Below are 126,784 nucleotides of genomic sequence, written 5' to 3'. Positions count from 1 at the left end.
TCTACACAGAAGCCAGTGTTGAATCCTTATTAATACGAAAGACATGCCAGGCAGTAGTGTTTCTGAGGCTATGGGCTATTCCCAGGACAAATGCAACTTCTAACATAAAGAAAGATTGTTGACAGATCTCTGGTTCAAAGCATTGGACTGAAGCTTTGAATTTCAAATTCTCCTTTCCTTTTCTGACACCAGCAGCCTTGTTTCTATCATTTCATATGGAAAAGAAAAGCACTGCTGCTACACCATAGACGTTTGAAGTATGTGTAGTTGTAAGGAGCTCGTAATGCAAAGGTTACCAGTTTGACTTTGTTACATAACCTGGATTGCTGTGTCCAGCTGATATCTGGTTGTATGACGTGATAGAAACTCTAAACCACGCCAGCTGCTCTGTTTAAGTGCATCTGCTAAGCAAGTATGTAATGTAATGAAACCACAGTCCAGTTTCTCACAAAGCATGCTGGGAAAATCCTGTCCTCCCCACAGCTGCCAATCAGAGGCCAGCTTTGTATCCATATCCCACACCTCCAGCTCCACCCCCCAGTAGACTCCTCCCTCAGACTCTGCACCTCACACTGCAGAGCGAATGAACGTGCCGTGTGAACGAACGCGCCGTGTGGATGAACCTGCCTTGTGCATGAACGTGCCGTGTGCATGAACGCGCCGTGTGCATGAACGTGCCGTGTGAACGAACGTGCCGTGTGCATGAACGTGCCGTGTGAACGAACGTGCCGTGTGCATGAACGTGTGAATGGGCTGTAGGTCTGCAGCTGTTTAATGTGTTGACCTGCAGAGCAGCTTTTGATTGGTTAGGAGGAGAAAGAGCAAGGATGAATAATCCCACACTTAGTCCAGTTCCGCCATATTTGCTTTTCATCCTTAAGTGTTTACTTTCATCTTTCTCTGACTCATTTCACCACCTGACATGAAAGGGAAAGAGCTCAATGCCTGTCTGTGCCTTTCTGCCTGACTGAGGAACGGCCACACTGAGAGCGGGGTAACCCACGGCACATGCAGGTCAGCTGTGTGCTGTTTAAAGGATGCACTGTTGACAGAGACACTTTGGAACATTTCATTGGTGCACAGAGTGTTTCCTCTCTGTTAGGCAACATGACCTGGAGTTACCCAGGCAGAAACCACAATGGGTCAGAAAAGCAAATAAAATGCTGAGATGAGTGTGATGTAGCATCTTCATAAATCATTCAATGCTGTATGAAGGATGGTTATGTAAAGCATTGTTCTCAAATGTGATACAACACACAAATTCACATGACATACAGTAAGTTAAATTCCTGAAAATATTCTGTTGATGATTTATATATATATATTTTATACTATGGTAATTGAGGTGTTATACACACATAAAGAATATATACTTTGTGGAAAGTGTGACTGGTTAAAATAAGCAAAACTTTACTTATTCATTAATCATGAGGAAAATATGCCTCTTGTCAGTCTCTTATTTATTGTTGCATCTTCCATCTGTTCCAGAAACCAGCTTCAGAATAAGAACAGAGATGGTACATGTAAATGCTGTATATACAATATAGAGGTAAAATCTGAGTGGAAGAATTCAACTCTGTTGAATGATTGAATGTGAAAATGAACTTTGTGAAGAGCAAAGCTTTTTCCAGCTCTACAGCTATACTTGTGTTGTACTCTGCCTCACTTGGAAGTCACTTTGGATAAAAGCATCTCTCAAATGAATAAATGTAAATATATGCTGACTAATCAGTATATGACTAATAGTCATTGATTCATCTTTTATGAAGAAACAGTCCAAAAACACAATCATATACAGTATGGTGCAAGAAACTGTCTCAGTTTCTCACCAAATGGACTGACATGTCCTGTCATGCTGCAGAAGTGCAATGTATATTTTGCAATTAAAGGATCATAAAAAAGTTTTTCACAGTATATTTATAGCTATTGGAGTGACTGTGTTTATAGGTTTGCTTTAATTTGTACATATTAAAACCACAAAACTGTATATTGTATTCTGAACTGCATTCTCCTCTCCCACTAAATCATCAAACAGGAATACAATCAGTACCACATGGCAGAATATCATCTGCAGTTTAGTGTTGGGATCAGAAAGTAGAAGCAATCTACATACCAGACATGTGACCACATGTCATTCAGTGTGGTCTGGCTTCAGTTACACAGACTGATTTGATAGCATCAGAAGGCATAACTGTAGATCAGTGTCTAGAGAGCTTCTGACCCCTAGTCTCTGAGTCTGTGGGTGGTAGTGTAGGGCAAGGAAAATTGCTTTGCACCTTGAGCTTTTTTCATTCTAATGTACACATTTTACACTACTTGTATGTTACATTATACATAAAAGTCTTGTACTAAAAAGATGGTGGTTGTCCAGGATAAAATTATTTTAATATTGTCTCAGGCAGAAAGAATGAGGTAGACCTACATTGGAGCACAATGTTTGGCTAGGTGTCCGAAACTGCAGTGTTTGTGTTTCCTGGCTTCACTGTAGGACTGTCCCAAAGGAGGAACATCCCCCTTGTAGGCTCGATTCAGCCTTGAACCACTATAAACTGCCAATATTATCACCTTGTTTTATTTTGTGACAGAATCTAAATTAAAAAGAAGTTACTACACTGGGGATTATACCAAAAACAACAGTGTAAGATTAAATTCAATTGAAGACGGTACATCCCCTCCTCTCCTTGGTAAGTCTGTTGGTCCCCTCCTGTTTGCTGTGGTGGTTTAATTTTACCAGGTCCTCACGAGCAGTGAGAAATAACAGGTAATGAACATGTCCACAGTGTCTGTCGTCTCTGTGATGCTTCTCTCGTATTGAAAGCAGTGTGAGCAGAAGATGTCGCTGATCGCCGCTGTTGTTTGTCCTACAGCGAAGACTGAGCTGGAGACGGAGGAGAGACAGCTGGCTGCCGTTCACACTGCGTAAGGACATCAGAGGCTGTCGCCCTGCGCTCGGGTGGTATCACATGTAAAGTGCTACCACAGTTTCTGAATAATCACTGTAAAGGTCCCAGTCTCCGCTGTTCATGAGCGCAGAGTAGCGTTATTCGGGTCCTGTGCCAGGCTGAGCCGGGGTGCGCAGTGAGCAGCCTCTGCAGATGTTGGTGATGCGCTGTGTGATTGGCAGGCTCAGGTGCTGTTGCTGTGGTCCTGTCGACACCATGGAAACCTTTAGATGATGGAAGCTGCTCTCCACAGGCTGCTGTTAGGATCAGTGGCTGGATGAGAGCTCCAGTCTCACCTCTGTGTTTATGAAGCTAAACCCAGCAGAGAGCAGAGGTCCAGCCAGCTGTCAGCCCAAGCAAGGAAGACATTCACTGCAATTCCAAACAGCAAATTCACTACTGCACGGCACAGATCAAGACAAAGATGGGCCAAAATCAATGTGTTTGTTATTTACCTCAGTCCTGCTGTATGAAACTTAATAATCTCATCATACAGTTCACATTATACACACTTTTGATATTATTTGACATTATTGATATTATTGATACTACTATTATTGATGGTAGTTCTTTAAGAAGATAATCTGCAGGAGTTTTGGGCAGTTCACAATATCTCAAGACTTAAAATCAATGTTCCAACACCAATTAATTTCCAAGAATATTTCCAAATGTGAATGTGAGAAGTATTTATAATGTGTTAGGATGATACTAAAGAGTCTAAGATCAATTTGTGATTTTAGCAGGCATGTTTACGAACACTAACCTTTCAATCTAACAAACAAAGAACAGGCTGAAACGCAGCCATAGAGACACATTCACCTTGGCCTCCCCAGATTTAGTGTGGTAGCATTCATTTGGTAATGACCAAAGATGATCCTTTTCAAGGGCTGGCAAAGATATAGGCAAACTCTAACTCTAAATTTCACAGCAGCCATATATTGTCTTTGGGGGCGTGTGTGAGCTAAACAAACCCACAAGTAACCTGATGGTTGTGTGTAGGATTGGACCTGGCTGAGTGAGGCCAGCCAATCAGGGGCAGTTTCAGCCTCGGCTCAGACTCATTAATTATGTGGCAGTAAATCGTTAGCTCGTGGCTCTGTTCCAGACTGCTCTACGCTTGGCCTGAATGCTGGCATGGTGTCATTTTAAAGTTTCACTTAAAAAGAGTGACACATTTCGTGTTCTCATAAGCAGCCAATCAGGTGGTTGGAGACCTTACTGTGCAAAGAAATGTGTTTTTGCTCTTCTCGGCTGTAGTTACTGCAGACGCCCAAAGCCACCGGTATGCCCAACATAGCACAACCAACGAGCTTCTTCTGGAGATTAAAACTGCCCGCAAGCGATCACTCTGTTGTGAATGCAAGGATGTGCTCCGAAATTATAAATTCATTGTTCTTACTGCCCCTCAGCTTTAAACATCTATAATCAACTTGCAGACATAGCAATGTTATGAGTTTTATGTGTTAAAGGTTTTGATTTTGTTAGTTTTGACAGTCTGACAAAGCAGGTGAATTCAGCAATGATAGCCATTGACTACAGTCCATGTTTCTGTCCTGAGATTCAACATTGTGTAGCATGTGTAGTCCAGCATACCTTATATTACTGTATATACTATAAAAAGGGTAGTTTGCACAAATGTTGTCCATTAATTTATTCAATAATTTTATGATCTTTTCCCTTTCATTTTGGCAGTGATACCATGTTTTTCCTTTTATTTTTAGGTTCTTGGAGTTAACCGTGTTCTTCTCTGTCAAAGCTAAGGCGGGAGAGAAGGAGGTATCCCCGCACACGCACTTCTCTGTGTGGCATGAGTTCTCCACAGATTTCAAAGACCTTTGGAAGAAAGAGAGCAAAGTGATCTTACAGGAGAGGTATGGGGTGCATGTCTCTGCCAGAGCCCGTCATGCTTTACCTTCAGTCAGCTCTTTCTCTGGAGCAGATTCAGTCCAAGTGCTTTGTTCTTTCAGTGTAGGCAAGGGTTGCATTTTTATCACTTACACAACCATGTTTAGAAATTTCAGCCACCATCAGATTCATAATGCAGTATAGATGAAACAAAATGTTGTTTCCACTTGATGGTCTTTAATAGTTTGCTCCTGGAATATAATCTGGAGTGTTTCCTCTGTCTGCATTGCTCAGGCTTTTCTGATGTATTAGTCTCCCTCAGTGCTCCGTTCTCGGCTCTCGGCGCTCGGCTCTCGGCTCTCGGCTCTCGGCTCTCGGCTCTCGGCTCTCGGCGCTCGGCGCTCGGCTCTCGGCTCTCGGCTCTCGGCTCTCGGCTCTCGGCTCTCGGCGCTCGGCTCTCGGCTCTCGGCTCTCGGCTCTCGGTCTCCAGGCTGTGAGCCCCTCACTCACTGTAGTAATGCTGTGTTTGAGAGGGGGGCCTCATAGCTCCCATGTGGTGGTGCAGTTCAGGCTCAGTGTGGCACCAACTCAAAACACCTGCATGCTGTGGTGAGAAACCTGCTCACCTTTGGTACTCATGTTTAAAATGCATGTCTTGGCGAGCGGTTATTTGTTGGGTCTGTATTGAAAATGCAGTCCCCTGACCTAGGGTCAGATCTGTTGCACATCTCCCTCCTGGAGTGGACAGAGGGCCTTTGTTGTGCAGGAAGGTGGAGGCAGCAGCATTCCTGAGCTTGCTGCAGAGAAATTCAGCACAATGTCAGTTCAAAGGAAGCAGTTAGCTCTGTGCCACAGTAGCATTTCTCCCTGGGAGCCAACCCGCACCCCCGGTCCAAACGAGGATTCCAGTGCTGGGTCACACACAGCTCCGTTCACAGGCATCTCCCTGCTGTTTATGTTTCAGTTCAGGAAATATGGAGGGAGGGGGCCTCGCTTTTAATGTGCAGATTTTTCCTTCCCGCTAAATTATCATAACGTTCAGAGCTGATTGTGATCAGTCATGGATGCTTTGCAGTGGTATTTCCGCAGTTGTTTTTGCAAGGGTAGGTATATGTATACCTTTAGTCTAAAAGATTGCAACTGATAATAATCTGATTGAATGTTTTTGTAGCAGACTACTGAAAGGGGAAAGGCGACAGGGTCCATAATGTCTCCCATGTTAGCATTCAGCCCCAAGTACTGGGCTTATCTTTTAGCACGAGTTTCCTTAAACACATGCCATGTGTTTAATATTAGATTATATCGGCCTCATTAGAATTCATTGAAAATCATAGAGCTTGTGAAATGAACCAAAACTTTTTTTAACCTGGGTAATGAAAAGAAGACTCGATTGGTTAAGTGAGTCCCCACTGGCATGATGAGGTTTTCAGATAACGACTGACAAGTCAACAAATACAAATTAGTCCATACTGCTGACTGCTGATAGGACTGGGAGGTTATATTATTTAAATTAGCCCATACTTCTGACTGCTGATAGGGCTGGAAGTTTATATTATTTAAATTAGCCCATACTTCTGACTGCTGATAGGGCTGGAAGTTTATATTATTTAAATTAGCCCATACTGCCGACTGCTGATAGGGCTGGAAGTTTATATTATTTAAATTAGCCCATACTGCTGACTGCTGATAGGACTGGGCAGTTATATTATTTGAATTAGCCCATACTCCTGACTGCTGATAGGACTGGGCAGTTATATTATTTAAATTAGCCCATACTCCTGACTGCTGATAGGACTGAGCAGTTATATTATTTACTTGAAATCCACACCAAGCTGTCAGTCCTGTTTACTTAAATCAAGGCAGAGATGGAAAATATGTTTTGTTTCTTTAACCTTTTTGCCATTTGACATTTCTCTGCTTATCTGTTTTAACTGCACAGCAGGGTTGCTTGTCTTTGTGACTCCCTCTCCTCTCTCTGTGCCAATGTGCTGTTGAATGGGGTGTGTTATAATTACTAATAATAATATTAATCATGAATAATAATCATGTTTTCTTAAGTCCTGAAAAAATGCAAATAACGCCTTTCATAAATGTGATGTTTTGATTTTATCTTTTTAAGACTATATCAAAGAAAATTTGATTGTTTTATTTATAGATATATGATTGTTAAATGTTAAATGACTAAATGTAGGCTTCAACTGGTCCTCAACATGCAAAATCTAAGTTCAGCAAAAATGTGTTTGTGTGGATTGTCCTGTTTATTCTTCAGAGATGCCCCCACTTTGGTTAAATGATACTGCCCTCCAGAGCTGCATGGTGTCCACAGCCAGGCCATGCATTGACTACCCCTTAATCAGGGCTGTGCTGTCAGTGCCTCTGGCCTCACTCAGAGCTCCCAAACCCCAGGGGAATTTCCCCTGCCTCTTCGCTCTGTTAAACAGCGCTGAATTATCAGCCCTTCTGAGCCCTGAGGTACCTTTTGACAGAGCCAGGGAGAAATGGACCTTAAAGTGTCATTTAGGCAAAGTACACAGAGGCTTGTGAGTGGCACTCTTCTGTCCTTTGATGGAAGCATGTCTCTTAAGTGGGGATAAAGTACACGGAGGAGTGTGCTGTGGCTCTGAGTGATGCTTCTGCCTCATGACTGACTGGATTAGGGGGAGACTCGCTGGCTCTGTGTCTGCTCTGTAGAGAAGCCCTCATAGAGGAGCTAGATACAATTCCAGTACCTCCACAGTATCCAATTTCTAAAACTTAATGATCATTTTTGCACCCTGTTCGTGCAGGGATTTGAGTGTCTCTGCAGAGTGTAAATCCTTGCTTATTGCCCTCGCAGTGAGCAGGTCCTGCTGTCTGTGGGTCTCCAGACTCGCGTATAATGTGCCTGCTTCGTGCTCCATTTGTTTATCGCATCAAAGACACGAGCAGCCGGCGCAGCACCCTGCCGTCCTGCCTCTGCCTCTGACCTGCAAACTGCCGTCCTGCCTCTGCCTCTGACCTGCAAACTGCCGTCCTGCCTCTGCCTCTGACCTGCAAACTGCCGTCCTGCCTCTGCCTCTGACCTGCAAACTGCCGTCCTGCCTCTGACTCTGACCTGCAAACTGCCGTCCTGCCTCTGCCTCTGACCTGCAAACTGCCGTCCTGCCTCTGCCTCTGACCTGCAAACTGCCGTCCTGCCTCTGCCTCTGACCTCCAAACTGCCGTCCTGCCTCTGACTCTGACCTGCAAACTGCCGTCCTGCCTCTGACTCTGACCTGCAAACTGCCGTCCTGCCTCTGCCTCTGACCTGCAAACTGCCGTCCTGCCTCTGCCTCTGACCTGCAAACTGCCGTCCTGCCTCTGCCTCTGACCTGCAAACTGCCGTCCTGCCTCTGACTCTGACCTGCAAACTGCCGTCCTGCCTCTGCCTCTGACCTGCAAACTGCCGTCCTGCCTCTGCCTCTGACCTGCAAACTGCCGTCCTGCCTCTGCCTCTGACCTCCAAACTGCCGTCCTGCCTCTGACTCTGACCTGCAAACTGCCGTCCTGCCTCTGCCTCTGACCTGCAAACTGCCGTCCTGCCTCTGACTCTGACCTGCAAACTGCCGTCCTGCCTCTGACTCCGACCTGTAAACTGCACTGAATGTTCAATGTCCTGCACAGTCGTTACGCTCAGCTGTGCATCTCTCTGCTTTAACTGATCGGAAACATCATGTGAGATTCATTGTACCGAGTTTTAAAAATTGTCTCGCAGATGTACGCTGTGAGACAGTCTGCCTGCAGGCAGGTATTTCTGTCCGAATGTGTTTGATGGTGTGGAGAGAGAAAAAACCTGTTGAGAACTCCTGTTCTGCTTTTGTCTTTCTGATCTTTGCTTTCTTCATGTTTTGAGTGTAGTTCCATGTGTGCATATTGCAGACTTAAATTGTTGTTGTTATGTTGTTACAGCCCAAAGTTCCCTGGTAACTGTCTGAAGTCTGTGATTCTGGAGCTCTTAATTATGACAGAGAGAAAGCTCTGGAGCAGAGCCTGACCTCCCTCAGAACCCAGCCATATTTGGACCTGCAGTCTGCGCCCTGGCTGGCGGGTCCCGGGGTGGGAATCTCTGACCCTCTGCAGCGGAGCAAACACAATGGCGTGTAATTTAGAGATATGAGTCTGCCAGGCTTGCCCCGGTCTGCGCTGTAGCGTCTGAAGCACACGTTCAGTTTGCCCTGTTTAAAGTAACCTGCTCCTGATGGCCACGTCCAGCCACTGGAGCCCACAGGGGAGAGGGGCCGTAACTCTGTGCTGGGTAAACACGTCAGGTTCTGCGTGATCAGGGACAGCTCATCTCCACAGGGCCTGCAGTCCAAAGCTGCCCACAGGTTCCTCCGTCCGCGACCACAAACATGACTGCATTGGCACTGTATTTAATGCATACAGACTGAGCTTTCTCATGTGTCAGGATTTAAAAGAGCTGGAATGTCATATGACTACATTTTGACATCCTTCTTTTTAGCAGTTGAACTGTGTGAATACAGTGCTGTGTCAGAGCGCTCTCAGGGACCAGCTTCACGCTCAGTCGCGTTCTTCCTCAGAGAGGGCTCTGCAAAGGTGAGGTTGGAGTGCTTCCTCACTGAGGCTGAGAGCTGTTTGGTAAAGGAACCAAGGACCGGACATCCACACATGTGAGAATCTGTGGATCCTGGGAAGTGTTGTGCCTTGTCTGAGGCGTCAGAACTGATTTAATGACTAGCCAGTGTCTAATTTAACGACTTCCAACCACAAAGATTAGGCAGGTCTGGTAGGAGAAGCGTGTCAAGTTTACTTAGAAAGTGTGAAGGTCACACATGGTTTGGTCTGGGCTGCACAGGAAGGCGGCAAAGTGCTGCTTTACTGTATACAAACCAGTGAAGTGCTAAAGGAGCCGCAGAGGCCCAGGGTGCAAGACATTTACACAGCAGGTTTCCTGTAGAAACTTCACTGCTGCCAGAACCCATCAGCATCTGCGCTCATTGGTGGTGTTGTCCTACTGCATGGCTCTCAGTGAAGGGAAAGTTTCATGTTTTTCCTTTGTGGTTTTTGTGAAAGAGGCAGTTGATTTGAACATATAAATGAAAATCTTTTATTTATCATTATTTGCAGAAGTTTGTACTTTAGTATTTATCATTCAGTGAATCTGAACATGGCTGTTTAGATATCATGCTTGTGTTTTTTCTGTTGCTACCTTCTTATTTTAAAGCGAGGGATCATGGAGGCCTGGCGTTTCCCTCACACCATTTAAAGAAACAGCAATGAGTGAGAGGGATGCAGCCCGGGACAGACAGACAGGCAGACTGAGGGACAGACAGACAGACAGATTGAGGGACAGACAGACAGACAGATTGAGGGACAGACAGAGAGACAGATTGAGGGACAGACAGACAGACAGACTGAGGGACAGACAGAGAGACTGAGGGACAGACAGACAGAGAGACAGACTGAGGGACAGACAGACAGACAGACTGAGGGACAGCCCTTACAGGCCTCTCTCTCCTGTCCTTCAGTGCTAACACGCACTGCACCATGAGCTGGGCCTGTGTGCTTTAGCCTGCGGGTGATTTAGGTGTTAACACAGTGCACTAATGAGCATCGTTAGGACAGTGTGCAGTGCGCAGGGCAGCAGGGCAGCAGGGCAGCAGGGTGCATGGTGCTCAGTGGGGTGAAACCATATGCATTCTCAGATCCTGTGTCCTGGCTGTGCTGTCTGGCCTCCTGTGTCCTGGCTGTGCTGTCTGGCCAGTGCTCAACCTGAACTCTTAGCTGTATGGCTGCAGCGTGTGGCTGAATACACGTAATACATTAAAGTAAAATATGTACGTTTCCCTAGGTGAGTGTATGGAGGTATGTGAGTGATGTCTGTGTTGTGAGTGCTGACTGTACCGTCAGTGAGAAGCAGTAACGTGCTTTGACTGCATGCTTGTATCCTTCTTTTCTCTCAGACTGCAGTCCTGTCTCACATTCCTCTTCTTTTCTCCCGGACTGCAGTCCTGTCTCACATTCCTCTTCTTTTCTCCCGGAGTGCTGTCCTGTCTCACATTCCTCTTCTTTTCTCCCGGAGTGCTGTCCTGTCTCACATTCCTCTTCTTTTCTCCCGGACTGCAGTCCTGTCTCGCATTCCTGTCGTTTTCTTCTTCCACTTCATCAGGAAAAGCACAAGGTGCATAACTGCTCTCTTTCAGGCTGAAGGCTGCAGAGGACAACGTCAGACAGGCCAAAGAGAAGGCCGGCTACAGCGTCAAACCTAAACAAGCCTCTGGAATAGTGAGTGTGTTTTTCTGGACTTTACAGAGGGGAGAGGTGGACCAGCAGTTAGGACAGCCACATTAGATGGACAAGACCAAATTAATGTGAAACAAATGATTTCAAATATCAAGTAGCATTCTTTTTTGTTTATATATATACATATATGATGATTAGATTTATAATGTGCTATACTTCTATGAAATGATCAGTGCAAAGTAAGATTGAGCAAGCTTTTGGCATACCAAGTGTCTGTTTAGCAAATGAAAAATTTTGCCAAATATGCTGTGTCTTTACTAATATAAACTCATTCAGACTCATCAGTCACTGTACTCTGTCTGGTTTTTCCAGAAAGCCAAACTGGGCACCAAGATCTGAAGAGCTGGAATTGTTCCTTTCTAGAAGTTTGAAAGAAAAGCAGAAAAGCATCAACAGAACCATGATCTGTGACACTAGGTCTTCATTTTACTTTAGTTTGGTTCTTTTTCTGGAATGTTTAACACTTTATGCTTTTGACATGACATCTGTGCACACAAACTGCCTGCCTTGTGTCTCGTGTATGCTGCCCGGATGATGCATAATGACCTTTACATGGGAAGAGGAGGTGGGCCTCCACAGCGCGAACTAAACTGCGGTCCCTCTCTTTCAGATTCATTTTATAGCTGCAATGAGGCAACTTTGACACTGGTTTGAAAATGGACAGAATGTGTTTCAGTGCACACAACCTAAAAAGTTTGAATGAAATCATGTGCTATGAATGTGTAAAGAGAGAGGTTTCGCTGTGCATTGAAATGTTCTGGGTGGATAGACTGGTGTGCCATTCTTATTTGCTCAGGCAGACTGAGGGTCAATCTGAGGGTTACTGCTCTTATGACCATGTTTCAGGAGGTGTTCAGCTTGGCCATCAACAGCATTACTTTGAGCCACTGGTATGAGCTTTAATTACTCTGGTGCTGGTGGAAAATTTATAATTTATAAAGCATCATTTTGAAAGAGAAGTTTTAATTTAAAGCCTATTCAAGTAAGCTAATGATTTCTTATCTTTACTGACTATGACTTTAAAAAAAGATTCTGTGATTACAGGCCCTCACAAAACAATATGAATGTTAAAACGTGAAACATGTCCAAAATGTATGGATTATATTATTATATTTGTTATAACTGGCAGTGTGCACAGCACATATTAGAGAATGTTAACTGCATTGTAAAATTGTGTTTATGGAAAACTTATTTTCAGCTTTTGTGGATTTTTAAAGATGGCCGTCAGTGCTGATGCTTTTGATCCTCAGTTTCTTTGAAATGTGATTGGCTTCAGTCAGCAGGAGACTGACCTGCTCTGCGGTGAGGGGCCCGCTCAGCACCCGCTCCATCGCAGACACCCTCGTCAGTGGTCCCTGTAAATGTTTATGAGACACATCCTGAGCGGCATAACTGCAAACACGGGGGGGAAACAGCTCTGTGAAAGTTATCTGTACTGCAGTATACTCTAAAAGCAACCTAACAGCTTATGCAAAATATAGGATCCCATTTAATTCATATTAATAATTCAAAAATTATGCAGGAAGGTTTCATCATGGTATGGTGAGATGTTAAATTAGATCCACACTTCTCTTAGGCAAATGCCAGTGCCATAAAAAAGTTCATGATTGACTGATTAATTATTTTAAATCAGGAAAATATTAATATTTCAGTTGCCTTTATGACATCAATGTGTGATTAGAGAAATACATGAGTGCCTAAACATACTGTGCAATATGTGCCTACAAGTGCAGACATGAAAGTGACAGTTTGAATTTGATAGTTTAATAAATTATATTTTGTAATATATGTTATTATTTCAAATAAATATATTTTTGTTTGCATACCAAAGTATGTAGGCTTGACAGCTCTTTTGTTGGGTTGGGATGAGCCCATGCAGTAGGAGCAGTGGTGATGCAGTAAGTGCCTTTACTCAGCTGAGGTTCCACAGGGAGCCCTGCAGTTACACCCGCTGAACACCAGGCCTAGCGATGCAGATCAGCAATGGCACAGCAATGCCTCCTGACTGCTGGGGTGGGAGCTGCCCTGTCTTGTCAATCAGGGACAATGTTTGCCAGGTCATGAAGCTCCTCTCTCCTATTACTGCGTATCCGAGAGCCCTTCTACACATCCGAGCCTCTACGTTGGACTTTCACACTACATGCTGTATGCAAACAGTTGCAATCAAATGCAATCTCAAAAGAAATACAAAAAGATATTTAAAGATTTTGTTCTGTTTTTATTTATGCAAATTATATTTTTCTTAAAAGTCTGTCCCAGTATGTCTGTGTTTCTGTACCCCTGTCGTGGTGTGTATCTGTAATAAAGCTGGATTCTTCAGCACGGTTGATAGCGCACTTTGGTGAATGCTTTTTGGTGGGTTGTTGCTTGTTGGTGTGAGGACGGTGAATGTTAGTGAATGTTTTGTGCAAGACGGTGAATGCTAGTGAATGTTTTGTGCAAGACGGTGAATGTTTGTGAATGTTTAGTGCAAGGCATTACTTTCTGCAGCTGCGGAGGTGTTTGAGAGTGCATGTCTCTGTCTTCACTCAGGCAGGACCTGACTCCACACAGACTTATTTTTCACTCTCACAGGCACACACATTATTTCAAGACAAACAATAAGAAAGTATTCTACATGAAATAGATTTAATATATAATCCATCAACTCTCTCTTTGTATATTTTATAGTACCATAGTTTAATACATATATAAAATAGTTTCCTTTGGCCCTTGACAGATTTGTTTAATATCTGTGTTATTTTGTAATAAGGTAGCAGAGGTAGCCTGGCAGTCCCGCACTCTGGCAGAGTAAGGCTTTCTCTTTATTCTCCGGCAGCTCAGTGTCTGAGCACAGTCTGGCTGTCTGTACACCATCACACTGTTTTCATACACACAGCTGTCTGTACACCATCACACTGTTTTCATACACACAGCTGTCTGTACACCATCACACTGCGTTCATACACACAGCTGTCTGTACACCATCACACTGTTTTCATACACACAGCTGTCTGTACACCATCGCACTGTTTTCATACACACAGCTGTCTGTACACCATCACACTGTTTTCATACACACAGCTGTCTGTACACCATCACACTGTTTTCATACACACAGCTGTCTGTACACCATCACACTGTTTTCATACACACAGCTGTCTGTACACCATCACACTGTTTTCATACACACAGCTGTCTGTACACCATCACACTGTTTTCATACACACAGCTGTCTGTACACCATCACACTGTTTTCATACACACAGCTGTCTGTACACCATCGCACTGCGTTCATACACACAGCTGTCTGTACACCATCGCACTGTTTTCATACACACAGTGCGATGTCATGTGTGCCATATGCCAAACAGAGGCTAGTTTCAGTCACTCAATATCAGGTTTTGCTGCTTGAATACAGATAAATTTTTAAGGGTGTAATGTGTATGTAATGTATTTACAAAAGCAGGAACCAGGCAGGACATGCCAAGAAGCCTCCCAGTGGCATCTCTGTGCAGTCCTCTCTCCATCAAAGGTCTGTCACTGTTTGCCTATTTGGTGTCTAGGTTTCAGGAAGGTTCCTGCCTTCTCATTGGCTCAGAGTCACTGGCTGCGCTGTCCATAAAACGTGTGAGTTTATCTGGCCCGTTACATGCCCCCCCGCCCCCCCAGGGTAGGCAGTCTCCTCTGCGGGGCTGCGGGCAGCGGGCCGGTCAGGGTTTGCCCGACTCCCCCACGTCCACGGAAATGCAGCGGCACTGCTTGACCCGCTGGATCTTGCGGTGGCGGAAGGCGGGCTGCAGGTCGGGGCAGTCCAGCTCCACGGTGAGCGTGGTGAAGGCATGCGGCCGGCAGAAGGCGCAGGACTGGAAGGACTCCTGCTCCTTGCGCATGTGCCGCGGGATATAGAAGGAGTTGCACTGGCCGTAGCAGAAGCGGTTGATGAGTGTGCGGCTGCGACAGCCGTCCTCGCTCACCGTCTGCCGCAGCGGCTGCGTCTTACACCAGTCACTCCGCAGGTACTTCCTCTCCGTCACCACCAGCGCCTCCTGGCTGGACGCCAGCACTTCCTGTTTGCGTGCCCGTCGGTCGGACGTGTTTCCGTGGCCCTTGTAGGGCGAGGGGATGGAGCCCTGAGGCCTGTGCTTCCTGCACTCCACAGCCCTGCAGAGAGTCCCTGCCAGCAGCACAGAGAAGGCAAGCTTCCACAACATCCTTCAAGAAACAAGAGAACATAGTTAAAATCCTCACACGCTCTCGGATGTCATTCACAACACATTATATGCATTTTGCACATGTGAAAGGCTAATTTTCCCTACTCACTTAAGGACTTATTGGCATCTTCTCTAGCTTTCCTAATGGACCTTCCCTAATTTTCTAGATACCTGATGTAGGTCATGGTGAAGGACCCAGGGTTTTAGGCTGCACATGTTGGGAAATATGATTGCTGGATCTGCTGTGCAACTTTGGTAGAGTATCCTAACACAGACAGGCAATCTCTCCTCACTGGTGTTCAGTTCAACCCCAGCGGAGGTCGAGAAACAGGCAGAGGCTGCTATTTCACAAGACATTTCCTTTCTACAGAGACAGATCTCAATCTACTTCGTTGTGTGTGTTTCTGTCAGATCTACCTCATTGTGTATGTTTCTGTAAGTTATGTGTGTCTTTTGTCATTTTGTGAATTGCTGCTGTAACACTGGAATTTCCCCTTGGGGATAAATAAAGTGATCTATCTATCTATCTATCTATCTATCTGTCTATCTATCTATCTATCTATCTATCTATCTATCTATCTATCTATCTGTCTATCTGTCTATCTGTCTATCTGTCTATCTGTCTATCTATCTATCTATCTGTCTATCTGTCTGTCTATCTGTCTGTCTATCTATCTGTCTATCTGTCTATCTGTCTCTGTCTGTCTGTCTGTCTGTCTATCAGACAGTGCACTTTTAAGTCAGGTTAGACAATGCAACACTTAGCTCCAGCACTTGGTCCTCCTAAGACCCCAGCAGAGCATGTTCTTAAATGACCCAGCCCCCCAGAGATAACCCCTGGGGGACATAATCTCTTTGCTCTGACTCTTGCATTCTCAGACCTGATGGTGTCTCTGGACACAGGGGAGAGTCATACCCCCATTCACAAGAGGCGGTGGTCACCAGCTCATCTGATCCTGAAACATTTTTCAGGGTCCTTCATTGCATATCATTACTACAGACTGGTTGTGCACTTTAACTGCAAGCTGGCACAGACAGCATGTTGTGGTAAGGAGGATGTATATGCCAGCTCTCTTCAATAAAAATGTTTCATGAATAGCATATCAAGCCATATTAATATAGCAAGGCAATTTTATACACAGGTTTGATGAGTAATTTTTAGAATAGAGATATCTCCCTCTGATCATCAAATGAGCAGATATCTAAGGATGCAGTAATATAACAGAAGCTTCACTGTATTTGGGCAGCAGTGTAAAAGCTGCTTTCCCCCTCAGAGTAAACACAGCCATGTGTGTCTGATACCATCGACCCACAAACACTTCACTGTGTGGGATCTATGCTGCTCTCTTAAAGCCCAAACGGGCTGATGAAAGTGGTCAGTCAGTCATGGGAACATTGTGTGAAGATGTAATTAAGATAGCGTACACTATGCCAGAGCACCCAGATCAGCCAGGGAACCCAGAGCTTTGAAGTGCCTCTGAGGCATGGATACTGCATGGAGGGATGGTTATAACTGTGAAAGGAATCTCTCACCAGCAGACGTATCGCATTACAGTGAGAACAGGTTCACTTAATTCAGCTTTCAGTAGGTTTGTATAGTATATGTATAGTTCACATTTTTAAAGCATGGAAAACTAGTTTAATTTTTGTTCTTTAATTTATAGGTGATATTTCTCATTATGTTCTGATGATTTTTTGCAATAGTTTGTGCTGTAAAATTCCAAAAAGCTGTACTGAGGAACTAAATACCATTATCATGTATTTTTCCAGAGCTGTCCTCTGCTCTCTGATTGGCTGAGTGGGTCATGCTACATGCACATTTTTCTTTTAACTTGCTCACTACAGTTCATCATACTGAATTATGGCAAAAAATCAACAACAAATCAACAGAACAGATCTGGATGAGCCTGATGATTCCCTCAGGACCAGCTCATCAGAGAGAATCTTCTGGATGTGAGTTTGGCTTTGCTTTCCACACACTAAAGCAATTACAGCATGCATAAAAGCCAGCGGGGGCTTCTGTGGGGTGATATGACCCCTGGGGTCAGAGCTGGGATCGAACCGACAGCCCTGAACAAGGCACACAGTCAGCTCACTACGCACACAGCTCACAACACCCAAAACCCAGGTCCCATGCACTGGGGAGCCATGTGGCCTTTGGCTTGACAGGAAGAATCCTCCGTGCTGTAAGACATGAGATAGACTGTTCAGAGGAGGACAGCTGGGAGCTTGCTTGGATGACGTTCAGGCCTTGATCTTTGCTTAGAGCCAGAGAGTGAACATGCGGAGCTTGTGAGAGCGGAGGACTTCTGTGCAAAGAGGCCAACAATAGCTGCTATCTGCTCAGCATACCGCCGGTGTAGAGAGGAGGGTGGCCTGTGGCCCTTACTGTCTACACAAACACACTCACACATGCAACTGCCTCCCTCAGTCAATGACCCTGTTCCACAGGTAAAAGGATGAGTTATTCTGTGTTCCTGACACTAGGGGGCGACGTTACCTTCTGCCAGAGACACACAAGCCTTTCTGAGCTCAGCACAGAGAAGTCAATTGCTTATCCTGGAACTTAGTGTTAAAACACGCCTTTCAAACCTACAATGTATGTTACATAATCCGTGACTGCTGCAGCTTTTAAAATTTTATTTTTTTCTTGTTATCACTGTGTCCAAGAGGGAAGTGATCAGACACGTATAAGGGTAAGACAAAGTCTAGTACTTGGTTGACATTATAGCGTAAAAGCAAACATGAAACAGAGAGTATGATCTGACAGCTTGGATAATGACAATTAAATCAGTAACGTTCATCAGAGGGAGCTGTTTATTTCCTTTCCTAGAAAATAAGGAAATGAGTCTGTCAGCTCTGAGTCCATCCATCCAGATCTGTTCACTGAGTCATTGCATGTATTCGCTTTCTGTCAGTTATATAAATTTCTAAAAATAAACATGACTGTTAAATCAAAGGAGATGCTTCAAAGGAGAAGAAGGAAGTCGATTTTATTGCTCTTGACTCTGAGCAAAATAATTATGGTTCTGCTTATTCGAGTTATGAAGTATGGTATAGATATGTAAACATATTTAGCAGAAACATCTGAAAGTTATTAGGAGGATTCTGAGCACTTTCCTTTTGAATTGACTTCTATCCTGGCAGTGACTGAGCCCTGGAGATGGGCTTGCCCTTCAAACGACCCATCTGGGATGTTAGAGCCAGACACTGGCCAGCCCACCTACCCTTTATCACCCTCCCCTGCTCCTCTCTCCAGTGCAGGATGAGGCCTGGCCCCCACCCCTAAATCTGCTCCCTCTTCAAAGTCATTCTTTCGAGGGCAGAAGGGGACGAATTCAATTTGTCACATTGTGGCGCTCTAAAGGAGAAACGACTTGGAGACCCTAAACTGCAGCGGCAGAGCAGCCCCTGGCAGCCCGGAGGACAGCCTTACCGCAGAGGAGGTGTGTGGAAAGACAAACACCAACACTGGCAGGTACAGAGTCTGCAAAATCTAAATATTAGCTTAATTCTGGATTGAAAAGAGCATCACATTTCCAGCTGACCTGGTGTAATTCCCTGATCACACAGTGATGAGTGCTTTTTCATCTGCTGGACTTGGCCAAACGCTTTCTACAGCAGAGCGCCAAGATCCGGCTCTGCAGGCCTCTCCCAGCGTGGGGCTTTTTTGCGAGAACCCCTGTGGGCAGCCATCACATCCCAGCACCCTCACTCAGACTGAGAGGATGGGGGACAGAAGGACGCTGTGCTTGTGACCGGAAGATTACAGGTTTGACTCCCATGTGGGGCGTTGGTGCTGTACTCAACCAGTGCTGTGTCAGTAAATATCTATCTGTATTAAATACTGAACAAATACCTAATAACAATTGAAGATGGGTCCATTTCCTGGTGCATCTGAGCACATCTCCACACACCAGCACAGTGTCCTAACCTTGTCACCCCACACAGGGCCTTTGAAATGTGACCCCGCCCTCCTCACTCGCTCTGTGATGTCACTATGCACTCCTTATTTGGACAGCTTTGCTCTCCCTCATTCTGCGTGCTGAAAGTCATGGAATGAGCGGCTGCCATAAACTCTAAGCAGAGAGATCACTCCCCACAGAGCATTACTGCGCTTTCTCCCTGAAGCATGAGTTTCAGCTCCCCCGGGGTCAGCGGGGGACCGTTTAGTTGCACATGACATGATAAATGTGTTCTACTGTAGAGCCTGCGCTGTGATGTGTTGCAGGTCCGAAACTCTGCTAAGTGTGATACGGCAGCTCCAGCCAGCTTTCCACACGCGTCTCCCAGTGAGACGCTGCGGTTCAGGGATAATGATGGTGTGGAGCTCATGTCGGAAAGTAAAACAAACCCCCACTGCAGTCTGCAGCTCTCTAATCTCTCCCTCCTCCCCTCTGTCAGAGGCCTGGCTGCGCAGAGCTGCCCCACACACTGGCAGGGTCCTGTCCAGCACAGCGCTGTATGGGTGAACGTGCTGGTGTTGAATATATTCCTAATGCAGGCCCTGCCAAACGCGTCAGTGTGCTCTCTCTGTGCTGTACTCTGCCTCACTTGTAAGTCGCTTTGGATAAAAGCATCTGCCAAATGAATAAATGTAAATGTAAACATCAGTGTACTGTCGAATGTATCAGCTTATTGTTGAATGTATTCATGTAATGTGTAACATATCAGCATACTGTTGTACATATTAGCGAATCGTGGAAACAGAGAATGCTGAAGACGGACAGTGTAAAACCTGTTTATAAAGTATGTATGGTATGGTATTCTGTGTTACTGAGAGGCATCTTCGCCAAACACAGTGATGGCACTAGCATGACCCTGCAGAGGCCTGTGAAAGCTCTAGGCCCCAAGCTTTCGGCCCCCTTTCACAGATCAGGCCCCAAGCTTTCACAGATCAGGCCCCGAGCTTTCACAGATCAGGCTCCGAGCTTTCACAGATCAGGCTCCGAGCTTTCACAGATCAGGCCCCGAGCTTTCACAGATTGGGCCTCCAGCTTTCACTGATCGGGCCCCTAGCTTTCACAGATCAGGCCCCCAGCTTTCACAGATCAGGCCCCCAGCTTTCACAGATCGGGGCCCCATGACAATGAAGAGCCCCTTGATTCCCACACAGGTCAGTCTGAGGGGCCTTGTGGGGAACCTTCACTCCAAAATCAACCAGGTCATTTACACCTCTGTGCGAAAGCCAACATTGATGATTTACAAATGCGTCTCACTGCTGGAATGGAGTAACTGCAGCCATGGCATATTTATCACTCTGATATCAACACCCCTCATCAGCCGCCTTCACCCAGCGACAGGACAGCGCTGTGAAATCAGCCCTCAGCCCGCTCTCACACAGTGCAGCAGGGCTTCACAGACACACGTCACAGGACCTCTTACATACAGTGCAGTGTATTAACCCCTGTGACTAATACATTTGGAGATAAACCAATGAACACTTGAAGTTCAAATGAAATTTGATAATGTGCTTTAACAAGCAAATAATAGCAAACATTTCTTAATAACTTTACTTGAGGCAAACATGGTAAGAGAATTCCCTGTGCATTTGGCTGGTTGTATCGCATTCTCTGCTGAAGCCTCCCTGCCAGTTCATTCGCTCTGAATTTAGTCAATTTCAAGGTGCTTAAAAAGAGCTGACAGGCTGTGGCTGGAGTGAGAGGGCCCGGGGCTGTTTGGATATGGACTTGCAACCACAATCTCCCCTCGTAATTTGCACCAGCTGAAGGAAAGTTCTCGTGTGGGTCTACCCCCTGTGTCTCCAAAGCTGCTCTCCAATGCATCCCTTTCCCACATGTGCCATGCAGTAAACGGCCAGTGCAGGGATTCTGCTACCCCCAGCTCGGGATTCTGCTACCCCCAGCTCGGTAAGTCCTGCACATTCACCTGTGCCTCCTGTGTGATTTCAGGGGACAGCGGACACACACACAGATGGGGGTAGTATCCTCTCCTGGCTACACCTCTAAGATTTTCTCTCACTAAATCAAATCCCAAACCCAACCCCTGGAGGATGTGAGAGCCTGACAAAGAGCCGAGATGCAACTTCATCACCAGTGGAATCAAACTCAGCCCTCAACCCAGCCTGTGCATGCCTGTCCTCTGCATAGCATGTTTGTGAGAAATGGCGCTCTGGTAGTTTGTGAGAGAGAGACACCAGTCCAGACAGGACATAGAATCCCAAACCTGCAAACATCCAGGTCAGACCAGGAGTTAGGATTGATCTGCTTGATTTAGACCTTTCAGCAAAGCCATTGTACAGGAGGATAGTGCAGAGATGAATGAGACAGGTATCCACAGTGAAACAGTGATGGTTCCCCAACTAGAGAAAGTAGTTAGAGGCTTTCTCCCAGTGTCCTGTGTGTCACTATGCCACAGACACTAGCTGACCAAGCCAGGAGCCTGACTATGTGGCTCTGTGCAGACGCAGGTAAATACTCAATGTTTGTAAAGGAAGCACAGCCCAAAATAACAGACAAACCATTTAGAGTTTTCATCATCAATCAGGCAAAGCCTGAAACTGCTGGAATCTCACCAGGCACTCCTGTTTAGGGTGAGTAATATAGCTTATAGCTCTGACATTTCCATTTATGCTGGATGCTCACTGAAGAAGCTCAGGTTAAATTTCTCCTATTGCAGTGCTCCTCTTGGGACTTAAACCAACAGTCTTCGTTAACCTGTGCTGGAAGAGCACGGCAGCGTGGGTCCCTGTGCGGGCCGCACAAGGTGCAGGTACGGCGCAGGTACGGAGCGGGCGGGGCAGGGTGGGCGGGGTGCAGGTGACAGCACTGATACAGCTGTGTTTTAGAGGGTAGTGACGGGGGAGGAAGGCAGGCTGACAGGTCTGCTCCTGTGCCCTCACTGTGATCCAGCAGCCTCTCACTCACACTCTGCTGCTGGAGGAAGGCAGGAAAACACAACGTGCAGAGCAGCGACCGTCCACTCAGTCACAAGCTGCATCCATGCAGCCACACCCAAACTGAAGGTATGGGGCTACTCCAGCAACAACGCCTTCTGTAGGTATGCAGCCTAAGAGTTTTTTTCTTTGTGTGTGTGTGTGTTTGTGTGTTTAGATGAGTTTGAGTCTGAGTTGAGGGCAGTGCGTCTGTATTTGTAGCTGTAGATTCTGTGCTGTAACTCAGAGCCCTGTCACTGTGCCGCTGCTGATGAGGCTTTACCTGCAGTTGACTGACTAACAGCATCATGGACTCTACAGATGTTCACAGCAGTGTGACAGCTGATGAGCAGCTGGATACAGTCATACAAAGAGTTTGTGCTGGGAGTAGGAAATGTAAATGGACTTAAATATCATTACATTTTCCCTGGGAAACAACCAACGCATTCCAGAGAGTGAGATCCACACACTGAAAGGTTCCTGTGGTGAAATGAAACTGATGGAGGTGACACAGATGTGTAAGTGTCAGCACAGCCTGCACTCACACAGGGCTCTCTGAAAGCTCTTTCTATTAAATCACTGTTTCAAGGCAAGCTGACCACAGACACTCAGACACACAGCCACATACTCTGTCTCTCCCTAACCAGCTATGGCCAGGAAGAGAGGAATGTCTGTACAGTGTTACAGTGTAGCCAGTCTTTCTGGCAATATTATACCCTCACAGTTCACTGCAGCTCACAACAAGCTCTAAACTTTTTTTTTCAAACTGTAAATAAATTGAGTGCAATATTATTGTGTATGTGGATGTTTTATATTATTGCATTGTATTTCTGTTGGATGCTCCAATTTAGACCCTAATGTGTTGATTCCTTAAATATCTCATGGTGTAGAGATATAAAGCTAATAACACTCCACAGACATTAGAACTAATATTTAAGTTATATTACATTATGTCAACATTTCATGTTAGAATAAAGGCTCAGATTAGAAGGTTATTTTAAATAAAACAGTCATAATGTAAGGCAGATGAACTCACTGACCCCAGTGCGAGCAAAGTAATCCTTACAAGTGGGGTTCCAGGTGCTAAGGGAAGCGTTACCTGTCAGAGGTGTCTCGGGACAGTGAGGCGTTACCTGTCAGAGGTGTCCCGGGACGGTGAGCGCAATGGGGGGGTCAACGGTGGCCGTCCAGCGCGTGTGGTCCGGGGGAAGCCGTGGCGAGGACGCCCATGTGAGCGGTGAGGAGGAGAAGTGTTGCGTTTCCCTGCCTCACCCAAAGCTCCTCTCCTTCAGCATTACAGAGCAGCCTTTCTGTCTGATCTCTGAACTCACCCTGCTGGCTCTGTTTTCCCGTTTCCCTCTCTGTCCTCCTCTCTCTTTCTGTCTCTTTCTCTGCCTCTCTGTCCTGTACTCTGTGTTTCTGTCTCTTTCTCTCTCTCTCTTCTCTTTTTCTCTCTCTCTGTCTGTCTCTGCCCACTCCCCCCACCCCCCGCCCCTTTCTGTGGCCGACTCCCCCTGCTGCTGTGGCTGGATCTCTGCCTCTTTCTCAACAGACTGATCCAGCCAGAGGACCGCAAAGGAGACTCTCACACACACTGACTCTCATTTATTTACTTACCACACACTCGTATCCAGGGCAATTTACTCAGCTTAAATTATATGTATTATCCATTTATGCAGTTAGAGACTTGCTGAAGCACTTTAGGTACACTACCTTGTCCAAAGGTACAACAGCAATGTCCCAAACTGGATCTGAACCTACAACTTTCCAACCAACTCAAGTTCCCTGACCATTATTACCAAATAGAAAGCTCTCAAACCATTGATTTCTACTAGAAAGTTGCCAAAATATATAACATAATACAGAATGAGTGAATGAATGTCTCTCCTCTGTTTTACATATAAAACCATATAAACCTGAACGACAAGATTCCTTTCGAAATTCTGAAATATGAAATATGAAGGGTCTTTGTCTGTCTTTCCGCAGACTTCAGAAAGACACAGTGGAGCTGCGTGCTTTCCCATTGTTGGCTGCTGCTTCGTAGAGACATTCTTTCATGCATGTGTTGCCGTGTGTAAGTAAGAGCAGAACTGGGCCGCTGTGGCAGTGATGGGGCAACAGCGCTGGTATTCAGCATCACTCCAGAGAGAGCCTCCATGCTCTCAAGCTCAGCTCCACACAGTCGGCACTCGCAGACACAGGCAGCTCCCTCAGGGCCCCGGCACGGCCGGTTCTCTGTACTGTGACTAATAGGTCCATCTGATCGTCATCATTGATCTGAACAAACAAACATCTTTCTCTTGCCAACAGTTTGCTTCTTTCTCAATTCAGAAAGCTTCAGGTCTTCTTAAGCAAAAAAATGAGAAGAATAAACATTTTGGACACTGATTGTCAGTGACTACCATAACAAAACACAGTCAGAATCCCACATATTTGGATAAAAAGTTAATCAGTTTTGAGAGGATAAGGCATACTCTCTCATGGATATTGGTGTGCCGCAGGGCCCTCATTCGGGCCCAGTGCATTGTGGGGCTCTCCTGTGCTTGCAGTGACTTCAGTACTGAGATGTGATGGAGACGATGTACAGCGACAGGCTGTTTTGCAGTGTTTAGGTCATGCTGCAGTGTGGAGAAGCTCTTCCATTGGCTGCAGTGTGGAGATGTTCCCCCATTGGTTGCAGTGTGGAGAGGCCCTCCCATTGGCTGCTGTGTGGGCCGTATGCTGCAGGTAGATGGGCAGGTAGAGAATAGTGGTATGTAACAAGACCTGCCATTGGGCACAAGAAACTGCCCTGTTGTTTGGAAATAAAACCACACCAACTTTTCTTGTGCCTCTCATGGGGATCCTTGTTTTTTTGCGTAACTCCCCCCATTCTCCTCACTTCCCATGACTAATGAATTTGTCACAAGGGTCTGTTCCTTTCCACCCCCCAACAGCTGAAATGGAACTATACAATAACTACACTTTGTTTACCAGCCTGACTGGCATGGCAGGGTTGATGATCAGAGAATTCTCTGTTTAATCGTTGAAGATATTGTAAATAATACCAATATGATGATTATGCATGCTTAAATATTTACCATATATGATGAGCTGGTAAATGAATGTTTACAGAACAAGTATCATGGAAAATAAATATTAGAACATAAATGAACAAATGTGACCATATCAGTTGTATAATATATTTTACTATATAATTATAATATAGTTTCTAGTATATTATATAAAAATGTACAAATGTCTAATACTTTCTGCATATTTCTAGACCAGTTCTTTTTACATAAAACATTGTAATAAAGCTGAGCATCTGTATTATTGGCACATCCAAACCTCCCAAATGTGACTGGTTCTCTGGGCTGACTTACGCCATCTAGTGGCTGCTACTGGCAATGCAATGAAATATCCATCTTATCGAGATCACTCTCAGGTGAATATGTTATCATATTATTTTGCCTTGAAGCCACTAAAAAACAACTTGAAGATCAAGTCATTGTAAAATTAAAAGCATTTCTGTGTGTGACCATAATGTTGAGAAGATGTTACTGTAATTGACCCTTTAGTTGCACTGTGGAGATGAATTCTTTAGTGTGGAAGGTGTGTGTTTCCAGCTTGTTGCAGACACTGGGCCATTGCTGTATGAATCGCGCTGGAGTCTGAGTCTCGGCCTGCCTTTCAGAGTGAAGGCAGCTGACCCACCGCGGTCACACAGAGACCCAGAGAGACGAGAGACCACAGCATGGCAGCGGCAGTTGGGGAACAGCCCTGGCACTCAGCACCGGTCAGCCTCCATGCTGTCAAACCCACCCTCACCCTCCCTCAGGGCTCCGGCATGGCCAGCTCTCTCTACTGTGACTAATAGCTCCATCTAATCGTCATCATTGATCTGAACAAACATCCCTCTCTTGCCAACAGTGTGTGCAAATTAAGGGCAAAAATGTTTTAAGTACTAATGGCTAGAAATTAACAGTATGAAATAATTTCATAATTACATTTTTGAGTAACAGCAGCAATGTCCCAGAGCCTGGGACATTGAACCTGACCAGCAGACAGGTTAGCATTTACTTTTCAGTCGCCCTGTTTTCACTGTCATACATTAAATGTTCAGTGTAAAGGATTGGGTTATTTCTCACACATGAGGCTGGCCTTTGCTGTACCCTAAATTTCATTTGTAGCCATAGCCATTTAGCTTGAAAGGTACAGGTAGCAATGGCTAGTTATTGGATACGGGAGAGTAGGCAACTTGGTATCTAGAAATACGGTGAGCTCTAGCAGTATTTGGACAGTGACACATTTTTGTTGTTTTGGTTCTGTTCTCCAGTACTTTGGATTTGAAATTATACAATGACTATCGTGTTTAAGTACAGACTGTCCGCTTTATTTTGAGGGTATTTTCATCCTTATTGGATGAACCATTGAGAAATTACAGCACATTTTTGCATAGTCCCCGATTTTAGGGTACCACAGAGCCCAAATAAATAATAAAAAAAACTTGTTACTGTCCAAATACTTTTGGAGTTCACTGTATGGTTAGCTGCTGCCTGTGGCTTTGCAGCAGACAATAGCATCTGCTGCAGTGCTTGATGTATTAGCTAGCTAGTTTGCTAGGTATTTTTGCTTAGCTTGCTGGCTATGTTATGGATAGACCAGGACCAAGAAAACAGAAACAGCTATAGCTGATGATGTATGATAGTGTTGTCTTTTTTGGTGTTGATAGAAGTGTTTATTTGACAAACCTCTCCAGCTGAGTCCATTGTAATCTGCATTTTATTTTGTGTTGTATTTACAGAGCCACACTGCTTCTCTCAGGGAGCGAGACAGGCAGCAGGTCCATCATTGATAAAAACAAATAAAAAACATACTCACATGAAGAGAGAATGGGCCCACAGTAACACATCTGAAGTAGAGGTGTCTTTAGACATGGTATAAAAATAAATGCAGAAAACCGCAGGAGCTGCAAAATAAAACAAAGATGCAGCTTTCTGGATCTGCTGTGCGTGGCTTTGTGAGTGCAGAGTGACACAGCTTTCTGGATCTGCTGTGCATGGCTTTGTGAGTGCAGAGTGACACAGCTTTCTGGATCTGCTGTGCGTGGCTTTATGAGTGCAGAGTGACACAGCTTTCTGGATCTGCTGTGCGTGGCTTTATGAGTGCAGAGTGACACAGCTTTCTGGATCTGCTGTGCGTGGCTTTGTGAGTGCAGAGTGACACAGCTTTCTGGATCTGCTGTGTGACTTGTGATCGCTGTGTATGTTTGCAGTGTAACTTGTGATAATTTCCATAGTATGATAAATCAAAGCAAATGGAACATAATGATGTAATATTAGCAAATGAATTATAATAATATAATAATAAGCCTATGGTATATGCTTCTATAGTGTGGCTGATTAGCAGTGATCCAGGTGATGGTTCTATGCACAAGCTTCTCTGTAGCTGATTTTTTTTTACATTTAATATTTTAAGGACACGATTTCCGTCAACAGTGAACATACAGTTCCAGCTGATATGCAGGAAAGTGACTGGACAAATGACCTTCTCTGAAGGCATTAGCAGGTTTAATGTATCTTGGGCCCCGAGTCCAAAATTCCTTTTCACACACTACAAATAAAAATCAAAAGGACTAAAAACTCAGTTCCTCAGACATGCAACATGTGTCTATCACCCAAATCTTCCTCTGGACGAACAGCAGACAAAGACAATGTACTGTAGAAATGAGACGGTTCACTTCCAAGCTAAAAGCTGGCTGCATTTCAGCACGACTGCACCAGACTGGTCAGCCTTTTCGAAGTCAGTGATTTCCCCTGAAAGAGCGTGAGAAAATAGAGAAATGTTTCAGGACTTCCAATAACGACAAAATCCCTTCCTTTTAATCAAAAATAGTGATTGGTATTCCAGCAAAACCTTGACCCACCTGTTTAGGACTTGTTACAACCTTTTAAGGGTGGTATATTTTTCCCTTTAAAAAACAGCATTCTTGGTTAGATTTGAGTCTGGGAGATGTTAAAAGTGGGCAGGCCAACATTTCCAATTGTTAGCAAAACACCACCCAGTAATTAGCACTTTATAAGCCCAGTACCTGTACAGGCAGGGTAATACAGCACAGTGTAGTCTGATGCTGTAGCTCTGATGGAACTGCATGCAAAGTGTTTGCACTGATTCACTCCTCCAGCACTGAAGCTTGCAGCACTGATGTATGGCTGCCCAGAGCTCCCCCTGGTGGCTGGGTTAATCTGGGTACAAGTGGGAGAAGATGGATAAATTCCCACACACTGACCGCAGTTCCACAGAGTTTCAGAAACAAACCCAGCAATGTCAGAGGCTCTCATCGCTCCTACAGTATATTATTGCACCTGTGAGGCTGTACTGGGTGAGCATTCATACCATTGCTGTAGGCATAGAAAAGACAAAGTGACTGTCTTTTTCTTGCAGGATACTCAGGATAATCATGGCATTCTGATGGCCAGCAGGTGGCGCCATGGGACAGAGAGAGACCAGCACTGCAGCAGTCTTATAAACATCAGCGTGGGCTAACGGGGTTCATGACTGAATGTAACAACATCTCAGGTATACAAAAACACATGTTAAACCATCCAGATGATGCTGATTAATTTCATGACAAATGTCATGGTCATGGTCTTTATACAGCGGTGTAATTCCTGACAGCAAACAAGAGTGTATTTTTAATTCAATTGTATTGCCATTTTTTTCTTTTTTCATTGAATATAATTCTGCCAATCTCCCATACCCCACTGTATTCTAAAGTAATTATCTGCTAAAACCAAACAAATAACTGGATTTAATTGAATTTGTCCTCCAAAAATCTCAAAACTAAACTCCAAGCAACTGGCACAGAAGTTGTTTGTTGTATTACTGGTACTCTGTAAGGTCTGGGTAATGTAATGGGCACTCCTGTTTGCTGTTTTCTGAGCTTAAGACACAGTTTAACATGAGTGCAGTGATTTCTGGGTCACAGTCACATGAGGACAGCACAGATTGGAGGACACAGGGACATGGAGAGGGACGCAGTCTTTTATCATTGTCTTTACCTGGGAGCAAAATCCTTCAAAACAAGTTCTTACTTTTCTGTGGACAAGCAGAAAGTAGACATGAGGGAGCACGCTTTGGCACGGAGCCAAGAGGAAAACCATGCAAAGCTACAGTGCCTAACATGTGCATATTCCCCTTAGCAAAACCATGCAAGGCTACAGTGCCTAACGTGCATATTCCCCTTAGCAAAACCATGCAAGGCTACAGTGCCTAACGTGCATATTCCCCTTAGCAAAACCATGCAAGGCTACAGTGCCTAACGTGCATATTCCCCTTAGCAAAACCATGCAAGGCTACAGTGCCTAACATGTGCATATTCCCCTTAGCGCATAGTTAACTGTCAGGAATTAAACAGCTGAATACTGGAAAACACTCTAACACTGAAGGAACATTCAAACAAATCAAACAATTAATAAGGAGTTCTTTTCTTGTTTTTCTTCAACACTGCAGTAAGTTGGCGATACACCTACAGTAACTTACAATGTGCAAGAATTATATATTGTATAAATATATCACTACCTTACGTAACTACATGAAAAACACAAAGGGTTAGGCTTGGGTTTAGGCACTGGATCACTGAGAAAATGTGTAATCAGGTAATTACATAAACCTGTTAACTGCAAATAACTGATGCATATTATGAAAGTCGTAACGGAGTGAACCTCATGGTCACATGATGGCTACACAGACATACAAGCTAATGGGTAAATAACCCTCTTAACATACAGTTATCAACAAAAGAAAACAAGTCACAAGCATGCAATAAAAGAGCTGTTTGGAAAGTTCAGGATTTTTAAAAATCTTCAGAAGTCTGTATCATGGTAAGACTCGAAGTCTGGGGGGGTTGCAGAAACAGAGGTGAGGCGGGGAGGGAGATTTTGGACAACACCTGTAAGAGACCCAGCTGGGCGTGGCACACATGGGTGTGGACATGACAAAGCTACGGGGCAGGGCTGTCTGCCACAGCTGATCTCAGATCAGCTGGCCAGACCAGGTTTGTCCACTTACCACATTACGAGTGAATTTCTCAAAGGAAGTTCTGCGATCCTGAATGTTTCCCAACTTATACAAGCACAGAAAGGGCGGCAGAAAGTGAGAGAAAAGCACAGAGCTGAGAAGGAGGAGTGAGAGCGTGAAGCAGAGCAGGGTGGGCAGGCAGCATTGGAACTGAGACGGAAAGCGGCACGATGGACGAGTGCAGATGGCAAAGACAGCGTTACGCTGCTGACCCACAGTAAAGGTGTCCTTTGGAACTTAACGAACATGCCATGCGCAGTCAGTAAATAATGTTCCTGAGTGGGGAGATCCAGTGCTGAAGATCAATGAGAGGCCACTGCTGCCCTCTTTATTCATACAGTAAGACACCATTGCTTATAATATCACAGCTAATTGCTTTTACATTGCCTGTATGCCGCTGAAGACCGTGCTGGCACACAACGAGCTGAGAGTGTCCCGGCACTCTGATCTCCGCACGTGAGCGCGCACACGCGGCTGACCCTCATGCTTTAGGCACTGGTACTTTGGGGTTCATGCAGAGCGCTGCACCGGGCGTTAGCCGGTTACCTTTTTCTTGGCCTGCAGCAGCTCCTGGTAGGCACTTGATCGGATGAAGCGGCTGTAGGAATCACTCTTCATCAGTTTGTAGATGTGCTCCTGTGAGGTAGAGGATGGCAGGTGGTCACACTGTGGCCAAGACTGCAGTGCATGCTGGGATGCCTGTGGACAGCTTTACTGAGAAGAGCAAGCTCTGCAGCCCAGCCGGGCCTGTCGCTCTGCCTGTCCTACAGAACACATCTATCACTGCATCAAGCCTGTTCCGCCATCAAAACTGATAATCTAATCATAAGTCTCTGTATGAAAACATATGTTGTGATGATGTGAAATTTTGCCCCTTATAAACTTCCACCTATACATTCTTGTTCTGCTGACAGACCCTGTAGTTCCCTTTATAAATCTTGGTTCAGCATTTAAAAACCACAATGAAATAATTCCCCCTTGTCCTCCTTTTTTTCTGGCTTTGGAGAGACTCTGCCGTTTGTTTTATATCCAAAACCGGACGTGAAGAGCTTCTGTGTCTCTGCAGATAATCCTCTAAAGGTACTGTACAGCATTACTGTGAGCTCCTTTGATTGACACTCAGTGCTGTTATATACTACATATCCCAGCATCCCCTTTGCCTTTCTTCCTACGTCAGCACAGTGTCTGTATCCAGACTTGGATCAGCTATTACACTCAAGGCTTTTCATTATTACATTACATTATTAGCATTTAGCAGACACTCTTATCCAGAGCAACTTACACTTTTTACAATGTTATCCATTTATACAGCTGGATATTTACTGAGGCAATTGTGGATTAAGTACCTTGCCCAAGGGTACAACAGCAGTGCAGCGGTTTTCCAGGGCCCCAGTGGGGAATCGAACCTTTCAGTCACAAGTCCTGCTCCTTAAACACTATGATACACTGCCGCCCCGGCAGTGTACACTGTAATACTCTACATCTTAAGGTTATATTTGCATCTGATATTACACTGTATATGTAGATAATATGTAAAATGTAGATTTGAGGTTAAGGGTGACTGTGGTTAGAGTGAGGGTAGATTCAGCCTGAGCTGCAGGTTCTGTAAGAACACTTCCCCATGTAGAGACAGTGTGATCGCCCTCTACTGGTGTGGAGTGGAAAGCAGGTGTGCAGGATTCCAGTGCTACAGAGCAGTGCAGCACCTGAGCGTCCTCGAAAGTGTAGCGGCCAGGGTCCTTCACGTTCTGCGTGGTCTTGTCATAACTTTTGGAGTCCACATTGATGGCACTCAGAGCCCCTGGAGCCAAAAACTCCTGCCAGATCTCCTGGACCCGGGTTGGAACCTCTCGGATCGGCCTCTTCTTCAGCTCCTGGACTGCCAGCCAGAACCTGACCAATGGGGTAAGGCTTACTAAAAACCTAACCAATGGGGTAAGACTTACTATGAACCTGACCAATGGGATAAGGCTTACTGAGAGGACAAGACCGTGCCTGTGTGCATGTATGCATGTAGTTATGATACTTGAAACTTGTAATCCCTTAATCTATACTCATTTACAGTTTGTTTGAGTGTGAGTGTGAGTGTGAGTGTGAGAGAGTGTGTGTGTGTGAGCGTGTGAGCGTGTGTGTGTGGATGCGGGTGTGTGTGTGTGAGTGTGTGTGTGTGAGAGTGTCTGTGTGTGAGTGTGTGTGTGTGACTGATGTGTCTGCATCATTATTACTTTGTTTGCAGTTAAAAACACTGCTGTTAGCAAGATGACACACCAGTCCAATAGCTGTCTAACTGTATTAATAAAGGGCCTCTCAAGAGGAGCACTTATAATGAATTCCAGAAAAAGGAGACACTTGAGTACACATATATGAAAATATACTGTATTTATGAGAAAATATCTGCAAATAGTCCTATGTAATGGAGGCAGTTTGGACATATATGCATGTAACAGTAGCTGAGAAAGTGGAGAAATGTAGCTGTGCCTCAGCACAGCTTTAAAAATAATCAGCGGAATCTTAAAATGAAATCCAAAAGCAAGCAGAAGCCAGTGTAGGGAGCATAGTGAGGCTGCATAGTGGTAATGTGCACTGTCTTAGACACTTTAATTTTTTTAATTTAAAGTGACTCATTACATTAAAATGCTAAATGAGGTTCATTAGCTGATTACAAAGATTAATCTTGCTGAAATGGAAATTCTCACAGTGAGTATCATGCTCAAATAGAGCTCTTTACTTAAGTACCAAGAGGGGGAGCTGAAGAGCTAGTCAAACCTGCCAGGAAGACTAAAATTAAACAGACTAAACTGTAACACAGAGCTAAAGGCATTCATTTTGAAACACCACACACTCATTTGAATTCTATAGACTGCTTTTTAAGTATTTATGTAAGCACACACACAGACTAGACTTTGCATGAATGTTGTTTCACCTCATTCAGTAACAGCAGTGTGACGGCAGTACTGCACCTCAGGTTTTCTGAGCTGAATTCAGACTCCAGGAATTTGAGGAACTGCTCTCTGCCCACTGGATCCTTCAGCACCTCATCGATCCCAAAAGCCCACCTCTTCACCCTCTGCTGGCTGGGCTCCTTGCTGCAAACACACATAAACATGGAAAAACTACAGAGAAAGAGCTGCAGCATCCTCCACCCGCCTGGGGAAGACGGGGTGAAGATGCACGGCACACAGCACCGTGACCCCCCTGTTTTGGGTGGTTCAATGTGAACGGTGACTGCAGCTGAATACATCACACCTGCAGCTCATTTTTACTGTGGTGTTCCAATGACAGGTAAAAACAGCAATGTGCCAGTGGACGGAGACAGAAGTCACCCAGGTGTGCTAATTACCCTCTCTTACCCGAGAGGCAGAGAGGAGTCTTAGTCAGGCCCAATAATGTTTGATGTCCTGCACGTTCAAAGCCAGTCTATTACTAAGAACCCACTCAATCCACACCAGCTTCACAAGCATCCCACAGAGAGGCTCTGATCTGGACACACACCTGGCCTCCAGCTCCCACATCGTGGTGTCGTCAGAGATCCAGGGATTGGAGGGGTCAGGTGGGGTGAGAAAGGGGTCATACTCCAGGTACTGCTCCGTGTAGCCCAGCAAACTGCAGGGGGACAGGGGAAAACAGCTGCCACAATGCAGACATAGCTGCCACAAACCAGCTAAAATCTCAGACTCAAAGGAGGAAACCGCTGGGAGCACATCTGCATTGTATTTAATAACAGCAATATAACGGATAATATTTTAAGGGCTGCAAGCAGAGGACACTTGTCTGCCCTCACAATTACAGACCAAAAAACAGAAGCTAAACTTACCTCTCTGCAACTTTGGACATTTTCAATCGATGCCTGTCTAATTGCGCTTGCCAAAATGTGATCTGAAATAAGCAGTACAAGCCGTGTCAGTATGTTTTCAAGTTAGAGAGAATGCAGACCCCTGGACAGAAGTGCAAAGATAAGTACCTAGATAAGTGTGTGGCAAGCGTTTCCCTACCTGTGCGTGTAGCTCCTCTACCGTTGGCTGCTTGGCCTCGGGGGCGGGGTTGTGGGTGGGGCTGTGGTTGCGGACGTCATTCTGTAACCCATACACTGACTGGAACAGAAAGCCACAGCCCACCATCACAGACAGCTACACACTGCAGCCTGCAGCTCCACACAGCCACGGCACACGCTGCCGTCACAGAGGAACAGCCAGCGTGGAATACTGCACCTTTCTGGTTTTGTGGGGATTCTTCATTCTGGAGGATTTCTTTATGTCCACTTCTGTGGTGTTCACACAGCCAGGCTGCAACAAAAGCACAGAGATGGAAAGCCTCCCAGACAGAGAAGAGCACGGCATTGTGGGAAACAGCAAGAAGCCCTGCCTCCCTGCACTCATCAATTTCAGGTACCCCAAATCTGCACATGTGCTGACAGTGTCTGCACCCCCTGAGGCCTCCGGTCTGCTTTCCCAGCCCAGCCTGGGGCTCCCCCACGCCCCTCTGAGAGGGCTACCCATCACCGCGAGAGGCCAATTTATACTCTGCAGATACACTGCTTAACTAGTCTAGACAATAGCTAATAGATTCTAGAGGTGTTAATTGACATTGCAGAGTATCTTCATAAATAATTAGACGAAAGCTTTTTAATTTTTCACAAATCACAGAGAAAGAATCTACTGGCAGCAGTAAACATGAGACAATAGACATGAAATGAGTGAAAAACCTCGGCAGGCCTTGGAATTTCACACCTGCTGCAAGCACAGGAAACTGATGAATGAAACTGCTTCTTCTGGAAAGACTGTGTGACTGCAGAAGGAGACTACCCTCCAGGAGCAGCAGCAGCCCTTGATATGGGATTGTGACGCTGTGAAAGACGCTTCCACAATGGGACGCTCTCATAAGACTGACTCAATGTTGTCCTCTGGAGAGCAGCAGCAGCGAGGTAAAGTGCTATTAGCGCATGCTTTCAGACAGCATAATGAGCAGAGCTTTCAGCAGCCTGCCTCTGGGGTGCTGATAAAGAGAGAAGGCCAGTCATCCGCAGGAGCCCATGAAGTCACAGCGCTCAAACTCATGTACTTGCCATGGTGATCATGGAAAATGCGGGGCCGCTGCTAAAAACATGTCTGGAATAGTTTGCTAGCAAGCATTCACCATCATTACATTTCATCGTGTTCAATGTAGTCAGTGGTAAAATTATTGTCTCATTTGCTAATGAAACACAGAAAAGTCATTGCAGAAAATGATAATATCTTTCTAAATATTGTACAATTTTAAATTATTGAAATAACCTTAAAATAATTATGCCATAGAGCTCGCAATCAATCTTTAATGCATTGTAGTTTCTAGATTTCTTGAGTGATGCCATGGAGAATCAGTATGCTCAGCGCATGTGGCAGTCTCCTAAATGTCCCTGTGTTCGTGGAGCAGTCGAGATCTGCACGCTGGTATGTACTGTGCTTTGACCTCATTGGTCAGCTTTCAATGGAATGACTTACCACTGGTCTGTGCACATCCCAAAATGCTCTTTCTTGACTGTCAAGTATTTTCCTCTCAATTTTATCTCTCTTTTTGTCAACCCTTTAAGAAGATGAGGAAGATGATACAATTAACAATGTTATATAGCTGATAAGGTGCTCTATCTTAGAAAGGATAGTAATGATGTTACATTCTGCAATTACATTCTCCCCCTTTGAGTATCTATTGTATCGACTACAGGATATAAACCAACTCTTACAGAGAACAGCTCACATTGGCATGACAATTGGCAGAACATTGCAGACTCATAAATGCTTGTTCAGAACATGAGAATATCTGTGCAATGCAGGACTGTGCACTCACAGGGGAACTCTCAGGACTCTGTGCACTCACAGGGGAACTCTCAGGACTGTGCATTCACAGGGGGACTCTCAGGACTCTGTGCACTCACAGGGGAACTCTCAGGACTGTGCATTCACAGGGGAACTCTCAGGACTCTGTGCACTCACAGGGGAACTCTCAGGACTCTGTGCACTCACAGGGGAACTCTCAGGACTGTGCACTCACAGGGGAACTCTCAGGACTCTGTGCACTCACAGGGGAACTCTCAGGACTCTGTGCACTCACAGGGGAACTCTCAGGACTCTGTGCACTCACAGGGGAACTCTCAGGACTGTGCACTCACAGGGGAACTCTCAGGACTCTGTGCACTCACAGGGGAACTCTCAGGACTGTGCACTCACAGGGGAACTCTCAGGACTCTGTGCACTCACAGGGGAACTCTCAGGACTCTGTGCACTCACAGGGGAACTCTCAGGACTCTGTGCACTCACAGGGGAACTCTCAGGACTCTGTGCACTCACAGGGGAACTCTCAGGACTCTGTGCACTCACAGGGGAACTCTCAGGACTCTGTGCACTCACAGGGGAACTCTCAGGACTCTGTGCACTAAATTAGAATAGACCAAATGAGCGGCACTTACTTTGCCTGTGCTTCCGCTTGCATGAATATAAACTCCCACTTGCGAGCAAATGCCCTCTGCAGTCTCGCTAAGCTCTCCTGCAACAAACAGCAATCAGGCACGAAGTCTCACACACTACATCTACTGCTCTTATGAAACAGTGCTTGGTAAAGAAAAATATGAGGATAGTACAGAGTATAGATATGGGGTGTAGGAAATGCAGTGTGGGGTATGGGGTATTGAATATGGAACATACAGTAGCATGGAGTATAGATACAGGGTATAGGGCATGGAGTATAGATATGCAGCATTGAGTATGCACAGAGTATGGAGTATGGTGGGGCTGAGCGCACTGACCATACTCCATACTCCATACTCCATACTCCAGAATGGAGAGAGAATCTTACGGCTTCATAATCGGCAAGTTCCAGTCGGGCTTTGTTTTGCATTGTTCTTTTGCAGAGGTAAACAGCTGAAATGAAAGAGATGAGTGTTAATGTTACTGCCTGGAAGCCACATCAGTGACATCAGGCTCATTTGGCTGGTCACAGTTTCAGCATAATGGCCGTTAAGGAAACAGCTATGACCTGAAGCAGGACACACTGAGAGCAGCATATGAATTGGCATAAATTAAGAATATTAATGAGGTCAGTGCGTGAAATTGAACAGGGATTTAATTTGGAAACAGCATCTCTGAAAATCCCTGGCCATCTGGGAGGTTTCCTTAACCTGAGTCATGTATTCATAGCAAGCTTGTGTTTGGCAGAGTTTATGTAATATTACTGTCTGTTAAGTAAACTGATTAAAGTTTGCATAAACACTTCGCTAGTAACAGAGTTTTGTTTATTTTCCATCCATATTCGAGATAAACTGAAACTGTGAAATTACACAAAAAACACACAGTTGTCATTGGAGAGACTGAAATGAGTGAGAAATCACAATTTTTCCAACATGAAACACATCTTTGGGGGACCTTCTAAACACTTTTGCAATCAAAGTGTACCAAAACAATTCCACAGGGAAAATATAGTTCTAGTCTCATGATTGAATGACACTGAAATTCATGGCTTTCCGTACTGCAAGGATCCTGCTTGTTACAACACATAAATCAAACCTTCTCATATGGACCTTACAACATAAGACTTTTGCCACCCTTGGATCATGAAACTCTTCATACTTTCTAGTTTCACCAAAAGGCATTGTGGGAGTGTGTGAGCAATTAAGGCTCATATATTCCATGACTGCAGCTAAAACTCTTTCCATGCTGACCAGACAGAAGGATCTGAATAAGAAACAATAAAAATCATTCTCAGCATTTTTGCTAACCTGTGCCTCTTCAGTTAGCCGCAATCAATGCATCAAAGGTAATTGATTAAGATTAATTAGTTTATTAGGGGCTAAGCACAATTAAACAAATCATTAAGCTTAATGAACTGATAATGCTGCCCTCCACCTGTTTCATGGTCAGATGTTTGAAAATAAGAGGCATTTTTGGTAGCAGTGACATGCTTCTATCTGCATATTCCTATGAGAGCATACTTACAGCAGTTAACTGTCAAGTCCAGATCAGTGCTCAATTAAAACACACTCAAACAAGATTAATTCGGTCCAGTTGGTGAGAATACCAATGTATACAGTTGTCCATCTGGTCCAGAACTGAGGGACACCGCAATAATTCACTTTAATAGCAAGCCTACTGTGGCACAAACACACTGAAACTGCATGATGTAAAAACAATTAAACAGCTCACATCAAACTGGGGAGCTGAATCCAGACATTCACACACTACTGAAGCAGAGGCACAGCTCCTGAATACAGCACTTTCCTACCCTGTGCGCGTTTCTGAAAGCTCAATAAAGTGTTATTTTAGCTTTGACTTTTTGAGCAAATGAAAAATGAAATAAATGATATTGGATTGAGTGAGCAGGTGGGCAGATGTATGATGGATTGGCTCGTCAGGATGTGCATCTTTAATTTGTCACTAAAAGGCAGCAGCAGCCAATTACAGTGCTGCTGCCAGTTAGGACAAGGGGAGGAGAGGGGACACGCCCTCCCCCCCCCCACTATCCTGCTCATCACACACTTCACCAGCTCAGTTAAATATGCACAGATGCAGATATCAGAGATATCCCGGACACTAAAGTTATTTATTTTAAGATGGTAAACACAGAAGTCAGTGTAAAATGTATGTTAATCACAACAATTCTGTAACATGCTACAGACACAAGGTATCTCATAGCAAGAAGACAGATATTAGTAAGCTGGTATCGTTTCTGGCCGATTGTCAAATTACTTGTTTTAGTTTAAATCTAATTTTACTGCATGGGTCTTGCATGGAGTGTGTCAATTCAGTAGCTAGCTAACTGCAGACAGATAATTTGGCCTCACTTAAATCAATGTTACATCAGTGAAAGACAAGCATTTCTTGATTCCCAAGTAGCATCATCTATTGTTTCTGTTTTCCTGAGCATACAGTATGAAGTTGTATCAGCAACATAAGGGCACCAGTATGTCAAACATAACTGAAGGGTACTCAATACCAAGAGCGCAATACAAGCAATGAAAAATCTCAATTTTTCTGGAATTGGACTCCTTTTTTTCTTCAGTAAGCACAATGTCTGCCGTGGTCGGTAACTGACATGTGCTTGCCAAATTATTTGTTGCAGCTGGGTGGAGAGTTGGGTTCAGTATTTTTTTCAACATACAACAAAATCACTGGGGACTTTTTGAAGTGACAATCAGGAACCAGAATCATACCTATTAGTATGCAGATGTGTGTAAAATGCTTTTATAAATACTGTTGTCTGAGGATGTGCATAAAATCATTTTTAAACAGTTTTTTTCCAGCATTTATTCGGTTTGATTTGCCTGGTTTTCCACGCTTTGCCCCTCTGGGTTTACTGCAGGTCAGACTCAGCTTGGTTTGAAGGATGTGTGCATCCCTGTAACCTCTTTTATTGATTTCACTGATAGCCCTTCCGAGTGTCTTACATGGTTTCAAAATGCAATACCTTACAGAGAACAAATCACTCCCTTCAAGAACAAGGATATAACATCTGTACAAGGTACTAGACACTACTTCACCACCACACTGCACCAAGAAAATGATATACTAGTGAGACAAAGTTGTTTCTGAGTATAGTGAAATAATTAATATACAATAAGGTATTTTAGAAGAGAGTGTGTTTTTGGAGAGCAAAGGGGAAAAGCTTGTCTTTATCATAGCTTATTGTTGTCCCTTCATACCATTAAATGAAGCATTATAACAATTGATTCTATTTAATGCAGATAATGTATATTTCTGCAGAGATGTCATTGGGAGGAAATGGGCTATTAGAAACAAGATCAAGGTAATACTTTCTTCCTTTATCCCCTTCACACCACTGTTGTACAGTAGTTCACATCTTCTCATTTACAGCCTGTCTTGGTGAGAAGAGTCTGCTAACTGGTGTCCTCTGAGCTCACAGTCAGACCATCAGCCTCACGACTGCCACTGAGCTTGTAGCAGAAATCCTTCTTACAGACAGAGACAACTGGCTCATCTGTGTCTGACAAACCAAAGACAGAACGCGGATTATTGAAGCAGCACAACCATCAATCAGCAGCTTCAGCCTGTCAATTTACTTCCACACAACAGATTGCATGCATATGTATACATACGTGCTGTATTATATATGGAAGATTATTCTCGTATGAGGCATATCTGAGATGCACATGACATGCAGTGACATCATGCAACACCATCTGAGTGTCAGAGGAAGGTGTCTGGAGGAGTGAGTGAGCCGTTACTGCAGAAGGCTTGTGTGTGTCCTGCTGTAAGAGCAGACAAGCTGCTTAACTCTTCCTTAAACGCTGACCCTGTTAAAGCAAACATCTTTCAGGAGACAGAAAAGCATTGCACATTCTAACCATGCTGAAGTGGTAAACATTAAAGCACAAACACTTCCATACTGTACCTCAGGCATTCCACACCTCATTTCTCATTTAAGCACAATGTTCCACAATGATCTAATCATAAAGGAAAAGGGTTTATAACCAATGTTAGTGGAGAATAGGAGGCCCTTCCTCCTGCGCTGGTGAAATTTACAAGCCGCAGAGTGTCTTTCACAGACAGGCCCCAAGGACACCCTGTTCCCGCAGGACCCAGGGCTACAGCCGTTTGCTGCAGTCAGGGAGAGGGTGCAGGCACATCACAGCGTTGCTGTAGATTGCATCATGCGCTTTTAATGTGAATAGCTGCTTTTTATCCAGGCCTGCAAAGAGCTGCTATTGATACTTTCTGACTCATTAGAGGCCTTGGCGATTCTCTGATTCTGTCTTTAACCAAGAGCAGCTACTGTGGCTTTCCGAGCCTCTGACTAGTACAGGGGTCTGAAGTCCTGATTGTAATGATCACATAATTATAATAATTATTTCTACTTTTACTTCTACTACTGCTATTTTTATGAAGTTTATTATTTTGTGTAATTCTGAAGTCACCCCAGTCAGGAATATTTCCCATAAATAAGTTGCAGGTACAGTTACCTGTCCAATCAGTTTATTCAACAACTGACAAACAGGCTGCACCCATTTCAGCTAAAAACACCTGAGAGATAATTGATCAATTAGTTGACTCAGGTAGTTTGTTTAATGATGTGTGTCCATCTTGTCAGAGGATGAGCACATTCTGCATGTTACAGGAACGTCCCACCTGGCGTGCCCTGTGCAGCACAGCGTTTTACAGAGCGGCTCACAGTGTGGAAACGGCGTTTCAGCCAGCAGCTGCAGTTACCGTAGCAACTGGAAGGCTGCAGAAGAGCAAATCCTCACACAGACACTCCTTTCAGACAGAACCTCCCAGAAGGTAATGAAATGACTTATTACAAAAACACAGTGTTCACACTTTATATCACTTCATGTTCCTATTGCATAAGGGTCTATTTACACTGTCATAACACAGCTGGTGCAACTGTACCATCTAATAAAGCACAGCTTATTGTTTTATTGAATAGTAAACCTATCATCCCAAAATATGTCTTTTACTGTTGTTTAACAGGCCCTTAAAATCTTAGCCTACTGTGCTCATGAGAAGGGACCATTACAAGATTCATACTTTACCCTGCATGTTCAATTTGTAACATTTGAAGTCTAAGTTTTAATTACCAAGTGAAATGTGATAAGAGTCCAAAGAATGAATGGGGCCTTAGGGGACCTACCCATCCAAATACATGACCGCTTACTTCAGCAGATCCACTATCACTCCACAATGTCAAAAATACTTACAGTTTCACAGGTAAGGCTAAAAAGTCACAAATTTTGTGATTGTTTGGTGCGGCACTCATTTGATCAAAGAATGTAGAGGAGACTTATCCACTTATTCTGTTTATCAGAAATTAGCAGAGTGAACCAAATGAAAACAATCTTAACACCTCAACACACCCTCCTGATTTGTGATGCTTTTCTAAACTGGGTTTCAGTAAAAGTGGTACCACGTTAGGGAGGGGTCCTCAGCCTGGGTTTCAGTAAAAGTGGTGCCACGTTAGGGAGGGGTCCTCAGCCTGGGTTTCAGTAAAAGTGGTGCCACGTTAGGGAGGGGTCCTCAGCCGACAGACAGACAGGTAGCAGCTGCAGCTGGGTGAGACTTTGCCACTTTGATAAATGCTAATTTCTGAATGATCATAAAATGCATAAAATTCTGGTGTGTTCTCAAGTAATGTTTGACCTTCATACTAATGATATTCACTAATGTATCATTCATAAAATACAACATCTCAAAATGCATTTAAATTTTGATTCATGTTGGCAGTTTCAGGTGGTGAAATGGCACAGGAGTACACACCTTTACATGCCAAAAATGAGAAACATGAGAGTTAATGGGAGCCAGTCACAGTCTTGTCTCAACACTGTGGGTGATGACTGTAGAAGATTCATATTAACACTGACCTCAGATGCATGTCAGCACAGTATTACTACTAGTTTACTATTGATTGTCTGCTGGTGGGAGCCACTGGTACTGAAGGGAAGAAACTGTTTATGCCCCTTTATTCAGTGCAGGACATTCCTCAGACACTGTCATGTGGACTGCCCTTGTACAAGGGGGCACTTTCCGCGACACCAAAATATGCACCTAATAACCCCTATAACAATAACTCTTATCACTGAATTGCAGTAAAGACCCATCACAGTGCTAAAAATCTGCAACAAAGATAAAACAAATGAGCACACCTAGTCAATAAAAGAAAAAAACAGTAATGATTTATTGGTGTAATGATGTTTTGGTTGAGAGGGGTTTGCTGGCAGAAGACCATGTTGTGAAAACCCATTGCTGCTGAATTTTAAGAGAGCAATAAAAATAACTGGGTAATTTGTGTTTCTGAGTTTTTCATTGGCTCTTCCAAGCACCAGCTTCTTACACCAAAGCATCATTAATATGTTTATTGACACAGCTGTGCTCCTTTAATTTTCAGGAGGAGAGACGCTGTGGCGTGAATGTGGTGTGTTCTGGGGCAGGCCATCCTGGGAGACAGCTGTGCGAGGTAAGCCCTGCTCACCACTCAAAACAAATCACTGGGCTTTGTTGTCAATAAAAAACAATTGCAATTAAAATCTGATGCCATAAATGCGTGCTCTTTTATTAAAAGAGCAATGGCTGCAAAAAGGGTTAAACAGCTTGTTTGAACTAATGCATAATCACGGAGTAACACAGAAGACCAATGGATATTTTGTAATGAAAATAGTGAGTCATGCTGAACAAAAAACCCTGAACACACACACCTGTAGAGTCTATAGCAATACCAGAAAGAGCCTTTACTCACCATAGTCGGTGTTCTCTGGTTCCCAGCAGTTTGATGGCCAGAAGTATGGAGTCTAGAAGGAAACAGAGCAGCCCAAAGCAGAATGAAGCTGAACAGGATGCAGTGTAATACTGTGTCTGTTTTCGGACTTCAGCTCTGAGTTCAGGTCAAGAGATGTGGAAGCTCAGGTGTGTGGAAGACTGCTGCATGACAGCAGCTGATTACTGTACAGTTTTACAACAGCAGTGCATGATGGAAATGGATTTATCATCAGAAAGCAATTTCAAGCTCCTCCATTATTTTAAGATGATGAATGAAGACAATATTAACCTAATAACGTTTGAGTAGACAATCTTTTGGCTGTAACTGAGAGATCGCAGTTCCTATCCCAGCAGATGCAGTCTTTAGAGAGACTCCTACACAAATGCAGTAATCAGGTCCAGTAAGCATACTGTGTTAGAGGCCTCTGTAATAATGCAAAGGGAAATGATATCTCCGTTTGGTGGATCTGACCTCCTGAATGCAGTCTGTTTGATACTTCTGTTCTTGCCAAGAGATATAAATATGCAGAGATATTAATTTAGAATCTGCCTGAAGCCTTGCAGGTTCCAAGAACCCAGAAAGGGTTTTCATGATGTGCTCTGAGTTACAGCAGTAACGTTATACTAATATAATCTGACATTTCAAATATGGTCAGTGCACAGATGCTTAATCTTCCCCATATCCTGTAAAAGCTGGCACCAAAAATCTGTGAATTAAAATGAGGCAAAAATACATATAGATGAATTATTAACTCTGCACAACAGAATGTTTGATTATGTGCAATAACATGTTCTATAGGGATTTGTGCAGTATGTACACTGTACTTGGTACTTATTTGTTTTATTATTCAATCTTTGCATTCGTTAGATAGATAGATAGATAGATAGATAGATAGATAGAGCACTTTATTTATCCCCAAGGGGAAATTCCAGTGTTACAGTAGCAATTCACAAAATGACAAAAGACACACATGCCTTACAGAAACACACACAATGAGGTGGATAAGTTGCCATTGTATTCTACATCTTGTAATATACAGTATTATTACTATCATTGTTATTACATACTCAGTCTCCACAGTGCAAGTTTGTGGAGACACAGGCTTGATTCCCACAATGCACAGTGTCTGCACCCTCAGCCCTTCACTCCTGATAGGGTCATCCTTCATGCCCCTCCCCCTCTGAGGACTCAGGGAGCTGGGTCTGACTGATAAACCATCCATCACTCTCCCCGATGGCAGCTGCTGTGACACCACTGTGTGCCCTGAGGCTCAGACCGCTGAAGCTCTGACTGGGCCGTACAGACTCTGGCACTGACTGTGTTCAGCCATAGTGGGAAATGGGGAAATAGCTGAACAGTGTGGTCAGAGGTACAAATTTGCTTACCCAATTTTTTATAAAAGAGTTTTATGTTGTGATCATGTGCAAGAGGGAGAGAGATTTGTGACAAAAAGCAGGTAAGAACAGACAACAATGATAATATCTGTCTTCTAGAAATTTCATCTCATCTGTCCTGCTGCCTGCAGCTGGTTTGGGAAGGCTATCGGCTGATATTCAGATGCAGATCACATGATCAACAGACCACCTACTCTTACCTGAAACCTGTAGAATGTGCTGTCATCCTTTAGCGTCAGGACGTGGTCTGAGATGGGGAAGAAGTATCCGTGCGCCGCCATCAAGGTTCCCATGTGGAGGGCCTCAACTGCAGCACAGCAAACAGCAACAACACCCTGACACACAGCACCACAGCCACATCACAGCAGGGCTCATAAGAACTGGAATACATTTATATCCTTAAAGTGTGATTTTAGAATTCGACTGTGCATCTCAGCAACACTACAGCACACAAAGTTCTTTACAATGGCAGTTGAACATAATATTTAGATATGATTCAAATAACGTTAAATTATAACTAATGATTTTCTGTTGGTGTGCTCTTATGGAGAGTAATCTCTGAAATATGATATTTTAAAGTACAGGTATGCTTAAGAACAGCTCTATTAAAATGCTGTAGAGTCACAGGGCGAGGTGTAACATAATGATTGTGGAAACGCCCAGGCAGATGGAGCTTCTGCAAACAGCCAGTTAAAATGGGGCAGTATCTGAGCGGCTTGCACGGCATTGGCCAGAGCATCAGTGATCTCAGCCACAGCTCTGCTGCAAAGCCACCAGCGGCACTGTCAAAACCCAAGACTACCATGAGGATGAAGACAGACTGCAAAGCTACTCATTGGCAGTTTGCTGTGCTTTGATTGAAGTTGAGTTGGAGTCTTTGTTGTTCTGCATTTAAATTTCCACTTGTGAATCTTCTCATCTGCTTTGGAACCCCAGATGAGGAAGAATGGCAGTCAGAGTTTTTCACTCAGTGGAGCACAGCTGAAGAGCCAGGATAATGTGGTAGATGATGCCATAAATGAAAGGTAATTTAGGAGAAACATGAGCACTGCGGTCACCCCAGCATCCTGCACCCTTATATATTCTTTATGGCTGCAGCTCTCAGCTTTCATATTTAATGAAAATAAATCTGCCTTTCAATGCTGTTTTGCCTGAGTGGTTGAATAGATTATGAAGATTGATTTTATGAATGTTTTACACACACACACACACACACATTGTATTACAATATAGCTTATAATATGCTTAATATTGCATATGTTTAATATCATCATGTGATCCCCATGAGTGCTGGTCACATGGTTACACCCCGAAAAAAATGCTTCAGCCTGCCTTCCTCTCTCACTGTGTGGATGTGAACCTCTTGGATCAGCCTCTTGTTCAGCTCCTGGACTGCCAACCAGAACCTGACCAATGGGGTCAGGCTTACTAAGAACCTGAACAATGGGGTAAGGCTTACTAAGAACCTAACCAACAGGGTAAGGCTTACTAAGAACCTGACCAATGGGGTAAGGCTTACTAAGAGGACAAGACTGTGTCTGTGTGCATGTATGCATGTAGTTAGGATACAATTGAAACTTGTAATCCCTTAGTCATTACTCATTTACAGTATATTCTAGAAACCAGTCACATGGCACAGTCTTACAGCAGACAGGTCGTGTGTGTGCACATGTGTATGCGTGTGTGTGCGTGTGCGCGTGTACATGTGCGGGTGTGCGTGTGTGTGTGGGTGTGTGTGTGTGTATGTGTGAGATTATTAGTACCACCATGACAGTGGGAGAGCCAGTGGGAGCTCACCATGGGGTCCACAACAACAGCAATAACATCAGGGACCACAAGAATTCAGCTCCGGCACTGCCACAGGGTTCCCTGAGTTATACAGGGGACACAGGAGGGGACTGTGCTCATGGAAATGTAGAGCGGGAAAGAGCTGTTAAAAGCTCAAAGCTGTGTCTCTGACAGAGGATTTGGAGAGTCTGGGATAAAATTATCATGATTATGAACACTGAACTGCCTGAACGTCAGGCTGCAGATTAAACCGTGAAGTTTTGGCTCTGATCCCATCACACCCTGTCTTTCAGATTGTGTTAGCGAAAAGCCCAAAGCCTGGAGCTGTGCTTTCCAAGGCTGACCTTCAAAAAGTTTTGGGAACGGGAACTTCTGAGGAAGAATTAGGAGACATTTAGAAGTACCAGTGGTGACAGCACCTGGTGGCTAATTTATCGGTCTCAGCTGCTGGCAGCCAGGCTGAAGACATGGAGACACTGACGAATCCCCTGTGTGGAAGGCAAATGCCCACGTCTCCAGGCAAATATCTCCAATTTATTATTTTGCTGCAGAGAAAAGATACCTGACCCTCCTGGTCTCTGCTGTGATTGCCCACACATTCAAATAATGTAATTTGTAATGCTAGCACCACAGTAGGGTTGGGCCAGGGACAGGCCTGAAGTTCTGGCAGTGACAATGTGTCACACTAACGCGCATGCAGGGACCAGTGTGGCCGCATTGGCATAGCCGCGTTAGCATAGCCGCGTTAGCGTAGCTGTGTTACCATAGCTGTGTTAGCATAGCCGCATTAGCCACCTCTGCCCTCTGCAGCAGGAAGCGCAGCCATGCTAATGATGCACAGCTCACGCTCCCTCCACACAGGCTGCCTGCAGGTCATATCGCCACAGTCTCTCCATAACATTGTTATGGCTACCCCTAACAACAGATGTTGGCATTCTTGTGTTCCATGTGTGTATAGTGAGATGAATTCTGTAAAAACCAGGGCCACCCCATAATGACAGTGCCTGTACAAAGATATCTCTAAACATTAAACACACCTATTATATCGTCAGTACAGTCCAGAGAAAAACAGCCTTCATGCAAATATCCTTCCTGTTAATTAAGTGTTTTGCTGGAGTGTTAATGGACCTCTGTCAAGGTGATTACGAGCTGATTAAACCCCACAGTCTTCAGGGTGAAAACGCCTCCACCAGCAATCTGTGTAATTTATACTCTCAAATCATAAAGGGTATAATGATCACTTCTAATCTTATTCTGCTGTGAAATACAACAGCAATCAGTTTAAGAGAGAGTGGAAGAACTCTCCCTGGAACATTTTCGACCTTCAGTACTGAACTGAACTGATTTCCTCCTACAGCTGTTCATTCTGTCTGTCAGCAGTGTCAGGGCAAACAGCAGTACGTTACACACAGAGGAACCATGACATAAATACTGTCCTACAGGCAATCAACAACTTCTCACACTAAAGATACCCAAAAAATATATCCAATGAGCTTCAGTGATTCAAAATCTTCCACAGCAGGTGTATAACACACAGGTGTTCTTTTGAAGTCAGTCGTCTCTTGCTGCAGAGAGGCACAGTTTTCTGCTGTCTTTGGATGAGTCTGTGTGCTGCTGCCAGCTCCAAGCAGAGACCATCAGTGAGTGCTTACTGAGGAGGTGCTTACTGAGGAGGTGCTTACTGAGGAGGTGCTTGGTGAGGAGGCTCTCAGTGAGGAGGTGCTTGGTGAGGAGGCCCTTTATCAAACAGGCCCTGCAGCATAAATCTGACCTCTGCTCAGTCCACAGCCAGGACACACAGAGTTTCACTCTGACCAGACTGATCCCAGCACAGCCCAGCCGACCGCATTCATAATAACATTAATTTACCCGCAATATAGGAGGTCCCACCTTACGCGCTAGCTTCTGCGCTTACAGAAAACACCTGCTGCTAAACAGGAGGGAGAAGCCTAGACTCTGCTGTGAGGAAATGCAAAGAGCTGCTGAAGGGCATCAGATCATGTGCCAGAGACACAGCTCTCTGCGGCCTCATGTGCCAGAGACACAGCTCTCTGAGGCCTCATGTGCCACAGACACAGCTCTCTGCGGCCTCATGTGCCACAGACACAGCTCTCTGCGGCCTTATGTGACACAGAAAGAAAGAGACACCTGTGGCATGAGCACAGTCCCAGCTCACAATGTTGGTCAGTGTGACCTCTGACAGCACAGACCTGTCTCCAGCATGACCTTTGACCCTGCAGCACAGACCTGTCTCCAGTGTAACCTTTGACCCCGCAGCACAGACCTGTCTCCAGTTTGACCTCAGGCTGATGCATGTGAAGCTTACTGTATGCACAGCCTGAGGAAATGTTCAGATTTAAAAGTAAAACTGAGTTTTTTTAACTTCAATGTTAAAACATGAGTTTGCCTCTCGGACTCTGACTCTCCCAGTGAAAATCTATACAAAGATCTATACTGAAGATCTATGCAAAAAATATCTATATGTCCAAAAACACTTCATTCAAAATCCACTGTCCTGCTGATTTCAAAATGTTCAAAATGAGTATCAAAATTAAATGTATTTGCAATGTTCCTGAGACATTTACAGCATTGTATTAATGGCAACTGCAATAAAATCAAACCATGAAAAGCTGTCAGCAGCATCGTTCCCAGATGAACTGTGCAGCTGCATACAGCCGTGTGCATCTTCAGCCAAAGATTAATCCTGTGTCAGTCCGGATAATCACATTTAAGGCATAATGTAAAATATCAACAGCAAAAGCAAGACTTCAATAAAAAGTTACCTGGATCTTCGATATCTAGGTTTTTGATCAGCCATTGTACAATGTCAGAACCTGGAAAAAAGAAGAACAAATTAAATATCCAGAGACAGATACATATTTGCACCCTTTTTGTAATATATGCAAATGATTGGAAAAACCAAAAGAGGCTTTTTGATTAGATGCAAATTATCTACAAGTTGAAATATGTGGGTAGCTAAAGGCCCACCTACGCAAATTGGATATTTTTAATGGTGTGATTTGAAACCACCCACCCCTGTCATTATATTTTCATGACTAAAATCACAGCAGAATGTCCACAGTATCACCTTACAAACATCTCCTTGCCAGAAAGTGATTGTGACTTCTATTTACATTTCAGTGTTGAATTCAAACACGCTGAGTGTTTACATACTTTGATGAATTATGAAGTAGTGTTAATTCATCTGAAATGACTGAATATGTACCATGGTAAGGACCTGTGAGCAGGGCTGTGAGGGAGATTCTCCCTCCCTGCACCTGCTGTATGGGGCTCCTGTCACACCTCACAGGGAGGGACAGACCCAGCTGCTCATCCAGGCTGGGCTCATATGCAGAATGATGGCTCATATGCAGAATAATGGTTCATATGCAGAGTGATGGTTCATATGCAGAATAATGGCTCATATGCAGAGTGATGGTTCATATGCAGAGTGATGGTTCATATGCAGAATAATGGTTCATATGCAGAGTGATGGTTCATACGCAGAATAATGGCTCATATGCAGAGTGATGGCTCATATGCAGAGTGATGGCTCTTGCTGAGTCCAGCAGCAGCTCTTAAGTATCAGATCTGGAGGACGTTAAGAGAGAGGCTGCCAAAGCTGCAGGATTAAGAGAATGGATTTAACAGGGCTTTCAAATGCAGCAGTGAGCAGCGCACACACAGCTGAAAACCATCACGGATTAGCTTCATTACCACGCCATCTGATCCACTCTCAGCACCAGCACAAAACTTTCTCTGCAGATCAGAGAACATTTTCTACAGCAACAGAAAGCTCAAGGGGAAACGCTAGGTTTGTTTAACATTTGGAAATGCCCAAATCAGAATTACTGTGTGGTTGCTAAGATCCATGAAGAGTTTGATTTGTCTCCTAATTTAACCATGCTGAGCACTAGTAAAAAAAAAATGAATTATTATACAAATGTTGGATGAAAACCATTCCATTATAATAAGGTGAAAAGAGAACATAATAAATAACATCATGCTGTTTTATATTTATTTTGAGAGGCACTGAACTTTGCAGTTCATTAGTTAAAAACAGGTGATGAAAGGAACACAAACTGTCACTGTTTCATTACACACTGCAGCTGTTCCCACACCGATTAATCAATGATAATCATAATGATAATTATTGCTGTAGCCTCCGTGTCTCTCCTTCAGGAGCACAGATCACCCAGAGCTGGGCACGACGGACAGGCACGACACATCCCACACTGAGCACTGTAGGGTGTGAGTCAGGCGAACTGCAGGGCAGTGATGCGCTGTACATTTATTCACTTTGCAGATGCTCTTCTGCACAGCGACTTCAGCGCATGCCAACACCAGCTAAAAAACAGCACAAACAGCAGTGCTGAAACAGGAACAATCCAACAACACTTTCCTTTGCAGTGCTGAGTCTTCATCTGACCATCTGACCATGCTCAGGACAGGATGGGGAGAGGTCCTCCTGTGAGGAGCCTGGCGTAGCTGGAGAAGTCTGTGCTGGAAGACTGCGTGTGATTCAGCTGCTCTAATGGTAACAAGGAGCTCGATCCACCATTAGGGGGCTGCAGCGCAGCGGTCTGGCAGGGTCACACGGCCTGACGGGCATCAGGTAGGAAGGTGCTGATTAACTCAATTACATTTAAGGCCTCATAAAAGGCCAAAATGGCATAAATGTGCATTTTGTGTTTCCTATTGTGGAAACAAAGACACAGTTTGTGATGAGATATTGGTAGTTTACTTAAGAAACAACAAAATCACCTAATCATCAAAATCTTATTGCAGAGTAAAAAGGAAATCTTATTTATGACTGATATACTGTTAATGGATGTAATCAGTTCCCTCAGAGAGGCAGGCAGTAGGGCATCTGCAGACAGAGCGGCCGTGTGACATGGCCTGGCTCAGCCGCACAGGAGCAGCCTGGGCGCCTCCCACATTTACACACAAAACTATGACATGAACTCTCCGAGACATCCAGTCGCTAATGTGGCCTCATACTGATAAATTACACTTCATTACTGTCATGAGGAGAAGCTCTTGTCCAGAGGGACTTACAATTTTATCCATTTATACAGCTGGACATTTACTGGGGCAATTGTAGGTTGGGACCCTTCCCAAGGTTACAACAGTAGTGCCCCAGCAAGGAAATGAACCAGAAACCTCTCAGTGAGGAGTCCTGCTGCTCGCCATTACACCACACTGCTGACCTGACGCACTCCTGATGCAGCTCTTTGCTGGCTTCAACCTAAAATTTCTCTCCTTTGCCAGCCTCACAATGAAATCTCTAAAGCAGCTCTTTGCTAACTTCACACTGTGATCAAATAATAAATATTTCAAGTGGAAGTGCAAAGTGGTGCTTCAGAGATATGTACCTTCTCATTGTCGTGTATCAGATACAGTTATATAAGATATTATATTACATAACTTGGTAGGCAGTAGAAAATGCTTAATTAACTGTTACTATGTCCAGTAAAAAGAATGGAACATGATTGCAGTGAAGTATGCCCATGATCAGCGGTTTGTTGAAACCGAGGTATAAAACTAGTTAAACTGGCGGCATATTTGGCAGGGAACCCTCTCCTCAGAGAATGAGGCCGAGCCGTGTGGCAGAACACACAGTCTCTCTGCACGTCAGCAGGAGTGTCTATTCCTCTCAGCCTTCAAGCTGGGACTTCTCTCTCTTTCTTCCTCTCTTTCTCTCTATTTCTTTCAAGCTGCAAAAACTAATCTAACCTCAGCCAGGCTTGTGTCCAAACAAGATAAACCCTCTCTTGGCCACTGACATTTTGTAAGGATTCTGATATTAGCATATTATGGGCTAAACAACAGCATGTCACCTGTCTGTTCATAATAAAATCATTCTGTCTTTAACAACAACAAAAAACTTTAAAGTTGCATCAGTGCAAGGGCTTTATTTATATAATTATCAAATGTGAAATTTAACAGTCTTCCTGTATTAAACTCGTATGGATGGTCTTTGACTTACTGCTGTTCTTTAAAAAAATAGAGCTGTTTTGACCCGTGAGATTTCTCATTGCCTGTCTGTAATTGCCGGACCTTAGAACACTTGGATCAGTTAAAAGCATGTGAGTGCTCCCCACTGCCCCCTCCCTGCAGCAGAGAGACACGGCCTTACCTGAAAACACACTGGGGATCTTGGAGAGGAAGCTTTTCACTGTGCGGATGGGAATCCCATTCTTTTCATCCTGCATGCGCGCGATTACCTCTTCCATCTGAGAGAGAGAGAGCGAGGGGTGCGAGGTTAAATCAGCTTACGTGCCACCTTACATGCCTCTGTTAATGTGAATCTATATTTCAAAATTATTGAATCTGGCTGAAGATCTTATTTGGGTTCGCACTTGATGAAATATTTATCAAAGTTTTGTATTCAAGAAAAACATTTTCCCTGAATGAAAACATGTAATGTTTGGCATTAGGTTTTCTGCCCGAGGAGGGGCACTGCTACAGCCTTTGTCCTGTTTGGGTGCTATTAATCTCCCATCAGTCAGTGCAGGACGCCAGTAACATCAGGCCCTCCTACCCCTCCCCCACTAGCCAAAAACATGTGTGTGCTATTGATCCACTGCGGTAAGTGGGGAAGCTCAAAGCCGAGTGCGCTGAGTGAGTGAGGACATCAGGAGCTCCCAGGAACACCCTCTGCCTCATCTGCCTGGCAGTCTGCAGCATCTCCAGGGAACAGGGACGAGAGCTCACGGGTTCAGACACGCCCGCGTGTGAGGTCAGAAAACTGCAGCATCTGCCAAAGAGAGCTGCTTTCACGCTTCAGTCCTGATGTCATTGGTGCTTTTCATGTTTTACCTGCACGTTTTATGCTTTGTCTACAAACATCTGAAAAAGCACTTTCTAAAAATATGTGAAACTCAGCAGTCATTCAACTTTATAACATATTTTATAACAAGCTTTATTACACTGTATCAAACATGTATTGCCTAGCATGCCACTTTTCCTTGAAAGTACCCTATAATTGATGTTCCACAGTAATATGTTTCAATCACTGTTGATTTGAATTCAATAAACTGTTCTTAGTAATATTCCAAACATCACTCTCATTGAATTGTAACCGTTGTTCTGAGAAAGCTAAATTCCTCCTTTATAAAACACACCCAGGCTTGCCAATGTGGTACATTCCCACAGCATCACTGAAATGTGGATGGAAGAATATTTTCACTATCTGCTTAATGCCTGGTGCACACTAGAGGATTTTCAAATCTCAACCTATTTTAAAAACACAGGAGACCACAGACATAATGACAGATTTAACCAATTAATATTTTAATCGTAAGAACGCAAACACCAGACGATTCAGTCAAGACGCAGGGCCACACACTTTTATACTAAACGATTTTAGAGTGGTGATTCCAGGGACTTGAGATCTCACAGAAACTCAGGATCAAACATGACTTCAGAGCAAAACCAACACAGAGGCAGCAAAACCAGCACAGAGGCAGCAAAACCAACACAGAGGCAGCAAAACCAACACAGAGCACAGAGGCAGCAAAACCAACACAGAGCACAGAGGCAGCAAAACCAGCACAGAGGCAGCAAAACCAACACAGAGCACAGAGGCAGCAAAACCAACACAGAGGCAGCAAAACCAACACAGAGGCAGCAAAACCAACACAGAGCACAGAGGCAGCAAAACCAACACAGAGCACAGAGGCAGCAAAACCAACACAGAGGCAGCAAAACCAACACAGAGCACAGAGGCAGCAAAACCAACACAGAGGCAGCAAAACCAACACAGAGCACAGAGGCAGCAAAACCAACACAGAGGCAGCAAAACCAACACAGAGGCAGCAAAACCAACACAGAGCACAGAGGCAGCAAAACCAACACAGAGGCAGCAAAACCAGCACAGAGGCAGCAAAACCAACACAGAGCACAGAGGCAGCAAAACCAGCACAGAGCACAGAGGCAGCAAAACCAACACAGAGCACAGAGGCAGCAAAACCAGCACAGAGGCAGCAAAACCAACACAGAGCACAGAGGCAGCAAAACCAACACAGAGGCAGCAAAACCAACACAGAGCACAGAGGCAGCAAAACCAACACAGAGCACAGAGGCAGCAAAACCAACACAGAGGCAGCAAAACCAGCACAGGGGCAGCAAAACCAACACGGAGGCAGGCCGTCACCTTCAGCTTGTTGCACCATGTTTTGCACCAAAAAAATGTGGAAAAGAAGAACTCATTGGCTCTCATTGGCTCTCATTGGCTATTGCGGGTTTCTGCTCAATATTCCATCGCTGTTCCTTTCACACTACAGGATTTCAAGTCATAAATATCAATGTTTGATATTTACGATTCGAAATCGTGGAGACAGGATCATTTGGGCAGTTAATCGGTTCAGACCAGCCTTGAGTCGGGGAGCGCCCCCGTGATTGTCGGGAGGGGTGAATCAGACCCAAAATCGGCCCAATTATCCTCTAGTGTGGGGCCAGCATAAAGCAGACTGGTCACAGAATGAGCCAGAGTTCACCTCAACCCTTTTTACATTTGTAAATACAAAAAAACAGACATGAAGCAGACAGAGATAATCCAACCTGAACAGAGAGAGTGACTGCATTGCTATAGAAACAGCAAATATTTGGAGCCCAGGAAAGAAATGGGAGGAGAAAAAAATGAATACAATTAAAAGAAAAGATGGAGGCCCAAGCTGTGAGCTTTGTCTGGTGTCCAATAGGACACAAGCATATTAATTGTTAGCAGTGAGTTAAATCTATATTCTCAATTAGCTTGCTTCAACAGCTTAAAAAGTCGTTTGAGGTTTAATGCTGCTTTAAGGACAGGATCTCACATCACCGTATGTGGGACAGGAGATCTCACCAACTCCCTGCAGGTTAGCTTTGATTCCATCTCTTCTCCTTTTTTCCATCTCTCCTCAAATTCTTGCCTCTACTCTGCTGTGCTTTTGGATGTTCTGTATGTCGTGTATGAGGCAGATGGAGACATGCTTGCCCCAGCCTTGCAGTGAGCGTATGAGTCATGCAGATACCAAGCTAACCTCAGATCAATGGCCAAACCTGGGGCTCGGCCCTCTGCGTGTAATGGGAGGGAGGAGGAGCCATCACAGCGATGAGGTAAACAACCCTTTCCCTCCTGATTGGCTGCACTGGCAGGTTTGAGTCCTACTGCTTATTAACCCACATCACTGTAGAGCAGGCACTCCAGAATAGAGCCCACTGTAGAGCCCAGAGAACCCAGAGAACCCAGAGAACCCCGAGAACCCGGAGAGCCCTCTCCACACAGTCAGCTATGTTTTAGGGAGACAAGGAACTGAAATTCAAAAAGAACAGTCAACTTGAATTAAATATAAGTAGGCAGCCTCTGTTTGATCTGTTCTGAGATGAAAGCATAAAAATATCCCATAACCCTGAGATTCAACCCAAGGAAAGCAAAATGACATAAATATGCAATGGAAGCAATATTGCTGTGTCCTCACTGATTCTAACATCAAATCTACCTCAAGTTTTCAGCACTACAAACATCTGCTGGTGAGGAATTCTGCAATTCCCGAAATGAAGCCTACAAAGTGCGAGTAGTGGAGCTCCTGCACACACTCCGGAGTGTCTCTGCACACGCTCAGTGTCTCCGCACACGCTCAGTCAGGAGTGTCTCTGCACACGCTCAGTGTCTCCGCACACGCTCAGTCAGGAGTGTTTCCGCACACACTCAGTCAGGAGTGTCTCCGCACACGCTCAGTGTCTCCGCACACGCTCAGTCAGGAGTGTCTCCGCACACGCTCAGTCAGGAGTGTCTCTGCACACGCTCAGTGTCTCCCCACACGCTCAGTGTCTCCGCACACGCTCAGTCAGGAGTGTTTCTGCACACGCTCAGTCAGGAGTGTTTCCGCACACACTCAGTGTCTCCGCACGCGCTCAGTGTCTCCGCACACACTCAGTCAGGAGTGTCTCCGCACACACTCAGTCAGGAGTGTTTCTGCACACGCTCAGTGTCTCCGCACATGCTCAGTGTCTCCGCACACACTCAGTCAGGAGTGTTTCCGCACATGCTCAGTCAGGAGTGTCTCCGCACACGCTCAGTCAGGAGTGTTTCCGCACACGCTCAGTCAGGAGTGTTTCCGCACACGCTCAGTCAGGAGTGTCTCCGCACACGCTCAGTCAGGAGTGTTTCCGCACACGCTCAGTCAGGAGTGTCTCCGCACACATTCAGTGTCTCCCCACACGCTCAGTGTCTCCGCACACGCTCAGTCAGGAGTGTTTCCGCACACGCTCAGTCAGGAGTGTCTCTGCACACGCTCAGTGTCTCCCCACACGCTCAGTGTCTCCACACACGCTCAGTGTCTCCGCACACGCTCAGTGTCCCCGCACACGCTCAGTCAGGAGTGTCTCTGCACACGCTCAGTGTCTCCCCACACGCTCAGTGTCTCCCCACACGCTCAGGACACAGCTGCACCTCTTTCTCTGGGGCACGTGGCTCCTGTAACAATGGGAAATGGGAAGGTGTTTTTCAGTAACACCGAGCCAATGAGACGAAACCAGCTTTGTCTTTCCTTTTCAAACTGTTATGAAAGCTTGATATGAAAATCTATAACTTTCATTATAGCTTTCTACAAAATTTAGTTGTTTTGTAATCAAGGCACAAATTTGTGTTTGATTTCCCTTGCATGCCACGTTTTGCAAGCTGACCCTAAAGCAGATCTACAGGCAAATTATTACCCCTGTAATCACACTGTGCACGGGACAGACCCTGTAAAAGGAGCTCCTGCCTCGCTCACACACACTGTCATTAGCCCACAGTCTCTTTTTGCATGTTTCTACAGCAACAAGTTTTAGAGTAAGATTTTCTTCCGTCTGCATGACAATGACTCTGATTGGCAGGTTGAAAGGTTGTGCCAGTGCTCCTCTGCCTGTTATTCATTTTGTTGTTCTTTTCAAGTAGTCACTCCAAAGCGGTATTTCTGCATGAAAGGGGCAGATAGGTCTTTTCATGCTCCGCTTGAAATAGGCAAATCAGTCAAGGAATAAAATCAACTCAAGCCTCCCATTCCTAGCTAATATACTGTGCTTGTGAACTGCTGTAGTGCTGCTGGTGATGGGGAGTTAATGGTGTGTATAAAGGAAGCAGCAATTTGCACATCACTGTGGAGCTACAATCAAAGGTTTTAATGCTTATTTGGAAAAGAATCGCCCCATTCACCTTCACAGCTTATCCAATTTATCCAGCTTTTCTTTATTCCTCAACTCAAATCCATTCCTAACCACAATATAAAGTACAACATCGTCTCTTTCTCTGGTTTCCTGGAATTCAACGAAAATTCAATCTGCATCAAAACTATCTCCACTTTTTCATGTGGTATTGATTTCAGGCTCGGTGCCTAAGGCCAGGGATTGGCTCACTGCGAAGATTGCGCCTGCCGGTTGCTCAGATGCTCCTCCATCGAGCCCCCGCTCCGCGAGTCCCCACTCCGCTCCGCTGCACAGACTGCAATCGAGCCCCCGCTGCGCAGACTGCAATCGAGCCCCCGCTGCGCAGACTGCAATCGAGCCCCCGCTGTGCAGACTGCAATCGAGCCCCCGCTGCGCAGACTGCAATCGAGCCCCCGCTGCGCTGCGACTGCACAGACTGCAATCGAGCCCCCGCTGCGCAGACTGCAATCGAGCCCCCGCTGCGCAGACTGCAATCGAGCCCCCGCTGCGCTGCGACTGCACAGACTGCAATCGAGCCCCCGCTGCGCAGACTGCAATCGAGCCCCCGCTGCGCAGACTGCAATCGAGCCCCCGCTCCGCTGCGCAGACTGCAATCGAGCCCCCGCTGCGCAGACTGCAATCGAGCCCCCGCTGCGCAGACTGCAATCGAGCCCCCGCTCCGCTGCGCAGACTGCAATCGAGCCCCCGCTGCGCAGACTGCAATCGAGCCCCCGCTGCGCAGACTGCAATCGAGCCCCCGCTCCGCTCCGCTGCGCAGACTGCAATCGAGCCCCCGCTGCGCAGACTGCAATCGAGCCCCCGCCCCGCTGCGCAGACTGCAATCGAGCCCCCGCTCCGCTCCGCTGCGCAGACTGCAATCGAGCCCCCGCTCCGCTCCGCTGTGCAGACTGCAATCGAGCCCCCGCTCCGCTGTGCAGACTGCAATCGAGCCCCCGCTGTGCAGACTGCAATCGAGCCCCCGCTCCGCTGCGCTGTGCAGACTGCAATCGAGCCCCCGCTCCGCTGTGCAGACTGCAATCGAGCCCCCGCTCCGCTGCGCAGACTGCAATCGAGCCCCCGCTCCGCTGTGCAGACTGCAATCGAGCCCCCGCTCCGCTGCGCAGACTGCAATCGAGCCCCCGCTGCGCAGACTGCAATCGAGCCCCCGCTGTGCAGACTGCAATCGAGCCCCCGCTCCGCTCCGCTGCGCAGACTGCAATCGAGCCCCCGCTCCGCTGCGCAGACTGCAATCGAGCCCCCGCTGCGCTGCGCAGACTGCAATCGAGCCCCCGCTCCACTCCGCTGCGCAGACTGCAATCGAGCCCCCGCTCCGCTCCGCTGTGCAGACTGTAATCGAGCCCCCGCTCCGCTCCGCTGCGCAGACTGCAATCGAGCCCCCGCTCCGCTCCGCTGTGCAGACTGTAATCGAGCCCCCGCTCCGCTCCGCTGCGCAGACTGCAATCGAGCCCCCGCTCCGCTGCGCTCCGCAGACTGCAATCGAGCCCCCGCTGCGCAGACTGCAATCGAGCCCCCGCTCCGCTGCGCAGACTGCAATCGAGCCCCCGCTCCGCTGCGCAGACTGCAATCGAGCCCCCGTTCCGCTGCGCAGACTGCAATCGAGCCCCCGCTGCGCAGACTGCAATCGAGCCCCCGCTCCGCTCCGCTGTGCAGACTGCAATCGAGCCCCCGCTCCGCTCCGCTGCGCAGACTGCAATCGAGCCCCCGCTCCGCTGCGCTGTGCAGACTGCAATCGAGCCCCCGCTCCGCTGCATGCGCTCTGGTGAGACGGGTCTAACGCACAGGCCAATCCAGCACAGGGATGCTGAAAGGGGGAAATTTATTGCAGTTGTAAACATTCTAGATTATATTACTTGCATTTTGGACTTTACGGAATTATTGCTTTATATTATTGCTTTTGCTGCATTACATTTCATAAGGTGTGGAACATACTTAAATGCTATTGCATTTTATGAAGGGAAAACATACCTTACAGCAGAATTGCTCTGATTTGATAACATTTTGAAAACATAAAAAACAGCAAAAATAATTCCCAATTACATTGCAATCACTGTGTGCTACCTTCCATTAAAAAAGCTATTAGCACAGCTCCATAGCTGCAAAGGTTTTCACTTAGTGTGTTTTTGAATACACCTGTAGCAAAATAAACAGACCTGTTTTCAGGAAATTAGTGTATTTATTAATCCAATCATTTTCTGAAACGCTTGCTCAGTGCAGCCCCCTGAGGCCACCACACCGGGGGTGTAAAGTGACTCACGCACTCTTTGCTGAGATCACTTAGACGCACTGGTTTATGCATATACAGACACTGAAACCTACGGTTATGAAAGTGTCAGTAAAATAAGCTTGGAATACAGCAGTACAAATGGACGCATTTTGCTGAACTCTAAATTTGATTACAGTTGAAAGAGTACTTATCTTCTGAGCTGCAGAAATATCATCTGTTTTTCTTCCCCCAGAAGGTCGGTACAGTGTTCCTACTGCTCCATTCACAGGGTAAGAGCTTCATTACGCAAAACTTCCCAGCTGCTGGTGGAGTAAAGTTCCCCATCAGGGTCTCCAGGACAGTAGAGGATAGTATACTCTCCTTCTGATAACTTCTAAATACAAACATGGACTGGATGCGGGATAAAAACAGGACTCTGCATCTGGGGCTGGACACACTGTGATTAAAGCTGGAGGAGTGATTTCCTGGGTGCCAAAATGAGAACCCTGACCCAATACTCCAGTAACCTTCTGACCCTGACAAAACACTGCAATGGCCTTCTGTCTTCATGTGACAGACTGAGGGAAGAACAAAACTCCTGTCCATTTTCTTAGCTTAATACAGTACAATTTCAGCATGAGAGAGCCAGTCATAACAAGGTAAAATATCACAAAGAGCCGATATATTTATTTTAATTTTACACAAACGTAGACAGCTGGAAACATAGTCACCTGCTGTTTTAACTGAGAGCCAGAAATACTTTCACACCAGCTGCTGCCTCTAATTACCTCCCCGTATCACAAATAAACACAAACTCTTTTTCTCACTTTCTTATGGTTAATAAGACCACATCCAACAGTGTCAATTATGTACCGGTTTATAAAAGCTCTTCCACACATGTGTGCATGTCAGCTACTGCATCTGACCATGTTTCATCTGCAGTGTCATCAGTGCTGGCACAAGCTACATCACCTTACATTACTGTCATCTAGCAGACGCTTTTATCCAGAGTGACTTACACAGTGCATATAATACAGTGGCATGAAATGTTGCACAAACAGGACACCACTAACCACACATGAAGACACAACTGACATGTAAGTGCAAAGCAATGTGTAAGAAACCTAAAGATTTTATTAACTTGATTTGAGAGAACATCACAGTGGCTGCCAATAACCACAGCCTTTACAGACTGGAGACTAAAAGGAGTATTCTCTCTAGTTACACTCAATAACCCAGCATGTATTATTGGTACTGCAAGTGTCAGCATGTAACACTAGCCCATCCCAAATGGATTAAAAAGCAGACAGCATGTGACCTAGAGACAGGCAGCCAAAGCAGAAATGTTGCCTTCATTTGCTGGGCAGAGATAAAGGTAGCCCTCTGATAGCATTTTACTGTCACAAAGATGATCTCAGAGACCCAGCAGAAGAAATGCACAGGCTGAAAGTCAATGGCCAGTATAAATCTGAATCTGTGACCAGTTTAAAAACACTGTACAAAGCACATCGGACTCTGTAACCCAGTCACAATGTTGATAATATTAATAATACTCCATCCCACAATATTAATTAATTAATTATGCTTTATACTGTATGGATCGGGCAGCGGTCTGGCAGTGAGGAGCAGGGCTTGTAAACCAGCAGTTGCCAGTTCAATACACTACCGCTGTTATATCCGTGGCAGCTGTACTTACTCTGAATTTCCACAGAATTGCCTCTGCTGTACGAATGAATAACGCAAAAACTGAAAGCTCTGGATATCATGCCTGCTAAGCAAATGTACTGTAATGAGCTGAGGGTCGTTTCATCATCAAATGACCCTCTGATGGGAAAGGCCTCAGTCGCGGGTCCTCTGAGTCCAGGCCGCGTGAGGGAGCGGCTCTCCCTGTGAGAAGCCCTGCATCCCAGGCCGCGTGAGGGAGCGGCTCTCCCTGTGAGAAGCCCTGCATCCCAGGAGCACAGAGTCAGTCTCTGCCCGGGCCTCCCAGTATGGCTGCAGGATGCCGAGAGGTGACACCTCTGAAGAGATCACAGGTGACCTCCGTTTAACCTTGATGTCACTGCCAGTTCAGTCTGGTGTTTATCTGCGGGAGACACCCGTGGTGCTGTTCAGCTTTTCCTACCCTCTTGCTGGGTGTCAGGTCTGTTCTGATGCCATTAAAAGCCACCATGGCTTTGTTTCTGTGTTTCTGACAGTAATAATGACTGTTTTGAACAGATATCAAGTTAATCACAGTTATTAAAAAGATCTTGTCATATCATCCATTGTAATATATGGAGCTATTAAGCTACGGTCCTACACTCCCTGTTAGCAATTACTGTTGGTTTTCCCCAGTCAGTTGATGTTATGTGATTTGGTAGGAGGTACTATATGACAGTGCATGCATGACTGTGTGCACCTGGATGTTTTATACGCTTTTACTGATACTAAGTAAAGAGAGCTCCCCTGAAGTTTAAAAATCTCTCTCGTTTTTAATTACATGCTGCCAATAAAGAGTACAACATCCATAACCCAAATATATCTTATTAATAGACCTGTGTTCGTGATGTACATTACTGGTTAACTACTGATCCTAGTCATTCATACTATGTAAATTGTTAATTTATAACAACAATCATAATAAGGATAAGAAAAAATATATAGCACTTCTACCAAACTCAAGGTGCATTACAGAAAGATAATCAAAATGGTGTGTTGAAATAAAAATAATAAAAACAACATTAAGCACAATAAATAAAAATTTATAAACAATGGAAATAAGTCAAGTAATGAATTCTTATACAATGTTAAACCACAGACCAATCCAGATTAAATGCTTTGAGCGTATATTTTTTTTTTACTGGGAAGGAACTTTTTATGTATGTAATATGAATAAATGCCATGAGTCTGAGCAAAAGTTTGAGTAAAACTCCTTGTGAATGTTTAAAATTGCTCTGTCCTAGGTGTGAGCTCCTGATGGGAAAGCACACCTTGGTGCAAACATGAGAGTGTTTAGATTCAGAGAGGAGGAAGTAAGAGAAAAGGTAAAAATACCCTCTGTGGCACGGACCAGAGACAGAAAGAGAGCAGTGGAAACTGTCTGTAGTAGGACATGCCACAGCAGGTCTGCTTCTTTTACAGGAGTGACATCCACATGGTCTGACAGGCCACCAACAATTTTATTTCCTTATCTGAGAAAAATTTGCTTTATAATTAGATGTGTGTGTGGGTGGGTGTTTGTGTTTGTGTGTGTGTGCGTGTGTTGTGCATGAATGTGTTTATGTGCAGGCACGGGTGTAGACCATCGTGCACTGTAACTAATCTCTTATGACCCTGTGACCCCATTACACATGCACTGGTTTATGCTAATGTACTTAGCATGCAATGCTAAAGATGCCCTCTGTTTGCTGACATTTGCATGCTAGAAAGTTACTAAAAATAAGAGAGCACCAAACATGTAAATTCTCAAATAACATTTCCAGTAAGGCCGTGCACATGCGTGCAGAGTGTAATAACCCATTCATAATGTTTCAGGCAGAAAAGAATTTTGAAAAAAGCATTGTTAGCACGCTGTCTTTCAAATTAGCTTTGTGTGCTTTTGTATCCCAAGTTATTTGCATTAAACATGCTTACTCACGTAAGGGCAATTATTTTGAATTTTCTACAAATTCTATATGTGATGTTTGCACGACTAACATTTCTTTATTGTTTTCACAGTATTTAGTATTAGCCATAAGAAGACAGCTTCAGAGGCACAGATATGCACAAGCTGGGCTGACACCGGGGGGCAGAGAGAGAGCATGCACCCCGAACTCCACAGTACCCCGCAATATGACTACAGCACACCGGGAAGCCAAATGCATTCAAATACCAATTAGCGTCAGCACTGGGAAAGTTATTGACCTCCCGCAGACAAGGTTATTGAAAGATGACATGAATTTTAAGTTTCTCTCTCTCTCTCTCTCTCTCTCTCTCTCCCTCTCTCTGTCTCCCTCGCTGTGTCTCTCTCCCCCTCTCCTACACATTCTAAAACAACCTTGGAGATTTTTTTTAATGCAGCACCATATACTCTGATAAGCAGAAGAAGGGAGCAGAGGGGAGGAGGGAGCGACGGGGAGGAGGCGATGGGGAGGAGGGAGCGACGGGGAGGAGGAGGAGGCAATGGGGAGGAGGGGGCGACGGGGAGGAGGAGGTGATGGGGAGGAGGAGGCAATGGGGAGGAGGAGGCGATGGGGAGGAGGAGGCGGCAGGGAGGAGGAGAAGGCGGGGAGGAGGGAGCTGGTATAGCTGGTGCTGAGGAGGCCCTGGATGCAGTGCATGGAGGCACAGCTCATATTTAAATACACAAGGATGCAGGTGAGTTACAGTAACCAGCCTGTGTCTGCCAGTCCGCCGCCACGCTGCCAGAGCTCTGTGCTGCTGACGTGCTCCTGAGGTAAAGAGCGTGGATAAAGGCTGCAGCCGTGTCGTTTCAGCTCAGCTCTGTTCGGCAGAGACCTGCCACCCTGACCCTGATGGGGGGCTCGCAGCTTGTCTCTCAGCGGGCAGATGCCCTTTAAGCACATGGCCCTGGCATGAGGGCGGTTCCCTCAGACCTGCGTCTCTGCTGAAGTCGTCTGCGCCCAGCTCACTGCCGTGATGCAGGAACACACATCCCCAATCAGCAGCAGCTCCAGCTAAACATCAGCTCCACTGATTCATTAAATAAACAACACAGTGATTTAAAAAGCTTGTGTTAAAGCTGGGTGGAACAAGATCTGAAAAAAAAAATAAAATGATGGTAGAAACAGATTGTAAACAAGGATCCCAGAGGAGGCAACCTCATAGTTAACAGACAGGGAGCCTACATGAAAGAGAGAGATCTCTGTGATCAGCAGAATGCAGCGATCTCTGATCAGAAGAAGGAGAGAGATCTCTGTCATCAAAAGGAGAAAGATATCTGTGATCAGAAGGATACAGCAGCTGACTGTGTCCACCAGGCTTGTTAGACCTGTGTAAACACGTACCTGCATAAACACTTACAGGATAAAGCGGCAGAGATCACCTCATTTGGGTCAGGAGATCTTCTAACCCCTGTGTTTTCCTCCTGAAGAGGAAGAGAGCTGACCCAAATAGCATGCATTTATTCATGTGCACAGTACATGCATGTATCTGTGTGTTTATGCATGAATAATTTATTTATTATATTCACAACTGCTATTCATGATGTACATGACCAAGACTGTACATAGAGATAGCACCTCTGGACCCCAAGGCTGGTGACACATCCAGGACTCTTGATCAGATCCCCCTCAGTGGATGGAATCTTTCTGGAAGACTGTGAGCAGAGGGTGGGTGAGCGCTGCGGTCACAGTTGGTGCAGTGCTGCTTCAGCCATGACCCACATAGCGGAGCTGAGACTGATGGCAGGAGTGAGGCGGGGAGAGGGGGCGCTCAGCCTCACCAAAATCCTCTTCTCCGGATTTTTACAGAAATGTGTTGAGTGCAGCAGTAAGGCCCCGTGCTGGAGGCTCTCAGCCCCATACCATTTCAGCCTCATAGTCTCGGCCTCGGATTTGTGTCCCGATCTCGGATTTGTGTCCCGATCTCGGATTTGTGTCCCGATCTCAGATTTGTGTCCCAATCTCGGATTTGCGCGGTCCCGATCTCGGATTTGTGTCCCAATCTCGGATTTGTGTCCCAATCTCGGATTTGTGCGGTCCTGATCTTGGATTTGCGCTGTCCCGATCTCGGATTTCCACGGTCCCGATCTCGGATTTGCGCGGTCTCAATCTTGGATTTGCGCGGTCCCAATCACGGATTTGCACAGTCCCGATCTCGGATTTGTGTCCCGATCTCGGATTTGTGTTCCGATCTCGGATTTCCACGGTCCCGATCTCGGATTTGCGCGGTCCCGATCTCGGATTTCCGCGGTCCCGATCTCGGATTTGCGCGGTCCCGATCTCGGATTTGTGTCTCGATCTCGGATTTGCGCGGTCCCGATCTCGGATTTGTGTCCCGATCTCGGATTTGTGTTCCGATCTCGGATTTCCGCGGTCCCGATCACGGATTTGCGCGGTCCCGATCTCGGATTTGCGCGGCCCCAATCTCAGTGAGGACAGGCTTTGATGGAGCTGCTCTCTCCGCTCTCCACTCTCCCTCCCGCCAGGTCTCACGCCAGCACCTCCAGCTGCCTCTCGTGTGTGCCAGCCCCACAGACGCTCCTGATCAAACCATGTGACTCTGGAGGGGCTGCAGGGTTCACCTCAGAGCTGTTCTCTTTCTGTGTCATCGTCCAATCAAAGGTCAGCGCTGTGGTGCATCTGCAGCTGTGTGGAAGGGGACTGCTGTCCCCCCGAGGCCCCTCTGTACCCCCACGCCTCCCACCTGGGGCACAGTCCTGCCCGCAATATGGACCCTCTCCAAAATCACACAGCCCCCGCTGAGAGAGGCCACTGCTTCAGAGGCTTCCATTTTTAGTGCCTTTTGCTCACATATTGCCCAGGTTCTCAGTTAACTGAAAGGAATGGTGCTGTACTGTGTGCTGACAGACCCTGCAATTGACCCATAAAGGTGGGTCTGAACTATGCAAAATATATAAATACTGCAATATTATTAAAACAACTTAACATATACTTGTTACATCTGACAAATTTAAAATAGCTTTTGGCAGATTTAAATGTTTGTCCTAAACAGGAATACATCCCTAGACCACCCCACTATAGTACCCCTCAGAAAAAGCACAGTTGCCCTATCAAGGAATGTGAATAATGAGAATAGATTTGGCAGGACACCTGTTTCTGAGTATGAAGCAGTGGTAAGACCATGAATCTCTAATGTAAATTTCCCACAATGCACTGGTCCAGAAACTGAAATGCCTGCAGTTACTCAACAGCCCTTTAATCAGATATATCAGCCAAAAAATCCCACAAAACACCTTCAATCTGCCTTTAATGCATTTCTGCCAATATTTTTACTATTGGCACCTTTATATTAATACAGGTTGTGAAACATAGTGTTATAAATTCAGTGTGTAATAGATCTGGTTTGGGAAATTATGCACACCATTCTACGCATATAGTTCCGTCCCTCCTTTGCCATTCTCCCTCCTGAGAGAAATGGTTCTGTTATGCTTTAATAATTAGTTTATTTAGATGATGGACCAATGTTAAAAGGATATCAGGATGAGGAACAGCAGCTATAATGGCAGAGAGGAGAGATGGCATTCTCTTGACTGAAAATGAGCCTTGTATAAGAGACTGATCCTACTCTGGAAAAATCCATTCTTTTCTCATTTATTATCTTTGAAAAAAAAAAACAGTCTAATAAAAACCTCAGAGCCTCACAGGGATGACGCCTTGCATAATGTCTCCTGAAGAGAGCTGCCGAAACTCCTGTGCCAAAGTCATTTAAAGTGGGCCAGTCGTGCGTGCACAGCACTCAGCATCTCATTGTCCTTTCCTGCTTGTTTAGCGACCACAGCTAAAATGTAATTTTCTGTTACAATATATGCTGCATCCACACGCAATTCAAACACGTCCTGCTGAGCTGAAATTGTCTTTTTCAAGTTCATTTTAAACAGACTATGGAATCTGAAAAGGACTGATGCTGACTTTAGAATTTTTGACAGTTGTAGAATGCCTGCTAGGAGGAGATGTTATCTTTTATCTAGTTGTTAATGTGTCCTTTTAGCTATGAAATGTGAAACAGATTTTACTTTAAAGTAATGTTAGCAACAGCTGTTACGTATGCCAAAGTTGTGAATAAAGGACTGTATAGAAAATGAAAATGTTTGCTGTATTGTCTTTCAGAAGTAGGTTCTCCTCTTGACTATGAGCTCAGAGTGCTGCCCTTCCTGATTGGCTGATCTTATTGGAGTCAGTTTCAGTAGAGATATGTGACACGTGCAGATATGTACTTTCTGTGCAGTAGAATGAGGTTAAGATGTCTTCTCTGTAGACACAGCAACACTGACTGTACTGCAGTCTGAAATAACACCTGTGTGTAAGAAAGGTCCCTATATGCTGCTGACAGGACATATATTCAGCCCGTGTGGCCAGTGTAGCCTGAGGCTGTAGTTCTCTTCTTTAGAATGGCTCTGCTGTCAGAGAGGAGCAGCAACGGGGCAGAGGAGCATGCCTGCCGTGGTATATACTGTAATGATGCTCTACCCTGTGGGCATTTCCCTTTGTCAGGTAAAAGGCTGAATGGTGTCCATACACTCCTCTGCTGCTTCACTGGCCTGCATTTGCTACATTTGCTTATTCTTGCACTGTATTATTTTAAAAGACTGTAACTGACCAATGGTATTGTGCCATTTTTCTGCTTTTCAGAGTACTTCCAGATGGGCTTGAGAGATGACGGAAAGCACAGGTGAGCTTTTGTTCTCCTGAGGAGCCTCAGAACATGGAGAGGTGACACAGCCACAGCGAAGCGGCACTGTGTGAAATTTCAGGACCATGTGGTGGATGATTTTTATCCAACACTGGCTGGAATTGTCCTGTTTGTGCTGTTGCAGAGTAAACAGGAAGAGAGCGGCGGTCTCAGTGCACAGCGCTCGCACCCCAGACGCGCGGCCGCGCTGCCAGAGAGCGGCGGTCTCAGTGCACAGTGCTCGCACCCCAGACGCGCGGCCGTGCTGCCAGAGAGGGGCGGAGGCTCACCAGGCAAGCCTCCCATCTGCACAGAAAACACGCTGAAAGCAGGGAGGGTCCCCTGGGGCCCACGCGGCTCTGCTCCTGTCTGCTGTCCCAGGGGTCCCTCCTCATGAATATTCTGCAGCAGTTCTACTGCTTTGAGTCACATCTGAGAGACTTTAAATGGCAACATTTATCCTTATTTGACATTTTAGGGGTTACTGAGGTTCACAAAACAAACTATGCTCCTGAGAATCACCCCCGAGCACCCCCGCCCCAGTCCCACCCAGAACCCACCTCCACTGCTAATGTTTATGCCGTCATTAGGAGCCAATGTGGTACCTGCTCACAAATACACAGAAAGAGCATATACACACGCACACACACTTACACACATACACACACACACACACACATACGCACTCATACGCACACACACACACACACACACACATACGCACTCATACGCACACACACACACACATACACACTCATACGCACACACACACACACACACACACACACACACACACATACGCACTCATACGCACACACACACACACACACACACACATACGCACTCATACACACACACACACACACATACGCACTCATACGCACACACACACACATACACACTCATACGCACACACACACATACGCACTCATACGCACACACACACACACACACATACGCACTCATACGCACACACACACACACACACACACACACACACATACGCACTCATACGCACACACACACACACATACACACTCATACGCACACACACACACAGCATGCCCACGAGTATAGGCAGCAATCTGGATTTAAATACATTATTTGTGAATAATAATAATTTGCTCCTTGAAACTCTATTAAGATTAAAATATAACTTAAATTTTTTTCCAAGCAGAAAAAAAATCATCCAGTACATTTTCTCTTTTTAGTATTTTTCTGGGTTCCAGTTTAGCCAGGGGTGTAAAAATAGGGAGGGCAGTGTGCATGTATGTAGTCAGGTCACTCCTCTTGTGAATTACATACATTTAAGCAGGTCATCCGCTGCAGTCTTAATTCAGGTCTGTGGTCGTCTTTGCCCCTGATGCTGAACGCTCCGTTTCACTCCTCTGATTGGCTGCGGTACCCGCGTTCAGCCACATACTCAAGAAGGCTTTATTTAAGCTGGGCTGAGAGATCAGGATGATTCTCCCTCAATGGGATGAATGTCTGCTGAGTGCTGCCCTGTCAGCCATGCTTAGGCTTCCACTCAAGGCCCCTTCCCTGACTCCTGACACAAAGATGGGGGAACCCCGGCATCCATAGCTACTGTCCTCAATGACTGAGGGCAGAGATAAGTGGCACTTGAGACTGGTTGTGGATGTAGTGATGTAGTGTACTCTGCAAGCCTGCTTTCTCCGCACTGCAAACTGCACCCCAGGGACTGGGATCGCTTCCACACACACTCTCATGCATAGCAGCGCAAGGTTCCACCTGTTATCAAGTGCCATATATCATCAGAGAGAAGATCAAACCTGAAATATTTACAGCTACGTAGAATAGCACAACTCCCAACCAGAGACTCGATTACTGCAATGCACTGCACTACATACACTTGTGTCTCTTGTGCTGAAGACTGATGAAAAGCTGGTGAACCTCTTGGTTCCAGTGTGTGATCTCACCATTCACTGTAGACTCATGTGTGCAGTGCACTGTGGGATAGACGCCCCCAGCGCGGCTCTGCTGGGAGGGAGTCTGGCTCAGGCTCCTGCTGGAGAGTGCTATCCCATGCTCCTTCACTCTGGCAGCCTGTCGGTTAGCGGGCCTGCGGGGACCGTGACTCAGCCGGTGTCGCTGTTGCTGCAGAGTTTGTTCCACAGTGAGTGGCTGCAACTGCCCACCTCTGGCAGCTTTTGTCATTTAGCAGCTAAACGGCATGACAAACACTGGCTGACCTTTGACCTCTGGCACTGACACAATATCAAACATTAGTGATGACAGTTGCATCAACTAATGCAATTAAGGCTAATAAATAATCCAGAGGGAAATTTTAGCAAACAGTTAATTACCATCTTTTACAGGATTTTGTCACTTATGTGAGAAGCATTAGACTGTTGATTTGCAAGGGAGAGGGCTGTGAGGTATGAATAAGTACATTGACAGGAAGTATCAGGGTATATATGGCTTGCTATGAAAGATATTGCCAAACATTTTAAAGGAGTCTCTGTCACGTGATACTTAGTCCATTGACATTGGCACTAAGAAGCCCTGGAACATGTGACCTTCCAATGGCCTCTCCTCACCACTCCTGTGTGGTGACACTGACAAACCGCTCTGTCTGAGCTCTAACTGAACTGCAACACAAACACAATGAGAAATTTACACCAACCTTAACACTTCAACGGATGTGCAGATTCATGACTACATGTGTCTGCTGTAATGTATGGAAAGTTATGCTGCTGTCAGGTGGCACCTCCACTGTGAGAGGACAGAAATAAACACCTATGTGGCTAAACATTGCTCTACACCTGACAGCGTACAATCTGCAAGGCCATACAATCTGAGGCAGGCCTTGCCACGCTCATCACCAGCTCCACTTCACACAGGATACGGGAGAGTCTGGGCTGCCTCACACTTGGCTCTACAGAACAGCAGACACAGCCGCACCTGTGTGTCAAACCGGGCTCTCAAATGGCAGAGGGACGAGGGTTTAACTGGGCTTTGCACCGTCAGAGTCGGAGCTGTGAGGAGTGCAGCTTGTTTTGAGGAGTCTTATCTGCAGCCAGCAGGGCCATTGACTGTCGGAGAGCAGCCCGGAGCTCCGGGTGGAAACTGACGAGGCATTCGGATTTGGGAGGGAGTCTATTTTTAGCTTCTGATAAAAGTGAGACAAATCTCGTGCCGGTTGCTGGATGTGCAGCGGCCTGCCCAGCGCAAAATTCCCAGGCAGGAGAGCGCTGCTCAGCACCGAGACTCACTCACCCACGCTGCCCCAGGCAGGAGAGCGCTGCTCAGCACCGAGACTCACTCACCCACGCTGCCCCAGGCAGGAGAGCGCTGCTCAGCACCGAGACTCACTCACCCACACTGCCCCAGGCAGGAGAGCGCTGCTCAGCACTGAGACTCACTCACCGAGAGCACTGCTCAGCACCGAGACTCACTAACCGAGAGCACTGCTCAGCACTTTGCCTTTTACAGGAGTTTAAATTATCTGAGGTGTATTCACTTCCCTTCTGAAGTCAAGTTTAGTCTTAATTACATCAGATTTCAGCTTTCTGTACTCAAATGTCCACAATCAATTTTTTCAAATCCTGGAAGCTATTTAACATTATGGTGCACTGTTGTAAGCAATGATAATAATCAACTGGAACAATATCTAGGCTATCTGAGACTCTGCCCTCAGTCAATCTGGGAGCCTCACTCTGGTGGTCTCCAAGCAAAGGCCCCCCAAGCCCTCTCGCTGTGTCCCAGGCACATCCTGTTCTCCTGCCTGTCGCTCCCCTGCTCCACCATGCAGCTCTCTGGGAACCCGTTTTCCGCTTCCTACAGATCCTGTTTCCCTGCTTTTGTCAGCATGTGTTTAGGCACGATGACGAGGTAGAGATGAGAAGTGTGCTGCACACCAGCAGGTTAGCTGTGTCACACATCAAGGAGCCCTTATTTTTATTAAACACTTAAACAAGCTAAAGTGAAACTGTTTTATGATTGAAGTCTCATATAAAGGAGTGCATTTTGCTCTCTCTCTTTGGATAGAAAACCCTTACTGTGCATTGTGCAGACAGGAAGCAGAAAGTACCAGTGATACAGAGATAAAAGCCTCAGATTCAGCACAGCCACGATGATGTTTTATAGCTCATACTGAGATGGAAAACAATGCGGGATTTGTTTCAGGGAGTCCGAAATTCAGTATCCATTCATTCCTAATTCACTGGAGAGGCGAAATGCAGTGTTCTAACATCAGTGAAAGAAAGCTCTGGATAATGAAAGGAAGAGTTTTCTGCCCCGGAGCCCTGAGCAGCACATCTGGATTCCCACTGAAAGCTGAGGAGTGGCACAGAAATACTTACAGGTTTTATGCGGCTCCAAGTGTCTCTGATTGCCTCCTATCACTTGATCGAGCTCTGAGAAACACATCTTTGAGTATGGCTGAGTGAGTGAGTGAGTGTGGCATTTAGTGTAGCATAGAGGTGAAGGATCAGGACTTGTAACCTCAGTAAATATCCAGCTGTATAAATGGATAACATTGTAAAAAACTGTAACCCAGGTTAGTCACTCTGGATAAGAGCATTTGCTAAATGGCAATAATGTGATGTAATGTAATTCATGCATAGCTTCAGATGCGTTTGTGTGCTGCAGGGTAGTGTTCTTTACTCTTTACTCTGGAGGGATGCTGCCCCTTTCAATGCACAGCTGTGCATGACAAACTAAGCATTCACATAAGATGGGCTGTTATGTTTACTTCATGCTACTGATGTATCTGCTATATGTGGATTGAACTGATGTACAGTAACATCCTGACAGCATGTGGCTGTGGATATTCATATATTCACTCGTATGCAAAGGGCTCTGACCCCCTGTGCTTCCACAGCTCTCTCTCTTTGTACTGCATCCGCTTTGTAACTGAGGAATGTCACAGTCTGGAAGGCAGGGCAGTGTCACTGAGGACAGACAGGGAAGGTTCATAAGCACTTCAGAAAGGGCCGTGGTTTCATGCATCTGCCTGTCACTCATCTGTCTGTCTGTCAGTCACTCACGCCCTGGTGTCCCCTGACTCTCCTGCCGAGAGAGAGGCTCTGTTCCTGGCCTTTGATGTCCTCCACATACACACTCCGAGCTGCGTTATACACACTCTGAGCTGCGTTATACACACTCTGAAATGCTGTTGATGTCATCTGTCAATGCCTTTGTGAGGATACATTCAGAAATACTCTAACACAGGTAACACACAGTTGGCCTATTTTTTGCATGAGCTCAGTTCTTGATTCCTCAGAAACCTGTACTTTTGCTCAAGGACATGTTAATTTCTCAGAAATAAGTTATAGAATGTTCAAAAACAGTCCCAAACTCTGCAGTCGAGTAATGAAAATATATGACATAAAAATTAAGCACTGTACAAACATTGCTGCCCATACAGCGTGAAGTCTGCCTTATTTAAGTGGCAGTTTGGAGGGCTGGTGTTGATCCCTGATATAATCTACCTTCCCTCTGGTTGCTCTGGTTACAGCATCACAACATCACATCATTATTTTTCCTCCAGACTGTAAAGTTTGCTGTGACACAGGATCTTTGTCTGAGTGCATGTCTGCTGTCTCTCTGGTGTAAAGCTCAGGCAGGTGGGGGGTGATGACCCTTCAGTGCAGACCTTTCCCTCACCCTCTGATGTTGCACAGCATACCAAGCTCTGTTTCTTCCTCTCTCTTTCAGTTGTTCCTCATTTTGGCAATAATACTCAGGGAACCCAGACTTTGCCAGCTCTGGGGTCTTACCATTACAATGCACTCTCCCTGTCACCACTGAGTCCCCATAATGCAGTGGGGCTTTAACACCATCCATTCAAGGCTGTGTCCCCCTCCATTTCCATACGAGCATGAACATATTATATTATATTATATTATATTAGATTATGCAGTATATTCCAATATATTGCAAAATGCATATTTACTTTAAGCAATTATTTAAGCAATAATTAAATTAGGAGGATTGACAGAGGAACATGCAGTAAAAGACCCAGCAGGTGGTCGCTCTGGGCTCTCAGAGGTGGGTGTGCGGGTGAGGGGATGAGCAGTGTGAGGGCCGTGTGATGCAGGGTGAGACGATGCCTGTGGCCCTGTCAGCAGCAGCCCAGGCTGCGGCAGACAGGAGCGGGTCAGACAGGCGGGATATAGGCCGGCAGCTCAATCACACACCGCGCTAATGAGGAAATGCACCTATCACAATCAATCCATCATTAACGCTCACAGTGTGAAAGCCCTGCTGTGCAGGATGTGACCACCGCGCTGTGATCGCATAAGAGCACACACACAGAAAGACAACTCAGCTGAGGGCTTTAATTCCCATCCACTGGGTGAGGTGATACAGGCTCAGTGTACATACAGGCTCAGTGTACATATATACAGGCTAACTGTACTGTACATACAGGCTCAGTGTACATATATACAGACTAACTGTACTGTACATACAGGCTCAGTGTACATATATACAGGCTAACTGTACTGTACATACAGGCTCAGTGTACATATATACAGACTAACTGTACTGTACATACAGGCTCAGTGTACATATATACAGACTAACTGTACTGTACATACAGGCTCAGTGTACATATATACAGGCTAACTGTACTGTACATACAGGCTCAGTGTACATATATACAGGCTAACTGTACTGTACATAGAATAGAATAGAATAGAATAGACTTTATTTTCATTGCACGGTGGGGTACAACGAAATTGTGGCTATACAGCCTATACAGGCTCAGTGTACATACAGGCTCAGTGTACATATATACAGGCTAACTGTACTGTACATACAGGCTCAGTGTACATATATACAGACTAACTGTACTGTACATACAGGCTCACTCACACTGAACCCTCCAGCTGGGTTGGGAGGATGAGCTGGCAGCAGGGTCAGTCTGAGGGTGTTAGAGTATCATTTATCACACAGTGTCATTGTACAAAGTCTAACCAAGAAAAGGACCAGTCTTGACTTGTGTAGTTCTATTTGTTAAAACACAACAATAAATACAATGGGAATATGTAGAGCTTGTGGAAAATACTGACACACTACAGGATACACTACAGTATACAGTATAGTGCACAGGGTCTCATTCCTTGTTATGGGGAAATATCACCCCCCCCCCGCCACATCCGAATGTGAGGCTGAGCATGGACTCCCTCAGACTCCACAGCCAACTGAATTTCCCTGTTTGATTGCTGTGCATTTTGCATGATAAATATGCTAATGTGCAGTCCGAGAGAAACAGAGGGTAGAATATGAGATTAATGTGAAAATTAAATCTGCATTACTTCCTTTTTTGTTTCTATTGGTTTATTTCTACCAGTCTCATTAGTGAGTTCATTCACGGGCACACTCCTTTGGACTGCGCTGTTATGAGGAGTCTGACTTCTCTCTGCCATTCACTTCATCGTGAGGAATGAGGCATGATGGGGCTGTGTTCCCATGGCAACGGCACTCAGTGAGCTACACTTGTGTTGTCTATAACTCGCTTATCAGGGCCCGTACCACCAAGCTTTGTGACTCAAGGCAGCAGATCTGTTTCAGATGTAAAGTATCTTCACATAAATTAGCTTGCTTGACTCACTGGAAAAAAAGTTCAGTTGCTGAGAATAAGGTGGTGTCATAGAGTGTAGTGTACTAGTTAAAGTATGACTAATGTAGATCAAGTCAGGCTTTTTTTAAAAAAGCAACGGAAAGTTTCCTTGATCTGTTTATTTATTTATTTATTTTCAAAATAGCTGTCTGGTGGAATCCGATTATGAACAATGAAACTTGCCTTACATTTTAAGAAGTCTTAAAGTATTTATGTATAAATATATATATATATATATATATATATATCTTCATCCTTGGGTATCAGCTATAACTCAACATTCAGTGTTCCAGGCAACATGATGTGTGAGCTCATACTGAACACCTGCAGTTAACTCCATCATTGCTGGTTTCAATGTCAGAGAGAAACAGAGTCCTGATACGCTGGAGTCGATCTGATCCACAGTATCAACTCTCTGATGAAGGCTGCTGTTTAGAGCCACACTCTGCATGTCAGTCTTTCACCTCCAGCTGATCTGCACCCGTTTCAGAAGAGAGAGAATGACATCTTACACGCACCGTGTTTGGCCACAGAGCCCACAGGCTGTGCAGACGGTGTACTAAGCCATGTGCTAGTACAGCCTTTCCATAGCTTGGTGAGCAAATGCCTCATTAGCCCCAGTGATTCATTCCACCGATGTCTCTGTCAGCAGAGCCACCTGAGGAAAGCTTTCAGGTAACATATGCTTTAGAGGAATGTGTGTCGCAGTGGCCTATTACAATAGCATTTTTCAAATGTCCAGAAATTATGTTGTATGTAATGAAACTAACAATGTGCACCTAGAGGAAGCACAATATACAGAAATGTTCAGCAAACCCCAAAGCGTATAGAAATGCGAAGTGTGCGTTAGATGGGTGAAGCTGCAGGATTCAGCCCCTCAGTCGAACGGCTCATTGCCCCGACAACAAGAAGGCACAAATCCTTAGACAATCCACCAAGAGCACCTGGAGCAAAATGTGCCCCTTTTATTTGTGCTTGCTGACCTTTAAAATGCATTCAAAAGCATTAGTATTGAACGATGTGCAATCTATCCATCGCTCTGAGACAGCACACTCACGCAGTGGCTCGAGAGAGGGAACGAGGTGAAGGCTCTGATTCACAGCTGGCCAGTCCTGGGCTTCTGCGCCAACCGCCAACATGCTCTCCAGCTCTCCTCCAATGAGCAGCAGAAGACAGGACATCCCTACTGTAAAACCACTCTCTGCCAGCAGAAGACAGGACATCCCTACTGTAAAACCACTCTCTGTCTCCGGCAGGGTCAGTTATTGAAAATGGCCAATGCACTGTTGGCTGTCATGTTATTGTACATCTTCCCTGACCAACAAACAGGAGTGTATGATTCAGAACTGATGGGAAATTACTGACTCCATCTGCATGGACTTGAATGCATGCCCCACAGGCCTTTGACCCTGATCCACCAGAGAAACTTCGCAAACACCATGATGGCACATAATGAGCAATGCCTTTCTGAGAGCTGCGTGCGTTTCCAGCTCAGCAGAAACAGTGAGCACACAGTGTGGCAGGCATCACTGTGGCGACAGCATCACAGCTTCAGAAACACTGCAGAATTCCTGCTCATGTGGTGGTGCAATACAGCATTACTTTCTGGGGTTAGCAGCATTAGAAAGCATATGGGTACAGGGAGGGGAGCCTCGGTTTCTGTAACCTCACAGTGATTGACAGGCAGCAGGGATTTGCAGGGGAGCTGACTGCAGTCTGTTTCCTCCCCATCACTGGAAAAGCAGGACAGCAGGAGCTCTGAGCACAGAGCTATTTCCACTCGACTGAAAGACTTGAACTCAGCTGAAATCTCTGAGGACACTGTCTTTGTTTAAAATGTATTCAGTGTTTATAGTTACACGGCTTTTCAATAAGGACTACAGAATGGGGAATTGGGTCAAAGGTTTATTTAGTAAAGTAAAGTAAAGGTTTATTTAGGCGCATTTCTTCTCTTCCAGAATATGGTTAGCATTAATTATCTACACTTCTCAGAAGCCTCTTACCATCGGGCTGTGTAAAAAACAGTTAAACACACAATGGTGCTTCCACAGGGAATGGAGTTCATGTTAGGGGCCCTAGAATGTGTCAGTTCTTCATTTTTGTGTGCTTTTCTGTGTCTAACCTTGTTGCTATGGATCTGTCACTTTCCATGACATCTACAGGGTCTCAGTTTTGAAAATCTGTGATTGGCTGAAAATTTGTGATTGGCTTAAAAATAATGATTCCAATTGCCTTGTATGAGGACCTTAGTTACATTGGTTATATTGACCACAGTAAATAGTGGTTAAAATATTTAGGTTACATAGCTACTGTGTGACTGGGCCTCTGTTACTGGTGATATAGCTATGGGCCTAATAGAGCACAGCAATAAGTGGTCAGTTTCTTACATTTGGCCATGAACAGTGAAACCTACTGGGCAGGCAGGACAGAAAAGAAATCCTGGTCACTAATCTATTTACACCGCATTTATAACCGAGTCTCTTCTTCAGGAAATTCAGAATGAATCACAAGATGGATGACATGGCTCTCATTTCAATTATTTCTGTAGGAGTTTCATCTGAGTCAACACATCAGAGCCTTAAAAACTTCCAAACTGCAAATAACTGCTGCTGTATGATATTAGTCAGCACAACAATGACGCTTTTGAAAAGAAACTACTGTTCAGCACACAGCCTCAGAACGAACAGCTACACTATTAATATATTTCCTCACCACAGCAAATTGTGATATGCCCTATATCACAAGCTAAATGGAAAATAATGCTGTATAATGCTAATAATGTTATTACCATTTATCTGTAGGTAACCTGACCCAGTTTACATTGCGCATATGATACATTTACAGAGCTGTATACTCATTTACTAAATGGGTTCAGGTTGAGCACCATGCCAATGGGTACGTGGTGACACTGCACCTGGGAACGGGATCTGCACAGCGTCCACTGCTGACCTCACATCCTTTCAGATAAACCGTATGAACTTCACAGCTTTGCATTTAAAGGATCACTTTTTAATGCCTGTTAGCTGTCATTGTGATATTTACAGCACATGTCAGTGTGTTGTTAAGTGTCATGATAACCTCCACACCATGTCACTGTCCACCTGACCTCTGGCAGTAAGCGTGCATCTGCGTTCGAAACGGTTGCAGGGCGCCTTGTTTTTGTTTTATTTTGAGCTGAGAAAGTAACACTGCTCTACATTTTTATGTGTGAAAAACCAAACACATTGTATTCTAAATAAAACGTCCCTTAAACCGCATTTTGGCAGCAGGCCCTTCCCAAATCCACACTTGGAATTTGGCCATTGCTGTGGCTGAAAACCTCTTTTAAAGTAAAGCTCTCCCTTTGTTTCCCGAAAAGAGCAGTCTGTAATTAGCTTTGAGTGAGCTGTCCTGCCCCTTCTAGGAAAGTATTTTTGATAGACTGTTAACAACCGCACATCTGAACTAAACAGTTACGGCAAAAATGTTTCACAGGCATTTTTCGAATTAAGCAATGATTCACGCTTTGAGCTTCGTATGCCAAACAGCACTGTTCTATATTTCAGGTGAACCATTAAGGTACAGAAACCCAGCAGCAGGGTCAGGGGTCAACATTTACAGAATTTAAAGGATAAAGTCCTGTGGAGAATAGTTACTGGGAAGATGTGCTGGGGGCTGCTAGCATTATAGCTATGATGATGCCCTGTGTGTGTACTGTATTTGCTGCTATGTGAGTACTGCATGCACTGTCCTTTTGGTGCCTGCTTAGGCGTGCAGTGTTAGCTGTCCCCTCTGTGATGGCTGCTCTGATGGTCAGTTTAGGCGTGCAGTGTTAGCCGTCCCCTCTGTGATGGCTGCTCTGATGGTCAGTGGTGCCTGTGCAGTGTTAGCCGTCCCCTCTGTGATGGCTGCTCTGATGGTCAGTGATGCCTGCTTAGGCGTGCAGTGTTAGCTGTCCCCTCTGTGATGGCTGCTCTGATGGTCAGTTTAGGCGTGCAGTGTTAGCCGTCCCCTCTGTGATGGCTGCTCTGATGGTCAGTTTAGGCGTGCAGTGTTAGCCGTCCCCTCTGTGATGGCTGCTCTGATGGTCAGTTTAGGCGTGCAGTGTTAGCCGTCCCCTCTGTGATGGCTGCTCTGATGGTCAGTGGTGCCTGTGCAGTGTTAGCCGTCCCCTCTGTGATGGCTGCTGTGATGGTCAGTGATGCCTGCTTAGGCGTGCAGTGTTAGCTGTCCCCTCTGTGATGGCTGCTCTGATGGTCAGTGGTGCCTGTGCAGTGTTAGCCGTCCCCTCTGTGATGGCTGCTCTGATGGTCAGTGGTGCCTGTGCAGTGTTAGCTGTCCCCTCTGTGATGGCTGCTCTGATGGTCAGTCCTCACAGTGCCGCTGTGGCAGCAGCAGTTCCAGAGGCACATATGGATTAGAGCAGCTGTCAGTGGTAACAGCACACCGATAGAGGGCCATGCCAAAGGCCGAGTGTCAACAAGCTTTTAATTAGGCGTGCTGTATGGACAGCTCAAGTCTCACTGCTACAGGAAAATTACTCCAGAGGGGGCAATTAAGTCAAAATGTGTTAAAATCTGTGAAAGTATAGGTTAGTGTGTTATATAGCCTCCCCAGTAAATGTGATAGGTTACTTTGAGCTGAGATAGAGTGTGAGTATTCTCAGGTGACCTAAATAAAAAATGTCTGTTCCAGTGTTCCAGGCAAATCTGATCTACTGAAAACTGGAATACAGTAAAGTAAAGGTACACTGGAAATGCAGCATGCCTTTGAGAAGGCATGTTAAAGGTAGCAGATAAAGGTATGTGTCTCACACAGCCAGATCAGGCTACCTGTGTGAGTCAGAGCTGCAGAAGGCTGGGTGGAGCAGCAGAGTCCTGAGTCTGAGGGTGAGGGTGTGAAACCGTTTTGGGCAGGAGTGGCTCTGAGGCCGTGTGACGTGGGGATTAATGAATGTCAGGAGGGAGATGAATCACAGCTGTGTCACCAGCAGCGTGTCACTCTCCGCCCCGCGCGGCCTGCAGGAAGAGGAGGCTCCAGGTCCTACTGAGTGCTCCGGCTGCTTTTGGCCCACATGAAAATTTCAGCTGCCTCTCGCGCTTGGCCTGCATGCAGAGCGTTATTCACAGAAATGTGCTTTTGAGCTCAGCAAACCTGAAACAATGTAACTGGAAAGAAATGAACATTAAGGCTTGTGGACGCATGCGATGCTTGAATTTCCCGGTGGATCAGATGGGCACTATGTTCTCAGTGTTCACGGTGCTGTTCTGATCTAATGACGAATGGGATATGTCTCTTATTTATTTTCTTGACAAACAGCCTTATCCAGTCCAATAAATAGAGCTTCTTTGACTCCTACTGCCATTATGTGGCAGACTCCAGGCTGCCATTATTTTATAAGCCTTGGTCATTAACCCCTGAACAACATACCTGTGCATACATGTTTGAGCAATAATGTATTGTTATATAACAAATAACTTCTTCATGAACTTAGGTAATAATGAGTACATTTGTCAGTAAACATTGCAAAATTCCAAAAGGTTTGCTAGAGAGTCAACAGATGCCTGATAGAGACACATCTTACAGCTGTCACAATTACCACATCTAGTATTCCAAGTGATCCCAGAATTCTGAATATGTGAACAAATAACCCCAAAAATTATAAATCCACTCAAACTTGCAGCTTACAAATAGAATATTTTGCACCTGTCACTCTAATAATGCACACTGTGGTTGTTCTTCACAAACTTGCAATCTGTGAAAGCAATCTGTCAGAACACACATCTACAGGCAAAAAACAAGATAACATGTCTGCAGTGGAATTTCTGTTATAAAATTCTGATATGGGTGCCCCAACTGGAGGAGCTCTCTGAAACAGCTCTTTGAAAATGTGCATCACATATCCCAAATCATCCACTTAATTGGTGGTTCCTAAATTTCTTTCCTATGGCCAGCAGATGAGTATAGAGATTTCATGAGCAGAAAAGCGTAGTCCTCCTACACTTGATAGACAGCTGTCGTTATGAGACAGAATTGTGTGCATTTTAGTCTTTCAGTTATGTAACATGTTGAAATTAATGGAATCTACAAAACTTTATAATAATAATACTTTAATGATACATTAAGACATTAATCATTATTACTCGACATCTCCCCTTCATTTGGTCAGGTCATATTATGGAAATGTGTATGAATGTTGTTGATGATCAGTAATACAACTCTAATTCTTCTTCTTCCTCAACACTAATTCCACTGAGATGTAAAATTCGAACATTAGCTCCTAGAGAACAACCTACAGATAATCTCTCCCTTTATATGGCCAAAAACATAATTTTATCCTCACTCACTGTATAAATGAAGAATTTGCAATTTAGGCATTTTAAATAATGTTGCAGAATATAATTATTGGGAAAATGCTGGTAAAACTGCACTGCATTCTTAAAGCACAGATTGGATCTGTGGGTAATCAGATCTGCATAACACACCGTTCTTGGTGTCCATCTTTTCATTGTGAAAAGAGGCTGCATCACAATTAAGCTGAACACCTGCCACACTTCCAATCATTCTGATCTAATTTGTTCATTTTTACTTGATACATATTTCATGCTACAATTTTAGTAACATTCTTTTGCCATTGGTTTGAGGCATCTGTGGTCCACACAGGCCGGCAGAAAGACTCTTGTTAAGGTTAAAATGTCTCCTCCTGTATCAATGCCTCACTAGCTGCGGTGGGCAAGTGCTGCACTGTTTTAAATCATAATGACATGGCCTTACTCTGGCGCTGATGTCCTCTGGACAAAAGAACAACAAAAGAAGATTCAGAACCATATTCGCTATGCAGTATCTTCCTGTGTCTGTTTCTTGGAACCTGTGTGTGTATGTGTGTGTGTGTGTGTGTGTGTGTGTGTGTGTGTGTGTGTGTGGGTGTGTGTGAGTGTGTATGTGTGTGTGTGTGTGTGTGTGTGTGTGTGTGTGTGTGTGTGTGTGCGCGTGTGTTTGTTTTGTTTGTTCTGCAACATAAATCATGAAATGGCGAGGGGAGACACCTCATGCACATTGACAGAGACACCATTTTCTTCATTCATAGCTGCATTTCCAGTGTTAGAGTAAGGCCCAGGCCTGGCTGCTGTACTGAATGAGCTTCTTCAGTGCAATTCAGTACAATTTAGAGCACAAAGGTGCTGCTTTTAAACAATATGAGGGGAAATGCCTTCTTTTATCTGCAGTCTTTTTATAATTAATCTTTAAAGACCCAGGAGGATATTCAATATCAAACTATTGGAGTTACTGGAGTTCAGACATTAAAGCCACATCAGAACAGCACAGTCACATGTGGGCAGAAGCTCTGATCTGGAGTCAGCCAGGAGTTTTCAACACAGAGAGAGCCAATTCACTCACAGCAGAGTGCTCCACTCCACAGAGACCTGAACCCCCCCCCCGCAGCTCCGAACAACACTGCTGCGAACGTAAACACAAAACAGGCAAAAATATAGGCTAAGCGAAAAAGCCATGTTTCACCTCTCACCGACTGACCAACTGCGCACTCCTGTTTGCAGAGGGGTGTAATACTGAGTGGGAGGGCTGTTGCTGTTGCTGAAAACTTACAGACATCAACACACCATGGCAAACCTGGTCGCAAAATTTCCTGTAACTTCAACTCTGACATGAGCCATTAGAGTCTCTCAGAAGGATTTAATTCATCTCGTCCTTTCTTTTCAGTTTTCATTGTAAGACAAGAATGGATTACAAGCAAAAATGTCAACTGTCCTTGTTTTGGTAAAACTACTCCAGTGCTAAAAGTCAACTGTGTTGTATTCAAATTCAGATAAACTGATTTCTTGTGTGTTTGTCTAAGATTCAGTGTTTCCTGAGTACCTCAAAGAATCCACACACCTTGGTTTCATCCTTCCCAAGCCAATATTTTGCATTGGATAATCAGAAACCCAAACATGAAAACAGTAACCCTTACAAAATCAAATTTCCCTCCAGACTCACACCATAACAACATTAGTGAATGATTTTTACTTGAATGGTTCAATACCTGTTCTCATAGTTCTAAATAGCTTCACAATTACAGGCAATTGGCTTCATGTTAGGACTTTGGTAACTCTGAGTGCCTGTGAGGCTTACCTTTCTGTAGACCAGCATGTTTGGGGACTCGTCTGCCATCCCATTGCTGCTCTGCCCAAAGCTGTTTGTCTGAGCCATGGTCCCAACCCTTCCACAGCCACGGTGCTGCAAAGTGCGGCTGGCAGGGACCAGGGAAACAGAGTGAAAATACAGTCCTCTGTGTGACTGAAGTCATTACGCTAAATTATTCAATTAATTATTAGAACAGTTACAGAAGACTACCACATTTCACTAAATATCTAATTATTATTAGCACCTTCACTAATAATACAGGCTCTATTTGCTAAATATGCGCGCATGATTCTTCACGATCCCACCTGTTTCACTGCAATGATCTGAAAGTTAAATTACAGCAAACGCGTCCGAAAAACGGAAACAAACAGAAAACCCTTTACAGCATAGCCGTCAAGAAGGCAAAAACCGTACCATACAGTATCAATCCCAGCTTGAGGCGAAAACAATAGTGTTGAACAGAAAGATAATGCAATGCATATTTCCGACCGTTTCAAAACGATAAAAGGTATATCCAGCATCTCTGCATATTCGTAGCGCAAATGTAGGCAGAGATTTCCAGGGGTTGCAATGCACAAGCCCCGTTCGATATGTTCCCCGAGGTTTGTCCCACAAATCAACATGCCCGGCGTCCTCGACGGACCCTATCCCTGAGTAATGCATCCAGTACCCATCTGTCAAACGGCAGACCTGGAAATTTGCGTGTTGCTCGAGCCATAAGCAATTTCAGCACCGGAGACAGCGCCTGCGAAAGCGCCGCGGCGCGATCAGCCTGCTCCATGCAACGGCAGTGAAAGGCTGCGTGTAAAGAAACACGCTTCCTGTGCATTTACCTCAGACACACGCAGCTTCTGCAAAATCTCCTTTCCTTCACCAGAGAGACGCTCTGCAGTTTGTCAGCTGACAGACATAGGAATGCGGTGAGAATTCATTGGAAAGTAGGAAAACCTGGCAGCAGAAGCAGACTTGGCATCGCTTCTGTTCTCACAACGCTGCTGGAGCACAGGCGCGCGGCAAGCACAGCTTTATGTGAACGCGCGCCGACCTATGACCAATCACGCGCGAGGAATTAAACCCAACCACAGCGAGCACATCAGCATCTACTGCGGGTGAATGGACATACTGAGCTATGCTGTATGATAATAATAATAATAATGATAATGATAATAATAATAATACAGTTAGTAGCTGTAGCATTCAGTTTCTACAAAAACACACAGCACAAAGTCGAAATAGCCTAATAGAGGACTTCTCAATTACCATATGTGAAAACCTTATAAATCAAGTGGCAGTTCCAGCTTGCCAAGTCCTGCCCACTGTTGGTATATTGCTTACACCTTAATGTGTTGTTTTTGAATGCCTTTGTACTCTGTATAAAAGTCTCCCGAGCCCGACATCTTTCTTCTTTAGGTCATAAGAAAAGCCTGACTTGGGTATTCAAGAATTATGATTATAATGATTACATACACTTTTTCTAAATACAACGAGGAGGAGGAACACCGTGAAATAAGACTTTTTTGTGGTTCTTCTCTTTGACTGTAGCATTAGGGCATGACATATTCCCTGTAAGTCTGTGACTTAATGCAGATGACACAGTCTGCTAGGAAAGGATTTGAATCGTCACCCAAGGACAGAAGCAAACTGCAAAAGCAGGGAAGAGGGGGACAGTGATATTTATTCCAAAAATAGGCCACAGTACAAAACAAACCCTCTTTTCAAAAGATAGGCTGGACCACATCAGTGACTGTATCTTGGGGGAAGGTTATTCATGATTGATTAGGCTACTCATCAAGGTGACATTTCTGCTTGTGAAATCATAATTATACCCTGAATGTAGCAGTCAATGAGAGAAAGGTTAATGTGTGGGTAATCTTTAAGTTTTCATTCCAGATTGTATTGTACTGTTCGGAAGTGACTGTCTCTACAAATTAAGGAAGTTTTTATCACTATTGGTGAAAAGTATGTTCTTCAGGTTGTCATGAGTGGACTGTGGTTCAGACAGAAAGAGCATTCCTCTTCATATAGTGCAGGGGAAACAAATCTTTCATTAAAATGTCCCATTGTTTATACCTCCAGAAATATAAAGCTAGAAATATGAAAGGCCAAACAATCATTTTCAGTCACAGCACTTGGAAAACCTGTTCAAATCTGGAAAAAATGTTGTAGCCCCTTGTCACCTGAGCCATTTCCCATATAGGCATTATTTCCTTTCACCAGTGCCATGAGCACTGAGTGGTCAGCCGCAGGGCAGAAGACAGGGGTGTGTGTGAGAGCAAAAGAAATCAGTATCTGGCTCATCCATGTCCCCAGTAGTTCTTTTCAGAATCGCCAGTACAGGTAGTCTCCTGTGGCCTGCTGGAGGACGTTCGAAAGGTCTGATGGGACTTGCATCACACACAAAGGAGAATATTGTGTCCTTAGGACATCCACATTCTTCATGTTCTCACTATGGAGCAAATAGCAACAAAGGACAATAGACCCTGGTCTAATCGAGTGACATGTGTCCTTTTTTGTCGGTAATGCCTTGACTTGGAGTGGACTCCAATCAACAATGGTAGTGAATCCTTTGTTTTCTTCTCTGTTCAAGTGTTGCTTTCCAGAAGTGTGGATTTTAAGCGAGATATTAGTGGCCTCCCACCTGGCATGATGTGTGTCCCTCTTAGCATTTCCTTCATCATGACCAAATGAGAAAGTGGCTATTGATAATAAAGCAACAAATACATATGCAAAAGTTCTACATCTGAAATGTCTTTAAATGGGGAATCTATGGGATTATTTTTTATATATTGTTGGAGTTTGGAGTTTCATTTTTGTTTGAATCTCACACATGGTATTCACAGAACCAAGTGTATTAGATGGTTATTCATATATTATTAATGAATAAATAAAATATCTCTTGTGTGTCAAATCACTGTAGGCAATTTTGGTGCTATTATGCTGACAGAATTTTTGCCTTTATAAAATGAAGAGAAGTGTGCATCGCTGAGACTGTATAACACAGACCTGCCGCTGAACAGGTCGAGCGGCACCGAGCGGCACCGCGCCGCTGAACGGGTCGAGCAGCACCGAGCCGCTGAACGGGTCGAGCGGCACCGAGCGGCACCGCGCCGCTGAACGGGTCCAGCGGCACCGAGCCGCTGAACGGGTCGAGCAGCACCACGCCTCGCACCGAGCCGCTGAACGGGTCGAGCAGCACCGCACCGCTGAACGGGTCGAGCAGCACCGCACTGGGCTGCAGGTCAGACTGTGCACCGGGCCGCTGACAGTCCTTATGGTGCAGACTGACCTGGGGTCTGCACGCTGCTCCACTGTGTCACTGTAGTAAATAATGCATACAATCAATGAACTGCTGTCTTTTGCATCTGTTGCCGGTTTTAATTCCACTCTTGTTTCTGTGTGCAGTTATTTTTTCATGGGCTGACCTCCTCTGGTTCAAATTAAAGATGTTTGATAAAATATGCAAAGCTGTGTCAAATGCCTTTTTGAGACAATGACAGAGAAAATATCTCCTTTATGGTGAACCTATTCCTTTTTTTAGAAAATATAGTTGTGCGATGATCTAATAAAAAGCAGGTAGGGACAACAATGGTACAGACCTTGCCTCTCCTATTACCGCACATACAGCTGCCATGGTTGGTGGAGAACATGGAGTTCAAAAGGGGCCTCCTGTGAAGAGACACACCTTCAGGTCACCAGTTTAAAGCCATTGTCACGCTTTCATCAGTCAGTCACAGATATATTTATTTATGTAAGCACAATTTCTCAAAATATGTAGCTGTGTAATGATGCAATGCTGAGCCAATGAAGGGTAGATAAGCTTTTTGTACTATTTCTCTGTAGCAAGTGTTATTTCCCACACAACAAATTTCTTTTTCACATCGTGATTATTCATCATCATGTTATCAGAAATTAAAGCTGCTTTCATTTGATTCTGTTTCTGTGTCCTGCATGGAAGTGGGCCCTGACTGCAGGAAAGACTTCGGCTGCGAGCTTCTCCACACTCAGAGCTGGGCGACTCAGACAGCCCTCCTTTCACTCAGTGGGAGAAAGATCAGAAGAGAGCAGGAAGGAGTCTTTCCTTTCTCTGTCCCCGTTCTGCTGATTACAGCACACAGAGCAGGCTGTTCATAGAAATGGGCCTCTCTGTTTCCCCTCTCTCTGTCAGGGGAACCCCCTCCCTGCGGGTCCCCATCAGGGCGAATCTAATGGGTCTAACAGGGCCACTTTAGCAAACAGCCCCCTCGGCAAGGAGAAACAGGCCTTTTCCTGTCCTCAGGCCAAGAACTGGTGTGAGTGTGTGTGTGTGTGAGTGTGTGTGCGCGTGTGTGTGTGTGTGTGTGTGCGTGAGTGAGTGTGTATGTGTGTGTGCGTGTTCGTGAGTGTGTGTGCATGAGTATGTGTGTGTGAGTATGTGAGTGTGTGTGAGTATGTGAGTGTGTGTGAGTGTGTGTGTGAGTGTGTGTGTCTGTGTGTGAGAGTGTGTGTGTGTGTGTGCGTGTGTGTGTGAGTGTGTGTGAGTGTATGTCAGTGTGTGTGAGTGTGTGTGTGTGAGTGTGTGTGCGTGTGTGTGTGTGAGTGTGTGTGTGTGTGCATGAGTATGTGTACGTGAGTATGTGAGTGTATGTGTGTGCGTGTGTGTGTGTGCGTGTGTGCATGAGTGTGTGTGAGTGTATGTCAGTGTGTGTGAGTGCGTGTGCGTGAGTGTGTGTGCATGAGTATGTGTGCGTGAGTATGTGAGTGTGTGTGTGTGTGAGTATGTGTGCATGTGTGTGAGTGTGTGTGTGTGTGTGAGTATGTGTGCATGTGTGTGAGTGTGTGGGAGTGTATGTCAGTGTGTGTGAGTGTATGTGTGTGCGTGTGTGTATGAGTGTGTGTGTGTGAGTGTGTGGGAGTGTATGTCAGTGTGTGTGAGTGTGTGTGAGTGTGCGTGAGTATGTGAGTGTATGTGTGTGTGCGTGTGTGTGAGAGTGTGTGTGTGTGAGTGTGTGGGAGTGTATGTCAGTGTGTGTGAGTGTGCGTGAGTATGTGAGTGTACGTGTGTGTGAGTGTGTGTGTGTGTGTGTGTGTGAGTGTGTGTGAGTGTGCGTGAGTATGTGAGTGTACGTGTGTGTGTGTGTGTGTGAGTGTGTGGGAGTGTGTGTGTGTGTGTGTGTGAGTGAGTATGTGAGTGTGTGTGAGTGTGTGTGAGTGTATGTGTGTGCGTGTGTGTGTGAGTGTGTGGGAGTGTATGTCAGTGTGTGTGTGTGTGAGTGTGTGGGAGTGTATGTCAGTGTGTGTGTGTGTGAGTGTGTGTGTGTGTGTGTGTGTGTGTGAGTGTGTGTGAGTGTGCGTGAGTGTATGTCAGTGTGTGTGAGTGTATGTCAGTGTGTGTGAGTGTGTGTGTGAGTGTGTGTGCGTGTGCGTGAGTATGTGAGTGTATGTGTGTGTGCGTGTGTGTGTGTGTGAGTGTGTGTGTGTGAGTGTGAGTGTGTGTGAGTGTGTGTGTGAGTGTGTGTGTGTGTGTGTGTGTGTGTGAGTGTGTGGGAGTGTATGTCAGTGTGTGTGAGTGTGTGTGTGTGCTGACCTGTGCCCACAGCAGATGAGCGTGTTGTAGCTGTAATGTAGATTTTGCTGCAGAGGAGCACAGCTGTAGTCCACATGCGGTGCTGAATGAGGTGTTCAGTTCACTCATTCCAGTCAGATACCCAGCAAAGCAGCCATGCATTTCATTCACATTTCAGAGCAGGATCATCGGATTCTGCGGCAGCCAGGGCACACTGTTCCACTGCAATCAAGCATGTTTGCATATTTGTAGATCGTCTTGAAAATTTTACCGCTGCTTATATTGTTGTGAATCTGTGGGTTCGCTTTAAGGGAACCTTACAGCAACCCCTGCTGAATAAAATACATACTGCACAAGCCTCATTTGAAATAGCATACACTGGCCATATACGCATTTTCATTAGGAAAAAAATATTGAAATAAGCAGTGCGTTATGCCCTCACAAATATACCATAAGGTGTTTTGAAATCTTTTCTTAGCTATTCAGAGTATGGGCTATGTTCATGCTAATTCTAACATCAATAAATTCCATGGTTTTGTCGATGCTATACTCCATTTCTGCCAATGTTTCATCACTGGAATTGATTTACACTGGAAACCTGGTCATCCTCAGCAGATTACGTTCTTCCTCATCTGGACCAGGAAGCCTCCCTAGAGATTACCAGTGTAATCATATGCAGATCTTATGTTGTGAATAGTATATTAAAAATGTACATTGTATAGCACCTGTTAAGTAGATAAATAATGATGTAATGTCCATTTGAAAGAGAAGATCTTCCACATAGCAGAGAGAGAATGAGAAACAGCAGGCTCTGGGAGTGTTCAGGCGTTCATAGGGACGTCATAAAAAACAGTGACAGTTTTTCACCTGGGACATATTTAACACTCTTCAGATGAACTGGAAGAGTCGGGTCAGAGAGGCTACTGTCCCTCGCAGGGATTGACATTGTCCCTCAGGAAAGCCCGGTTGGGGCCACATATGTCGCCCTCCATATTCCCTTTGGCCCCCCCCACGTCTGTAGGTGAACGCAGATCTATCCCCGAAAGGTCAGCAATCGCCATGGCGCCCTGCAGTGGTGCTGTGGAGACCAGATGGCATCGAGCATCCCTGGCCAGCTCACCTGTCCACACTTCCCGAATCTTACCTGGGGCCAGAATTTTTCTGGAAAGATGTCACGCAGAAGCAGTAACAGTGTGAGTCTGACAGGGTTTGGTATATCTGTTATAAATCAGATTTGTAGGAATCTTTCATGAATCTTTCACCATCTTGATGGTGCATGTTATTATTTTAAGACCAACATTGAACGCATCAGAAGATCTTTAAATACAGAATACAGTCCATCCAAAACCACACTATTGCTTTTTATACAATACATTTCACAATCAGAGAAAGATTTAAAGATTTTGGATTGCATTTTATCATTTTTAGAGCAACTTGCAAAACAACAGAGGGTAGCTTTACAAATATTGCTTGCAATATTGTGCCAATATGAATATGGCATACATTCACATTGCTGAAATACCTGCAGTAATCATCAGTATCATATGAGCATTATCAAAACAAATTTAGACACTAATGACATTGCAGGTTTTCTTCATGTCATGAATGATTACATCCTGTAAAGTAATACAGCAGAAAACCTGCATTTAACTAATGTATCTGTTTTATCATGTCGAAAGAATAAGGAGCTGATTTCAGATATTGTGTGTCTTCTCCTATTACTGGGTGGCTGACAGTTTGGTTTGTTTGTTTACTGTTACGGAACACCTTTTCCTTGTTTTTACTGTATGTTAAATCATGTTATCTTGTAAAAAAAAAAAAAAAAAGCAAATGCAAAAAAAAGCAAATGCTCGACCTCAGACTCACCCACATCATTATGCAGTGCTGGTGCACATTATAATGTAAATAGGGCTGACGGCTTTAATCTGCCATTCAGAGTACTCAGAGAGCCATTCTCCAATCACATCACAGTTACGCTGTCAGCCAGACACTTCCAGCAAAATCACATGTGATCCTCAGCTGGTTGCACAAACTGTATTTTGAACAGTCACAAATACTGCAGTGAGTATCGCTGCACAGCTCTCAGTGTGGATCGAATTTATGCTCAACCAGAGTCTACTCTCTTCTGTCACTTTCTAAAACAGAATTACAGCCCATTATTTAGGCCCAGTAAACATTACTGATGACACCGAATGAACGAGCCTCTCCAGTCAGAGAAGGAAATTCCATTAGAGGGGTAATCTCTCTCCAGACCGGCTGAATGGTCACATTGTCCAATACTCCCAGTCATTGTCATGAGCTGTTAAACCATGAATGATGTTATGAGTGCATCATAATCATCTAAGAGGCATGCAGTCTTACAGAAGAGTAATCATTTTTACAGGCGCCTTGAATTTAACAGAAAGGATATCCTCAGGATAGCCAGCATTCAGTTAAACCTCCTAAAACACTCTATGTGTTTCCTGACTAGTCAAAGATTTCCATAATTTAATCTTTGTTATGTGGGGAGGGAGCAGGAGCAGACAGACAGCTCCTGGCCAGAGGAGAGGGAGGAGGAGCGTTCTCCAGCACAGCAGCCTTGCAGCCACTGTCCAGTGCTGCACCAGGGCGACCCCTGCTGGCAGTCGCCTAATTACACAGCCAGTGTCATCACGTGGTAAGCAGCACACAGAGCTGTGCCCGCAGACCCTGAGGGAGGGGCGTCGGGCAGAGTGTGCTCACGCAGACCCTGAGGGAGGGGCGTCGGGCTGAGGGAGGGGCGTCGGGCAGAGTGTGCTCACGCAGACCCTGAGGGAGGGGCGTCGGGCTGAGGGAGGGGCGTCGGGCAGAGTGTGCTCACGCAGACCCTGAGGGAGGGGCGTCAGGCTGAGGGAGGGGCGTCGGGCAGAGTGTGCTCACACAGACCCTGAGGGAGGGGCGTCGGGCTGAGGGAGGGGCGTCGGGCAGAGTGTGCTCACGCAGACCCTGAGGGAGGGGCGTCGGGCAGAGTGTGCTCACGCAGACCCTGAGGGAGGGGCGTCGGGCAGAGTGTGCTCACGCAGACCCTGAGGGAGGGGCGTCGGGCAGAGTGTGCTCACACAGACCCTGAGGGAGGGGCGTCGGGCAGAGTGTGCTCACGCAGACCCTGAGGGAGGGGCGTCGGGCAGAGTGTGCTCACGCAGACCCTGAGGGAGGGGCGTCGGGCTGAGGGAGGGGCGTCGGGCAGAGTGTGCTCACGCAGACCCTGAGGGAGGGGCGTCGGGCAGAGTGTGCTCACGCAGACCCTGAGGGAGGGGCGTCGGGCAGAGTGTGCTCACGCAGACCCTGAGGGAGGGGCGTCGGGCAGAGTGTGCTCACACAGACCCTGAGGGAGGGGCGTCAGGCTGAGGGAGGGGCGTCGGGCAGAGTGTGCTCACGCAGACCCTGAGGGAGGGGCGTCGGGCAGAGTGTGCTCACGCAGACCCTGAGGGAGGGGCGTCGGGCTGAGGGAGGGGCGTCAGGCAGAGTGTGCTCACGCAGACCCTGAGGGAGGGGCGTCGGGCAGAGTGTGCTCACGCAGACCCTGAGGGAGGGGCGTCGGGCAGAGTGTGCTGACGCAGACCCTGAGGGAGGGGCGTCAGGCTGAGGGAGGGGCGTCGGGCAGAGTGTGCTCACGCAGACCCTGAGGGAGGGGCGTCGGGCTGAGGGAGGGGCGTCGGGCAGAGTGTGCTGACGCAGACCCTGAGGGAGGGGCGTCGGGCTGAGGGAGGGGCGTCGGGCAGAGTGTGCTGACGCAGACCCTGAGGGAGGGGCGTCAGGCTGAGGGAGGGGCGTCGGGCAGAGTGTGCTCACGCAGACCCTGAGGGAGGGGCGTCGGGCAGAGTGTGCTCACGCAGACCCTGAGGGAGGGGCGTCGGGCAGAGTGTGCTCACGCAGACCCTGAGGGAGGGGCGTCGGGCAGAGTGTGCTCACACAGACCCTGAGGGAGGGGCGTCAGGCTGAGGGAGGGGCGTCGGGCAGAGTGTGCTCACGCAGACCCTGAGGGAGGGGCGTCGGGCAGAGTGTGCTCACGCAGACCCTGAGGGAGGGGCGTCGGGCAGAGTGTGCTCATGCAGACCCTGAGGGAGGGGCGTCGGGCAGAGTGTGCTCACGCAGACCCTGAGGGAGGGGCGTCAGGCTGAGGGAGGGGCGTCGGGCAGAGTGTGCTCACGCAGACCCTGAGGGAGGGGCGTCGGGCAGAGTGTGCTCACACAGACCCTGAGGGAGGGGCGTCGGGCAGAGTGTGCTCACGCAGACCCTGAGGGAGGGGCGTCGGGCAGAGTGTGCTCACACAGACCCTGAAGGAGGGGCGTCAGGCTGAGGGAGGGGCGTCGGGCAGAGTGTGCTCACGCAGACCCTGAGGGAGGGGCGTCAGGCTGAGTGTGCTCACGCAGACCCTGAGGGAGGGGCGTCGGGCAGAGTGTGCTCACGCAGACCCTGAGGGAGGGGCGTCAGGCTGAGTGTGCTCACTGGCCTCTCCTCACTCTCCTGATTCAGGCCACTGAATCAGACTGCATTTGGAATATGCTCATTTTCATGTAACTTTACCGAACATTAGGAATGGGAAGGAAACATGACGGTTCTCCTCCTGCTGCTAACTGCTAACTGCTCATGTCTCTCTCCCGTCAGGTTGACCTGGACATGGATCAAAAGCTTGGGAGGAGAGAAAATCATGGCTGATGCAGGGATGCCAGAAACGCAACGGGATTCCCTACTGTCGTATCTCATGTCCTGTGTAACATGCAAATCAAGAATCGCGTTCATCACTCTTAGGACAGGATGGGATGTGGATATTTTATTATTCTTCCGTCACACATTTCCATGTGCTTTTCTACATGAAAATTTCAACCACTTTTTATATTAAAGCTTCAGCAAGTTTTGCTATTTATGAGTCAGTCCTTGTGCGGTCCAGCATAAATCAGCCCTCCATTAAGAGGCATTGTCCCTCAGTTTCTTGCAGGCGTAACAGCTATAACCCTAGTTTCACCTGCAATGGAAAATTTTTAACAATGGAATAATCAGAATTTAAATACTAAGGCAGCCCCCTCTATAAAATAAAAAAAATCAATGAAAAAACAAATAATCAGAACACACCTTGCTTTTATTACTACTGCTAACAGGCGAAAATAACAGCAATAATGAGGAAGAAGGTAACTTAGTCGAAAAATAAGAAAGGGGGTGTCTACCTACAGCCAGTAATTATATTGTCCTTAGCCAGCATTTCTGAAAATCATTGGCATAATAATAATATCTTACATCCTACGCGTTCCTATTTGTTTCTTACTAGTGAAGTATGTGGCTGTTATCGACATGCTAGTGACGTTTATTTTCTTTCCAGTAAAATAGTTCTGACATGTGGCATTAATTTTCTTACTATGAAGGGTAACTAGTTAAATTAATATTGGTCCTCAGTTACTGATATCTGAGCCATTTTACTGTCAGTAGCGTGTGATTTCCGTTTCGATGCTCCCGTACTGATAGATCACATATATAATGGGTTGTTCGCTTTTTATGCTGTAAAACTACCTTCTAACGCAGGCGAACATACACCGAAAACGCTCTGCTTCGCGTTTCAGCTATTTAAATATGAGCCCCGGTACGGAAGTCGTCTGAGGTCATCTCCCATGTTCGCCAATGAAATTAGCGATTTTAAATTTTATCTTCGCTGATTGGCTAAGCCAAACGGAAGCGCGATATTCAAAGTTTACAACAGCTGCACAGGCTACCAGTAGCTCCCGAAGCCGTTTCCTATTTTACGTTTATACCAAATATATTGTTTATACATACGGTTTTAACTGGGATGGTGTTTTTTAACGCATAATTTATACAAGGTAGGTAAAATGTTTAGTAATAGCGATTAGTTTGTCAACAAATTTCATTTCTAACAGTTAGATCGCGGACAGGTAGCTTCAGCGATGGAGCTAAATAGCAAGCTGTTTAGTTCGCCATCAGCTAACACATCGGTAAAGTTTGTGGTTTTTACAGCTGGTATTTAGCTCATCAACTGGATTCCGCACGCACTGGACGAAAATGTCTTCATATAACTCGTTCGTGGGAAGCAAAAAGGAGGAAAAGGGGAGAAACATCCAAGTTGTTGTACGATGCAGGTAATCAAAACGATTTAGCGTCAGCAGGCTACTAGATCGATTTCCATACCAAGGAAAATGTCAATAATAGCTGATTTCAGCTGTGGTGAAAGCAATGGATATTTGGGTTGTTTTTTTGTTTGTTTTTTTTTTTTTTGGAATCCGTTACACGGTTTCTTTTCTCTGTTTTTATAGACCTTTAAACAGCGCGGAGCGGAGGTCTGCCTCTCATGGTGTAGTGGACTGTGACCAGGTCAGAAGAGAAGTGAATGTTCGCACTGGAGGAATCGGCGATAAAGGCGCTAAAAAGACATACACTTTTGACATGGTAAAGTTCGCCGTCTCAGGCTGTGGTGCAACGAGTGGAATTCTCCATTCTGACAGAATCTGACACTTAAATTTTCCCTAGGTGTTTGGACCCTCAGCAAAGCAAATTGAGGTGTACCGAAATGTGGTCTTCCCGATTGTGGATGAAGTTATCATGGGATATAACTGCACGGTTTTTGCGTAAGGTTTGCTTGGTCTAGATATCGCTCATCGGTTTAGTTCATGTAGTGAGCTGATTGATATGACTATGACGGTTTTCCCCTGCTACACAGGTATGGGCAGACTGGCACAGGGAAAACTTTCACCATGGAGGGTGAAAGAACTCCAAACGGGGAATTCACATGGGAAGAGGTACAAAAACAAATAGAGCAGCCTCAGAAATATGCTTTGCTTGCACTGAGATTCAGGAAAGGAGCCTGTTTTGCCCAGATCATAAATGTGTTTGCCCTCATAACATAATTCTCATATGTTGGCTAACATAATTGTCAATATTGTGAAGCTATGATTGTATGTAATTTGTTTAATTCTTCATGCCTGTTCTTTCCTCAGGACCCCCTGGCAGGAATTATTCCACGCACTCTCCATCAGATTTTTGAGAAGCTCTCGAAGAACGGGATGGAGTTCTCTGTTAAGGTGTCCCTGCTGGAGATTTACAATGAGGAGCTCTTTGACTTGCTCAGCCCCTCCCCTGAGGTGAATGAGCGGCTCCAGATGTTTGATGACCCGCGCAATAAAGTGAGTCTTTTTACTGCTCACCTTCTCTTCACAGCCTCTTCAGGGCTGCTGCCTGCAGCAGATGCAGTGTGCCCACGCTTTTTAAAAATGCCTTAATCCAGTAACTGGGTGTCATTTGTTATTGTGTCAATTTGTTAATGTTGCTGAGAATGGCTCACTCACTAGCTTGTACATTTAGCCCACCACGAAAAGTCACTGGTGACTGTTTTTCACTGCCAAGAGCATCTGCAAATGCATCCTCACATGTGCAACTGAATGTGAAAATTAGTTTCTCTGTAATATGTTTCCAAGCAATTCAAAGTTGCACAAGAAAGAAAAATTATCCTTAAATGTCACACTCACTTATTAACACATTACATTAATGTGAGTGGGGACCAACTGTATGCTCATAACTGATAAATACATAAACAATATAGTCTGTCTGTCCTGCAGCGTGGTGTTGTCATCAAGGGCCTGGAAGAAATCACCGTGCACAACAAAGATGAGGTTTACCAGATACTGGAGCGGGGAGCTGCCAAGAGGAAGACGGCCTCCACCCAGATGAACTCCTACTCCAGGTACAGTCCCAGGATCAGTGCAGAAACCCAGCCCACAGGCTGATCTAGGATCAGTGCAGAAACCCAGCCCACAGGCTGATCTAGGATCAGTGCAGAAACCCAGCCCACAGGCTGATCCAGGATCAGTGCAGAAACCCAGCCCACAGGCTGATCCAGGATCGGTGCAGAAACCCAGCCCACAGGCTGATCCAGGATCAGTGCAGAAACCCAGCCCATAGACTGATCCAGGTTCGGTGCAGAAACCCAGCCCACAGGTTGATCATGTGACTGACCCAGACCTCTGGCTTGTATTTCAGCCGCTCTCACTCGGTGTTCTCGGTCACCATTCACATGAAAGAGATCACAGTAGACGGGGAAGAGCTGGTGAAGATTGGGAAGCTGAATTTGGTAAGGCTCCTTCACCTGACCACAGAAGTCTGAATGTTTGTGGCTTTTGGGCTCAGTTTTGGTCACTTTGCCATTCTGCAGGTTGATCTTGCAGGCAGCGAGAACATCGGCCGATCCGGAGCTGTGGACAAGCGTGCTCGAGAAGCTGGCAACATCAACCAGTCTCTGCTGACGCTGGGCAGGGTGATTACCGCGCTGGTGGAGAGGACCCCCCACATCCCCTACAGGGAGTCCAAGCTCACGCGCATCCTCCAGGACTCCCTGGGGGGGCACACCAAGACCTCCATCATCGCCACAGTGTCTCCTGCGTCCATCAATCTGGAGGTAAAGCCGCACCCCAAGAGGCTCCGCTGCTATGCCCACGCTTCACCTCAGTTCTGCAAGGACTTCAGAGTCCTTAGAAAATCAACAATGTATTTTTGTGGCTGGATATTTACTGAAGCAATACACACTTTTCAAAGACATGATTCTCACCCACAGAGGAACTTTGTGCAGAATGCTGTAATGAGGAATAAATCTGGGGCACAGCAAACATTTTGACAGCACAAGATGAATATTAACAGATGTGCTCAAAGCAGATTGCAGTTATGCCTTGTAAAACTCAAAAGTGGACGGGGAAAGTGTTTGAAGGCATAAGGGTAAATGTGGACTCTAGGAAAGCCATCCGCAGCCAGACTGAAGAGCAGCCATTGCGACACGCTGCAGGTGGTGCCAGCTGGTCTGTGCTGCTGAGACCAGGGGCTGTCAGCACTGCATGTGTGAGGAGCTGGTGTTCTCAATGAAAACGTGGAGACAGAAGCGTCTCTGTCAGAAAGGATGGGAAATACAGCCCATCTCTGACTGCATTGTGTGTTTGAATGACTGCTTCCTGGCACCAAAGACCATGAGCCAAACAAATCCTACTGCTAATGGTAAGATTATTTCAGGGGACATTCAGAGCACAGTGCTGTAGCTTGTGTTCATCTCAGGAGTAGCACAGCAAGTGGCTCAGTACTGAAAGATGTAGATTCACAGTGATGGTGGCATTCAACAGCTTCTGAACGTTTTCTAGGTAGATTGTAAATACAGTGCTTGTTTATCCTGAGCACAGTTGACTGAATCGTTTCAGATCTTGTCCAGGTGAACAGACTCAATGCTAGAACAGCAGTGTCCTCCCAGTGATTCCAACTGAGACCTTCTGTAATCAGAAGGCTACATCGCACTGCCAGCCTGTTCTACAACACCTCTCTGTACCTAACGTTTTCTTTCAATTCAGGAAACATTAAGCACACTGGACTATGCGAACAGAGCCAAGAATATTATGAACAAGCCTGAAGTGAACCAGAAGCTAACGAAGAGGACTCTGATCAAGGTGAGTGTCCCCTGGCTGTGTGGGAAGGCTTGTGCTTTGTTTTTAATGTCCAGATACTATATTCACCCCTCTCTCTGCTGTTTGTAAGCTATTTAAAATATAATGTGTAGCATTGAAACTGATTTACATCAGATGAGTGAAAATGTCTGTGTCTTCAGGAATACACTGAGGAGATCGAACGTTTGAAACGAGACCTGGCTGCTGCTCGGGACAAGAACGGAGTCTACGTGTCTGCTGAGAACTTTGAGTGCGTGACCCCTGCAGAGTACTGCACATATCCTATCCCTCAGTGTGCTGGCAAAGCAGAGAAACTGCATGCTGCTGTCTTTGTTTCAAAATTCTGCATCCTCATGTGTCTCTGTCTGCCCACGGTAGATTTTACTTGCATAGATGGTGCTAGTGGTTAATAGATTGTCCTTCAGGTAAATGAACATGACAAGTAAAATGTAGTTGAAAGATTTTCACAATTCTGACTTAATACACAGGGGTGAAGTCTGAGTAATGGCACTGAGTCTGCAGGTGAAGATCTTACGCAGTTATAAGGAGGGCTTTCTCTTTTCAGGATGATGAACAGCAGAATAGTATCACAGGAGGAGCAGATTGCAGAGTTTACTGAGAGGATTTCAGCGATGGAAGAAGAACTGAAGAGGGTACGTGTCTCTGCGTTTCCATAGTCTGATAATTATCTGCCTCTCAGGTTAAAATAAACGGAATATTTCCAGAATCTTAAATATAGAGTAGGAACAGAGCAGCTGGGGGCTGTTTCTTTGCTCATGTTTGTGTGGATTCTTCTGTTTCATTGCAGGTGACAGAGCTGTTCTCAGATAGCCAGCAAGAACTGGGCCAATGTGTGGAGGCCCTGCAGGAGAGCAGGCAGAGGCTGGATGAGACTCGCACACACCTGCAGCACACCAAGCACAAGCTCTCTGAGGAGCAGTTTGTTGTTGCTGAGCTGAAGACCACAGAGAATGCGCTCTACAGCACTGCAAACAAGGTGAAGCATGGGCGACCTCTAGTGGTGGATTTCATTCAATGATCACTCAGTGTTGTTGACCACCAGGCTCATTTGAACCAATCAGGTGACTGCAGACTATACTGTAAGTCACAATTACAAAGATAAAAGGCACCCATAATCGCCTCAGTTTGATTCTGGTCAGATTCTCTGCAAACAGGAATGGACACATCAGTGATGCAAAGTGAGAATGTGTTTGCCTTCGTTAGGATGCAAGTCACTGCAAACTCCAAGGCTTTGGTGGCAGACAGACGCTCACTGTTGCATAATTTCATGGGTTTAAATTCTACTTTCCTAGGCGTCTGAATTTCACAGTGTACATCTTTGTCCCTGCATCTGAATTTCTAAATGGACTGCCGTTGTCCCCGCCGGCGTGCAGCTGCTGAGCACAGTGAACGTCAGCACCAGAGACGTGACGGGTCTGCATGCCAAGCTGGACAGAAAGAATGCCGTGGAAAAGCACAACTCCGAGGTGCTGCAGAGACTGGGCGGCGAGATGGAGGCGCTGTTCGCCCAGATGCAGAGGGCTGTGCAGCAGCAGACTGCCAGGCAGCAGGGCGTGCTGGGTGGCTACAGGAGCTCCGTCAGTAAGTGCAGCTGCCGTGGGAACGAGTGCAAGAAAGAGCAATAATATCGGCTCATTTTTCAGTACGCCTGCCTTTGCTGTGTGTGTGTGTCTCACTCGTCCTCTCTGTCTGCTCAGCGGATATTTTAGACGCCAGCAACAAAACCTTCAGTGGAGCGATATCAACAGTTGCCTCCTCCTTCATAAACATCAGAGATTTGGTCAACAGCAGTATGCAGAGGTGCCGGGCGGACATGATGGCGCAGGAGTCTGTGTGTCAGGAGGCCAAATGCAGCCTGCAGAAGGTTTTGGTGAGGACTGTTTCTCTCCTGCTCTGGGTCCCTTCACTAAAACACTTTCTCAGCACGGTTTAATCCATCACTGAAGCTGCCCTAAATTTGCCTGTGCTTTGGCCGTGGTTTCGATGTTGCATGCGCTTTCATGTGGGGCTGTTTGACTGAAGTCTGGCCTCCTCATTGAGGGATGCCCTGAGTGATGGAGCAGGCAGTGGGAAACTCACCTGCTTGAAGGTGCGGAATGTTCTCTGATCCGTCTCGCAGGAGGAGCACAGCCTGCAGCTGGAGGAGACGCTGTTGGCGTTGGTGGTGCCAGGACTTGGTGCGGTGAAGGAAATGGCTGCCAGCCTGAAGCAGACACTGCAGAGACACACGGTCATCGCAGAGCAGGTGAGGCCTCCGCAGGCCGCTGTGTGTGTGTGTCTGTGTCTGTGTGCGCGCGCGAAAGCAGGTGTGAGTACGTGTGTGTCTGAGCGCGCCTGATGGCTGTGCAGTCAGCCACTGGGGGCTGCCGGGGAAATCAGGGTGCTTTGGGAGGGGGCAGTGTTGCCTGTGTGCGGTGATTGGCACTGTGATGTAGTGAGTGTTACGGTGAATGGAATGCCACTGTGTGCGGTGATGGATTGGTACTGTGTGCGGTGATGGATTGGCACTGTGTGCGGTGAATGGAATGGTACTGTGTGCGGTGAATGGATTGGTACTGTGTGCGGTGATGGATTGCCACTGTGTGCGGTGATGGATTGGTACTGTGTGCGGTGAATGGATTGGCACTGTGTGCGGTGATTGGCACTGTGTGCGGTGAATGGATTGGCACTGTGTGCGGTGATGGATTGGCACTGTGTGCGGTGATTGGCACTGTGTGCGGGGAATGGATTGGCACTGTGTGCGGTGATTGGCACTGTGTGCGGGGAATGGATTGGCACTGTGCGGTGAATGGATTGGCACTGTGTGCGGTGAATGGATTGGCACTGTGTGCGGTGAATGGATTGGCACTGTGTGCGGTGAATGGATTGGCACTGGGTGCGGTGATGGATTGGCACTGGGTGCGGTGATGGATTGGCACTGTGTGCGGTGATGGATTGGCACTGTGTGCGGTGATGGATTGGCACTGTGTGCGGGGAATGGATTGGCACTGTGTGCGGGGAATGGATTGGCACTGTGTGCGGTGAATGGATTGGCACTGTGTGCGGTGATGGATTGGCACTGGGTGCGGTGATGGATTGGCACTGTGTGCGGTGATGGATTGGCACTGTGTGCGGTGATTGGCACTGTGTGCGGTGAATGGATTGGCACTGTGTGCGGTGATGGATTGGCACTGTGTGCGGTGATTGGCAGTGTGCTGTTTGTATCCCCGCAGCTGGAAAGCATGAAGCAGGAGGTGACCTTGTTCTTCAGAGATCACAGTGCCGCTCTCAGCAGGCTGAGAGAACTGGCAGACGCGGGATTCCGGTCCCTGCACACCGAGCAGGAGAGCGTGAAGCAGCAGATCACACAGGCCAGCCAGAAGCACGAGACGGTCTGTATCTGCAGCTACAATGGTTTCCCTGTGACAGAGCTGGGTGTGCCGTCACAATAACGAACTGCTGGCCTCCAGTAAAATCACATAGCTGTTGCTAAGGTGATGCAAAAATGCCACTAAATGTGAAGATGGGTATAAAAAGTTTCATTTAAAATCATCCAGTTAAGGCTACCAGGATGTTTTCAAAGAATTGATTAATAAGATAAATGTGAGTTCATTTAAAAACAGCCTTCACGGACGCATTGATAGTGCAAGTCAGTCAAACGAATTGATTAGTTAATTAAATGATTTACTTGTATGAGTGTTTTATAAATCATCAATGTGCTTTTTTTTATCTTGCTTGCCTCATAAATGGTAATCTGTGTGGTTATTATACTTAAAGCCAATTGTTTATGAAGTGAGATGTGCCATTTCAGAGGCTAAACATGCCGTTTCCCAGTAAAAGCCTGTCTGTTGCTTTGGAGGCCAGATAAAGGCCCCGGTTTCAGAATGACGTTTTCCTCTCCTTTTGGTGCCGGCAGGGTGTGTCCCAGGTGATCTCCTGCCTGCAGACTCAGCTGAACCTGCTGGCTGTTGAGACTCAGACTGAATTCGGTGGGCTGTTGAGTTTATCTGACGCACTGCAGGGCCGTGTGAACTCTCTTCAGACGACATTACAGACGTGAGTACCACACCTGCCAAAGGAATAAACAGTAACTGTGAAGGCAAACGCATTCAGCATATTCTGTCTACAGGTGAGAGGTGGTGTGTGATACAGGTATGTAGTTGTGGCCATTGAGCCCCCAGCCAATAGGAAGTAGTGATGCACTGAACCTGTACAGTAAAGTGATGTTGGGAAATGGTGCAAGGAGGCGGAGCAAGCTGCTGTGATTGACAGGTTTTCCTCAAGACTAAGATTTCCAAGTTTGTGCAGGGGTTTATGTTTATTGGGAAATATTGGATATAGAGACCAAATGAACTGCATGTTACCTTGATCAAACTGTTGTATCTCAGCAGAACCTCATAGCATAAAGTCAGTTCAGACTGACAGACTGAAGCTTAGTTTGAACTAATCAAGCCGTTTTAAAAAGTATTTCAGTGAACGCAGCCAAACAGACAACCAGTCGATCAGGTTAACCTCGGAGTGGGGGGCCGTCAGAGCGCCGCTGCGCTGAGGGGGCGTCAGAGCGCCGCGGCACGGTGGGGGGGCCGGCAGGGCTACAGTAACCCCGCGTCCTCCTGTACACAGGGAGTGTGCCGCCGCGGAGCAGAGCACCGCTGCGCACAGCCGGGGGGCGGAGTCGGCCTCCGCTGGGCTGCTGGCTGAGGCCCGGTGCATGGCGGAGGAGGCGGAGCGACGCGCGGAGTCGGTGTCCGGAGGCTGCACTCACCTGTGTGCCTCCCTGAGCCGGCTGGGACAGAGCAGCAGGCAGTGGTGTGAGGAGACCGGGCTCAGCGCCGGCGCCCTGGCTGACGAGCAGCTGTCTGTGCTCAGAGAGAGCCAGGCCTCCACAAACGCACTGCAGCAGGTACCCCCCCGCTGCACACCCCCTGCAGCCACTGAAAAACGCATTATAGCTCTATAATCGCATTGTGAAAGAATTAGCATCAGCCAAACTCAGGCTTTTCACTACCACTTCTCCAGGCTAAGGCTTCTTTGGGCCTCATTCTGTTTAGGCTGTGTGGAAAGGCAGGCATTTCAGTACCCAGACTTTTAGACTCTTGCAGTTCTGTATACTTTAGTGTTGAGCGTATCTGAGCTGAGTTAGAGTTAATGCATCCATACTCAGGCCTACAGTAGAAGATTTCACCTGAAACCATAAACAGAAAAGGAAGATGTTTTTGTTGCAAGCAAAGTCATTATGGATTGATTATGCGTATTAATCGTTTTGCAGAAGTGTGGCTGTTGGATGTGGACTGGTTCAGGTGCAGCAATAAACTGTGGCATCTTAGCCTTCAGTGATGTCACAGACGCAGCCCCGTGATTGGTGCATTGCCCCTTTGGGTGCGACCGTTTGTCTCCTCCCCCTCAGGGTGTGGAGGCCATCTGTGACGGGACATCCCGGCAGGCTGAGGAGCAGTTCCGTCAGCAGCAGAGCGAGCTGCAGCGCCCTCTGGTGGCCCTGGAGGCCCAGGCCACGCTGGATCAGGCCACACTGCATGAACACAGGGCCCAGCTGTCCGCCCGCATGGACACTGCGCTCAGCGGCGTCCGGCGCTTCCTGACCGAGGAGCTCAGAGAGGACCTGCCTACAGGTACCCGCCAGCACAGCCTGCGGGGCCGTGGGGCTGCAGGATCGGCCGGGTGGCTGTGTTTGGATGCAGCAGCCTGACTGCTTTGCACTGCGTGTTTCAGGAGTCACTCCTCAGCGCAGAGCCTATGAGTTTCCCAGGCTGCTGGAAAAGAGCAGGAGCAGAGAGGAGCTGCTGGGAGCCTTCAGAGCGCAGCGGCGGGAGCAGCAGCGGGAGCAGCAGCAGGAGCAGCAGCAGCAGGACACTATGCCGGAGGAGCCTGCTCAGCAGGTCTGTAAAACCGTACAGGACAACAACAAAAACACAGCAGCAAACTGAACAGGAGAAGAGCCATCAAGTAATGACCCAAAAATGCCAAATATTAAACAGATTTTTAAAAAATGCTGGTACGTAAACTTTTGGGGTTGCCTATTAAAACTTGAGAGAACCTGTTATAAGACAGCGTATTAATTTTATTAATGGCAACCCAACTCAAACAAATCTGCCTTGATTTTTGGTTGGGAGATCTGACTTTACTCCGTGTGATCAGTTAGTTGGGGGAAGCAGAGCTGGCCATGGCAGGGTTAGACCTTACATTTTACATTTGTGTTTAGCAAAATAGCAGATGCTGTTGTCCAGCAGGAGACTTCATGCTTGTAGCTTTTTTGCTTCTCCAGGACGCTGTGGAGGATGAGGGAACTGATAACGACAGCATCATCGCTGAGCGGTCCCTCGCCGAGGAAACACTCATATGCTCTGACGGCAGAGGAGCTCCATTCTTCAAAGTAAGTGCACACACACACACCTTATACCTTACACTACCGCTCTCGTTACAGTGATTATGTTTATTAATCTTTCCGGTATGTTTCGAACATGTCTTTCAGTTTAATGGGTGTCAACTTATTCGGGTGTACCGAAACATGGTAGCTCATTTCAGCTCTCTAAATAAATAATTGTATCTTTTATCATTTCTCAAAGGTGAAAATATGATCATAAGCAGAATTTATTAGCAACATTAAAAGCTGGAAAAGGTGCCTGGATGGACTCACATTTAAAATGCATAAAACCTCTCTGGCATGAAAAGGCTTTGCAAATGCGTTTCAGTCACGGGGTCTCCTGTGCCTTATTTCCGTCAGGGGGTCTCCTGTGTTATGAGGCTGTTTGTTGGTGTGTTACTGCCCTCCACAGTGGAAGGTACTGGAGTGAAACAAGTGTGATTCCTGCTTGGTAGCAGATGCAGCAGCACAGCAGTGTGGGGGGGGGTGCGTAACGCTGCTCTCGCTGATCACAGCAGTGCGGAGGAGAGGGGGGTGCGTAACGCTGCTCTCGCTGATCACAGCAGTGCGGAGGAGAGAGGGGTGTGCGTAACGCTGCTCTCGCTGATCACAGCAGTGCGGAAGAGAGAGGGGGGTGCATAACGCTGCTCTCGCTGATCACAGCAGTGCGGAGGAGAGAGGGGTGTGCGTAACGCTGCTCTCGCTGATCACAGCAGTGCGGAGGAGAGAGGGGTGTGCGTAACGCTGCTCGCTGATCACAGCAGTGCGGAGGAGAGAGGGGTGTGTGTAACGCTGCTCACTGATCACAGCAGTGCGGAGGAGAGAGGGGTGTGCGTAACGCTGCTCTCGCTGATCACAGCAGTGCGGAGGAGAGGGGTGTGCGTAACGCTCTCACTGATCACAGCAGTGCGGAGGAGAGAGGGGTGTATGTAACGCTGCTCTCACTGATCACTGCAGTGCGGAGGAGAGAGGGGTGTGCGTAACGCTCTCACTGATCACAGCAGTGCGGAGGAGAGAGGGGTTGCGTAACGCTGCTCTCACTGATCACAGCAGTGCGGAGGAGAGAGGGGTGTGCGTAACGCTCTCACTGATCGCAGCAGTGCGGAGGAGAGAGGGGTGTGCGTAACGCTCTCACTGATCACAGCAGTGCGGAGGAGAGAGGGGTATGCGTAACGCTCTCACTGATCACAGCAGTGCGGAGGAGAGAGGGGTGTGCGTAACGCTGCTCTCACTGATCACAGCAGTGCGGAGGAGAGAGGGGTGTGCGTAACGCTCTCACTGATCACAGCAGTGCGGAGGAGAGAGGGGTGTGCGTAACGCTGCTCTCACTGATCACAGCAGTGCGGAGGAGAGAGGGGTGTGCGTAATGCAACTCTGGCTGAATTTAAACCTCCTTTTAGAGCAAAGCAATTTACTGAGCTTCCACTTTTATTCAAACCATAAAATCAAACGGTATGTCACAGAGTTTGACAGTTAGACCAGAACTCCCTTTGAAGCAAACCTGTGTACCTGGATGTGACTTTTGTGACTGCAGAAGTGAGTCTTTTGTGGGATCCTTTTCTCATTTAGCGCAAGAAGGCTGGCAAGAAAGAGAACGGATCCCAGAAGCGCTGGAAGTGTGCTGATCCTGACAGACCCTCCTCCCCATCACAAGCCAGACTGCCCCTGAAAGCTTACAATTAGAGGCCTGAGAACTGTGTGTGTTGCTTTTTTAAATGTTGTCATTTTCTCTGTGCCCTGTCTTATCTGAGTCCTTTGTGATCTCTTGTATTTTTTTTTTAGTCATCTTTTCCATTGGCACGGTTGGATGCTCAGAATATTTATGTACTGTGAATGTTCTGAATGATTTAAAATCTCTTTTTGTAATGTTTTGTGAACCATTAAAATGTTCAGTTTTTATTGAATGTATTTTTCATTTGTATACAGCTCATTTCACTGGAACAGGAAGGGGAACACTCATTCTCTGAGAGTGATTCTTCAAACATTCTGAATTTGGATATGCAGATTATTCAACACAAGGCACAAGCCTATGATTTCAAAGCCCCTGGAATTATTTTGACATGATTGTTGAGAGGAATCACACAGGAGACAGGCTGGCATGGAGCTGAATGCCATGATTGCGTGTGTGTTCACATGTTCAGCTGAGTGTTCCTGAATGAAAGGCCATGGTGAACAGGCCTGGCTGTGCTGGATATTACTTGCACTGAGTTGTGATGCTGTGTTCTCTATTTGATGGAATTGCTGCAACCTCATGTAAGAGGAAAGTTCAAACAAGGTCTTAATATGATGAGCCTAATTTAACAGTTTCCTTTTTTTTCCTTCATCGGGAAACATTGTGAGTTTGTTCAAGGATGGAATGCATTTGTAAGATAGACTTGAATCAATGCTGTACCTCACAAAATAGATAAATACACTGATACTGAAATTTTGGTCAGATGAATTGGTTCAATTTCTTTGATTTTTCTCAATGATAGGATGGAGGTTTAATATTTGTTTTTATCATTGGTTATATTAAATCCTCAGTAAATACAATAAAATATTTATCTAATACAAACATCACACGTATAGGGTAACCTGCAGTTTTGCTGTTTTTGGTGTTTGTGTTTTTACAATGAACAGTTCACACATGTTGATGTTTAAAGACCAGATGTTCTTTCAGAGAAATCAATCACGCTGATCTTTCAAAAACGGTCTTATCTGCTACTGCCTTAGTCATGATCATTGTTTACATGGTCTCTCAGGTCACTAAAATTGTAACAGACATGGGGAGCCTGTAGTGGGGTGTAATGAAAAGCAAGTAAGTGTGATAAGCCATACACTCATTTGCATTCTAAAACAGTACATGCACTGTGGTAATTAATAGCTTTGTAAACGTCAGCAGGCGATCATGTTGTTGGGCATGTTGTTGTTAGTGTAGCTACCTGCTCACTAGCTTTAAAAATCCTCGAATTAATGATGACTAAAGTAACAGCCTGAGTGCCGTGCAGTTAATGGTTAATGCTGTGCAGTTACCATATGAGTTGGTGTAATTCCCTCTGCTATAGTGCAACTTTATGTAAAGCATTACAGTCATGTGAAAGTGCAAATGTAGATACATCTTCATGCTCCTTGCTTTTTATTGAAATGCATGACTGCAAATGGTTTTGCAGGTTAATCCACACTATGAGCTGTGTGCTTGTTTGAAAATGAGGTAGGTAGCAGTTAGTCTTTCTGAAGCTCTGGTTTTCACCAGTTGGCAGTTTCAGCAGCCAGAGGCTGCAGGCCTGGCTCAGAGCTAAAGGACAGCCAACATGGCGGCTTCTTTCCTAAAGGCCTCCGCTGATCACATGGATAGATTTAGCAGCTATAGCTCCCCTGCTGCGGTTCATTTATCTCTTTCTTTGCTAATTAATGTTCAACTCTGACCCTCATGGACAAAATGCAGTTAATTTTGTTTCAAAATCACAGAGAAACCTTCAAGTAGTGCACAGAAAACTATTACTTTCAAATATATATATATCATCTGAGCACATTTGCAAAGTGTGTGCACATTTGCAAAGCAGCAGCTCCCTGTCCCTGGCTCACAGCAACATCATGAAGTACACAAGTCTGTATTTTACCATTTAATCTCACAGGTTGGTAGAGATAATAATGTAAGTCTAAATCTTTTTGTCAATACAGTTAATATGAAAATTTGGTTCTATGTCAAGTAGTATTTTTTCCTTTTATTTTAAACCTCATTTATGAATTACAACTTACAGCTATGTATGAACATAAACAACACAATCTTTCACATTTCTTTTTGGAATGAATACTTGGTAATACAGTGTTTCTGTGTAATGTAGGATCCTTACTTCTATCCTTTTCAAAGATAGTAAAGTTGTAAAATCTCACAAAATCACATTTGACATGCTAATTTCTTTTAGAAACTCCCTTGCATAGTGGTTTATGAAGAGGATGGTATATGCAATAGTTTTGTGAATTTGTTTTAAAGGACTAATTGACCAGCTTGTTTGAGTTTTATGGCATGTGTTTAAGTGTAGAATGAATGGCTTTCGTTGTCTTTATGGCCTTTACGGCTCTAGGTCTTTGTGCACGGAGTACAATAATCTCTGAAATGGGTTTCTCTGAATCCACTCCCTGCTGGCTGTGTGTTATTACACCTTGATGTGACACTGTGGTTACACAGTTAGTGATAATGGCAGTGTGGCTTTTTTCATTCATTTTTTGGTTGTTTTTAAGATATTAGGTTAGATGACTGCCTGGGGTAAATATGGAGAAGTGACTTAAGTTTACCATGGCAGAAACCTCTGGTATTTTTCATGTATTCCTTCAGCAGAGGAATACTGAATTATCAGTGTTGCAGCCAGTTGTAGGAGTCACTACACAGCATAGAGCATTCTGCAAAGTGCCACAGTAGGGGCAGGATATTTACCTGCAAATCCAGGCGCAAAATTGTTAATCTCAGCTGGGGAGAAATCATGGTGCCAAAATGGGTCACCTTTCACAAACTCCACCATAAAAATAATTTGAAACTTCAAAATCAAAGCTAGGTGTTATTAAAAGCCTGTGCTTTCCAAACGGATTAACCATGTTGCATGCATTTGGTTTACATCTTTAAGCATTTTTTATTACACTATAACAATATATTTGAGACGTAAAATCCTGTGAAAAACTGGGTGAGCACGCGTTGCTTGTGACTGAGCTGGTTGGCCAGTAGGTGGTGCACTAGGAGCACCTAAAAGCCCTCTACCTCAGCGGTGTCTGACACTTACCTGCACGTACTTGCAACATCTAGCTAATATGAATCATATGGAATGTTTAGTACTGAACATCATCAGCTATGAGCTCATCTTTTAGCACTTTGCAGAAATACCCTTATTATTGAATATACAGAGAGTAACAAGGAGAACTTTGCAATGAGGCTCAGTTGAATCCGACACAGCTGTAGTTTTATGAGCACATGTGTGAGTTAGAGGTCTGAAGATTGATCTGAAATTTTCTTAAGGCTGCCGTCTCATAGTAACAGCATGCTGTGCAGCCCTCAGAAAAATACCTGGAGTCACAATTCATGCTCAGGATTTCAGAGGAAGGGAAAAGGTTTCAGTACAAGTTCAACTCCTGCATCAGGCTAAAACATCTAATACATAAATCTAATCAGCCAAATTATAATTACGCATCTCACCCCAAAAGACTGTAACTTGTAAGACTGTAAGATTGTTTGTTTGTAACTGGTGTTGAAAATCTCAGGCGTGTAAATATGCACAGGCATTGTACTGCAGCGCTGACCTCCCACAGTTCTGTGTGTTAAAAGCAAAAACGGTAGAATTTGGATGGATGTGACAGAAAGTTCACTGACATTGGATGATGTACATCGAAAAGGTATCTGCCATTGTTTACAAATATACTATTAACCCATAGGAACTGGTTCATTAAGCATACTATTCCTGTATTCCTTATTCCATTATTTCAGATGATCCCAGTATCTGTTTGGTACTGCAAATGAATGATGAAAATGACAAACATCTGAAGAGTTTCAGGGTTTTATAAATATACATCCAGTATGGGGAATAAAGACTTTGCTAAGCATTTTGCATCTTTGTTAAGAGTTTCATGTTCAAACTAGTTCCGTGGTTAATTATATAAAACACCATCTTACTACTGAAGGAGCCTTGTAATTATGTTTATTCAAACTTTCAAAACTTCTGTCTTTGTGACCTGATCCAAAAGGGGTCAGACAGGGGAACTTCTAGATTAACTGGAAAAAAATCACAATTCGCACAAACATAAAACATGGTGTCAGGGTACACTTTGATTTGAGAAAGGGGAAAACATCATCTAAATGGTTGTCATGTTGTCTTGTTGAATTGGCATGCTTTTTGGAAATTCTCTCCCGTCTAAATTTGTGTTGTGCTCTTTAAAAGTGAGTGAACATTTGTTCTCGCTCATTTTGCAGCTCTGGTGTGTTTCCTGAGATGAATGAAACAGGCAGATCTGTGGGTTTCCCATCATCCTGAGGTCTTCAGAGTGACGATGGTCACCTGTGCTCCTCATCTCCTGAGCCTTTTCAGCCTGACTCAGAGCTTCTGTGGAATTCACATCTTTATGCCTTTGAGTAATTTTGTGACGCGTTGCATTAATGAGACAAGGAACACCTGCTTAATTTAGGTAAAGCTCTGAACAAAATAATTTCCCAGGAGTACAGCCAGGTCTTTTAGCTGAAATGTTGAAGGGCTGGAGCAGATTAAAGATGACCCAGTTCCTATTTACATTTTTCATCTTTTAGTTTGATCAGACACAATGCACTCATCTGCAGCTTCTGCAAGCAGCTGCAGTTACTACGGTGGGCGGTGGATCAGCAGTGTGTCCTCAGTAGTATGGCGCTTGCCCAGGAGGCTTTGACTGTGTGTGTGTGCATGTGTGTGTGATGTTGCTAAACGCAGACTAGATGTGTTAGAGCCTGGTAGCTCTCCAGGGGCAGTGCTTAAAGGCCTTTGTTTTTGCTGTGTCTGTACTGATGGGGGGTTCGGCAGCGTTTTGAAGTAGGAGCTGAAGTCAGGGTGGCTTAGGGAAGGCCACAGAGTCCCAGCCTGCAGATGAGTGATCCTCTCAGGGCAGGCCGCCAGCTCTCCAGGGACAGGAAGTGGAATGTTGGTCATTAGGCTAGAGAAAGGGATGCTGGGATTGCTCTTGTGTTCATTTTCTCTGCATCCTCCTGCACTTTCCATTGATCAGAGGATCCCGGCTCTGCTGACACCCAGCTAATGAGGGGTGATTGGGAGCGGTCTGTCTGAGGGCTCCCCTGGCCTCCTGAGGTTTTGGGGTGTCTTGTGTGTGGTCTGTCCCTCTGGAGGACCTGTCAACGTTAAGCCCTGAAGCCGATTCGTCAGTGGCACTCATCACTGTGCTGAGCAGAAATCTCCTGCCGTTCCGCTAACTGAGGGGAAATTAGAGTCTGCTGGTGCTTCACTCGCCGCTCAGGCTGTTCTTTATGCTTTACTGATGTGAGGACCTCAGAACGTCTACATTCACGGAAATGTTTTAATGTACAAGTTCTTCAAACTTCGTTCCAGTGCTATGAAAATAAATCATTTAGTGTTTCAGGCTGCGAGGTTAGGGTGGTTTTGCCTTTTGTGTTTTGGTTTATTTGATTATGATGTTGACCGTAACCATAGAAACAAACCTCTGCCAACATTTGAAATCAAAGAACAGGATTTGCGTTGCATTAAATATGACACATCTGTATTATTCCTTCCCACATGGTATGACAGTAACCTGAGCTGTGCGTCTGAAAAATGATAATCAAACCTCAAACCTGAGTGAAATTTCAGGGAGATTTTTAGTACTTTCTGAATCATGAGCATTAAGTGTAATTAAGTATTACAGAATGTTTTAACATGGGAGGTTGATGCAATGACATTTAGCCACACTGCACTGGCTATGACAGCCGTAGAAGGGTTTCTCTTTGAGTCGTGACTGTTTTAATATCTGCTTCTTGTCAGAGAGCCATGTGAGTGTAAAGAACAATATATTCAGAAGTGTTACACAGGTTTTCTTAATGTCAACAGATTTCAGTTATTTGAAATAAAAAGATGAGGTCTGGGGTAAAAATGAGACTGTTTGAGGCAGTTCCCATGCAAGCTTGTGTGCAATGGTGTGTTGAAGCAGGGTTGACGATCGCATAGCAGTCCTGACTCTTATTTATAGTTCTGTTTTGAGTTCTGTTTTACCTCATTCCAATTTAGTATATGTCAGCCTATTTCTGTTTGTACTGAAAAGTGATAGTATTTTTGTCTTAAAATAGATATTCACAGTCTCAGGTTTGGACCAGCTGTGTACATCTCATATCTCTAGCAAAATGTGTTTTAAGAGTTATTGTAAATTGGTAATCACATTTTGGAAGAAAATTTTAAATAAGTCATGCAAACATTCTTCCTTTGGTCTGGTCAAATCCTGGGTCTTTCTCTTCATTTTAAAAAGTAAAGTGTGATAATGTCTCTATTTTTTGGCTTACGGTATAATAACTGTGGAAGGTGGTGTCAGCAGGGATATTAATGCTTTTAGTGTACAGCTGAATGTTTTTACAGTTTGTGTGGGATGTGTCTGCTTTCTAGCCCTGGAAACCTTATAAGAGCTGAAATACGGTCTTTATAAAATGCTTGTTTGAGTGTTCACTTTCTATTCTATTTTAACGGGCAAAATTGCAGTCCTTAATTTATAAGATACGTAACTGGAAGAGAGTATTAAACAGTAGTTTTGTAATCCCCACTTGTATTTTTTTCTGTGTAACCATTAAATATAGTTCTTAAGGGAGACACAGTATGAAATTTGGCTGCCCATGTAACCCTTTGTCTCATGTTATTGTGACACAGACCGTCTTGGCTTACAGTCCACACAGCAGTGGATTATAGAGAAACCTGATTCTACAGTGAAACTACAACAGGGAGATCAGTATAAAGTGCTGCTTCACCCATCAGTGCTACGATGCTGACATCACAGTACGGGTTAGATTCAGAGCTGAAGCAGAAGAGCTGTGGGTGTGAAGAGCAGGGGCGTCTGTGTGAGTTGGGTCTGAACCCTGAGGTCCTTCCTCACTGGGAAGCAAACAGTAATCCTACAAGTCAAACCTACATGCCATATAGAGGCTTACAAGCTTTGTCTGTCTAACATATCATGCATAAATCCCATTCATGCTGACAGACTGGCCTCTACATACAAGCGCTGTTTGCATGCGTGCGTGCATGTGTGTGTGTTTGTATGTGTGAGCATAAGTGTGTTATTCGGCAAGTTAAGGTTTTTCCTGTCATCTGGTACTGAATGTTAGTGCCTTGATCACCATGAGACTCCGGCTTTGGTTTTTGAAGGCCTTCTCTCTCTGCATGGACAGAAACAGAGAGCATATGAAGGGTAGCAGCACCCAGAGATCAGTAAAGCTCCTTTTGAGCTCCTTATCCCATTCTGCCTGCCCTCCAGCCCAGCACGCGCACACGCACACGCACACTCACATACACACGCTCACACACACTCGCACGCTCACACACGCACGCACACACGCACACGCACACTCACACACACACGCACACTCACATACACACGCTCACACACGCACGCACACTCACACACACACGCACACTCACATACACACGCTCACACACACTCGCACACTCACACACGCACGCACACTCACACACGCACGCACACTCACACACGCACGCATGCACACACAGTCACACACACTCACACACGCACACTCACACATGCACGCACACGCACACACACGCACGCACACACAGTCACACACATTCACACACGCACACTCACACACACGCAAACTCACACACACACACGCACGCACACTCATACACGCACACTCACACACACACACACGCACACTCACGCACACGCACACACACACACGCACACACACATTAGCATGCCTCTCCTGCTGGGCTGGGAGTGCACTTTGCCCCTGTCTGTCCTCAGGCTCGGCCCTTAATCCCGGTCTTAATGCCCTGAGCGGGAGATGCTCTTTGGAGGTGCTATCATGTTCACCCTGTCCTGCCACCCCCCCCCCCCCCCCCCCCCCCACACCCCCCTACCCATCTGAGACAGCCGCCTGCAGACTGGAGACGCCTCTGAATTAGCCTTCACACAGGCACACACACACACACACAGACATGCACACATATACACACACTCTCTCACACACACACACAGACACACACATATACACAAACAGTGACATGCACATACACATACACACAGACATATGTGCATTCAGAGAGACATGTACGCACACACAGACATATGCATTCGGAGAGACATGCATACACACACACACATATACACAAACAGACACAGGCACATACACACATATACACACATATAGACATACACACTCTCATACACAAACATGTACACAGACAAGCCCACACATGCAGACATACATACACACACACTGGGGTGCACAAACACACAGACAGAAAGCACACACACTGGGGTGCACAAACACACAGACAGAAAGCACACACACTGGGGTGCACAAACACACAGACAGAAAGCACACACACTGGGGTGCACAAACACACAGACAGAAAGCACACACACTGGGGTGCACAAACACACAGACAGAAAGCACACACACTGGGGTGCACAAACACACAGACAGAAAGCACACACACTGGGGTGCACAAACACACAGACAGAAAGCACACACACTGGGGTGCACAAACACACAGACAGAAAGCACACACACTGGGGTGCACAAACACACAGACAGAAAGCACACACACTTGCATACATACACACATGTACCAATGCTCACACATATACAGACACATACACATGCACAAAACACTCACGCATGCATACACATACCCCCACACACGCACATAGACACACACGTGCATCGGCACACATACTGACACGGTCACATACATGCACACTGGAAAACTGTCTCATTTTAATGCCAAAAACAATTGTGTGAAAAATTCTATACAATTATGCACAAAACATATGCATGTTTATTTGAGTTAATAGGAGCCTGTGGAAAAGCATTCACTCTGAATGGGAAGGAGCAGGGCAGCTTCGGCCACTCTCTTTAGCTCCCCTTACACTCACCAACGCAAAACATGCCCCCCAAACAGTGCAGCAGCAGTTCCCCCAAAGCTGTAATTAGACCAGCATTATATAAAGGATATTCAGATAACAAGGGGGCAGATACGGCATCAATGAGGTCACTGAGCATCTTTGTTTAAAAATTAATGAGATTTTTAATAAACGAAAATCTGCTTCCTGATTACGATGACCTAATGAGTCACTTAGTATGTGGGAAAGTGTGGGGTCAGGCCCGCCCTGCACCTGCGCCTTTAAAACGGCGCTATGTGGCACATTCGACGTTAATCAACCACCCAGTGTTTGGAAAACCAATGTTTAATTACCAGAAAATGCACTTGGCATTTTGCTGCAGACAAAGGCCAGCGTATGGAGCTCATTGAGGTTATCAAGAAGGGACCAGTGCTCAATTGGGTCATTGATTTGGATTGTTTGACAGACCCAGAGGAACAAGCAAAGTTCAAAAATCCCAAGTAAAATTGAGAAGTTTGTCACAGAATCTGTTAGAAAGAGCTGTCAGAAGCGATTACCAGCGAATAAAAGCGTTCCGCCATCAAAAGCCCAACTTCCCTCTGCAGATTTAATCTGAATTTGCCTCGCTTTGTTCCTGACTCCTCATGAAGCATGATCTAATTACAAGGGTGAGCAGCTACAACAGGGAATTGTGCACTTATTTGTCTAACAAAAGTGATATTATTTTTGAATAATAAGTGATATTATTTTTACGGGCCCAGGTGCAGTTGTAGATGGAGGATTTCGGGGTGCAGGGGAGGAGGTGCAGCACACCTCTCTTCAGGGTGCTCGTGTGCCATGGGGCTCATCTGCGGAGGCGAGTTTTGGGGACAGAGAGGGTGCAGACTCCTTAAATGTGACGGTTTGCACTCTTTGACCTTGCTGATGTGAGGTGACAGCACAAACACAGGACTTTGGCACGGAAACGCAGCCAGCGCTGCAGAAACACCACCTCTGTGTCCCCTCTGTCACCTCCGCTTGGACACTAATGACCGGAGCCAGGGGTCAGCGGGGCTTCGTCAGCACAGAGTCTCCTCTCGGATGCTCCTCGCTGTGTGCTGGTCCTCCAAAGCTTCCCAAACCACAGACACACTGGGTATTCTGGTGCTGATGTTGGTTGCAGACAGATATTCAGTAAACAGCCACATAAGGAGCCATGCAGCAGAGGGACTCGCCTGCAGAGCGTTGACTGAGAGTGTAAAGTGTTCACAGAGGCGCTGGCCCTCAGCATAACACACTCCTTCCCACAGGGACACACGTGTGTCCACGTATGCACAGCTCTGTCTTATTCTCACCCTCTCACCCTTATTCTTTCCAGGTGTTGTGCCACCTTGATGGGCCTACTGTAAGCAGAAAATGAATTGTTCTTACAGGGTTTGCAATTTATTGATCCAGGATGGAATGATGACTGAAGTTTTCCCGAAAGCTGAGCAACATACTTCAGTGCACAGCAGCACATTAGCGGTTCAGCTTCAGCATTAGCTGAAGCTCTAGCTCAGCTTTGGGCTAATGTCAAACAGTATCACTGTTTTCTATATAGCACTATAGCTGTTCACTTCCATTGAAATTTGTAACAAAGTTAAAAGTAGTTAGTCTGTTAAGGGAAAAATGTTGATATTTTAATAGCATTACATTTTATTAAGCAGCTTTAATTGCAGTAAGCAATTTTTCATTTAGAATTTTTACATTTCTATAATAGTTTGAAATGAAGTAGGTAAGTGGTAAGTCATTTTAAAACAGGGCTCTTAAAGAGATAAGTGACATCTAAATTATGAAAGAAAAAAATGAATGTGAATTACAGAGCAGGGGAGGGGGGAGGGGGGGTAACAGGGCTTCCCTGGTGAAGTTCCTCTGAACCTGAAAATAATGACCCTTCCTTGTTCATTAATGTCCTCTTAATCAATCATAACACGTTACAAAAGGCTTCACCATTCAAACGCAAGACAATTGACCTTGTGTGTGCCCTTCTTCACAGCAATGTTCCTACACCAGAAAGCTGTCACAGGCTTCATCCAAATTGAGGCAATTAGCGCAGTGCGTTTCTGCATTAATCTGTTTGTCTCCTCTGAGCGCTAATGACGGGGTCGGGAACTGGCCTAATCATCCTCGGATTCTTTCAGAGTTCACTTCATCTTACACTAACAGGAACACATCCCGCGTGGAGCCCACAGTATTACAGAAACATTATTTCATATGTATTCCATTGGCTTATTAAATAGACATAGCTGGAGTGGCATATATTGTTGTTTATTTTTCCATCCCTATTAACGTTTGCCTGGGGAAAGCATAAATGCATCCACCTTGGAATATGTTTTAGAAAAGATGTCAGATGTGCCAGATGCTGTTTGAAATGGATTTGACCTGTTAGTACGTAATTGAAAGGAAATCCCAGGGACGGTGATTGGAGGGGCGTCAGTGGCCCTCACAAAACACACTTACAGTGTAAAACAGCACTCTCACTGTCCTTTATTCTATGAATATTCAATTTTAATGGAAATCTGAGCAAACTAAATTCTGAACACTTTATCATTATTATGTCATTTTTAACAATATTATTTTTATAGTTTTTTGTTTTAATTGAGTGTCATTTGGAAACTTTAGTGGCATGTTCAGTCCATAAATAAATAAATAAATAAATTCCAAAAAAGTTTGGCAGAAAGGTCCCTCAAGATGCTTGTTTTTTGCAAGCCATACGTCATCTTCTTTAACCATATATCGACTTATCTATATGTATATATGTATACATTGGCATGTTAGCATGTCCTCACAAAAGACCTCACAAAAAGCATGAGCCTCATGTTACAAAAAGTCTTAGGAGCGTCCAATATTCTGATCCTGTTCAAAGAGTGACAGCAGAATTCAGGAATATGATGTACAAAAATGTCAAATTTCACAGGTGATGTAATGGTAGTTGTGGCAGAAAAACAAAGGAATGAACAGCAAAACAGAGAAAAAAGGTAATTAAGATGAAAAGTTATGTTTGAATTATTTTTACTGCATTTTTTAAGCAAATGCATAATTTTATCAGTGTAAACAGGCCAAAGTGCAGGGTAATTCTGTGATTAGGTACGAGGTGCTGGTTCAGGGTATTTTGTTATTGGATTTTTTGGGTGTGTATTATTGGGTATGAGAGCGCAGTTCTGTAATCTGCATTCTGCAATACTCAAAAACCAGGCCAATGCCACCTCTGATGTGGTAGGGAGAGAAGCCTCCCATGCTGACGTGTGGCTGCTCGTGTTCCGTGCTGACGTGTGGCTGCTCGTGTTCCGTGCTGACGTGTGGCTGCTCCTGTTCCGTGCTGACGTGTGGCTGCTCCTGTTCCGTGCTGACGTGTGGCTGCTCCTGTTCCGTGCTGACGTGTGGCTGCTCGTGTTCCGTGCTGACGTGTGGCTGCTCGTGTTCCGTGCTGACGTGTGGCTGCTCCTGTTCCGTGCTGACGTGTGGCTGCTCCTGTTCCGTGCTGACGTGTGGCTGCTCGTGTTCTGTGCTGACGTGTGGCTGCTCGTGTTCCGTGCTGACGTGTGGCTGCTCGTGTTCCGTGCTGATGTGTGGCTGCTCGTGTTCCGTGCTGACGTGTGGCTGCTCCTGTTCCGTGCTGACGTGTGGCTGCTCGTGTTCCGTGCTGACGTGTGGCTGCTCCTGTTCCGTGCTGACGTGTGGCTGCTCCTGTTCCGTGCTGACGTGTGGCTGCTCGTGTTCCGTGCTGACGTGTGGCTGCTCGTGTTCCGTGCTGACGTGTGGCTGCTCCTGTTCCGTGCTGACGTGTGGCTGCTCCTGTTCCGTGCTGACGTGTGGCTGCTCGTGTTCTGTGCTGACGTGTGGCTGCTCGTGTTCCGTGCTGACGTGTGGCTGCTCGTGTTCCGTGCTGATGTGTGGCTGCTCGTGTTCCGTGCTGACGTGTGGCTGCTCCTGTTCCAGGACATTTCCGACTCCTGTGTAACAGAGAATGAACATGCTCCCCATGCTGCAGCTTTCATTCCTGTCAACAATTCAAATACCAGGATGCTGGTCATTCATGTGTCATTGATGTGTTTTACTCAATGAATTGGAACAGTGAGGAATCGCTGGTGCAGCCCTGAGATCGACTCTGTCTGTAACCTCTGCTCTCCATACAGCAGTGTTTCTACTGCTTTTAACAGCAGAGGTCAAAAGGGCAGGAAGCCGTGGAGGTGTAGCAACCTGCCGCGGCACGGTGGCCGTGCGGGAGGAGACGCCCTGCGCTTTGTGCAGCTAATCTGGGGATTTCTCTGTCTGGTCTGCGGTGGGAGGGGCTTCCTGGTGGGGGGGGGGGGGTGGGGGCTTCCTGGCACCTATGGGGTAGGAGCAGTGTGGCTTCCAGATGTTCAAAGCTGAACCCGACTGTAACGGAGCAGGGCTCTGCTCCCCGGGCCTCCTGGGGGTAACTCCCTGCCGGGTCTCCCCGCCAGGGTGCTGCTGCTGCAGTTGTTGGAGTTGTTCTGACAAGATGATCATGCAATAGTGGGATTTGAAAGGACTTTGCATTTATATTTGCATTTATTGACATTTTAGTTTGAATGCAATTGTTTAATAGAATTGATTAGGGGGATTATGAGGGGACAGTACATGACTTAAAGGGTCACATATTTTCCCATTTGCAACCTCTTAGACCCATAGAAAATGCAGCAGTGCGCCAGTGGGCGCTTTTCTCTGTTTAAATAAGTAAGATCCCATTGCGTGATAGTCAGCCCTGTCCTCTGCAGCCTCGATCTCCCCGTGACCTCACTCCCTCTGCGTCTCTCATCCATGTTCTGTCCAATCAGGCAGCCGGAAAGGGATCCGTTCAGTGGCCTAATGGCACAGGAATACACTGTGTTGCCTGTAACTGCCACAAATAAATGTTTGCAGATACGTTTGGGAGATGTGGTGCATACAAGTGATTATTCGTATGTTCCAGTTTTCTGTGGAAATAGATACACAGAAATATGTTGCTCGCCAGATCAAAGGAAGAACTCACAGCTCTTTCAGTCTCTTCTATAATTGCTGTTGTTCTAAAGACACACAAAGCTCAAATGAAACCAGGTGCAGAGCGCCGACACTTCTACATGTATTTGGACTTCAAAAGGATTATGGCTTTAATCACTTTGATGAATCTGTGTTTGTCATTGTCTGCAGGCCACACTGTTAATGGAAGAAAGCGCTCAGTGGGAGCTCGCACCTGCAGGGCGCTGAGACGCTGAGTGACATTCCTGCAGGTTAAATCCTGACCTGCAGCAGCCGTACAGAGCAGGAGCCCGTCTGCACAGACCGGGCTCGGAGCTGCAGGTAGACGTGATGTGATGAAGTGATGGTAAATGACTCTGAGCTGGATTACAGTGCTGCAGCATGGGCTGGGAGCAGCGCAGGCCTCTGCAGGCCCCTCTCCATGATTTGATTAAAACCTGCATGGAAGTGTGGTGCTCACTGGGTATCGTGCCTTTGCGCAGAGCGATAAGGACACAACCCACCTGTGCAGCTGCACTGCAAAAATCCACCAGTTTCCTGCCTTGACCCCAGAATCCAACCGCCTCTCTGTGGCCACAGCCTCCTGTGTGACTCCCGCACTGAATGCTGCCGTGTATCTCTCCTGACTGCTGTGGACACAGCTAATCTGCTGGAGATCTGTCACATCCACTGCTTGGATTGTAAAAATTTGACATTCCCAGTTCACCATTAATTATGTCTTCTTAAAACTTTCATGTATTTATTTATGAATCTATTTATTTATCATTTACAAATTATTGCTTTGAAAGTGCACTATTTCCTGTTAAATAAAGTGTGCATAAAGTATTCCATCAACCCAAGCTGTACCTGGTTAATAAGTCATAGTATTTTCATAAAATGATGTCTAGCAGCATAAATCACCCCTTAAAAGGAAGTGCTTGGGATGTCCTACAGCTGTTCCCACATGTGTCCCCCTAGGGTCCGTTCTCTCCCTCAGTGCGCCGGTTAATGATCAGGGTTAATGAGTTTTATTGCTAAAGAGATTCTGCATATTCATTGACGTCTTTGCGGAACTCTTGATTCCTGCGTTGGATAAGTGCGTCACTGTCTGCCCCCCAGCCCCCTGTGCTGTGCCTCTCACAGGGTCATTAGGTTACATAAGCCCCAGCTTCTCACTGTTTTCATTGGCGTAACAAAGCTATTATTTTTGTGTAAAGATGAATTAAAACAATTGGGTGATGGGTTTGGCCTGCGAGCTGTAAGCGCGGGATCTGGAGTGAATTGATCCTGTGTTCTTAAAGGCTGCGAACCCTTCAGTGCCTAACAGGTCTGACCCAGCAGTAACCCCTCACAGTAAAAACAAAACATCAAAAACACTAAGCTGTGGCATTCATGTTGTGCACGAACTGCGACTCTTTGGTCGGGCAGCGGATGAGCTGGCCGGGCTGGGGGGGGCATGGTGTGCCGGCCGGGCTGGGGGGGGCATGGTGTGCCGGCCGGGCTGGGGGGGGGCATGGTGTGCCAGCCGGCAGGCGGCTCTGGCAATGAGAACAGTGCTGCTCTGTGCTTCATTCATTTTAACTGGACAGAGACTAAAACATGTCACAGGGATGGTGTCATATAATGGATTAAAGCTCCCTGGGTTCTCCTCTTCTCTCTGAGCTGTGTATGATTCTTTGCTATTGAACTCTTACAATGGCATTTTAGCACGAACATTGGAGTAAACAAACAAAAATGAGAAATGTTCCTGTTAGGCTGTTCTCAGAGTCTGGCTCAGTGTCCTCTGGCCTCCGTGGGGGTTTTACGTTTCAGGAATGTCTGACAGATGTCAACTTCTGACCCTTTCCCAGAACACCCGGGCCTCTCTGCACTTCTCGCTACTGCAAGTGAAACTTCCTGCCAAAAAATGGGCTCCGTTCCAAGCAAAACAGCAGCAGGGAGCGTTTCACCTCGGGGGCTGCTAACCTGGGATTATGAATCCATAAACCAGAGGGGAGAACTTCTGTATGCCAGTCTGAGGGAAAAGGTCACCAGAGGTTACAACCCATCTTCTACTATTTCGTATTGTAATTATGCATCAGAGGAATTTTAATGATACAATTTTAACAAAAAGGACTAATATTTGATATTTGAGGTAGTGGGAGTGTATGCATACATGCTTAATGCAACGATAAACAAAACATAAAAACAGATACTCTATTAGTGATGCATATTTATGCATGGAGGTTTTTCCAGGCACTTTGGCATTTGGCAAATATGGTAAAAATGGCCATTCCTGTCTGCATGATACTGATGCATGGACAGGCACCACTGGTATCCCTGTAAAAATGTAATAACCGCTTGGAAGGTCTGTCCTAACAGGCAGAGGGCAAGTCAACATGGATTATCTAAATGTGACTTGTGTGTTACTGGTTGCAGAGTTTTAAGATAATGAGCCGTTGGGCTACAGTCATTTTCATACAACATATTTCTATATAAATATTCCATGAAAATGAGTAAAGCATGCTGATGCTGTTGCTGCTGCAGCACCTGTGGCTTTCGCTTTTTACCTGGCTTTATTTACCATGTGGCTCTTTCCATGGGTGACCCATGAGACCAGGGGCAGTATGGGGGGGGGGGCAGTCTGGGGGGGGGGGGGTGGGCAGTTCAGGAGCAGGGGGCAGTTCAGGAGTGGGAAAAGGTGGCAACAGAGGGCAGCACGGCTCTGGGGCTCCCGGGTGAGGGAGGGACACGGGAGGGTGATGGGGACCAACCCTGCAGTTTAAAGTGATCATTTTAATGTGGGGCTGTGGGTGCAGGCTGCTGTGCTTCTTTGTCGCAGGAGTTTCAGGCTGTCAGCCACAGTCATGCTGTATTTGCATAATCCCCCAGTGATTTACAACTGACTGCAACCTGCAGACGCGGCCTCAGTGCCGCAGTTTAGAATATTCACAGTTAATCTGCTGTTGTTGTGCCAGTCCGAGCTCACAGGGTGCAGCTGACCTCTTCATTAGATCACACTGAAAGGTTCAGCACTGAAAAGCTCCACCAGGAAATAGTTCCTAATTATCATTCCAAGTGGCTTGTTGTCAAAATAAACTCCATTGCAGAAACCCCTCCTGTTTTACACTCCTCCCTGCGAAAAGGGATTTGCAACACAGATTGTTCTTGCCAGGAATGTGGCAAGAATGTTTCTTAGGCAATGGTCACTGGCAGCCTAAGCTGTGAGCAGACTTTTCTCCGGCAGATACTTCCTGTGCAGGCTGGGTAAAGCAGGCAGTGGCTAAATGGTTAAATGCAGTACCGCTGTGTGTGCGTGTGGTGTGTGTGCGCGCATGCGTGTGTGCGTGCGTGCGTGCATGTGTGTGTGTGCGCGCACGCGTGCATGCGTGTGTATGCGTGCGTGCGTGCGTGCGTGTGTGCATGTGCGTGTGTGCACGTGTGTGTGTGTGTGTGTGTGTGCATGTGCGTGTGTGCACGTGCGTGTGTGCATGTGCGTGTGTGCACGTGCGTGTGTGCACGTGCGTGTGTGCACGTGCGTGTGTGTGTGAGTGTTTGCATGTGTGTGTGCATGTGCGTGTGTGTGTGTGTATGCGTGCGTGCGTGTGTGCGTGCGTGTGTGCGCGCGCGCGCGCGTGCGTGCGTGTGTGCATGTGCATGTGTGCACGTGCGTGTGTGTGAGTGTGTGCACGTGCGTGTGTGTGAGTGTGTGCATGTGTGTGTTGGCTGTCGCACAAAGGTTTGGTCGCTGTGTGCGATTTGGTGAGATATGATTGGGTTTTTGTTTGTTGTGTTTGGGTTTCATCTCCTGAGAACTCCCTCTCATGTATTACTTTAGAAATTTCAGTTACAATGAAATTGTCACAGATTAGTCATCAGATACTTTATTGCTGCCAACATCACCTGATCTGGAATTCCATCAAAATTGCGAGAGTTTGATGTTGTCCTCTGAGAAGCAGCCTCTCCCTCCTCATGGCTGTCAATCTGTGGCGGTGTTCAGCAGCTAATTGTAATGAAGCTGAGTGCAGATACAGTTGCTGAGGTAGTGGGAGTGTTAGGTTTAGTGTTAGGGTTAGGGTTAGAAACCCTCAGTAGAGACTGGCTTATGCTCACAGAAGGATCTGCTGTTACATTTACATTTAATCATTTAGCAGACGCTCTTATCCAGAGCAACTTGCAAAAGTACAATCAACAGGTGAAGCAGTCGGCTGCACCGTACTAAAACAAATTGGAGGTTTGTATCACCACAATGCTACTGCGCTGTAAAAGCCGGAGGTGCCACCAGGCCTTTGTCGGTTATCTACATCACATTAGTGTGAGAAGGAGGAGATGTCAGAGAACAAGGAGCCCGGGTGTGTTCTGAACAGGTGGGTGTTTAGTCTGTGAGGAACAGCAGTGTGGCATAGTAGTGAGAAGGAGGGCTTGTAACTGAAAGGTTGCTGGTTAAATTCTTTGCTGGGGCACTGCTGTTTTGGGTACTGAGTTACTTATCCCTCAGTAACTACCCAGCTCTATCAAAGATAAAACTGCAGCCTGCGTAAGTCACTCTGCTAAATGACCATAATGCAGTGTAATGCGTATAGACAGAGATCCTGCAGTTTGGACAGGAGGGAGTAGCTCATTCCACCTGTTAGAGGCCTGAGCAGAGAAGGGCTATGAACACGAGGAGAGACCCTCACAGGAGGGGGCAGTGAGGGGTGCAGTGAGGCGGTCGGGCAGGAGAGGAGGGGGCAGTGAGGGGAGCAGCGGAGTGAGGAGGTCGGGCAGGAGAGGAGGGGGCAGTGAGGGGTGCAGCGGAGTGAGGCGGTCGGGCAGGAGAGGAGGGGGCAGTGAGGGGAGCAGCAGAAGTGGAGTGAGGCGGTCGGGCAGGAGAGGAGGGGGCAGTGAGGGGAGCAGCGGAGTGAGGCGGTCGGGCAGGAGAGGAGGGGGCAGTGAGGGGAGCAGCGGAGTGAGGCGGTCGGGCAGGAGAGGAGGGGGCAGTGAGGGGAGCAGCGGAGTGAGGCGGTCGGGCAGGAGAGAAGGGGGCAGTGAGGGGAGCAGCAGAAGTGGAGTGAGGCGGTCGGGCAGGAGAGGAGGGGGTGATGAGGGACCGTAATTATGGGGGTACAGTTTCTGTTACAGTTCATTAGGCTAGAACCAGAGTTTTGCATTTTATCCCATTTTATCTGACAGGTAGCCAGTGCAGAGAGATCTGGAGAGGTGTTACATGAGGGTATTTTGTTAAATTGTAGATGAGATAAGCAGCTGCATTCTGGATAAGCCGCAGAGAGTCTGATGGCACTTGCAGGGTTTCTAGCCGTTCTCTGAAAGAGATCACATGTACAATCGGAAAGCATTAGGGGCCGAGCTCTCTGATCTCTGCTGTCAGGAGTAAAAGCTCAGCAAATCATCAATGTAAATGCTACTTTTTCAGTTTGTGCCTGTGGATTGATCACTGTCATTTTTATACAAAAATTTACCAGATCAAAACTTCATGCTTAGTAGTGTTGGATACAGCTTGTTCATGGTATTATGAGTGACTTTTTATTATGAGTGAATTCCATTTCAATCAGTCAATTTTTTTGCTTCAAGCAGCAGAGTCCCAGAGCAGGGGCCTTACAAATCATCACACATGATTTTTGATGAATCCTCACTGTGCTGAAAAGACTTACCAGGGAAAACTTATATACATTTTTACTGGGAAAGTGGAGTGAGGCGGTCTCTGCTCCATTGTGGAGGCAGATAAACTGCTCATTTTAAATCCAGCCTTAAGTAAAATCAGAATGCCATGCAAATCCAAACTTTAATATCAAAACTACAAGGAGATTGCTAAACGAGGTTCCA

The 126,784-nt window shown here is 45.9% G+C and overlaps 4 protein-coding genes across 6 annotated transcripts in view; 2 read left to right on the top strand and 2 right to left on the bottom strand.

Annotated features, from left to right (window-relative positions):
* The window catches only part of LOC118790255 (formin-2-like), a 58,290-nt gene extending 46,271 nt beyond the window's left edge, over positions 1–12,019 (top strand). Inside the window, exons 17-20 of the mRNA XM_036547160.1 lie at positions 2,868–2,919; positions 4,664–4,813; positions 10,970–11,051; positions 11,382–12,019. Coding sequence (XP_036403053.1) covers positions 2,868–2,919; positions 4,664–4,813; positions 10,970–11,051; positions 11,382–11,408 — 311 coding nt within the window. The 3' untranslated portion in view covers positions 11,409–12,019. The remainder of the gene's footprint in view (positions 1–2,867; positions 2,920–4,663; positions 4,814–10,969; positions 11,052–11,381) is intronic.
* Positions 12,020–14,761: 2,742 nt separating this feature from the next.
* On the bottom strand, positions 14,762–15,262 carry LOC118790254 (gremlin-2-like). Its single transcript, XM_036547159.1, has one exon. The coding sequence runs from the start codon at positions 15,260–15,262 to the stop codon at positions 14,762–14,764; it is 501 nt and encodes a 166-aa protein (XP_036403052.1).
* Positions 15,263–26,911: 11,649 nt separating this feature from the next.
* LOC118789772 (regulator of G-protein signaling 7) lies at positions 26,912–85,079 on the bottom strand. Of its 3 annotated transcripts, XM_036546374.1 has the most exons (18): positions 84,909–85,079; positions 84,064–84,181; positions 52,773–52,869; positions 49,417–49,467; positions 45,046–45,152; positions 43,431–43,482; positions 37,044–37,108; positions 36,658–36,734; positions 35,696–35,777; positions 34,427–34,501; positions 34,211–34,309; positions 34,033–34,094; positions 33,711–33,821; positions 33,179–33,304; positions 31,925–32,111; positions 30,765–30,854; positions 29,201–29,237; positions 27,893–27,955 (listed from the first exon to the last, which is right to left on the bottom strand). In XM_036546374.1, the coding sequence occupies exons 2-17, from the start codon at positions 84,139–84,141 to the stop codon at positions 29,217–29,219; spliced, it is 1,380 nt and encodes a 459-aa protein (XP_036402267.1). In that variant the 5' UTR covers positions 84,142–84,181; positions 84,909–85,079; the 3' UTR covers positions 27,893–27,955; positions 29,201–29,216. The 3 variants fall into 3 exon arrangements, with proteins under 3 accessions (XP_036402265.1, XP_036402267.1, XP_036402266.1); XM_036546372.1 differs by lacking the exon at positions 29,201–29,237 and having other exon boundaries at positions 26,912–27,955; XM_036546373.1 differs by lacking the exon at positions 27,893–27,955 and having other exon boundaries at positions 27,972–29,237.
* A 10,306-nt stretch (positions 85,080–95,385) lies between these two features.
* On the top strand, positions 95,386–107,119 carry LOC118790253 (kinesin-like protein KIF11-B). Its single transcript, XM_036547158.1, has 23 exons — positions 95,386–95,445; positions 95,600–95,721; positions 95,896–96,028; positions 96,110–96,207; positions 96,300–96,378; positions 96,577–96,762; positions 97,195–97,319; positions 97,616–97,706; positions 97,788–98,030; positions 98,962–99,057; positions 99,216–99,304; positions 99,620–99,707; positions 99,863–100,051; positions 100,449–100,656; positions 100,773–100,945; positions 101,195–101,320; positions 102,288–102,446; positions 102,971–103,110; positions 103,678–103,957; positions 104,462–104,684; positions 104,785–104,951; positions 105,338–105,445; positions 107,006–107,119. Exons 2-23 carry the CDS (start codon positions 95,645–95,647, stop codon positions 107,117–107,119), a joined length of 3,192 nt encoding a protein of 1,063 aa, XP_036403051.1. The 5' UTR covers positions 95,386–95,445; positions 95,600–95,644.
* The last annotated feature ends 19,665 nt before the right edge of the window (positions 107,120–126,784 follow it).

This window comes from Megalops cyprinoides, chromosome 15, assembly GCF_013368585.1.
Source record: "Megalops cyprinoides isolate fMegCyp1 chromosome 15, fMegCyp1.pri, whole genome shotgun sequence".
NCBI classification, from domain to species: Eukaryota; Metazoa; Chordata; class Actinopteri; order Elopiformes; family Megalopidae; genus Megalops; species Megalops cyprinoides.
Note: the sequence above shows the minus strand (reverse complement) of the source record. Positions and strands in the feature narration are given on the sequence as shown.

Bases quoted from the DNA above. Each gene is read 5' to 3' on its own strand.
- LOC118789772 (XM_036546372.1), bottom strand. From the start codon at position 84,141: ATGGCTCAGACAAACAGCTTTGGGCAGAGCAGCAATGGGATGGCAGAC. The intron at 30,855-31,924 runs GTGCTGCACTGC...TCTACCTCACAG, and splicing joins ACACTTTCGAGGACGCTCAG to GAGCACATCTACAAACTGAT. The intron at 27,956-30,764 runs GTAACCGGCTAA...ACGCTCTTTCAG, and splicing joins TGCTGCAGGCCAAGAAAAAG to GGGAAATCACTGACTTCGAA.
- LOC118790254 (XM_036547159.1), bottom strand. From the start codon at position 15,262: ATGTTGTGGAAGCTTGCCTTCTCTGTGCTGCTGGCAGGGACTCTCTGC.
- LOC118790253 (XM_036547158.1), top strand. From the start codon at position 95,645: ATGTCTTCATATAACTCGTTCGTGGGAAGCAAAAAGGAGGAAAAGGGG. The intron at 103,111-103,677 runs GTGAGTACCACA...TCCTGTACACAG, and splicing joins CTTCAGACGACATTACAGAC to GGAGTGTGCCGCCGCGGAGC. The intron at 104,952-105,337 runs GTCTGTAAAACC...TTGCTTCTCCAG, and splicing joins CGGAGGAGCCTGCTCAGCAG to GACGCTGTGGAGGATGAGGG.